Consider the following 117,889-nt stretch of genomic DNA (forward strand, 5'->3'; position numbering starts at 1 on the left):
ACCAATTGCTACATCCAAATTTATCACTAACAAGTAACAGTTGGTCCCACTTAACAAAAATTTCAACATTCCCATAAAATAATGGCTGACATTTAGTAATTAAAGCATACCACAATCCAGTGTGGATGGCACTACAGATTCAGCTAAGTACACCAAATGATATTATGTTAACCCACAAGCAAATCCCTCTCCTAGATGACATGGTGTGATGCCATTGGTCCAGCCTACATCAGCAGGTGGTGCCTTTCACACCTTACAACCACTCACTTTGTTTAGTATATATTCGGACTTGTGTACGGTTTCTGTCAGCCGCATAACGTGGCTTTTGACCTTTTGACCTTTTGATTTATTGCGTTTTGGCCCTTTTATCTTTAACAAAAGCATTGGTTTTGGCCTTGATTGATTAATTAATTCTGTAGTTTGAAAGATTCCCATGCCAGTTTTGACTCTTCACAGAAAATAAAGATTCAATGGATGAGACCCTCAATGTGTAAGGTCCACACGGGTAAAATTGGAATTATACATCTAAATGTGTGAGTTTTAATAAATTATTTACACTTGGGAATCCAAACCAAAACTTAATGGTAAGTGATACACTTGAGTTCAAATTTTTTTTTAACTAAGTCAATCCCTTCGGTTTGACCTTCCAGGCTTGCCCTTGGTTTCATTCATAAAAAAAGTTTCATTTATAAAAAAAAATACAAAAAACTAAAATATATATATAGTTTTGTTAAAATAAAATTTAAATCAAAAGGTAATGCATCGCAATTTTTGGTAAGAATAATGAAAGGTATTTAAAATTATCTCGATAATAAGAAGTGAAACAAGTAAAGTTATATGAAAGGAAGGACTAGATTTTATATATATATATATTTTTAAGTTTTTTTGTTTCTCAAAATAAAGTTAAAATTGAGAATTTTTTGTTTTTTCAAATCAAATGAGTTGAATACATTCATATTTCATACCTATAGTTATAAGTAAGAAAATTCTTAGGAAAAAAGTTTTAGAAATGACCTTAAAATAATTCGAACTCTCGACCAAGCGACATGCGCTCACATCTAATATGTACTCTATATAGGAGTTTAGGGTACAGGGTCTTCATGTGGACTTTAATCATTGAGATCGAAGCATATTATTATATATATCAAACTATTCTGACATGGAACAAGTGCTTGGTTTGGTTCAAGCACACTAGTACTAGGAATGCAGCACCGTTTAGTCCACGATGCCTATCACATGTTACCGTTTTTAATCAGGGCAACAACATTGCCAAAGTGAAAACTTAGGACATGTTTGGTAAGGGTTTTGTTTTTTTATTTTTATTAATTCAAAGCAAAATAAATATTTTATTGTAAAGTATTTTGATTAGTAATTAAAAACACGTTTCGTAATTAAAAATTTTGAAAGCAAAAACATATTTAGTAAACAAGGTGAGATAAGAGGTTTTCAAAAAAAATATACTGTTCATTGCTATGAGTTATTACATTAAGGAAACATGTAAAAACATTAAATTGGTGTTTTGACTTTTGGTCAATTCATGAAACGTTTTAGCAGTCTGCAAACTAAAACATTTTTTACCAAATACAATTTTTGCACTGTTTACTATTATAGTATCTGACAAAAAGAAAAGCATAAAAAATAAAACATGTACCAACGGCAAAAGCTCTTTTTTTTTTTCTTTTTTTTTTTTTCAAATGATAAAGCTAGGGGTGGCAACTTGTGTTTGTGGGTCATGTCGATATAAGGGTATTATATTAAATTGGTAAATCCAAATCCAACCCATTTAATAATCGTGTCATGAATCTTAAATACTAACCCAACCCGTTTATTAAACAGGTAAATGTTTTAACCTGTTTATCAAAACGAGACATATAATATTTAATCAAATACTAAATAATAGAAAAAATTGTCATAATTAACCCAAATATTCAAAAAAAAAAAAAAAAAATTATAAGCCATAAACAAGATTTATGTTAAAATGACTTAACTATCTATAACAATTGAGTTTAAACATGTAACATATTATATAAGTCATATTCACGATTATAACATGTTTAGTTAAATGGGTCATAAACGGGTTACACGGGTTTAACCCTTTAACCCTAACCCAACACGGTTAAGTAAATAGGTTAATCGTGTCGACCCTTTAATGACCAAAACTCGTTTATGCCAAACCCAAACCCAGACCCTTTTAATTTATGTCGTGGTCGTGTTGTAATTTGTCACCTTTAGGTAAAACAAAAACACCCTTTTACTCACGCACAAACCTGAATTCCTTCTTTGCTTTTTTCAAGACGGAAAGGTTATACCACTAGGTGAATTGTTTGTTTTGGCGAATTCAGGAATTGTCAATGGGGTGGGCTAATACTAATAATAAATTTTTTTTTTTTTTTTTGGATTAATATTGGCTATAGTGATAGAAATATTTTTTTTTTGGTAAATTGCACTGACACCCCTTGATATTTGGGTCAATGCCACTCAATAGACAGTCAATGCACTAGTTTACATTGACACATTTTGAGGTCTCAAATGTCTTAATTGCCCATGATTTTTTATTTAATTTTATTCAACAAATATCATAATGTTGGTCCCACTTTACAAAATTTCAACATTCCCATAAAATAATTAGTGACATTTAGGCTCCGTTTGTTTTGAAGTAAAATATTATTTTTTAAAAATATTTTTTTTTTTCAAATAAAATATTATTTTATTTTTATTTTATCGATATTTGATAAAGGTTTACGTGGAGTCTATCGGGATGGATATGTAAAATAACTTGCCGAAAATTAGTCCTGAGCTTAAATATCACCATAAAATAATGAGTGATATTTAGTATTAAAGTATGCCACAATCCAGTGTGGATGGCACTACAGATTCAGTTGAGTAGACCAATGATATTATGTTAAAGTATAATCAAATCCCTTCTCCTAATTGACACAGTGTGATGCCATTGGTCCAGCCTATATCAGCAGATGCTGCCTTTCACACAGTACAACCACTCACTCACTTTGTTTAGTACATATTCGGAATTGTGTAAGGTTTCTGTCAGCCGCATGTGGGTTTACCCTTTTTACCCTTTTGACCTTTTGATTTATTGCGTTTTGCTCCTTTTATCTCTAACAAAAGCATGGTTTTGGCCTTAATTGATTAATTAATATTTTGAAAGATTCCAATGTGAGTTTGACTCCCTTCACAAAAAGCAAGGTTAAATGGATGAGGCCTTCAATGTAATTGTGGAGTTTTTCTGGGCTTTCACTTCTTCTTTTTCTCGGGTAATTGGGGTATTTCGGACTTTATTCTGATTAATTCACAAAGTAGCACCGTTGAGTCCACATGTTACCTTTTTGATCAGGGCAACAACATTGCCAAAATGAAAGCTTAGGACATATTTGATAAGGGTTTTGTTTTGTTTTTATTTTTTATTTTAATTCAAAGCAAAATAAATATTTTGTTGTAAAGTTTTTGATTAGTAATTAAAAGATTGTTTGATAATATCTATTTAATGTAAAATTTTTAAAAACAAAAACACAAAAACATATTTGATAAACAAAGTGTTACAAGTTGTAAAAATATAATGGCAAGTTTAAAAAGTTAATTTAAGAGTTTTTCATAAAAAAATTATATTGTTCGGTGAGAAGGGTCGTAGCCTCGTAGGGTGTTGATTGGTGACAAGTATAAGCTGTGTGGTAAAGAATAGCAGCATGGTTAACCAAACCTGGTTTGGTCAAACCTCGAACTTCAAAGCCCAGCCCAACAAAACTTCAAAGCCCAACCCAGTATACTCCTGCCTCGCTTTCTCTCTCTCCCTCTCCCTCTGGCTTCGAACCGTCCTCCCTCACCATCGAAGGCATCGATTGACACAGCAGAAAGGTCAGGGCGTCGATTTCGATTATATTGTTGATTTTGTTTGTTTGGCTGAAGTTTTTATTTATTTATTTATTTTGGTTGATTATTCACATTGACAGCTTCAATTTTGAGAGTTACATATGTTTCCAAATGTTTCTGAGAAGCAAATCGTGCTCGATTTCCAAGTTTTTTTTTTTATGTTTTTTTATGTGGGTTTCATTTATTCATTTACGGGCTCAATTTTTGTTCTCCATCGTGTGATTGTTTAGACAAATTTTAGTTTTGTTCATAATGATTTGGAAACGTGGTTTTACTCCAAAATTGAATGTGTGTCTCCTTTTTTTTTGAACTCTACTCTGTTCCCTTGAAGTTCAAGAACCAACCTTTGCAAATTTGTTTGCTTTTATCTTTTTGATACACCCTTTATTAATTCAATGGGTCTCTGATGTCAACAAAAGACGTTTGTGTGATTCTCCTCGGTGCATTTCTGGGTTATACCATTGTCTTTATGTTTAGAGCTTTCTATCTAATTGGAGATTTTGACTTTACACCATGTCTTTATAATTTGGTTGATTATTGAGTATTTATGTTTATAATCAAAATGAATGTTTGTCCTTGAAAAGATATTCATAATTTGATTTTCGAATGGGCTTGAGAAATACACCCTCCGGGTTTGTATTATTGAGTTAATTTACGACTTTTGCTTTCAGATTTGTTTGCTTTTATAACATAATTTGTAGGTTGATCATTTCATTACAATTTATAACATAATTTATTTGCTTAATTCTTCCTTGCTATATACATTGCTATCTGACATTCCTGAATTTTAAATATTGGAGTACATTGAAGTGGTATCTTACTTCCAGAACAATTTTCGTCATGTAACAGGGTTATGTTGATCATCGTCGATCTAAAATGGTTCGGTGGTTGTGGAGTAGGACAGGATGCTCTCGTTTGCTCTATGGATGTGAGCTGGGATTTAATCGCCAGCAGAAAGCCAATCTGGTGAATGTAAAGTTAAAATGGGTGAAAGATAGGGTATTGGATGCTGTTGTGGCAGGTGACAGGGATCTAAGAGCTGCCAGCATTCTTGTTTCCATAATATCTGCGAATCCTCATTGTTGCCTCCCAGTTTACCACCTCTCCCACCAAAGAGGGCAACTCAGTCTCCCCCACGATCTTAAGATTTCCACTTTTATGAGGAGATATCCCACTATTTTCGATGAGTTTCATGTTCGTGACAGTGGAGGTACTAGAGTTCCCTGGTTCCGCTTAACTCCTAAAGCACTAGATCTCCATCAAGAAGAACTCGGTATCTACCAAAATTGTGAGATGGATCTTCTTGACAGGCTCCGCAAGCTGCTCATGCTCACCAAAGATAGGATTCTTCCTCTACAAACGATTGACCAGCTAAAATGGGACATTGGTTTGCCATTTGATTACCCTTATTCATTGATTCCCCATCACCCAGATATATTTTCTTTGATTCACCTACCTGATAATCGTTTTGGCTTGAAACTCCTATCCTGGGATGTTAACCTTGCTGTGTCTCAATTGGAAAAGAGTGCTGCTTTGCAGCAAAGGGAAAAAGATGTTGAAAATGGCAGCTTAGCATTTCCAATTGGATTCACAAGGGGTTTCGGATTGAAGAGAAAATGCATGGAGTGGTTAGAAGAGTGGCAGAGGCTCCCTTATACTTCTCCTTATTCAGATGCCTCTCACTTAGATCCACGTACAGATGTACCTGAGAAGAGAATTGTTGGTGTCTTTCATGAGCTTCTCCACCTCACCATACAAAAGAAAACAGAGCGCAAGAATGTGAGCAATCTCCGTAAACCACTGGCCTTGCCACAGAAGTTCACGAAGGTGTTCGAACGCCATCCTGGCATATTCTACATTTCTAAGAAGTGTGACACCCAAACTGTTGTTCTTAGGGAAGCTTACGACCGTAATCAACTAATCCAGAGACACCCCCTTGTTGACAACAGGGAAAAGTTTGAAAGTATGATGAAGGAAGGGTTTCTGGATAGGAGCAGGGGCTTATACAAGAGAAACAGAGATGCTGTTGTTGAGGAGGATCGATTTAGGAATGTTTGTAGTAATGAACTCAGTGACAATGGATTAAAAAATGAAGGAGAATCAGATGATTCAGTTTGTAATTTCTTCAAGAATATGAATCAGATGAAACCATAGATGATCCTTGCTAAATTCAGCAGATGCTTTTAGCAGTTAGCTCAAATCTCTGCTGCAATGTGAGACAACTAATGGAAAAGGTATTCCCTGGTAACCTAATCCTATCCCGCCAAATATTAATAGAATTTGGGAGTAATCTTTTACAAGATGAGTTTGTGATGATTGTCTTTAGCATCATGAGGAAGCAGGAAACAACTTGTTTTGATGGAGGAGAGAGAACTAGGAGAAGAGATTTATTTTAGAAGTACTGCATCTGATTTTGATTGTATCTCAGATCTGGTTTTTCTCATAAAGTTAACCATTTTAGTTGAAGAACTGAATCTATAGATCAACCGGAAGATGTTACCGTGAGTCCATGAAGGATATCTAAATGGACCAATAATCTTAAGGAGCTTTGGGAAAACAAGCTGGGATTAAATTTATAGTGATTCTTATATATGGAATGACCATTTGGACTTCACGGTTTTCATTTTTTAATGTGTTACAAGAATTTAGTTTTTCATTTCTGGCATTATGTATCAGAAGTATTTGGGCCCCACATGAGTGCAGCTGTGCTAGATTGTATTCAGAATATTCAACCACAGTCTACATAGTGAATGGACTTTGAACATGCTCTGCACCAAGGTTTTTTGGATAAAGCAGCTCTCATTTTTGTTGAAAGAATATTTAAACTTAAGAGAGAAATTGTGTGCGCGCACAAGTGGGTGTTTGTGCATCTTTTTTTTCCCTAAGCTTGTTTGTACATCTTTTTTTCCCTCTTGTTGTCCTTTTGGTTTCTGTAGAAGCATTCAGCCTAGTTAATATGTCAAATGCACAAATTGAAATGATTCATCATAATGGCCAATTTCCATGGCAAGGTTATTCCTTTCCTGGAATTTGATTATTTTGCAGCATTCCTCCTGTTGTTGAGATCAAGGGGAAAGAGATCAAGTTTTGTGATCTTTTCAACAAGAAAACAAGTTTTTAGCGTATAGTTTAGATATCTAGTATTGATGCTGGAAGTTTCAATTTTTCTTTATTTTGGAATTGATGTAGTGGTATTGAAAGTATTATTATCTCCTGTTTGTACAATTTCCCATACCATGATTGCTGTTGGAAATTTTAAATTGCTCTGACTTTTCTATTGAATTAACTGAACTTTTATTTTTTTGTCATATTTATGAAACTCCCAGACTACTCCCAAATATCCTTCAAATTTAGGAAAAATGTAGTTACTGAAGAAAAAAAATAGAAAAAATAAAAAATAAAAATCCAGATTGTGACAATTTCTGGATAACAGGTCTCTGCTTAACCTTGGCACCAAGGTTTATCCTTCCTAAGTGCATGGTCACAGTGGATGATTCTGCTTTAAAGACCATCAATCAAGTGAGTCTCACCTATTGAACAGGGGCTGGCTTTGCCAAGGGATAATAAGGCCAATGGCCATAAGGGAGAGGTTGGATGCTAACGTTGCCTGCCATATGGTCCAATCATTCTCTATGAGTTTTTCCTTTTTCTTCCTTATTTTATACGTAGAAAAGATCTTCACATCTAACGAACAGTTTGATCTCTCCTTTATGCAGGGCTATTTGGCCGTTATACACTTAGCTTGACACTTTTGTAATGTTGGCATGGAGACGTGATCATTTGGAGAGAGAAGAGTTTGCTGAACTAATTCAGAAACTCGTGGCTGAGAAAAAGTAATATGGGGCTGAGAAGATAAAGTCCGATTGGCAGCTTCTGGAAGAGGACATGGTTGAATTGAAAACAGCTTTCAAGATTGGAAGGGTATGACCATTGGGAAAGGCTAAACATATGACCATTATCATGGATGACTGCTATAGTGAAGGTACAAGCAGGTTTATTCTGTTGGATTCAGCATTCCAGTAAACCAGGTCTGGATCCCCTCAACCCCTCTTTGTGCATGCATCCTGTTACTGTTCATACTTCATATTGAGGCTGTTAATGAATCGATCAGACCTACATTAAAAGGCACCTTGGTCTTTTTGTAGTTTTGCTTTTTAAGATGATTAATTGTCCCAAATTAACTGAACACAGATTGTAAATATTTCCTTTGTTTCAACTTTCATGGTAAAACATTCTTTTACACAAATCTAGTCTTGTCTAAACACTTCGACCTCAAGGCACTACCTGGAAAAGAGGATTCTAAAACTCTGAAGTCCTTGGACCTCAAGGCATACTGACACATACAGTGGGAAACCTAGTTTCTAAGATCAAGTTTAAGGGCCATAAAAGCTTGTTTACTCAATCTTTTGTTCTTCATAAAATGGAGCAGTTCAGGGCAACTAGAGATACTATTAGTTATTTGCCTTCCAGCAACAAAGGCACTTTCATCTTCTCTAATAATAGAGATAAGGACTGATTGGAGCCTATTGATAATTTGAAATGATCTTATAAGACACATTACGCAAAGAAATAAGGCAATAATAGCCAACTAAAGTTGGATATTCTACTTTTAGGAATAAGAACAATATTTGTGTGGCATATGAGTATTCTTCTCCTTCTTCTAATATTACTAGTTGCATGATTTTTATTTTTTATTTTTTGAATTTCTGTCTCTGAGCTGCAACAACTGAAGTCTGGATTTTTGCTTCCAATAAACTTCTTCTTCACTCCATTAATTATGAAGCTCATTTTCAAGTTGTTTCATTTTGGTAGCATCACAATTGGTGCGTTGTATCCTCTTTCAAAGAGAAAAGCTGAACTTCCATTGCCTATATTTTCTGTCTGGAGTTCCAACTCTGATTTCTAGCCCACTTGATCAATTTATGCTTCCAACTCTAGACATTTTTTGGAGAACTAAAATAGATTATAATCATGAAATTTGTTATCCCAAGCTTCCATGACAATAATGACTTCGCATTTTGCTAGGCTTCTTGTTGATAAGGGAAGCATCTAAAACCAGAGCATAGTAGTGATCGGATCCAATAGTAGCAACATAATTATTTGCATTTGATGTTGAAACTGCCACTCTTTTTATTTACAAGTGAATTAAATTACAGAAATTATTAGCTGTCACTAATGAGGGTAAAGTGTGTTGCAATATTTGTGTGTGTGTGCTTGGTTGATTCAATTAGCAAGGGTGACCAATTTAAGCATGCATTGTCTTGTCTAAATAGCATGTGAAAAGCACAACATATCTAGCAAGTCATTAATCCTTTCTTTAAGCTCACAAGCCAAACACACCACAAGGTTAGAGACATATGCTACTTGCATTCAAAACTATGGAACATCAAACAACTAGCATGGATTATCCTCTCATCTAACAATTATGGTAATCCCATTGTGCAGCACTGTTGGAATGATCAATAGTAGCATACTTTGGATTGCAAGATTGTGTGATCTAGATTGCAATTTTGATTACTATGCCCTCTTGTGAGTTTTTACTAGTGCGCTATGGTCCAGAGTAATATTTTTAATTTTCATGTAGAGGAAATTTATTGCATGATGAAGATGTAAAATCCATCATAAACAGAAAAAGACGAATTTATTGCATTTTTGTAGACCAATGTGGAAGGTTTGTTGTATATACACATTTCATACATACTTCAGTGAGTACTTGTTCGGTTGATACACAGCCAAGCACCATGGAACTTAATATAAAGTGGAAAAGAAATTCTAGAAAAATAGATGCGATCTGTTTTATCCTTAAATACAGTTGGAAATCTTTGCAAAGTTGTAGGTTGATCATTTGAATATAATTTATAAGTGGATCCTAACATAATCTGCATGCTTAATGTTCTCCTGCTATATCCATTGCAATCTTGACTTTCCTAACTTTAAATATTAGAGTACATTGAAGTGGTATCTCACTTCCAAACCAATTTTTGTCATCTAACAGGGGTATGTTGATCATCATCTAAAACGGTTTGGTGGTTGTGGAGTAGGGCAGGATGCTCTCATTTTCTGTATTGATGTGATATGGGATTCAATTGCCAGCAGAAAGCCATTCAGTTCTTGCTCTTCTAGATTTAATCTTATGTTAAAATGGGGTGAAAGATAGGGAATTGGATGCCATTCTGGCAGGTGATAGGGATCTAAGTGCTGCCAGCATCCTTGTTTCCATAATATCCTCAAATCCTCGTTGTTGTCTCCTAGTTTACCACCTCTCCCACCAAAGATCTTCAGGTTTCCACCTTTATGAGGAGATATCCTACAAATTTTGATGAATTTCATGTTCTTGACAGTGGAGGCACTAGTGTTCCCTGGTTCCAATTGACTCCTAAAGCACTAGATCCCCATCAAGAAGAACTCGGTATTTGGTTCCACATGAATCCTAATCGATGAATTTCATGTTCTTGATTGTGAGATGGATCTTCGCAAGCTGCTCATGCTCACCAAAGATGGGACTCTTCCTCTACAAACAATTGACCAGCTAAATTGGGTCATTGGTTTGCCATTTGATTACCCTCATTCCTTGATTCCCCATCACTCAGATTGTTTTTCTTTGGTTCACCTACCTGATCATGTTGGCTTGAAACTCCTATCCTGGGCTGGCTTTGCCACAGACGTTCACAAAGGTGATTGAACGCCATCCTGGCATATTCTACATTTCTAAGAAGCGTTACACGCAAACTGTCATAAACTAAACCAGAAATACCCCCTTGTTGACAACAGGGAAAAGTTTGCAAGTATGATGAAGGAAGGGTTGCTGGATAGGAGCAGGGGCTTATGCAAAAGAAACGGAGATTCTGTTGTTGAGGAGGATTGATTAAGGATGTTTGTATTAATGAACTCAATGACAATGGGTTCAAAAATGGAGAATCAGATGATTCAGATTGTAATCTGCTTTCAGAATATGAATCAGATTATTCAGATTGCTAAATTCGGCTGATACTGTTAGCAGTTAGCCTTCATGGAAAGTTTTGAAACCACATAGTGCATCAGTGGCATTTACCATATTTGTATTACAATAGCTTTCATTCAATTTGATGCTGCACCTCATTAAATATTATATCATCCATGGGCATGTTATATATGCAATTATGCATTTTGATTTCAATTGAAATGATTCCTACTCTGCACACCAAGTTTGAGCATCCATTTCGTATAATCTTCTACTCGAATTGAACTTTCAGTGAGATATCTAAATGATATGTGGAGGATTAGCTGCTGGTGGTAAAAGCTAAGGATTACCTGCTACATAAATGTGAAAGGTGATCCAAGAACTCAAATCTCCGTTGCAATGTCAAACAACTAATGGAAAAGGTATTCCCTGGTAACCTAATCCTTTCCCACCAAATATTAATAGAATTTGGGAATCATCTTTTACAAAACGAGTTTGTGATGATTTCCTTAAGCATCATGAGGAAGCAGGAAACAACTTGTTTTGATGGAGGATAGAGAACTAGGAGAAGAGATCTATTTTAGAAGTACTGTATTTGATTTTGATTGTATCTCAGTTCTGGTTTTTCTCATAAAATTAACCATTTTAGTTGAAGAACTGGGAAGATGTAACCTTGAGTCCATGAAGTATTTATCTGAATGGACCAATAATCATAAGGAGCTTTGGGAAAACAAGCTCTTCTTATCTATGGAATGACCATTTGGACTTCACAGTTTTCATTTTTTGATATGTTACAATAATTTAGATTTTCATTTCTGGCATTACGTATCAGAAGTATTTGGGCCCCACATGGGTGCCGCAGTGCTAGAATGTGTTCAGAATATTCAAGTACAGTCTCCATAATGAATGGACTTTGAACATGCTCCGCAGCAAGGCTTTTTGGATAAAGCAACTCTTATTTTTGTTGGAAGAATATTTTAACTTAAAGAGAGAAATTGTGCGCGCTCACATGTGGGTTTTTGTGCATCTCATTTTCCTCTTGTTGTCCTTTGGGTTTCTGTAGAAGCATTCAACCTAGTTAATATGTCAAATCTAAAAATTGAAATGATTCATCATAATGGCCAATTTCCATGGTAAGGTTATTCCTTCCTGGAGTTTGATTATTTTGCAGCATTCCTCCTGTTGTTGAGATCTAGGGGAAAAAAGATTTCAGTTTTGTGATCTTTTCAACAAGCGAAAGTAAGTTTTTAGCTTATAGTTTATATATCTAGTATCGATGCTGGAAGTTTGAATTTTTCTTTATTTTGGAATTGATATAGTGGTATTGAAGGTATTATTATCTCCTGTTTTTTACAATTTCCCATACCATGATTGCTGTTGGAAATTTTAAGCTACTCTGATTTTTCCATTGAATTAACTGAACTTTTATTTATTTATCATATTTATGAAACTCCCCGACTACTCCCAAATATTCTTCGTATTTAGGAAAAATTATAGTTACTTGAGAAGAAGAAAAAAATCCAGGTTGTGACAATTTCTGGATAACAGGTCTCTGCTAAACCTTGGCACCAAGGTTCATCCTTCCTAAGTGCATGGTCACGGTGGATGATTCTGCTTTAAAGACACCATCAATCGCGTCTCACCTATTGAACAGGGGCTGGCTTTGCCAAGGGATAATAGGGCCATATGGGAGAGGTTGGATGCTAACATTGTCTACCATATGGTCCAATCTTTCTCTGTAAGTTTTTCCCTTTTTCTTCCTTCTTATACTTGCCAAAGATTTTCACATATAATGAACACTTTGTTCTCTCCTTTATGCAGCGCTATTTGGCTATTATCCACTTAGCTTGACAGTTCTGTAATGTTGGCATAGAGACGTGATGTTTTGGAGAGGGACGAGTTTGCTGAACTATATAATTCAGGAATTCATGGCTGAGAAGAAGTAATATGGTGCTGAGAAGACAAAGTCCAATCAGTTGCCATTGGCATGGATGACTGCTACAGTGAAGGTGCAAGCAGGTTTATTCTGTCGGATTCAGCGTTTCAGTAAACCAGGTCTGGATCCCCTTAACCCCTCTTCCTGCAGAGGGCCAACAGATCACAGATGAGGCTGGCAAAGTGCGAGTTTGTATGGATTCGTCCTGTTACTGTTCAAATTGAGGCTGCTACTGAATCAATCAGATGAACATTATAAGGCACCTTGGTGTTTTTGTAATTTTGCTTTTTAAGATGATTAATTGTCCCAAATTGAACACACATTGTAAATATTTCCTTTGCTTCAACATTCATGGTGTAAAACATTCTTTTACATAAATCTAGTCTTGTCTCAAATGGTGTGATTAGACCTTTTGTACTTGTAATCACTGGAAATAAGGACTTCTGTACCAAGAGGGCAGGTATATATATTTATGATCGGAGGTTGTTAGCATTGTCAGTTTTCAATTTTCCTTCTGTTTCCTTTTTTTTTAAGCTCTAATATGTTATAACTGCAGCCTTAACAAAAGAGCTATTACTATGCTGAACCAATGTTAAAGCTTCTTGGTAAAGCTGATTTCACCTTCAAACATCCATCACTTGAAAAAGCCCAAATTTGCTTATCATAGGAATTTTGAGAATTCAAAGTGTCTTCGGGTGTAAAAAATTGCTGAATAGGAGATATATTCCACCAATTCGCTGACCTTTGAAATTAGGCACCATTTTTTACTGTGGCCGCCATAGAAGAACACTGAGGAAATATATTTGTTTTGTAGAGTGAACTCATATTAACTGCCAAAGGCATGGTATTTCTCATCTTTTAAGGTAGAAGGTCAAAGGCTGGTCATGTGAGTGCGCGGGTTTCTTGCTAGAATCAATAGGTAATTAATTGAGAAAAAAAAAACCCCTCCCATCTTCAATTCTCATTCTCCACCTCTGTTTTGCAAGGGCAGTAGTGTGACTGCTGCTAATTTCTGTACTTGGACTTGGCAGTTATATCATCTTTCAAAGAAAGAAAAGTTGAGCTTCCACTTCCTCTATTTTCTCCCTGGAGTTCCAACTCTGATTTCTATTTTCTCTCTGGAGGTTTTAGAGACGTCAACCTTGTATAAGCTAGGGTTTCAGCAGAAATTAGTCTAACCTGAGAGACTTCTGTGTATAACTTTTGTTGTGTGGGCTAATCATAAACTATGCAAGCTTACTTTGTTGAAACAAGTTTAAAAGAATCACGAGAAGACCCTGTCTCAAGGAAATTTACCAAGATGCCCTTCTGTCACAGAGTATACAGAATGTATAAGATGATTCTGTAGAAGTTTTGCTGAAACCTGTCATTGAACTAATCTGTGCTATTAACTTGCATTGCATTGAGTTTTGATGATACAAGCAAGTTTAATATGATGACATCAAGCTGTGAGAAAATATCTTGAACTCCAATTAGAGCTGCACTACATATTGAATACCTAAACCTCACTACAAAGACACAACAAGCTATCAAGCCTCTTTGTATGTTCTGCCGTATAGTCTTCATAGCTACAGCAGCCAGAGAGCTTAATGTGAGCCCTTGAGAGCATTTCTGAGCAAGCTTGTAAGCTCAAGGTCTCAAGTATTTCTGGGATTTTAATTAACCTAGAGAACCAAAATTAATCCCAAAAATCATCTGTCATGAGTGCTTCATATGAAGATCAAGAAGGGGACAGTTGCAGCTGATTTTCTGGTGCAGAATTCTGGATTAAAAGGGCAACTCTGGTTTGCTTCATTTGTAGTGCCAAGTGAAGGTTGAGGCAAGTTTGTTTCATCAATTTACATTTGCAGAAATCAAGTTTATCTTCATATCCTAGCTGCATTTGTTTTACAAGTCTCTAACCTCAGTATAATGTGTTTTTCTGGTGCAAATACAACTGAAATATGTATAACATGTTGAATTCATGCTGTGAACATCATGTACACCATATAAGCATGAATAAATTGTTGATTTAAAGCTAATAAAGTTGATACTTTACCAAGAACGTGACCCATTCAAGTTCCGGTATAGTGAACCTCATAAACTAGGCTTTTAAGCCTAATCTCTGTGATATGTGAACTAAGCCTGAGATATCATGTTTGAATCGTTATAATGATTATCTGAGCATTTTTATAATTATGATTCAAGATTATTAGAGCATTGTTAAGGCCTGAGACATCACAGAATTACTTTTATACCCTCTGATCAGAGGCTTTACAGGAGCTGCAAAACATAACCTGCTGACAGCTATTTTTGGTTATAGTTTTATGGTACATTGTTCCATCCTTGCTGAGTTAATTGAGAACATCATCTGTGAAAGATTAAAATGATTGTGTGAATCCGTGAGAACCTGTATTAGCACATGTTTCATGTGTTTTGACAGATTTACCCTTGAAGAGCTTGAAAGCTAGGGTTTAATGTGTTTCAAGCCTATTGTGAACTGAGATTATTTTATCTTGGTCCATACAGTATTTCAACCTGTTGAGCAAGTATGTATTGAGTTATCAAGGCTTCAGAAACCAGGTTTAACTTCAGGTTCTGGAGAAATTCCAGTTTTACCCTTGAGAGGCTAAAACTACGGTTTTGAAGATTATAAGGCCGTTGTGTTCTTACATTGCTATATCTTGCTGGTTTCACTGAGTTTATCTCTTAAGCAAGTTTATCTTAGCTATATAGAGCTGTGGAAGGCAATTGCAAATCATTCTTGGAGCTGCGTTGTGAAGTGAACCTTTTACCCTTAAAGCCCTGCTATTATGGTAAGTCATACCATAAATCGTGGTATCATATATGCTAACAGGGTTTAAGCCTATTGGGAGCTGTTCATGAGTTACCTTGCTTATCTAACTGTGTACTCCATTCAAGCAAGTGTATTTGGCTGTGACAAGGCTTTGGAAACCTAGTTTGTTCATCAAGTGAAGCTGCATTGTGATTTGACAGTTCTATCCTATTGATTGCAGAGAAGTGTAAACTAGGGTTTCTTGTATTGTGTATACTTAAGGCTGTGTATCCATTCTTATATTGTATAACAGCTTAAGTTGTAACGTAACATGAGTTTTGTTGGTATAATTGGTTAGTTCATTCCAGTTTACACTATGTAGCACACCAATAATTAATAACCAAATCGAAAAGCATACTAAGGAAAACAACATTCATATCAGCAATTGATCATAGCTTATTCGTTTTGACATAGGCCTCAGAAACACTCAAGCCAACCTTTGAGTATACCAAGATGAAATTTTCTTTTCCACTCCCTTCTAGATCAGCTACCATTTCATAACACTGTGAAAAAAAATTCATGTCATTTAACAATTCCCAAACCTCTTCAAGTGGACAATCAAGCAAACTCTTGAATGAGTACGTACTGCAGCTTCTCCTTTTTGTCCTCCGGAAGTGAAGAATATTTGCAACACAAGGAACTCAGAAAGTCACACTTTTCCATTGCTGTGCCCATACAGTTCTTAAATTCCATTAGAACTTGTTTGATTATATCAAATAAGTTGCAGATAGACTGTCTTCAGATTGTATTTCTTCACTTATCTTTTTTTCGCACAAAGTTGTAGGACGCTTCAGCCATAGATTTCATCCATGATAAAGCTCCACCAAGATTCCTAAGAACTGCATCTTTTATGTTGTCCATTGAGATCTATTTTTAACTATGGTTTAACAAATTAATTTCAAAATTAATTAGTTTATAATGGTGGTGGTCTCAACAAGAACTCATGCCTTTATCCGTTGCATCATGAGACGCCCACAAAACGCTCACAACCTCTTGACTCAATGAACGGTGGCTGCTAGCCTTACCTGAATTCTGGATGTGTACATTTCTTAGCAACTGGACAATCAATCAAATCCTGGAATGAAGATTTTCAACACAAGGAACTCAGAAAGTCAGACACTTTTCCATTGCTGCACTGATGAAGTTCTTAAATTCCATTAAGGAATTTTTTTTTTTTTTCTTTTTTCACCAGAGAATGTTTGATTATACCAGATAATTTGCTGTATAGAGTGTATGAATCTTTACCATAATGCATTGTCAACTGGTCTAATTTGCTGCAAAAAATTACTTAAAAAAACGCTCACAACCTCTTGACTCAATGAACGGAGGCTGCTAGCCTTACCTGAAGTTATATCAATATTTCTCTTATCAAGTTTGTGAAGTTTTTTTATATATTTGTATGGAAGAGTCTTTGAAACATCTTAGAAAATAAAAAGGGAAAAAGCTACTACTTTTGTCAACAGAGTTTAATTATTGGAAATCTACCAAATTTTATGGGATTAATTCACACTAATATTAGATTTGTTAGTTGAATCGGATTCAAAGCTCTTGGTTGAGTTCAATAAAAGTGGTGCTAATTTCCTTGGGCAGTTGAGTATTTATCACTGAAATTGAAGAAAACAACAAGATTATCCATATATAGATTATATCTGTATAATAAGTCTATTGCAGGTTACATAACTTACTTTGTATTACACATTACTTAATAACCCCAATTTAATTACCCAAATCTGCAGACATCAACCCAACTCGTAATTACCCTTCCAAACATTCCCTACTCTCTCTCTCTCTCTTAACTAAATTGTAAAAAGATATGTTTGATCATATCTTTTTAGATTTTTTTCAATGATTACAATATCTGTTTTACTTTCCTTCCAAGTTACTAGCCGCCGCCTCCATCTATATATTTCCTTCTTCCCAACCCACTTTCCAAAAACGTACCGCCTCAATCACGCTCCTCCTCTTCGTCTTCTTCTTCGCTAAGTCTGTCCCACTTCTTCTGTTTCCATTTTTATTCACCAATCATCGCCGCGTCTCAGCCCTCTTTTCATCATCGCCGCGTCTCTTTTCCGGCCTCTTTTATCAGCGCAGCGCCTCAGCCTCCAGGGTTTCGGCCTCCTTTTTCTTAATCCTTATCACCGCCTCTTTTATCTAGCACAAATATGTTTGTGCCTCTAGGATTTCGGTTTATCCCCACAGAAGAAGAACTCCTCACACACTTTCTCAGAAGAAAACTGAAGCAAGAATCGTTGCCTTACGAGGGTGTAATTTTGGAGCGCGATGTTTATGGCGAGGCACCTTGGAATATATTTACGGCTGAAGATCCATGGCATTCATTGAAATCCAATGAATTTGTTATCTACGTCTTTACCCAATTGAAGAAAATTGATCGCGAAAAGAAGAGAATTGTTCGGAGAGCCGGATGTGGGACATGGGATGGCCAAACCGGTATCAAGAACATTTATAATAAAGAGAGAGAGCTTATTGGATTCAACAAGATGTTGAGTTTTGAAGTAGATGTGAAGAAAGATGAGTTCTTGATCATGCCAAAAGGTCATTGGACTATGCACGAGTATTCATTGGGCGGTGTGAGTTTGAATGGATTAGAAGAAGGCACCCACGATTATGTAGTTTGCAAAATCAAAAGAGATGATTCTAAACATCTCAAGAGAGCACCAAAGCATCATGCTCATGAAGTATCCAAAGAAGAAAACCCTAGATGTCGTAAGAAGATGAGATATGATCATGGTGAGGTCTCTACAACTCCACAAAACATTGATCAATCTGTGTCCGCAGTAACAATCATGGACAGTCATCCTGATCAGTTGCTTCCACCGAAACTACCCAACAATACACCCTTTGATATTCAGCCACTGCCAACACATGATGATGATGAGACTGCAACAGTCTTTGATCTGTCCAACATCACAATCAACTCTTGTGATATGCAGCAGATAGACTCATTTTTTGACAACTTAGATGCAACTGCAACCTCCAATAATCAGCCGCTGCTACCACATGATGATGGTGCGACTCATGCATATACAATAGCAGCAGAAGACTCGTTTTTGGAGGACACTGATCCAGAAATGCAGGAGCAACTCAATGCTTTATCTGAATTTCTTATGAATGATGATGAGACATCACTTTCAGTCGGCAACATCGATCAAATCCAAGAAAACTTTTGGCTATATTAATTAACATGACCTTTGTATAGTTACTGGTTATGTCGTAGTCATTTGTCTGTCACTTGTAAATTGTGCTTTATATTAGTTTGTTGCTTCTAATTGTAAATGGTAATCTGGAGATTCAGTTGTTTTGCAAGTTATGAAAGTTGAGCCCCCTTTAAAGGCTTAATATGTTGCCATTATTTTCTATGAATAATATCTCGTGCTGTTGCTTTTGCTCTATCTACAGTAGTATTAGTGATGTCAATTCTGTGTCCAGGTTACTTTGTATTATTAGACAATACTTGATAATCCCAATTAAGACAACTCGTAATTAGACTTCCAAACATTCCCTACTCTCTCTCTCTCATAACAATAGCTGTATTTCTCCCCTTTCTTCTTCGCTCCGACCGCCGCCATGGCCGATGAAGAAACGATCCCCATCTCTCAAGAAGCCGGCCATTAATCACTTCCTGAACCTGCCCAACATGGAAACTCTTGCAGGCTCTGATCATCATCAAACCAAGAATAACTCCAAGAAAAATGCCAAGAACGCAGAAATTGGTCTGAACCCATGGGTGGTTCCGGTATAGTTGTGGTGATACAGAAGGGGTTGTTCGCCACCGACCTTAAAAAGGGCAACAATCGGCTGTCGATTCCGGTGAATTTCAATTCTTTTCTGCAAATTTAGGGTTCTAATGATTTATGTATATAATTCAATGTAATTGTTTCCACACAGTCAAATGCTTATTATGTAATGAGATTGTGTGTGATCACAGATGTTGTTTCTACAAAATACTTTTTGTTGTATCAAGTTTAAGTTTTGTAATGAGATTGTGTGTGATCACAGATGGAAGTCTCTGTTCTCAACAGAGAGTTCAACAGAATTTTTGTTACCGTTACTCTCCTCAACAGAATCAATCATTACATAGATAACTTTTTGTTTTATAAGTTTTGTTGTTGGTTTAATCGGATTTGAGTTTGGTGATATTTATCCATTCGCTAAAGAGATTGTGAGTGATCACAGATGGAACTCTCTGTTCTGAAACTCTCCGTTCTGAAGAACCTCAAAAGAGGCTTGTTTGAATTTTTGTTACCGTCACTCTTTTCAACAGAATTTCAACAACATGGGCTTGGGCTCTTAGGATTTGTATAGGCCCGTGCCTTGTTCTGTTTGGGCTTTTGCCCCTTCAGCTCCAAATTTCCTTACATATATATAAATACGTTACAGAGTTATATTTTTCCTTACATATATAAACATTACATATATATATTTTTAATGAAGATGCAAATGGGCTTATATTTTGGTTTGTAGGTTCTCTTTTGTTTGCATTTTGTTTTAATCAAAACATGTGTAGGTTCTCTTTTGTTTGCATTTTGTTTTAATCAAAACAAGACACTTGTTTTGTTATAAAGTAATTTTAATAGTAATCAGAAACAAGTTTGGTAAAATGTTGCAAGTTCGAAAAAATGTAATTGTTAGTTTAAAAATATCTTTTAAGAGTTTTTCAAATTAAAAAAAAAATTATTTTTTAGTCAATTGTGTACCTTTCACTGTTCTATCATATTCCCAAATCTACAGGTTATTACTACTCTGCTGCTATATTATTTATGTAATTTGGAAAAGGCAGTTAAAAATTCCCAAATGATTGTAACTCCGGATTTATTTTAGACAATTAAAATACATTAGAACCCTAACGTCTATGTGTTTTTGTTTTACATTGAATTGATTATTAACCAAAGTTCCATATCTGTCTCACAGTTTCCATCAAAAAAATAAACAAATAAATAGAAACAAAACAAAAGCAATCATCAGCCACTTTATGGCAGATCTAAAACTGCCTTCTTTTTCAAAACTGTTTATTATTCAAATATGCTTGTGACATGCTAATGCTGACTGAACCAACATCAACCACTTCCTTCACAATGGAGTGCTTGATCCCATGCAACGTTCCTTTCCTATGCATCCAAAATTTATCCGGTTTCAAAGTTTCTTCCCCTATGCACCTCTTCCAACATTCTTATTTTCAGTATCATTTTGTTTGGTGGAAGCGACGTTCCACGCGCTAGTTTCTCCAGTTTTCGAGCTCCCAGCTGTAATTTTTTCATCTGGATTTCCCAAAGCAGCTTCTTCATCAAAATGCTTGCTTTGCTCTTCTTTTTCATTGGTGACCTCACTACAATTTCGATCCCCTTCTTTATCACCCCTGAAGTAAGATAAGAAGCATAGGTTGCCAAATATTAGTCTGCTGTCAGCAATAAGGTTTTAAATTTTGATAACATAACAACCTGAAAATATGACTTGATCACCCAATAATGGAGAAGATAATAGTAGTCTTTTTTTTATCTTTTTGTTCTCGTGCTGAACTGAAATTTTATTATCTACAAAGCTGGCTAATAAGCTCCAATGGGTCGTTTTCCAAAACATACATTTCTCTAGCAAGGAAACTCTGCCCAACTCTAATGACAATGTGATGGAAGATTCCTATATATGGCAAACCTCTCTGAATTTTTTCCAAATATCCGTCAACCTTCAGGTGACCAGTTTAAGAAAAAACAAGATACTTCACAAGATGATTTATGAATTTTTTTACTCTTTTTAATTCAAATGTTTTACATTTCAAAACTTATTACAATGTTATATGACCCACATAACAAGAACATCGACTCTTCTACAGAGTAAGATGGAAAGGATTTCCAAACTTGTGAGCAATATGAACTTTGTACCCGTTAGGCAAAATAAGCTAATCTGGGATTGTCAAAGTGATATCTTGTCAAGGGTATGAATGAATTGAGCCAAGTATTGGACTATTCAAGAGTGCTTGGAAATAGTGGAATGTAAATCTGATATTGCCTATAGACCAAGCTCAACCAATCAAAGCTTCATTCAAGCATGTTTGCCCATACTCAAGTTTTTTCATGGTCTGCAAAAATCTTAAAATGGTACTACCTACAAGATGCAAGAAATCCTCTTATGTTCTTAGCCTGATCGGGAAGAGGCCAAGTCCTTAAGCATTTTCATTCAAAAGCCAACCTTGAGCTTGGCTTGTAAAGATTTTAACAAATTCGAACAAGCTGAATAATTTGCCAGAGCTTGAGTGGCTCTCTAAAACATAGTTTATTTCAAGTCCCCCCCAAAAGAATAATAACAATAACAATAACAATAACAACAACAATAGTGAAGTATAAAAAATTTCTTACCCTGAATAAATAACGAGTCCAATAGCAACAGCAGCAAAGGCTATAAAGTACATCCAATCAACCTGGGGAGAAATTCAGCACCCTTGAGTTTAGAGTTGACTCAAATATTGAATAAAAATGCAGGTAAAGCTTAACGTTCTTATAAACCTTCTCATGATATGCGAATCAAAACAGCCCACATATCTGAAGTCAACAACGACAAGTTTAGCATTGTGGACCCACTGATCTGCGTGGAAAAGATAGTTATGTCAGTAGAAAAAGACAGTTACGTCAGTAGAAAAAGACCTACAGGATAACAAAGATGTTAGCATGAATTCGCAGAGAGTACATTTTTATTCTAACTAATATCCCATTGGCGAAGGTTTAAAATTGTCTGGAACCATTGGTCATTAACAAAATGGAATTAATTTATATATAACTTCAATAGCTCCCCCCACCCTCCTCTCCCACTTGTCAGTTGCCAATACGTAAATCCACCATCCAACAAGCAGGAAGTACTTAAACCACTAAAGGTCACATTTCCTAGACTGTTTACTGTGAATTTTTCATCACTCTTTTGATTCTGAAGAGTCCTATATATACTTCCTCATGTACGCATCTCCGTCACGGTCTATTTAAAATTCTAAAAGATCCTTCTCGTAGGAACCAAACAGAAAGTGCAACTATGATTTCTATAATGAAAGTTTGAATCAAATTCACATTAAATTTTTGCAAAGAAGTTTCAAATGGTATAAAAACAAAAGAAACATCATATGCCTTAGTTTGGCTTAACATCATAAATCCCTTGTGAGGGGCACTTCAAAGCTCCCATCAAAACAAGGCAACATAAGTAAAACACCTTAAGCCTTTAAAACTTGGGCGGGAATCTCATTAGGCTTACCCCTTATGAGCCAGGACATAGTCAAAGTTGCACTTTGTGCACCTCAACTCATGAGGCATGCATCTCTTGTGTCTAAATTTTTAACTTTTTTGGTTCTTTTTAATGATTAACCATCTCTCTATGTGATACGTGACCAACCATTTCTCTTTTGTCACATAATCTGGAACATACATCTTTATATACATACGAGCGAGTTAACTATATACCTCGGACCTCACAGGGTCTAATCGATATTTGGAGGGGACAAAGGGTGGGGGCTCGAGTTTGCGACTTCTGGAGGGTGACTCCCCTCTGTATTTGGTGGTGTCTATGGAAAGAACGCAATAGAAGATCCTTTGTTGGGGAGGAGTTACCATTGGGGCGCGTAAGTATTCTATTATTTGTTCTCTTTTTAGTTGGGGCACGGGGAGAGATTGTTCTTCCGTTGAGGAGTTTTTGGACTTTTTGGTGTCTTTGGATCCTTGGCTTTCTTTTTTTTGCTCTTGGTTCTTGTATAGCTCTTGGGATGCGTTCCCCTTTTGAACGCTTTCTAATACAATTTTACTTATCAAAAAAAATATACATACGAGCAAGTTATAATGTTTATACTGTTATTTCCAAAATTTCGTGATTGGATTATTATTTCCTATTTTTATGTACAACCTTGATATATTAAATTTAACTATATACTTAGCTTAAATTTGCTAATATGCCCCAATAAGAGAAGTTCATATATTACTATTTATTTTGTATTTTTCCTTTTTATTCTTTTATAATAATTCCACGTATACTATCCAGTATATGTCCCACCTATATGGGATATGGAAGTAGAAAATTAGAGACAAGCCTAATCTTTGTTATTATATTGCCCAAAGTGGCTGCACTGAGACTTGAACCTGTTATCAAATTAATTCCAGTTTTTACCATTGCACCAACCAATAACCCCTCAGACATTTTACTTGAAGTGCAAAATAAACTGTACAACTTACCGTTACACCTCAACTTCAATGGTGTAACACAATTGGCCTCAAACTTTCACGTTAACCACTTGGCTCTTTATTATGGTCTTAATATATTTATAAACATTTTTATTTAGAATTCAAAGTCATACTGTCAAAGTGTTGAGGCTCAGTGTCTTAAAGATTACAAGTTTCCTAACAGAAAGAAAAATGCCTCACTCTTGTCTCTTTTTTTCCCAATTTTCTCAACGTGCAATAAGAATCCATTTTTTTATTTTTATTTTTATTTGTAAACTTAAGTAGTTACCATGCCATTTTAAAGAATGTGCTCAACAAAATTTCCATTAAAATTGCGGAAGTAGATAATGAAAATGCCATGTATTAGTCACCAAGATTATGACAATGCCAGATATCGTTTACCACTTGCATCTCTTCACTAGTCTGGATTTATGTGTTGATTTTGTGTGCATGTGTGTGTGAGAGAGAGGGAGAGAGAATAACAAGAGACTTACAGCCCTGGCTGACCAGTGGATGGATTTGAGCTCATTGCGCAGTATGCTTCTACAGTCATTGTTAACGAAACAGATTGACCACAAAAAGGCATAGGAAAAAGATTAATTATCAAAAAGAGAGCATATCAAAAATATTGTTTCTTTCTCAACAACATAAAAAAAATAAAATAAATAAAGAAGATGGTACCATATCAAAAAAAATTGGGCCTGTATGGATGCCTCTTGAATTTGAATAGCCCCATTCACTTCTTGGAAGTCATTTTAATATTGAAATTTATCATCTAGAATGGAGGCATTAGAGAAGATGGTACCATATCAAAAAATTTGTTTAAAATCTTGAACTCAAGTCATTTCAAAGAAACCAAAAAATCACCACATTGAAAGAAACACAATGGAACTCTAATTTCTTTAAATGTCTCCATTCAAGATGATGTACTTCTACAATGAAAGGCTATATAAATTGTGAATAAGGTCATTCAAGTTCAAGGAACGTCCAAGCAAGCCCTGAATATTTCCATTAAATCAATTTAAAGGCAACAGATCAACCCAAGTTGAATATAATCACAGTAGTTCAATATACTGCAAGAAAAATTAGTTTGCTGTTTAGCTGTGAAATCAAGGATGCATTTGGCAAGCACTGACAATGGCACCAAAAAGGCCCAACATTACCATGAGCTGTACCCTATCAGCACTTTTCACAAGAAACTCCTGCACATAACTGAGTATTAGGGTTAAGGTGCAAAAATCTAAATACACCACTGTTACCAAAAATAAAAAAGTAAATAAAGGGGAATTTAAACCTACTTCATGTGGACAGCATTCGACCCATTTCTGTTTCAATAGAACTGCTATTAACTCATTAAAATTGGAACAATTTATGAGTTCACAAAAAGAAAGGACAAAAATAGAAAAATAAAAATGAGAAACGGAAATATATATATATATATTCAGCAAAAAAGACTTTGGCTCCTTCACCCGATTATCTGGCGTCTTTTCTATTAGGCAACCGCCACTCATTTGCGGCATCATCCATCATCTTCTTCAATATGATTTTTCTTACATATTTCTAGTATCAGTTAACTCTCTATAAAAGAAGTATTCCTAGATCTTTCTAGAAACAGGTATCTCTCTTTCTTTGTTGTTGTCGCCTTTTTCTTTTCCTCCATTACAAGACTTCTACATTACCCCACCCCGTGCACATTGCTTACATAAAATCAGTTGCACAGCTCTAATCCCTGACTAGTGCATTGACTAATTTTTTTCCATATTAGCCATTCTTAATCTAATTTCAGTGACTGGTAGGTTGGATAAAAGCACTGTTGATTGTTCAACAACCCCGTCTGTATAAATTCTCATTTCACAGATCTGCTATAAGTGAGTGAAGAAAAGGGGCTTACATAAGTTATGTCTATATGCTAAAAAGTGGGGTAGATAGAACCAGAAAAAAATTGATAACATGGTGGTTGGGACTGCAAAAAAAGGCATCAGATGGCTACCAGTGAGGAAGCGAAAGGATTTCAGCCAAGATATGATCTGTATTCCCCTTTCATTTTCTATGAAAGTGAACCACCACAAGTTTTGCAAACTAATTTACTAAAATGTCCTTAGTTCTAATGAGTTAGCCAGGACTTCTAACAGAAAATAAAATTCCATTCTCATAACTGAAAGAAAGAAATTTAATACACAAAATCTAGAACAAAATATCAAGGGCGATGTTTACGAAATTATATAAAAAATATGAATACACGAATAAACAGTAATTATAAAAATATAGGCAATTCATAAAGGAATAGGGTTTTCAAAACTTCAGATAGAAAATGCAACCAAGCAGAAGCAACCAGGAGAATACCAAAAATATATCGACTTTCCTAGCATTTGAAATTAATTCTATCAATCAGTATTTCATTTGCTTGCTGGACGGGTTTTTTATTAAGCACGCATGAATTACAAGTGGATAACATGATACAACTGCACAAACATCTTTTATTAAAGCTAAGAAAAAAGATCACTATGTGGGAGAAAGAGATGACAAAAGAGAAGGAAGCAAAAATGAAATAATCAAGAGAAACGATCACAGCAAGAAAAAAATATAGAGAAAAGGAAAGGAAAAGGAAAGTAGTCCCGAAAAGCAAGCAACAGGAACATTTACTAAAAAAGAGCGAGTAACAGAAGCATTTTGAGGCCATTTAAGGGGTTTGTAACTTCAAATCAACCATATATTATACAAGGAGGGAAGAAAAAAAATTTACAATGGTCTATGACAATAAACATAGGTCTCTATCTAGTCTTTACCCTGCTAGCATGCTGTGTAAGAGGGACCAGCACTGAGTAACCGAAATAAAAATAAAGTTAAAATATTATAATAATCATAGGAAGCTGTCCATTGATATGTTTATGAGAAAAACTATTAGACCTTAACCCTAGTCTCTGATTATAGTTGCACAAGGTTCGTGATCTAGACCTAGAGCGGGGTGCATAGGTCTTAACACTTAGTAAAATAAAACACTGCCAATTTGTGAATTATGAGCACATCTTAAGCAAATAGGTCCTGCCATCATTCGTATCCTGACTGGGGCAGGGGGGAGTCCTTTACATAGAAGGAAGAATGAGAGTACCCACCGCAGCCACAGGCTGAAGCAATATCAATCAATTACATTGTTAATTATGCAAGTGATAAGAATAAATCAGTGAAATAAACCAATCACACTCAGAACACTAGATTTTACATAGAAAACCCAAGCAGGAAAAACCACGGGACCCAGCCAGGCAGATAAAGCATCCACTATGTAGAAAAGATATTATAAACTAAGTAACCAGACTCTAAGACCAAGAATCTCTTAGTCCCTCCCAACTCAAACTTATGCAAGACCAATCCCAGATCCTTCAGTTGCTGATCCGTTGACAGAACTTGCCTGTCACAAACTCTGGTTCTCCATGAATTATCTATCTCCTTGCTAGTATCGTCCAACAATGTGTGTAGGCTTTTTTGTTGAAATCCTTTGAGAGAAGCAACTGAATCTTCAATAACTCAGTGATCCACTCACCAAGCTAGATGTATGATGATGGATGCAAAGACACAAAAGCCTGGTAATCAAAAGATTACTAAAGAGCACAAGCAATATGGATAAAAAACTTTGATGCAAAAGTGTGCCATAGAACTTGTGCTAGCTATATTCTCCACTTTTTCAAAACAATGCGTGAATTTTTATAGAGAATAGGGTCAGAGAAAATAGGGTTTTAGAGTGGTTGAATTTGAAAAGGAAACTCAGAATTTGAACTGCTCGATCAATCGAGTCAATTATCAATTGATCGACAAAAGGCCAGTATCCTTCGATGGATCCCTCGATCAATCAGTCTCCTATCCTAATTAGTTTTGGATTCTGATTTTATTCTATTTTTCAAAAACACTTTCAATGCATATTGAATAAGTTGCCCTTGGACTAGGAAACACAACTAACTTAACTAATTAGACACTTTAAAATAAACAAATGGCAGAATTTTGATCGCAAATGTGCCATCCTAACTCCTATATCCTAATAGCATAAACAACAAATATACCTTTCCTACATAAATTAACCCAAGAAATGTCTTCGAACCCGATATGCATGCATACTAATGATGAATGATGATATAAAATTACCTCACTGACATTACTGACAGCATAAGCGTAGACCCAGCAATCACAAGCAAATCACCTTTAAAAGGATTGCTCCCACCTAAAGCCAAAATAATATTATGTAACATCAGGGAAAATTATTTTAGTACGTAGCTACACAAACAATGATATCTTTTGGAATCAAAAGTTCTACTGCAAGCTACATATCATATTGAATAAAACATTACTTTTTCCAACATTATATCGAATAATTGTCTCAGACCTACATCCTAGTTATGCAGATGTGAAGATGAGCAACTCAAAAAAATTAGAGTGCAAGATTTGTGTGCCTGCTGTGCTATATTCATGTACAAATGTGGCCAATTAGTGCTCTATTCAAGTCAGAATCTGGCCTATTAGGACTCTTCACTCTTGTGACTTATTTGACACTCAATTTTTCTCCACCTCCGGCAATACGGACTACAATCTGTCGTGGGAGAATCTAGAAGGGGTTACTTAACACGCATAGCTTGTGTCAAGAGTCTACTAAAAGATAAATTTCTACTCCATCACTGGAACTTTAACAAAAGAATATATAATAAGAGTAGGATTCGAGTGACGATGAAGTTTAAAGTCAAGACTTTGCCTGCTTTGATACCAAGTTGAAGTTGAATCTTGTGTTTGTAGAAATAGAGAGGAAGAGGATGAAAAGAAAGAAGAGAATTATGTGAAGGATGAGAGTGAATTAGAGTTTTCCCATACCTCTCACCTATTTATATAGTGGGAAGATAAAAAATATAATAGTACCCTTAATGAATAAAAGAAATAACAAACAAACATTAAAAGAATAACAAGCATCAATGGGGAAAACAAAGATATCAAACGACCAGCAAAAAGAGATGAACTTGAATAAAAAAATTCACATAATTATGTGAACATGAAGTCAATAGCCATATGAATCCCATAATATCAATCTCTTTAAATACAGAAGCTAGCACATAGTGTTTGCGACATTATCTGTATAGGAATCTTTACCAATGATACAACCAGATGAACGTATCAAGTAAACCACACAAAAAATAACTAATTTTAGGGTCATTGGAATCAGATATGCTACAATTTTGAAGTCCAGGAACTACATGATCAGATAATGGAAGTTTCTTGACCATCCAAAAAAGAAAAAAGTATATTACAAGTAAATCATCTACCTTGAGCAGATAAGGAGCAGGATAAAGTTAGATTAACCAGGTAAAAGAGCATTTTCTTACTTGATCGGTCTTTTACATGGACATCTGAAAAAACCACCACGACAAGACCAGCTACACAGAGTGCTACGCCTGTAAATTTTCTGTATCTGTATTTTGTCTTCAAGAAAAGCCAGGTAAGAATTATGACAGATGGGATTGACCAGCAATCCAGTAGCATGACACTTGTTAGGGATGTCAGATGTGTACTGATATGCCATCACCACTGCACATCAAACAAGGATAACATCAATTTCTAGAAAACTTAACCTTCTCAAATAGAAAAAGAATTGTTTCTTGACTGCAACCTCAAAAATTTCAAATGGTGCTTCTTGGAACAAAAAAAAATCGGAATGATAGGGGAGTAAACTTTGGTTTTCCTAAGTGAAATGGAAAATTTTCCATTTACATATTCATCATTTGTTCATAGTTGATTCAGTGAATCAATTTTTCAAATTGATAATCCTCAACGAATTATTACTTTTTGGTCTAAGAGTGTTACTCATTACCCATTTTTAAGTTATAAGTAGCGTCTCTTTTTGTAAGTAAATAACATCAGTTTGAACCAGCATTGTAATAATTAACTTCATCCGACAATAATATATTCATTGAATCATCAAAATGGTGTTCAAATTGATAACTTCCCCATGGGCATTGGATCACATAACCTGTGTGCTTTCCATAGGGATCCAAGAAAAGCCCGTGGCCCGATAGCCCAACCAAGCTGGCCCAAGTCTGCCAGGCTCTGTCCCAGCCAGAAAATGCCGCATGCAATTTCAGTCCAATAATGACCTGATTATAGGGCCTGAGAACAATTGCACTATTTGAGCCTAAAGAGGGTTTAACTTGGGACAAGCTTTTTTTTTTCCTTTGAAAGGCAACTTGGGACAAGCTTGTTTTACAATTAAATGATTTACCACTGAACCACAAACAAATTTTGTTTCATATTCTTCTATCTATATATACTTCTATCTATATATATATAAGTGAAAAAGTCATGTTTACTTATTAAAAAAACTGCATCACCATGTAGGTCCCTCTTCTAAAGGGGAAGATTAAAGATGGACATAACATTTGTCAATAAACTGATACTCAAATCCAAATCCTTACGTTGTTAAGTTTTGAGATTTTACACTTGCACCAAGCAATGAACCCTGTAAAATTGCATCTATTTATATACATGCATTATGTACATACATAGACATATATGCATATTTATCTACATGCATAGAGATATATACATACATATATATACATATATCTACAATATAAATGCAATTATGCACAAATAAATGTATACGTACATATACACAAAAATATTACATATCCCATACATATAACAAATAACATATATACACATATATACATATATGTATATGTGTGTGTCAAACTTTTTGGTAAGTCAAGGATAAGTTCATTTTTTATTTTTTTTTAAAGTTGTCTTACAAATGAATCTTTAAATTTTTTTCCCTGGCAATTTTTAATGCGAATGCATTAATGCTCTTTCATTAAAAGGTAATACTTTTCACAAATGGAGAAAAACCATTGGTACTCAATGCCGGGCAATGTTGACATGGACTGTGTTACGTTAACTCTTTAATGTTACATAAGGTACCCATGTCGACAGAAACTTACACAGGTATAGGCATGGGATTTATGTTCGATGCACAAACTAAAATCAGACATATCAGACCTCAAACCTCTATATGTGATAGTCGAAGAAGAAACAAACTCAAATTTGATAAAAAGGAAGAGTTTCCTACTTCTCACACATATACATAGAGAGAGAGAGAGAGAGAGAGAGAGAGAGAGAGAGAGATATGGAAACCTTCTTCACCACTTCCATTAATTAATTGGAATTAATTATACGTTAACCAATAATATATATATATATATATATATATATATATATATATATATATATATAACACATTTGTATTTAAATGTGCAAGATATGCCTAGGTACCCATGCCCAACTTTTTGGGTAGTGCTGCATACTCCCACCCTTACAAGCCAATGACCTAAAATTTAGACACAATTCAAAACAAGTCCCAATATCATAAGACAAGTAGACAACCGTGAGATTTGGGGTTTAAAGAGATACAAAACCTATACACGCACCCGCACCAAGTAAACTTTTTTTTTTTTTTTTTTTTTGATAAGTCAAATTAATTGTATGAAAAAGCACTCAAAGGGGAGCAAATCCCAATTGAAATACACAAGGCCAAAAAGAGCCTCTAAGCCTTCAAAGAGGCCAAAAAATCAACAGTCTCCTCTAAAAATCTATAATTTCTCCCTGAATCCCAGCAAAAAAGAGTGGAGAGAATAGAGAATTTAAGCATAGAAATAGGCATCTCCTTTCCTTCGAAATATCTCCTATTCCTCTCGAGCCAAATACACCACCACACATACAGAGGCATAGCCCTCCAAGCATCCTGAATAAGAGCCCCTATTATACAACCTCTCCAAGCCTCAATCAACCTTCTAGAGGATCTAGGCAGAACCCAGTGAATCCCAAACAAACCAAGCATCAAATCCCAACATTCCCTGGCCATGGTGCAATGTAAAAGAAGGTGATCCACTGTCTCCTCATCACAAAGGCACATGTAACAACGATTGACCACCACCTGATTTCTCCTCCTCAAATTATCCTGGGTTAAAATCTTTCCCAAGTAAACATGACATGCCCAAGTCCATATAAATAGAACAAGGAGCACTCTTTGGCCTTAATATATATATAGAGAAGTATATATATCATTATAAGATGTTACCATCTTGTTTGAAAAATATAAACACAATCGAATATGCAAGCAACTACAAGAAAGTTTACTTTTTTCCATTGAACTTATATATGAACTTTCTAGTTCTAGATTGCATGCAAGCTAGTAATTTATAAAGTTTTAAGGTTTGAATATCCTCAAAAGAGGGATAGAATAATAAATTGCAAGTTGAACAGGAAAACTACACAGTGCTTACTTGCAATCAGGGCCTTTTCTGAAGTTGCACTTTTGCACTTTATTCCGACCATATTTATTTAGTTCAGAGAAACTTGTAGTGGAACCAGCAGAAATTTGTTTCCAAAGGTACACTTAACAACATTAGGTGGCATATATGATGTGGCATCCGGAGGTTACAATAACTTTTACATGTAAGAAACTTAAAGAAAAAGTTCACAGCGTTCTTTCAGAAGGGGAATGATCCACTGAGAATAGTAGCCTTCTCAATGATGAAAGACTTGTACAGAGCAGAAAGCGCAGGGATTAGAATGTCATGCTGGATTTTAAGAAGTTACAGTAAACCAAAAATCACAATAGAAAACAGCATGTAAGAATCTAAGGTAATTGAAAATAACCAGATATGGACTCAAAGGTAGTCGAAGATCTATCATCTATAGGACTGGAAGTATACCAAATTGGTTATTTAGACTATAAAATTTGAATTCTCATTGCATTACATAAATGACAACTCTGAGATAATCTAAGACTGTGATGTAGGACAAGGGAGAAGCCTTAAAAAGTTAAGAACTAAAGAGTTCAGAGGCTGAAAGTCCAAAGAACTAGGGCTGAAATTTGGAGGTTCAATAGTAGAAATGTAGAAAAACAAAGGAGAAGTGGCTGGAAATTCAAATAAACAGATTGGTAGAGAAAAAGAATTGAAAACAAGAAAAAACCTATTGGAATCACTCCAACAGGGCCTAGGTATACCAACGGGCTAGTGGCCTAGCGGTATCACGCTCTTACTTCCCAAAGGGAGGTCAGAGGTTCAAGTCTCAGAAGAGATGTATGTGTGAGTACCAACTAGGAAAAAACAGGGCCTAGGTATCACACCTAGAGAAGGCTTCACACCCTCAGAATTTGTGAATCGCTCACAAAGAAACCTCAAGGATATTTTTATTCATTCATTGACTTAGTAATCAAAAATTACAGTGAAGAATGCTATGTAATTCTCTCAATCCAGTGTAGCACTTAAAAGCTCTTGGGATAGTGTGAATCTGTAATGCTTGAGGGAATCCTGCTAGAATAAGTAGTAGTTAAAGCAGACTGCTATGTAAGTCTTTCAATCCAATGCAGCCCTTAAAAGCTCTTGGGATACTGTAAAATCTGTGATGCTTAAGGAAATCAAGATGGGACACCTAGCTTCTTCTACCTCTCGGTTTTAAGTATTCTGCACTTTTTAAGACGTCAAAAAAGGCAGACAATATCTTAATTTCTATTCAACCCTTGAAAATCCCACTAACAAGCCCAACTCCTTCCCCGTTTTGCTCCTTCAACCCAAGCACCTTAAAACTCCAACCAAGCCCCTATTTATGGTTCACAGATACAGTTCACAATTCTATAACATCCCCAAAAATTTCGTCTTTCTTCAATTTATAGTAAACCCAAAAGATGCAACTCTCCTTAATCCATTATGAAACCCTCAAACTCCATAATTTGATCAACGTTTATGGTTATACCTACATATAAATTGATTAATTTGACCATACACTTCCTATTTAAAGCAGTCTCAGATTAATTTTTGCATCAGAGCTCATGGTAAAGTGTTTTAACACACTTGCCCCGCATCAAAGTTTCACATATGGATGATTCATTGTCAAATGGAGATGAGACAATATGAGTGGAATCAAGAGAGTGTTCAACAATTAGTAGACAATGGGGAAGCTTATAAAGTAGGGACAAGTATAAAATCAGACATACGGTTGGTAGTTGAAATATATTTCAAGGAGATTCTTGAAAAGGCTTCAAACTCCCCAACTCCAGATATTCCTTTGATATGTCTTCTCACTAGACACATCCATAATTTTAATTTTGTTTTAATATATAGTGGGAAGCATTTTCCTCTAAGAGTTAAAGGTAGCCCATTCTATCTAGCGCATGCTCATGCTAATGCTAGGAAAGATGTAAAAAGGTTGGATGGAAGAGATACCTCTCTCTCTCCCTCTCTCCCTCTCATAAACACAAGCACACAACACTCGGATTGGACCAAAACAGAAAATTTTTACCAATGATGTTTCCATATTTGTTGGACTCAGAGGCTTGTAATGCTCTCATAAATCCCAACATGAGTATAAAGCATCAGCCCACTTTCACACACTGCCATGTTGGAGCTGCTTTGCTAGTCTATCTAGTGTCTCTAATTCTCTTATATGTTTATCAATTAATCAACCTCAAAAACTATCCTTGCCTACAGTCATCATGAGAGCATATGACTTGGTCATTCTTTTGCTCCATGAAACTTTCAAGTAGCACAACTCGGTAACTAGAATGACAGCATTGCTTAATGGACCAACAATAACATCAATTTGATCACAAAAAGGCTACACATGAGAGTACAGAGAACTAACGTTCAGAGCTTTCCTTCGGTATATCATGATGCCTCCATTTACTAACGCCAATTGCACATAACTTAGAAAAGACTGTGAAGTTGGTGCATTAATTTCTACAGCACACAAAAATATATATAGGATCAAATTAAAATAGACTGCCAAACACCCAAATGGCAGAAAAGTTAAGGAAATTTGGATTGAGAGTCTTAGATATTAGAAACATATGTTAATAATTTACCATACTCCGTCATAATAAAAGCAACCCAAAATGAAAAGCCAACAATTGAATGTCACTGCAAGATGGGGGGAATTTTTTTTTTTTTTTTTAGTATAATGAGAATTTTCAGTTCATTCTCAATAATAATTACCAAGTTAAAAATAATAATAATAATAATAATAATAATAGAAGAATTCCAAAAAAGAAAAAACAACAATTGAATGTCATTAAAATATGGGGAAAAAGGGGGAGCTTTTAAATTTTTAATAGTATGATGAGAATAACCGGTTCATTCTCAATAACAATTAATGCATAACTAGGTTAAAATGTTAATGCATTGTTTGTTTGTTGTTGTGTTATATATATATGTATATATATAAGTAAGCTGAATTTAAAAATAAACAAACCCAATTTCTAATGTAGTTGTTCTCAATTGCAGATTAAATAAGTCGCATTATAACACGTAATAGGAGAAAAAAAAACACATGATTAAAGAGAAAGACCTTTTCTGGCGAGTTCAGAAGATGAAAAGCCTGTTGAAGTGATTAGAAGAGAAAGAAACTGCCCCAAATCAAGACTGACAAACGTCTTCTTGGTCCACAATTTCTTAAAATTCTTCATAATTTCAGTCTCTCTCTAAAATTTGAACAAAACTAATTAATACCCAAATCAAAGAATAACACCAAACAATAAGAAACGCAATCACAGAACACCCATTATTGTCCAAGTCCTCAATCTTCCACAAATCGTATCAGAGTCATAAAAACTGAAGACCCACTAAAGATTTATGTAAAAGGGCATACACAAACAAAAATGATGATTATACTTTGAATGAAAGTGGCAACGAAAAGGATAAGAGAGTTTAATCTGACACCCTCCAGTGAAAATCAATGGCTATGAGGAGTTCCCAGATTCTCTAGGGTGGTTTGTGCATTCTCAATCCGTTGAAATTGGAGACTGAATGACATAGACTATATTATTTGTAGCTTTTGTTTCAGCTGTTGGGTAGTCAGATGACAGCAACAGTTATAAGCGTACAAATATTTTGTGTGTGCATAGTATAGCGTGTGTTATTTTATTAGGTTTACAAGGGGAGATAACCAAAAGGAGGATCGCAGCATTCTTCTTTCCAGCGTTGGACTCGCAACTATAAGCAGAGTGAGGTGGACGAAAATGACAAATAAAATATTAAGTTATCATATTATTTTATGTTATTATTATTATTATTATTATTATTATTATTATTTTCCCTTTGAATAAGTAGATGCACTTCTAACTTTGTTAACTTATATACAAGATGCTATATAATAAGATTTTGAAAAAAAGAAAAAAAAAATTCTTGATTTGTGCAATTACTTACAACTCACATATCATTAATATTCATTTATTTTTTAGAAATATTGTAAGAATCAAATTCAAATAAATAAAAATAATAATAATAATAAGAATCGAATTCAGAATGTCCACTGTAATAAAAGATATAGACTCATTAGTAAAAAAAATCTATTTTTTGATTTGTGATATGAATGTATTTTTTCTTATTCCAAATTTTCAAGTACCTTTATGAATAAAAGAAGGGGATTAGCTCTGTGATTTTAAAAATTATAACATAAAAGAAATACTTGCTAAAAAAAGGAAATAATAAATACATTAAAAATAGAATAGAAAATGAATACATAATAACTCATTTGCTTCTTTTTTTTTTTTTTTTTTTTTTTTTTTTTTTTTTTTTTTTTTTTTTCAAATCCCAAATTCAAATGTGGTGTGATTATTTTGCTTAGCAGATATTGGCAATTTGACACTGATAAAGTTTTAGACCTACTTTTTAGTGAGAAAAATAGAGTGGAACGAATAGGAAAACAAAGGAATTAAAGATAGCCTCGTTAGGGTTAGGGGATCATTTTTATGGACCATCATTAAAGTGGTTTGACTATTGGGTTTCGAAAAGTTGGAATTTAGGTGGGTAAGGTTTTGGTGAAAAAAATAAAAAAATAAAACTTTGAAAATTGTATTTAGTTCAATTTTTTCAAATTTGTTTTATGAAAACACAAATAAAAATGTCTATAATGTCTATAATTTTTAGACAACTGTTTTTTGTAATTCTAAAAATATATTTTTTTATTTTTAAAATTTTTGAGAATTATTTTTAAAATTACAAATCAAAGAGGCCATTTATTTTTATTTAATAAATTCGCAAACCACAATTATCTAGGAATTTTTTTTTTAACAGGAAAAACTTCAAGATGGCAAAATTTTCTAATCTCCTTAGAAAAAAAATATATATATATATATAAAAAATGAAAAATCCATGGAGTCAACTCATGCACCAATTGCTACATCCAAATTTATCACTAACAAGTAACAGTTGGTTCCACTTAACAAAAATTTCAACATTCCCATATAATAATGGGTGACATTGTAATTAAAGCATACCACAATCCAGTGTGGATGGCACTACAGATTCACCTAAGTACACCAAATGATATTATGTTAACCCTCAAGCAAATCCCTTCTCCTAGATGAGATGGTGTGATGCCATTGGTCCAGTCTACATCAGCAGGTGGTGCCTTTCACACAGTACAACCACTCACTTTGTTTAGTATATATTCGGATTTGTGTACGGTTTCTGCCAGCCGCATAACGTGGCTTAACCCTTTTGACCTTTTGATTTATTGCGTTTTGGCCCTTTTATCTTTAACAAAAGCATTGGTTTTGGCCCTGATTGATTAATTAATTCTGTAGTTGAAAGATTCCCATGCGAGTTTTGACTCTCACAGAAAATAAAGATTCAATGGATGAGACCCTCAATGTGTAAGGTCCACACGGGTAAAATTGGAATTATACATCTAAATGCGTGAGTTTTAATAAATTATTTACACTCGGGAATCCAAACCAAAACTTAATGGTAAGTGATACACTCATAGTTCAAATTTTTTTTAACTAAGTCAATCCCTTCGGTTTAGGCATTCAGGTTTGCCCTTGGTTTCATTCATAAAAAAAAAACAAAAAACAAAAATATATATATAGTTTTGTTAAAACAAAATTTAAATCAAAAGGTAATGCATCCCAATTTTTGGTAAGAATAATGAGAGGTATTTGAAATTATCTGGACAATAAGAAGTGAAACAAGTAAAGTTATATGAAAGGAAGGACTAGATTATATATATATATATATATATATATATATATATATATATATATATATATTTTAACTTTTTTTGTTTCTCAAAATAAAGTTAAAATTGAGAATTTTTTTGTTTTTTCAAATCAAATGAGTTGAATACATTCATATTTCATACCTATAGTTATAAGTAAGAAAATTCTTAGGAAAAAAGTTTTAGAGATGACCTTAAAATAATTCGAACTCTCAACCAAACGACATGCGCTCTGAACACATCTAATATGTACCCTATATAGGAGTTTAGGGTACATGGTCTTCATGTGGACTTTAATCCTTGGGATCGAAGCATATTATTATATATATCAAACTATTCTGACATGGAACAAGTGCTTGGTTTGGTTCAAGCACACTAGTGCTAGGAATGCAGCACCGTTTAGTCCACGAAGCCTATCACATGTTACCGTTTTTAATCAGGGCAACAACATTGCCAAAGTGAAAACTTAGGACATGTTTGGTAAGGGTTTTGTTTTTTTATTTTTATTAATTCAAAGCAAAATAAATATTTTATTGTAAAGTATTTTGATTAGTAATTAAAAACACGTTTCGTAATTAAAAATTTTGAAAGCAAAAACATATTTAGTAAACAAGGTGAGATAAGAGAGGTTTTCAAAAAAAAATACTGTTCATTGCTATGAGTTATTACACTAAGGAAACATGTAAAAACATTAAATTGGTGTTTTGACTTTTGATCAATTCATGAAACGTTTTTGCAGTCTACAAACTAAAACATTTTTTACCAAATATAATTTTTGCACTGTTTACTATTATAGTATCCGACAAAAAGAAAAGCATAAAAAATAAAACATGTACCAACGGCAAAAGCTCTCTTTTTTTTTTTTTTTTTTTCGAATGATAAAGCTAGGAGTGGCAACTTGTGTTTGTGGGTCGTGTCGATATAAGGGTATTATATTAAATTGGTAAAACCAAATCCAACCCATTTAATAATCGTGTCATGAATCTTAAACACTAACCCAACCCGTTTATTAAATAGGTAAATGTTTTAAGCTGTTTATCAAAACGAGACATATAATATTTAATCAAATACTAAATAATAGAAAAAATTGTCATAATTAACCCAAATATTCAAAATAAAAAGAAAAATTATAAGCCATAGACAATATTTATGTTGAAATGACTTAACTATCTATAACAATTGAGTTTAAACATATAACATATTACATAAGTCATATTCACGATTATAACATGTTGAGTTAAATGGGTCATAAACGGGTTACACGGGTTTAACTCTTTAACCTTAACCCAACACGGTTAAGTAAACAGGTTAATCGTGTTAACTCTTTTATGACCAAAACCCGTTTATGCCAAACCCAAACTCAGACCCTTTTAATTTATGTCGTGTTCGTGTTGTAATTTGTCACCCCTAGGTAAAGCAAAAACACCCTTTTACTCATACACAAATCCGAATTCCTTCTTTGCTTTTTTCAAGATGAAAAGGTTATACCACTAGGTGAATTGTTTGTTTTTGCGAATTTAGAAATTGTCAATGGGGTGGGCTAATACTAGTAATAATTTTTTTTTTTTTGGATTAATATTGCTATAGTAATAGAAATATATTTTTTTTGGGTAAATTGCACTGACACCCCTTGATGTTTGGGTCAATGCCACTCAGTAGACAGTCAATGCACTAGTTTACATTGACACCTTTTGAGGTTTTAAATGTCTTTTTATTTAATTTTATTCAACAAATATCATAATATTGGTCCCACTTTACAAAATTTCAACATTCCCATAAAATAATTAGTGACATTTAGGCTCCATTTGTTTTGAAGTTAAATATTATTTTTTAAAAATATTTTTCTTTTTTAAATAAAATATTATTTTATTTTTACTTTATCGGTATTTAATAAAGGTTTACGTCGAGTCTATCTGAATGGATATGTAAAATAACATGCTGAAAATTGATAGATACAAAATATTTTACGTCCAAACAAACTGAGTTTAAATATCACCGCCAAATAATGAGGGGTACTTAGTAATATAAGTATGCCACAATCCAGTGTGGATGGCACTACAGATTCAGTTAAGTAGACCAATGATATTATGTTAAAGTATAAGCAAATCCCTTCTCCTAAATGACATGGTGTGATGCCATTGGTCCAGCCTACATCAGCAGATGCTGCCTTTCACATAGTACAACCACTCGCTCACTTTGTTTAGTACATAGGACTTGTGTAAGGTTTCTGTCAGCCACATGTGGGTTTACCCTTTTTACCCTTGGACCTTTTGATTTATTGCTCCTTTTATCTCTAACAAAGCATGGTTTTGGCCTTTTTGAAAGATTCCAATGTGAGTTTGACTCCCTTCACAAAAAGCAAAGTTAAATGGATGAGGCCTTCAATGTAATTGGGGAATTTTTCTGGGCTTTCACTTCTTCATGTTCTCGGGTAATTGGGGTATTTCGGACTTTATTATGATTAATTCACAAAGCAGCACCGTTGAGTCCACATGTTATCTTTTTAATCAGGGCAACAACATTGCCAAAATGAAAACTTAGGACATATTTGATAAGGTTTGTTTGTTTTTATTTATTTATTTATTTATTTATTTATTTTTAATTCAAAGAAAAATAAATATTTTGTTGTAAAGTTTTTGATTAGTAATCAAAAGATTGTTTGATAATATCTATTTAATGTAAAATTTTTAAAAACAAAAACACAAAACCATATTCCATAAACAAAGTGTTACAAGTTGTAAAAATATAATGGCAAGTTTAAAAAGTTAATTTAAGAGTTTTTCCGAAAAAAAATTTATATTGTTCAGTGAGAAGGGTCGTAGCCTCGTAGGGTATTGATTGGTGACAAGTATAAGCTGTGTGGTAAAGAATAGCAGCATGGTTAACCTAACCTGGTTTGGTCAAACCTCGAACTTCAAAGCCCAGCCCAACATAACTTCAAAGCCCAACCCAGTATACTCCCCTCTCTCTCTCTCTCGCTCTCTCTCTCTCTCTCTGGCTTCGAACCGTCCTCCCTCACCATCGAAGGCATCGATTGACACAGCAGAAAGGTCAGGGCGTCGATTTCGATTATATTGTTGATTTTGTTTGTTTGGCTGAAGTTTTTATTTATTTATTTTGGTTGATTATTCAAATTGACAGCTTCAATTTTGAGAGTTACATATGTTTCCAAATGTTTCTGAGAAGCAAATCGTGCTCGATTTCCAAGTTTTTTTTTTATGTGGGTTTCATTTATTCATTTACGGGCTCAATTTTTGTTCTCCATCGTGTGATTGTTTAGACAAATTTTAGTTTTGTTCATAATGATTTGGAAACGTGGTTTTACTCCAAGAATTGAATGTGTGTCTCCTTTTTTTTTGAACTCTACTCTGTTCCCTTGAAGTTGAAGAACCAACCTTTGCAAATGTGTTTGCTTTTATCTTTTTGATACACCCTTTATTAATTCAATGGGTCTCTGATGTCAACAAAAGACGTTTGTGTGATTCTCCTCGGTGCATTTCTGGGTTATACAATTGTCTTTATGTTTAGAGCTTTCTATCTAATTGGAGATTTTGACTTTACACCACGTCTTTATAATTTGGTTGATTATTGAGTATTTATGTTTATAATCAAAATGAATGTTTGTCCTTGAAAAGATATTCATAATTTGATTTTCGAATGGGCTTGAGAAATACACCCTCCGGGTTTGTATTATTGAGTTAATTTACGACTTTTGCTTTCAGATTTGATTGCTTTTATAACATAATTTGTAGGTTGATCATTTCATTACAATTTATAACATAATTTGTTTGCTTAATTCTTCCTTGCTATATACATTGCTATCTGACATTACTGAATTTTAAATATTGGAGTACATTGAAGTGGTATCTTACTTCCAGAACAATTTTCGTCATGTAACAGGGTTATGTTGATCATCGTCGATCTAAAATGGTTCGGTGGTTGTGGAGTAGGACAGGATGCTCTCGTTTGCTCTATGGATGTGAGATGGGATTTAATCACGAGCAGAAAGCCAATCTGGTGAATGTAAAGTTAAAATGGGTGAAAGATAGGGTATTGGATGCTGTTGTGGTAGGTGACAGGGATCTAAGAGCTGCCAGCATTCTTGTTTCCATAATATCTGCGAATCCTCATTGTTGCCTCCCAGTTTACCACCTCTCCCACCCAAGAGGGCAACTCAGTCTCCCCCACGATCTTAAGATTTCCACTTTTATGAGGAGATATCCCACTATTTTCGATGAGTTTCATGTTCGTGACAGTGGAGGTACTAGAGTTCCCTGGTTCCGCTTGACTCCTAAAGCACTAGATCTCCATCAAGAAGAACTCGGTATCTACCAAAATTGTGAGATGGATCTTCTTGACAGGCTCCGCAAGCTGCTCATGCTCACCAAAGATAGGATTCTTCCTCTACAAACGATTGACCAGCTAAAATGGGACATTGGTTTGCCATTTGATTACCCTCATTCATTGATTCCCCATCACCCAGATATAGTTTCTTTGATTCACCTACCTGATAATCGTGTTGGCTAGAAACTCCTATCCCGGGATGTTAACCTTGAGACCTTGCTGTGTCTCAATTGGAAAAGAGTGCTGCTTTGCAGCAAAGGGAAAAAGATGTTGAAAATGGCAGCTTAGCATTTCCAATTGGATTCACAAGGGGTTTCGGACTGAAGAGAAAATGCATGGAGTGGTTAGAAGAGTGGCGGAGGCTCCCTTATACTTCTCCTTATTCAGATGCCTCTCACTTAGATCCACGTACAGATGTACCTGAGAAGAGAATTGTTGGTGTCTTTCATGAGCTTCTCCACCTCACCATACAAAAGAAAACAGAGCGCAAGAATGTGAGCAATCTCCGTAAACCACTGGCCTTGCCACAGAAGTTCACGAATGTGTTCGAACGCCATCCTGGCATATTCTACATTTCTAGGAAGTGTGACACCCAAACTGTTGTTCTTAGGGAAGCTTACGACCGTCATCAACTAATCCAGAGACACCCCCTTGTTGACAACAGGGAAAAGTTTGAAAGTATGATGAAGGAAGGGTTTCTGGATAGGAGCAGGGGCTTATACAAGAGAAACAGAGATGCTGTTGTTGAGGAGGATCGATTTAGGAATGTTTGTAGTAATGAACTCAGTGACAATGGATTCAAAAATGAAGGAGAATCAGATGATTCAGATTGTAATTTTCTTTCAGAATATGAATCAGATGAAACCATAGATGATCCTTGCTAAATTCAGCAGATGCTTTTAGCAGTTAGCTCAAATCTCAGCCGCAACGTGAGACAACTAATGGAAAAGGTATTCCCTGGTAACCTAATCCTATCCCGCCAAATATTAATAGAATTTGGGAGTAATCTTTTACAAGATGAGTTTGTGATGATTGTCTTTAGCATCATGAGGTAGCAGGAAACAACTTGTTTTGATGGAGGAGAGAGAACTAGGAGAAGAGATTTATTTTAGAAGTACTGCATCTGACTTTGATTGTATCTCAGATCTGGTTTTTCTCATAAAGTTAACCATTTTAGTTGAAGAACTGAATCTATAGATCAACCGGAAGATGTTACCGTGAGTCCATGAAGGATATCTAAATGGACCAATAATCTTAAGGAGCTTTGGGAAAACAAGCTGGGATTAAATTTATAGTGATTCTTATATATGGAATGACCATTTGGACTTCACGGTTTTCATTTTTTAATGTGTTACAATAATTTAGTTTTTCATTTCTGGCATTATGTATCAGAAGTATTTGAGCCCCACATGAGTGCAACTGTGCTAGATTGTATTCAGAATATTGAAGCACAGTCTCCATAGTGAATGGACTTTGAACATGCTCTGCACCAAGGTTTTTTGGATAGAGCAACTCTTATTTTTGTTGAAAGAATATTTAAACTTAAGAGAGAAGTTGTGTGCGCGCACAAGTGGGTGTTTGTGCATCTTTTTTTTCCCTAAGCTTGTTTGTGCATCTTTTTTTCCCTCTTGTTGTCCTTTTGGTTTCTGTAGAAGCGTTCAACCTTGTTAATATGTCAAATGCACAAATTGAAATGATTCATCATAATGACCAATTTCCATGGCAAGGTTATTCCTTTCCTGGAATTTGATTATTTTGCAGCATTCCTCCTGTTGTTGAGATCAAGGGGAAAAAGATTAAGTTTTGTGATCTTTTCAACAAGAAAACAAGTTTTTAGCATATAGTATAGATATCTAGTATTGATGCTGGAAGTTTCAATTTTTCTTTATTTTGGAATTGATGTAGTGGTATTGAAAGTATTATTATCTCCTGTTTGTACAATTTCCCATACCATGATTGCTGTTGGAAATTTTAAATTGCTCTGACTTTTCTATTGAATTAACTGAACTTTTATTTTTTTTGTCATATTTATGAAACACCCAGACTACTCCCAAATATCCTTCAAATTTAGGAAAATTGTAGTTACTGAAGAAAAAAAAAAAAAAAAAAATCCAGATTGTGACAATTTCTGGATAACAGGTCTCTGCTTAACCTTGGCACCGAGGTTCATCCTTCCTAAGTGCATGGTCACAGTGGATGATTCTGCTTTAAAGACCATCAATCAAGTGAGTCTCACCTATTGAATAGGGGCTGGCTTTGCCAAGGGATAATAAGGCCATAAGGGAGAGGTTGGATGCTAACGTTGCCTGCCATATGTTCCAATCATTCTCTATGAGTTTTTCCTTTTTCTTCCTTATTTTATATGTAGAAAAGATCTTCACATCTAACGAACACTTTGATCTCTCCTTTATGCCGGGCTATTTGGCTGTTATACACTTAGCTTGACACTTCTGTAATGTTGGCATGGAGACGCGATCATTTGGAGAGAGAAGAGTTTGCTGAACTAATTCAGAAACTCGTGGCTGAGAAAAAGTAATGTGGGGCTGAGAAGATAAAGTCCGATTGGCAGCTTCTGGAAGAGGACATGGTGGAATTGAAAACGGCTTTCAAGATTGGAAGGGTATGACCATTGGGAAAGGCTAAACATATGACCAGTATCATGGATGACTGCTATAGTGAAGGTACAAGCAGGTTTATTCTGTTGGATTCAGCATTCCAGTAAACCAGGTCTGGATCCCCTCAACCCCTCTTTGTGTATGGGTTCGTCCTGTTACTGTTCATACTTCATATTGAGGCTGTTAATGAATCGATCAGACCTACATTAAAAGGCACCTTGGTCTTTTTGTAGTTTTGCTTTTTAAGATGATTAATTGTCCCAAATTAACTGAACACAGATTGTAAATATTTCCTTTGTTTCAACTTTCATGGTAAAACATTCTTTTACATAAATCTAGTCTTGTCTAAACACTTCGACCTCAAGGCACTACCTGGAAAAGAGGATTCTAAAACTCTAAACTCCTTGGACCTCAAGGCATACTGACACATACAGTGGGAAACCTAGTTTCTAAGATCAAGTTTAAGGGCCATAAAAGCTTGTTTACTCAATCTTTTGTTCTTCATAAAATGGAGCAGTTCATGGCCAACTAGAGATACTATTACTTATTTGCCTTCCAGCAACAGAGGCACTTTGATCTTCTCTAATAATAGAGATAAGGACTGATTGGCGCCTATTGATATTTTGAAATGATCTTATAAGACACATTACGCAAAGAAATAAGGCAATAATAGCCAACTAAAGTTGCATATTCTACTTGTAGGAATAAGAACAATATTTGTGTGGCATATGAGTATTCTTCTCCTTCTTCTAATAGTACTAGTTGCATGATTTTTATTTTTTATTTTTTGAATTTCTGTCTCTGAGCTGCAACAACTGAAATCTGGATTTTTGCTTCCAATAAACTTCTTCTTCACTCCATTAATTATGAAGCTCATTTTCAAGTTGTTTCATTTTGGTAGCATCACAATTGGTGCGTTGTATCCTCTTTCAAAGAGAAAAGCTGAACTTCCATTGCCTATATTTTCTGTCTGGAGTTCCAACTCTGATTTCTGGCCCACTTGATCAATTTATGCTTCCAACTCTTAGACATTTTTTGGAGAATTAAAATAGATTAGAATCATGAAATTTGTTATCCCAAGCTTCCATGACAATAATGACTTCGCATTTTGCTAGGCTTCTTGTTGATAGGGGAAGCATCTAACACCAGAGCATAGTAGTGATCGGATCCAACAGTAGCAACATAATTATTAGCATTTGATGTTGAAACCGCCACTCTTATTATTTACAAGTGAATTAAATTACAGAAATTAGTAGCTGTCTTCCCAAACACTATGCTTTGCTCTTAGGTAATCCCATTGTGCAGCACTGTTGGAATGATCAATAGTAGTATACTTTGGATTGCAAGATTGTGTGATCTAGATTGCAATTTTGATTACTATGCCCTCTTGTGAGTTTTTACTAGTGCACTATGGTACAGAGCAATATATTTAATTTTCATGTAGAGGAAATTTATTGCATGATGAAGATGTAAAATCCATCATAAACAGAAAAAGACGAATTTATTGCACTGTTGTAGACCAATGTGGAAGGTTTGTTGTATATACACATTTCATACATACTTCAGTGAGTACTTGTTGTTCGGTTGATACCCAGCCAAGCACCGTGGAACTTAGTATAAAGTGGAAAAGAAATTCTAGAAAAATAGATGCGATCTGTTTTATCCTTAAATACAGTTGGAAATCTTTGCAAAGTTGTAGGTTGATCATTTGAATATAATTTATAAGTGGATCCTAACATAGTCTGCATGCTTAATGTTCTCCAGCTATATCCATTGCAATCTTGACTTTCCTAACTTTAAATATTAGAGTACATTGAAGTGGTATCTCACTTCCAAACCAATTTTTATCATCTAACAGGGGTATGTTGATCATCATCTAAAATGGTTTGGTGGTTGTGGAGTAGGGCAGGATGCTCTCATTTTCTGTATTGATGTGATATGGGATTCAATTGCCAGCAGAAAGCCATTCAGCTCTTGCTCTTCTAGATTTAATCTTATGTTAAAATGGGGTGCAAGATAGGGAATTGGATGCCATTCTGGCAGGTGATAGGGATGTAAGAGCTGCCAGCATCCTTGTTTCCATAATATCCTCAAATCCTCGTTGTTGTCTCCCAGTTTACCACCTCTCCCACCAAAGATCTTAAGGTTTCCACCTTTATGAGGAGATATCCCACAAATTTTGATGAATTTCATGTTCTTGACAGCGGAGGCACTAGTGTTCCCTGGTTCCAATTGACTTCTAATGCACTAGATCCCCATCAAGAAGAACTCGGTATTTGTTTCCACTTGACTCCTAATTGATGAATTTCATGTTCTTGATTGTGAGATGTATCTTTGCAAGCTGCTCATGCTCACCAAAGATGGGACTCTTCCTCTACAAACAATTGACCAGCTAAATTGGGTCATTGGTTTGCCATTTGATTACCTTCATTCCTTGATTCCCCATCACTCAGATTGTTTTTCTTTGGTTCACATACCCGATCATGTTGGCTTGAAACTCCTATCCTGGGCTGGCTTTGCCACAGACGTTCACAAAGGTGTTTGAACGCCATCCTGGCATATTCTACATATCTAAGAAGTGATACACCCAAACTGTCATCAACTAAACCAGAAATACCCCCTTGTTGACAACAGGGAAAAGTTTGCAAGTATGATGAAGGAAGGGTTGCTGGATAGGAGCAGGGGCTTGTGCAAGAGAAACAGAGATTCTGTTGTTGAGGAGGATTGATTAAGGATGTTTGTAATGAACTCAATGACAATGGGTTCAAAAATGGAGAATCAGATGATTCAGATTGTAATCTGCTTTCAGAATATGAATCAGATTATTCAGATTGCTAAATTCGGCTGATACTGTTAGCAGTTAGCCTTCATGGAAAGTTTTGAAACCACATAGTGCATCAGCGGCATTTACCATATTTGTAGTACAATATCATTCATTCAATTTGATGCTGCACCTCATTATATATTATATCATCCATGGGCATGTTATATATGCAATTATGCATTTTGAGTTCAATTGAAATGATTCCTACTCTGCACACCAAGTTTGAGCTTCCATTTCATATAATCTTCTACTCGAATTGAACTTTCAGTGAGATATCTAAATGATATGTGGAGGATTAGCTGCTGGTGGTAAAAGTTAAGGATTACCTGCTACATAAATGTGAAAGGTGATTCAAGAACTCAAATCTTCGTTGCAACGTCAAACAACTAATGGAAAAGGTATTCCCTGGTAACCTAATCCTTTCCCACCAAATATTAATAGAATTTGGGAATCATCTTTTACAAAACGAGTTTGTGATGATTGTCTTAAGCATCATGAGGAAGCAGGAAACAACTTGTTTTGATGGAGGATAGAGAACTAGGAGAAGGGATCTATTTTAGAAGTACTGTATTTGATTTTGATTGTATCTCAGATCTGGTTTTTCTTGTAAAATTAACCATTTTAGTTGAAGAACTGGGAAGATGTAACCTTGAGTTCATGAAGGATTTATCTGAATGGACCAATAATCATAAGGAGCTTTGGGAAAACAAGCTATTCTTATCTATGGAATGACCATTTGGACTTCACAGTTTTCATTTTTTGATATGTTACAATAATTTAGATTTTCATTTCTGGCATTACGTATCAGAAGTATTTGGGCCCCCCCTGGGTGCATCAGTGCTAGAATGTATTCAGAATATTCAAGTACAGTCTCCATAATGAATGGACTTTGAACATGCTCTGCAGCAAGGGTTTTTGGATAAAGCAACTCATATTTTTGTTGGACGAATATTTTAACTTAAAGAAAGAAATTGTGTGCGCTCACATGTGGGTGTTTGTGCATCTCATTTTCCTCTTGTTGTCCTTTGGGTTTCTGTAGAAGCATTCAACCTAGTTAATATGTCAAATCTAAAAATTTAAATGATTCATCATAATGGCCAATTTCCATGGTAAGATTATTCCTTTCCTGGAGTTTGATTATTTTGCAGCATTCCTCCTGTTGTTGAGATCTAGGGGAAAAAAGATTTAAGTTTTGTGATATTTTCAACAAGCGAAAATAAGTTTTTAGCATATAGTTTATATATCTAGTATTGATGCTGGAAGTTTCAATTTTTCTTTAGTTTGGAATTGATATAGTGGTATTGAACGTGTTATTATCTCCTGTTTTACAATTTTCCATACCATTATTGCTGTTGGAAATTTTAAGTTACTCTGATTTTTCCATTGAATTAACTGAACTTTTATTTATTTATCATATTTATGAAACTCCCTGACTACTCCCAAATATTCTTCATACTAGGGAAAAATTCTAGTTACTTGAGAAGAAGAAAAAAATCCAGGTTGTGACAATTTCTGGATAACAGGTCTCTGCTAAACCTTGGCACCAAGGTTCATCCTTCCTAAGTGCATGGTCACGGTGGATGATTCTGTTTTAAAAACACCATCAATCGCGTCTCACCTATTGAACTGGGGCTGGCTTTGCCAAGGGATAATAGGGCCATACGAGAGAGGTTGGACGCTAATGTTGTCTACCATATGGTCCAATCATTCTCTGTAAGTTTTTCCTTTTGCTTCCTTCTTATACTTGCCAAAGATTTTCACATATAATGAACACTTTGTTCTCTCCTTTATGCAGCGCTATTTGGCTATTATCCACTTAGCTTGACAGTTCTGTAATGTTGGCATAGAGACATGATCATTTGGAGAGGGACGAGTTTGCTGAACTATATAATTCAGGAATTCATGGCTGAGAAGAAGTAATATGGTGCTGAGGAGACAAAGTCCGATCAGTTGCCATTGGCATGGATGATTGCTATAGTGAAGGTGCAAGCAGGTTTATTCTGTCGGATTCAGCGTTCCAGTAAACCAGGTCTGGATCCCCTCAACCCCTCTTCCTGCAGAGGGCCAACAGATCGAAGATGAGGCTGGCAAAGTGCAAGTTTGTATGGATTCGTCCTGTTACTGTTCAAAGCGAGGCTGCTACTGAATCAATCGGATGAACATTATAAGGCCCCTTGGTCTTTTTGTAATTTTGCTTTTTAAGATGATTAATTGTCCCAAATTGAACACATATTGTAAATATTTCCTTTGCTTCAACATTCATGGTATAAAACATTCTTTTACACAAATCTAGTCTTGTCTAAAATGGTGTGTTTAGACCTTTTGTACTTGTAATCACTGGAATTAAGGACTTCTGTACCAAGAGGGCAGGTATATATATTTATGATCGGAGGTTGTTAGCAATGTCAGTTTTCAATTTTCCTTTTTTTTAAGCTCTAATATGTTATAACTGTAGCCTTAACAAAAGAGCTGTTACTATGCTGAACCATTGTTAAAGCTACTTGGTAAGCTGATTTCACCTTGAAACATCCATCACTTGAAAAAGCCCAAATTTGCTTATCATAGGAATTTTGAGAATTCAAAGAGTCTTCGGGTGTAAAAAATTGCTGAATAGGAGATATATTCCACCAATTCGCTGACCTTTGAAATTAGGCACCATTTTTTACTCTGGCCGCCATAGAAGAACACTCATGAAATATATTTGTTTTGTAGAGTGAACTCATATTGACTGCCAAAGGCGTGGTATTTCTCATCTTTTAAGTTTTACATTTCAAACTTTATTACATATGTTATATGACCCACATAACAAGAACATCGACTCTTCTACAGAATAAGATGGAAAGGATGTCCAAACTTGTGAGCAATATGAACTTTGTACCAGTTAGGCAAAATAAGCTAATCTGGGATTGTCAAAGTGATTTCTTGTCATTGGACTATTCAAGAGTGCTTGGAAATAGCAGAATGTAAATCTGATATTGCCTATAGACCAAGCTCAACCAATCAAAGCTTCGTTCAAGCATGTTTGCCCATACTAAAGTTTTTTCATGGTCTGCAAAAATCTTAAAATGGTCCTTAAGCATTTTCATTCAAAAGCCAACCTTGAGCTTGGCTTGTAAAGATTGTAACAAGTTCGAACAAGCTGAATAATTTGCCAGAGCTTGAGTGGATTTCTTGTGAACATCATCATGAAGTTAATTTAAGGCAATTCATTCACAAGGGAGGTCAATGAAAATTGATCAAGAGGTTTTAGAGATGTCAACCTTGTGTAAGCTAGGGTTTCAGCAGAAATTAGTCTAACCTGAGAGACTTCTGTGTATAACTTGTGTTGTGTGGGTTAATCATAAACTATGCAAGCTTACTTTGTTGAAACAAGTTTATAAGAATCACGAGAAGTCCCTGTCTCAAGGAAATTTACCAAGATGCCCTTCTGTCACAGAGTATACAGAATGTATAAGATGATTCTGCAGAAGTTTTGCTGAAACCTGTCATTGAACTAATCTGTGCTATTAACTTGCATTGCATTGAGTTTTGATGATACAAGCAAGTTTAATATGATGATATCAAGCTGTGAGAAAATATCTTGAACTCCAATTAGAGCTGCACTACATATTGAATACCTAAACCTCACTGCAAAGACACAACAAGCTATCAAGCCTCTTTGTATGTTCTGCTGTATAGTCTTCATAGCTACAGCAGCCAGAGAGCTTAATGTGAGCCCTTGAGAGAATTTCTGAGCAAGCTTGTAAGCTCAAGGTCTCAAGTATTTCTGGGATTTTAATTAACCTAGAGAACCAAAATTAATCCCAAAAATCATCTATCATGAGTGCTTCATATGAAGATCAAGAAGGGGACAGTTGCAGCTGATTTTCTGGTGCAGAATTCTGGATTGAAAGGGCAACTCTGGTTTGCTTCATTTGTAGTGCCAAGTGAAGGTTGAGGCAAGTTTGTTTCATCAATTTATATTTGCAGAAATCAAGTTTATCTTCATATCCTAGTTGCATTTGTTTTACAAGTATCTAACCTCAGTATAATGTGTTTTTCGGGTGCAAATACAACTGAAATATGTAAAACATGTTGAATTCATGCCGTGAACATCAAGTACACCATATAAGCATGAATAAATTTTTGATTTAAAGCTAATAAAGTTGATACTTTACCAAGAACGTGACCCATTCAAGTTCTGGTATAGTGAACCTCATAAACTAGGGTTTTAAGCCTAATCTCTGTGATATGTGAACTAAGCCTGAGATATCATGTTTGAATCGTTATAATGATTATCTGAGCATTTTTATAATTATGATTCAAGATTATTAGAGCATTGTTAAGGCCTGAGACATCACAGAATTACTTTTATACCCTCTGATCAGAGGCTTTACAGGAGCTGCAAAACATAACCTGCTGAGAGCTATTTTTGGTTATTGTTTTATGGTACATTGTTCCATCCTTGCTGAATTAATTGAGAACATCATCTGTGAAAGAATAAAATGATTGTGTGAATCCGTGAGAACCTGTATTAGCACATGTTTCATGTGTTTTGACAGATTTACCCTTGAAGAGCTTGAAAGCCAAGGTTTAATATGTTTCAAGCCTATTGTGAACTGAGATTATTTTATCTTGCTCCATACACTATTTCAACCTGTTGAGCAAGTATGTATTGAGTAATCAAGGCTTCAGAAACCAGGTTTAACTTCAGGTTCTGGTGAAATTCCAGTTTTACCCTTGAGAGGCTAAAACTAGGGTTTTGAAGATTATAAGGCTGTTGTGTTCTTACATTGCTATATCTTGCTGGTTTCACTGAGTTTATCTCTTAAGCAAGTTTATCTTAGCTATATAGAGCTGTGGAACGCAATTGCAGATCATTCTTGGAGCTGCGTTGTGAAGTGAACCTTTTACCCTTAAAGCTCTGCTATTATGGTAAGTCATACCATAAATCGTGGTATCATATATGCTAACAGGGTTTAAGCCTATTGGGAGCTGTTCATGAGTTACCTTGCTTATCTAACTGTGTACTCCATTCAAGCAAGTGTATTTGGCTGTGACAAGGCTTTGGAAACCTAGTTTGTTCATCAAGTGAAGCTGCATTGTGATTTGACGGTTCTATCCTATTGATTGCAGAGAAGTGTAAACTAGGGTTTCTTGTATTGTGTATACTTAAGGCTGTGTATCCATTCTTATATTGTATAACAGCTTAAGTTGTAACGTAACATGAGTTTTGTTGGTATAATTGGTTAGTTCATTCCAGTTTACACGATGTAGCACACCAATAATTAATAACCAAATCGAAAAGCATACTAAGGAAAACAACATTCATATCAGCAATTGATCATAGCTTATTCGTTTTGACATAGGCCTCAGAAACACTCAAGCCAACCTTTGAGTATACCAAGATGAAATTTTCTTTTCCACTCCCTTCTAGATCAGCTACCATTTCATAACACTGTGAAAAAAAAATCATGTCATTTAACAATTCCCAACCTCTTCAAGTGGACAATCAAGCAAACTCTTGAATGAGTACGTACTGCAGCTTCTCCTTTTTGTCCTCCGGAAGTGAAGAATATTTGCAACACAAGGAACTCAGAAAGTCACACTTTTCCATTGCTGTGCCCATACAGTTCTTAAATTCCATTAGAACTTGTTTGATTATATCAAATAAGTTGCAGATAGACTGTCTTCAGATTGTATTTCTTCACTTATCTTTTTTTCGCACAAAGTTGTAGGACGCTTCAGCCATAGATTTCATCCATGATAAAGCTCCACCAAGATTCCTAAGAACTGCATCTTTTATGTTGTCCATTGAGATCTATTTTTAACTATGGTTTAACAAATTAATTTCAAAATTAATTAGTTTATAATGGTGGTGGTCTCAACAAGAACTCATGCCTTTATCCGTTGCATCATGAGACGCCCACAAAACGCTCACAACCTCTTGACTCAATGAACGGTGGCTGCTAGCCTTACCTGAATTCTGGATGTGTACATTTCTTAGCAACTGGACAATCAATCAAATCCTGGAATGAAGATTTTCAACACAAGGAACTCAGAAAGTCAGACACTTTTCCATTGCTGCACTGATGAAGTTCTTAAATTCCATTAAGGAATTTTTTTTTTTTTTCTTTTTTCACCAGAGAATGTTTGATTATACCAGATAATTTGCTGTATAGAGTGTATGAATCTTTACCATAATGCATTGTCAACTGGTCTAATTTGCTGCAAAAAATTACTTAAAAAAACGCTCACAACCTCTTGACTCAATGAACGGAGGCTGCTAGCCTTACCTGAAGTTATATCAATATTTCTCTTATCAAGTTTGTGAAGTTTTTTTATATATTTGTATGGAAGAGTCTTTGAAACATCTTAGAAAATAAAAAGGGAAAAAGCTACTACTTTTGTCAACAGAGTTTAATTATTGGAAATCTACCAAATTTTATGGGATTAATTCACACTAATATTAGATTTGTTAGTTGAATCGGATTCAAAGCTCTTGGTTGAGTTCAATAAAAGTGGTGCTAATTTCCTTGGGCAGTTGAGTATTTATCACTGAAATTGAAGAAAACAACAAGATTATCCATATATAGATGATATCTGTATAATAAGTCTATTGCAGGTTACATAACTTACTTTGTATTACACATTACTTAATAACCCCAATTTAATTACCCAAATCTGCAGACATCAACCCAACTCGTAATTACCCTTCCAAACATTCCCTACTCTCTCTCTCTCTCTTAACTAAATTGTAAAAAGATATGTTTGATCATATCTTTTTAGATTTTTTTCAATGATTACAATATCTGTTTTACTTTCCTTCCAAGTTACTAGCCGCCGCCTCCATCTATATATTTCCTTCTTCCCAACCCACTTTCCAAAAACGTACCGCCTCAATCACGCTCCTCCTCTTCGTCTTCTTCTTCGCTAAGTCTGTCCCACTTCTTCTGTTTCCATTTTTATTCACCAATCATCGCCGCGTCTCAGCCCTCTTTTCATCATCGCCGCGTCTCTTTTCCGGCCTCTTTTATCAGCGCAGCGCCTCAGCCTCCAGGGTTTCGGCCTCCTTTTTCTTAATCCTTATCACCGCCTCTTTTATCTAGCACAAATATGTTTGTGCCTCTAGGATTTCGGTTTATCCCCACAGAAGAAGAACTCCTCACACACTTTCTCAGAAGAAAACTGAAGCAAGAATCGTTGCCTTACGAGGGTGTAATTTTGGAGCGCGATGTTTATGGCGAGGCACCTTGGAATATATTTACGGCTGAAGATCCATGGCATTCATTGAAATCCAATGAATTTGTTATCTACGTCTTTACCCAATTGAAGAAAATTGATCGCGAAAAGAAGAGAATTGTTCGGAGAGCCGGATGTGGGACATGGGATGGCCAAACCGGTATCAAGAACATTTATAATAAAGAGAGAGAGCTTATTGGATTCAACAAGATGTTGAGTTTTGAAGTAGATGTGAAGAAAGATGAGTTCTTGATCATGCCAAAAGGTCATTGGACTATGCACGAGTATTCATTGGGCGGTGTGAGTTTGAATGGATTAGAAGAAGGCACCCATGATTATGTAGTTTGCAAAATCAAAAGAGATGATTCTAAACATCTCAAGAGAGCACCAAAGCATCATGCTCATGAAGTATCCAAAGAAGAAAACCCTAGATGTCGTAAGAAGATGAGATATGATCATGGTGAGGTCTCTACAACTCCACAAAACATTGATCAATCTGTGTCCGCAGTAACAATCATGGACAGTCATCCTGATCAGTTGCTTCCACCGAAACTACCCAACAATACACCCTTTGATATTCAGCCACTGCCAACACATGATGATGATGAGACTGCAACAGTCTTTGATCTGTCCAACATCACAATCAACTCTTGTGATATGCAGCAGATAGACTCATTTTTTGACAACTTAGATGCAACTGCAACCTCCAATAATCAGCCGCTGCTACCACATGATGATGGTGCGACTCATGCATATACAATAGCAGCAGAAGACTCGTTTTTGGAGGACACTGATCCAGAAATGCAGGAGCAACTCAATGCTTTATCTGAATTTCTTATGAATGATGATGAGACATCACTTTTAGTCGGCAACATCGATCAAATCCAAGAAAACTTTTGGCTATATTAATTAACATGACCTTTGTATAGTTACTGGTTATGTCGTAGTCATTTGTCTGTCACTTGTAAATTGTGCTTTATATTAGTTTGTTGCTTCTAATTGTAAATGGTAATCTGGAGATTCAGTTGTTTTGCAAGTTATGAAAGTTGAGCCCCCTTTAAAGGCTTAATATGTTGCCATTATTTTCTATGAATAATATCTCGTGCTGTTGCTTTTGCTCTATCTACAGTAGTATTAGTGATGTCAATTCTGTGTCCAGGTTACTTTGTATTATTAGACAATACTTGATAATCCCAATTAAGACAACTCGTAATTAGACTTCCAAACATTCCCTACTCTCTCTCTCTCATAACAATAGCTGTATTTCTCCCCTTTCTTCTTCGCTCCGACCGCCGCCATGGCCGATGAAGAAACGATCCCCATCTCTCAAGAAGCCGGCCATTAATCACTTCCTGAACCTGCCCAACATGGAAACTCTTGCAGGCTCTGATCATCATCAAACCAAGAATAACTCCAAGAAAAATGCCAAGAACGCAGAAATTGGTCTGAACCCATGGGTGGTTCCGGTATAGTTGTGGTGATACAGAAGGGGTTGTTCGCCACCGACCTTAAAAAGGGCAACAATCGGCTGTCGATTCCGGTGAATTTCAATTCTTTTCTGCAAATTTAGGGTTCTAATGATTTATGTATATAATTCAATGTAATTGTTTCCACACAGTCAAATGCTTATTATGTAATGAGATTGTGTGTGATCACAGATGTTGTTTCTACAAAATACTTTTTGTTGTATCAAGTTTAAGTTTTGTAATGAGATTGTGTGTGATCACAGATGGAAGTCTCTGTTCTCAACAGAGAGTTCAACAGAATTTTTGTTACCGTTACTCTCCTCAACAGAATCAATCATTACATAGATAACTTTTTGTTTTATAAGTTTTGTTGTTGGTTTAATCGGATTTGAGTTTGGTGATATTTATCCATTCGCTAAAGAGATTGTGAGTGATCACAGATGGAACTCTCTGTTCTGAAACTCTCCGTTCTGAAGAACCTCAAAAGAGGCTTGTTTGAATTTTTGTTACCGTTACTCTTTTCAACAGAATTTCAACAACATGGGCTTGGGCTCTTAGGATTTGTATAGGCCCGTGCCTTGTTCTGTTTGGGCTTTTGCCCCTTCAGCTCCAAATTTCCTTACATATATATAAATACGTTACAGAGTTATATTTTTCCTTACATATATAAACATTACATATATATATTTTTAATGAAGATGCAAATGGGCTTATATTTTGGTTTGTAGGTTCTCTTTTGTTTGCATTTTGTTTTAATCAAAACATGTGTAGGTTCTCTTTTGTTTGCATTTTGTTTTAATCAAAACAAGACACTTGTTTTGTTATAAAGTAATTTTAATAGTAATCAGAAACAAGTTTGGTAAAATGTTGCAAGTTCGAAAAAATGTAATTGTTAGTTTAAAAATATCTTTTAAGAGTTTTTCAAATTAAAAAAAAAATTATTTTTTAGTCAATTGTGTACCTTTCACTGTTCTATCATATTCCCAAATCTACAGGTTATTACTACTCTGCTGCTATATTATTTATGTAATTTGGAAAAGGCAGTTAAAAATTCCCAAATGATTGTAACTCCGGATTTATTTTAGACAATTAAAATACATTAGAACCCTAACGTCTATGTGTTTTTGTTTTACATTGAATTGATTATTAACCAAAGTTCCATATCTGTCTCACAGTTTCCATCAAAAAAATAAACAAATAAATAGAAACAAAACAAAAGCAATCATCAGCCACTTTATGGCAGATCTAAAACTGCCTTCTTTTTCAAAACTGTTTATTATTCAAATATGCTTGTGACATGCTAATGCTGACTGAACCAACATCAACCACTTCCTTCACAATGGAGTGCTTGATCCCATGCAACGTTCCTTTCCTATGCATCCAAAATTTATCCGGTTTCAAAGTTTCTTCCCCTATGCACCTCTTCCAACATTCTTATTTTCAGTATCATTTTGTTTGGTGGAAGCGACGTTCCACGCGCTAGTTTCTCCAGTTTTCGAGCTCCCAGCTGTAATTTTTTCATCTGGATTTCCCAAAGCAGCTTCTTCATCAAAATGCTTGCTTTGCTCTTCTTTTTCATTGGTGACCTCACTACAATTTCGATCCCCTTCTTTATCACCCCTGAAGTAAGATAAGAAGCATAGGTTGCCAAATATTAGTCTGCTGTCAGCAATAAGGTTTTAAATTTTGATAACATAACAACCTGAAAATATGACTTGATCACCCAATAATGGGAAGATAATAGTAGTCTTTTTTTTATCTTTTTGTTCTCGTGCTGAACTGAAATTTTATTGTCTACAAAGCTGGCTAATAAGCTCCAATGGGTCGTTTTCCAAAACATACATTTCTCTAGCAAGGAAACTCTGCCCAACTCTAATGACAATGTGATGGAAGATTCCTATATATGGCAAACCTCTTTGAATTTTTTCCAAATATCCGTCAACCTTCAGGTGACCAGTTTAAGAAAAAACAAGATACTTCACAAGATGATTTATGAATTTTTTTACTCTTTTTAATTCAAATGTTTTACATTTCAAAACTTATTACAATGTTATATGACCCACATAACAAGAACATCGACTCTTCTACAGAATAAGATGGAAAGGATTTCCAAACTTGTGAGCAATATGAACTTTGTACCCGTTAGGCAAAATAAGCTAATCTGGGATTGTCAAAGTGATATCTTGTCAAGGGTATGAATGAATTGAGCCAAGTATTGGACTATTCAAGAGTGCTTGGAAATAGTGGAATGTAAATCTGATATTGCCTATAGACCAAGCTCAACCAATCAAAGCTTCATTCAAGCATGTTTGCCCATACTCAAGTTTTTTCATGGTCTGCAAAAATCTTAAAATGGTACCACCTACAAGATGCAAGAAATCCTCTTATGTTCTTAACCTGATCGGGAAGAGGCCAAGTCCTTAAGCATTTTCATTCAAAAGCCAACCTTGAGCTTGGCTTGTAAAGATTTTAACAAGTTCGAACAAGCTGAATAATTTGCCAGAGCTTGAGTGGCTCTCTAAAACATAGTTTATTTCAAGTCCCCCCCAAAAGTATAATAACAATAACAATAACAATAACAACAACAATAGTGAAGTATAAAAAATTTCTTACCCTGAATAAATAACGAGTCCAATAGCAACAGCAGCAAAGGCTATAAAGTACATCCAATCAACCTGGGGAGAAATTCAGCACCCTTGAGTTTAGAGTTGAGTCAAATATTGAATAAAAATGCAGGTAAAGCTTAACGTTCTTATAAACCTTCTCATGATATGCGAATCAAAACAGCCCACATATCTGAAGTCAACAACGACAAGTTTAGCATTGTGGACCCACTGATCTGCGTGGAAAAGATAGTTATGTCAGTAGAAAAAGACAGTTACGTCAGTAGAAAAAGACCTACAGGATAACAAAGATGTTAGCATGAATTCGCAGAGAGTACATTTTTATTCTAACTAATATCCCATTGGCAAAGGTTTAAAATTGTCTGGAACCATTGGTCATTAACAAAATGGAATTAATTTATATATAACTTCAATAGCTCCCCCCACCCTCCTCTCCCACTTGTCAGTTGCTAATACGTAAATCCACCATCCAACAAGCAGGAAGTACTTAAACCACTAAAGGTCACATTTCCTAGACTGTTTACTGTGAATTTTTCATCACTCTTTTGATTCTGAAGAGTCCTATATATACTTCCTCATGTACGCATCTCCATCACGGTCTATTTAAAATTCTAAAAGATCCTTCTCGTAGGAACCAAACAGAAAGTGCAACTATGATTTCTATAATGAAAGTTTGAATCAAATTCACATTAAATTTTTGCAAAGAAGTTTCAAATGGTATAAAAACAAAAGAAACATCATATGCCTTAGTTTGGCTTAAAATCATAAATCCCTTGTGGGGCACTTCAAGGCTCCCATCAAAACAAGGCAACATGAGTAAAACACCTTAAGCCTTTAAAACTTGGGTGGGAATCTCATTAAGCTTACCCCTTATGAGCCAGGACATAGTCAAAGTTGCACTTTGTGCACCTCAACTCATGAGGCATGCATCTCTTGTGTCTAAATTTTTAACTTTTTTGGTTCTCTTTAATGATTAACCATCTCTCTATGTGATACGTGACCAACCATTTCTCTTTTGTCACTTAATTTGGAACATACATCTTTATACATATACGAGCAAGTTAACTATATACCTCGAACCTCACGGGGTCTTATCAATATTTGGAGGGGACAAAGGGTGGGGGCTCGAGTTCGCGAATTCTGGATGGTGAATCCCCTCTGCATTTGGTGGTGTCTATGGAAAGAACGCAATAGAAGATCCTTTGTTGGGGAGGAGTTACCCATTGGGGCACTTAAGTATTCTATTATTTGTTCTTTTTTTAGTTGGGGCATGGGGAGAGATTGTTCTTCCGTTGAGGAGTTTTTGGACTTTTTGGGGTCTTTGGATCCTTAGGCTTTCTTTTTTTTGCTCTTGGTTCTTGTTTAGCTCTTGGGATGCGTTCCCCTTTTGAACGCTTTCTAATACAATTTTACTTATCAAAAAAATATATACATACGAGCAAGTTATAATGTTTATATTGCTATTTCCAAAATTTCGTGATTGGATTATTATTTTTCTATTTTTATGTACAACCTTGATATATTAAATTTTACTATATACTTAGCTTAAATTTGCTAATATGCCCCAGTAAGAGAAGTTCATATATTACTATTTATTTTGTATTTTACCTTTTTATTCTTTTATAACAATTCCACGTATACTATCCAGTATATGTCCCACCTATATGGGATATGGAAGTAGAAAATTAGAGACAAGCCTAATCTTTGTTATTATATTGCGCAAAGTGGCTGCACTGAGGCTTGAACCTGTTATCACGTTAATTCCAGTTTTTACCATTGCACCAACGAATAACCCCTCAAGACATTTTACCTGAAGTGCAAAATAAACTGTAGAACTTACCTTTACACCTCAACTTCAATGGTGTAACACAATTGGCCACAAACTTTCACGTTAACCACTTGGCTCTTTATTATGGTCTTAATATATTTATAAACATTTTTATTTAGAATTCAAAGTCATACTGTCAAAGTGTTAAGGCTCAGTGTCTTAAAGATTACAAGTTTCCTAACAGAAAGAAAAACGCCTCACTCTTGTTTCTTTTTTTCCCAATTTTCTCAACGTGCAATACGAATCCATTTTTTATTTTTATTTTTTTTTGTAAACTTAAGTAGTTACCATGCCATTTTAAAGAATGTGCTCAAAAAATTTTCCATTAAAATTGCGGAAGTAGATTATGAAAATGCCATGTATTAGTCACCAAGATTATGACAATGCCATATATCGTTTACCAATTGCATCTCTTCACTAGTCTGGATTTATGTGTTGACTTTTGTGTGCATGTGTGTGTGAGAGAGAGGGAGAGAGGGAGAGAGATTAACAAGAGACTAACAGCCCCAGCTGACCAGTGGATAGATTTGAGCTCATTGCGCTTCAGTATGCTTCTACAGTCATAGTTAACGAAACAGATTGACCACAAAAAGGCATAGGAAAAAGATTAATTATCAAAAAGAGAGCATATCAAAAATATTGTTTGTTTCTCAACAACATAAAAAAAAAATAAATAAATAAAGAAGATGGTACCATATCAAAAAAAATTGGGCCTGTATGGATGCCTCTTGAATTTGAATAGCCCCATTCACTTCTTGGAAGTCATTTTAATATTGAAATTTATCATCTAGAATGGAGGCATTAGAGAAGATGGTACCATATCAAAAAATTTGTTTAAAATCTTAAACTCAAGTCATTTCAAAGAAACCAAAAACTCACCACATTGAAAGAAACACAATGGAACTCTAATTTCTTTAAATGTCTCCATTCAAAATGATGTACTTCTACAATGAAAGGCTATAAAAATTGTGAATAAGGTCATTCAAGTTCAAGGAACGTCCAAGCAAGCCTTGAATATTTCCATTAAATCAATTTAAAGGCAACAGATCAACCCAAGTTGAATATAATCACAGAAGTTCAATATACTGCAAGAAATATTAGTTTACTGTTTAGCTGTGAAATCAAGGATACATTTGGCAAGCACTGACAATGGCACCAAAAAGGCCCAACATTACCATGAGCTGTACCCTATCAGCACTTTTCACAAGAAACTCCTGCACATAACCGAGTATTAGGGTTAAGGTGCAAAAATCTAAATACACCATTGTTACCAAAAATAAAAAAGTAAATAAAGGGGAATTTAAACCAACTTCATGTGGACAGCATTGGACCCATTTCTGTTTCAATAGAACTGCTATTAACTCAGTACAATTGGAACAATTTATGAGTTTGCAAAAAGAAGGAAAAAAATAGAAAAATAAAAATGAGAAACGGAAATATATATATATATATATATATATATATATATATATATATATTCAGCAAAAAAAGACTTTGGCTCCTTCACCCGATTATCTGGCGTCTTTTCTATTAGGCAACCGCCACTTATTTGTGGCATCATCCATCATCTTCTTCAATATGATTTTTCTTACATATTTCTAGTATCAGTTAACTCTCTATAAAAGAAGTCTTCCTAGATCTTTCTAGAAACAGGTATCTCTCTTTCTCTTTGTTGTTGTCGCCTCTTTCTTTTCCTCCATTACACGACTTCTACATTACCCCACCCTGTGCACATTGCTTACATAAAATCAGTTGCACAGCTCTAATCCCTGACTTGTGCATTGACTAATTTTTTCCATATTAGCTATGATTCTTAATCTAATTTCAGTGACTGGTAGGTTGGATAAAAGCACAGTTGATTGTTCAACAACCCCATCTGTATAAATTCTCATTTCACAGGTCTGCTATAAGTGAGTGAAGAAAAGGGGCTTACATAAGTTATGTCTATGGGAGGGGTGATATGCTAAAAAGTGGGACAGATAGAACCAGAAAAAAATTGATAACATGATGGTTGGGACTGCAAAAAAAGGCATCAGATGGCTACCAGTGAGGAAGCGAAAGGATTTCAGCCAAGATATGATCTGTATTCCCCTTTCATTTTATATGAAAGTGAACCACCACAAGTTTTGCAAACTAATTTACTAAAATGTCCTTAGTTCTAATGAGTTAGCCAGGACTTCTAACAGAAAATAAAATTCCATTCTCATAACTGAAAGAAAGAAATTTAATACACAAAACCTAGAACAAAAGATCTAGGGCGAAGTTTACGAAAATATAAAAAATATGAATACACGAATAAACAGTAATTATAAAAATATAGGCAATTCATAAAGGAATAAGGTTTTCAAAACTTCAGATAGAAAATGCTACCAATCAGAAGCAACCAGAAGAATACCAAAATATATCGACTTTCCTAGCATTCGAAATTAATTCTATCAATCGGTATTTCATTTGCTTGCTGGACGGGTTTTTTATTAAGCACGCATGAATTACAAGTGGATAACATGATACAACTGCACAAACATCTTTTATTAAAGCTAAGAAAAAAGATCACTAAGTGGGAGAAATAGATGACAAAAGAGAAGGAAGCAAAAATGAAATAATCAAGAGAAACGATCACAGCAAGAAAAAAATAGAGAGAAAAGGAAAGGAAAAGGAAAATAGTCCCGAAAAGCAAGCAACAGGAACATTTACCAAAAAAGAGAGAGTAACAAAAGCTTTTTGAGGCCATTTTAAGGGGTTTGTAACTTCAAATCAACCATGTATTATACAAGGAGGGAAGAAAAAAAATTTACAACGGTTGATGACGACAAACATAGGTCTCTATCTAGTCTTTACCCTGCTAGCATGCTGTGTAAGAGGGACCAGCACTGAGTAACCGAAATAAAAATAAAGTAAAAATATTATAATAATCATAGGAAGCTGTCCACTGATATGTATATGAGAAAAACTATTAGACCTTAACCCTAGTCTCTGATTATAGTTGCACAAGGTCCGTGATCTAGACCTAGAGCGGGGTGCATAGGTCTTAACACTTAGTAAAATAAAACACTGCCAATTTGTGAATTATGAGCACATCTTAAGCAAATAAGTCCTGCCCTCATTCATATCCTGAACGGGGGCAGGGGGGAGTCCTTTACACAGAAGGAAGAATGAGAGTAACCACCGCAACCACAGGCTGAAGCAATATCAATCAATTACATTGTTAATTATGTAAGTGATAAGAATAAATCAGTGAAATAAACCAATCACACTCAGAACACCAGATTTTACGTAGAAAACCCAAACAGGAAAAACCACGGGACCCAGCCAGGCAGATAAAGCATCCACTATGTAGAAAAGATATTATAAACTAAGTAACCAGACTCTAAGACCAAGAATCCCTTAGTCCCTCCCAACTCAAACTTATGCAAGACCAATCCCAGATCCTTCAGCTGCTGATCTGTTGACAGACTTTGCCTGTCACAAACTCTGCTTCTCCATGAATTATCTATCTCCTTGCTAGTATCGTCCAACTATGTGTGTAGGCTTTTTTGTTGAAATCCTTTGAGAGAAGCAACTTAATCTTCAATAACTCAGTGATCCACTCACCATGCTAGATGTATGATGATGGATGCAAAGACACAAAAGCCTGGTAATCAAAAGATTACTAAAGAGCACAAGCAATATGGATGAAAAACTTTGATGCAAAAGTGTGCCATAGAACTTGTGCTAGCTATATTCTCCACTTTTTTAAAACAATGCATGACTTTTTATAGAGAATAGGGTCAGAGAAAATAGGGTTTTAGATTGGTTGAATTTGAAAAGGAAACTCAGAATTTGAACTGCTCGATCAATCGAGTCAATTATCAATTGATCGACAAAAGGCCAGTATCCTTCGATGGATCCCTCGATCAATCAGTCTCCCATCCTAATTAGTTTTGGATTATGATTTTATTCTATTTTTCAAAAACACTTTCAATGCATATTGAATAAGTTGCCCTCGGATTAGGAAACACAACTTAACTTAACTAATTAGAAACTTTAAAATAAACAAATTGCAGAATTTTGATCGCAAATGTGCCATCCTAACTCCTATATCCTAATAGCATAAACAGCAAATATACCTTTCCTACATAAATTAACCCAAGAAATGTCTTCAAACCAGATATGCATGCATACTAATGATGAATGATGATATAAAATTACCTCACTGACATTACTGACAGCATAAGCGTAGACCCAGCAATCACAAGCAAATCACCTTTAAAAGGATTGCTCCCACCTAAAGCCAAAATAATATTATGTAACATCAGGGAAAATTAGTTTAGTACGTAGATACACAAACAATGATATCTTTTGGAATCAAAAGTTCTACTGCAAGCTACATATCATATTGAATAAAACATTACTTTTTCCAACATTATATCGAATAATTGTCTCAGACCTACATCCTAGTTATGCAGATGTGAAGATGAGCAACTCAAAAAAATTAGAGTGCAAGATTTGTGTGCCTGCTGTGCTATATTCATGTACAAATGTGGCCAATTAGTGCTCTATTCAAGTCAGAATCTGGCCTATTAGGACTCTTCACTCTTGTGACTTATTTGACACTCAATTTTTCTCCACCTCCGGCAATACGGACTACAATCTGTCGTGGGAGAATCTAGAAGGGGTTACTTAACACGCATAGCTTGTGTCAAGAGTCTACTAAAAGATAAATTTCTACTCCATCACTGGAACTTTAACAAAAGAATATATAATAAGAGTAGGATTCGAGTGACGATGAAGTTTAAAGTCAAGACTTTGCCTGCTTTGATACCAAGTTGAAGTTGAATCTTGTGTTTGTAGAAATAGAGAGGAAGAGGAAGAAAAGAGAGAAGAGAATTATGTGAAGGATGAGAGTGAATTAGAGTTTTCCCAGACCTCTCACCTATTTATATAGTGGGAAGATAAAAAATATAATAGTACCCTTAATGAATAAAAGAAATAACAAACAAATATTAAAAGAATAACAAGCATCAATGGGGAAAACAAAGATATCAAACGACCAGCAAAAAGAGATGAACTTGAATAAAAAAATTCACATAATTATGCGAACATTAAGTCAATAGCCATATGAATCCTATAATATCAATCTGTTTAACATTATCTGTATATGAATCTTTACCAATGATACAACCAGACAAACATGTCAAGTAAACCACACAAAATATAACTAATTTTAGGGTCATTGGAATCAGATACGCTACAATTTTGAAGTCCAGGAACTACATGAACAGATAATGGAAGTTTCTTGACCATCCAAAAAGAAAAAAGTATATTACAAGTAAATCATCTACCTTGAGCAGATAAGGAGCAGGATAAAGTTAGAATCAACCAGGTAAAAGAGCATTTTCTTACTTGATCAGTCTTTTGCATGGACATCTGAAAAAACCACCACAACAAGACCAGCTACATAGAGTGCTACGCCTGTAAATTTTCTGTATCTGTATTTTGTCTTCAAGAAAAGCCAGGTAAGAATTATGACAGATGGGATTGACCAGCAATCCAGTAGCATGACTCTTGTTAGGGATGTCACATGTGTACTGATATGCCATCACCACTGCACATCAAACAAGGATAAGATCAATTTCTAGAATACTTAACCTTCTCAAATAGAAAAAGAATTGTTTCTTGACTGCAACCTCAAAAATTTCAAATGTTGCTTCTTGGAACAAAAATAAATCGGAATGATAGGGGAGTAAACTTTGGTTTTCCTAAGGGAAATGGAAAATTTTCCATATACATATTCATCATTTGTTCATAGTTGATTCAGTGAATCAATTTTTCAAATTGATAATCCTCAATGAATTATTACTTTTTGGTCTAAGAGTGTTACTCATTACCCATTTTTAAGTTATAAGTAGTGTCTCTTTTTGCAAGTAAATAACATCAGTTTGAACCAACATTGTAATAATTGAGTTCATCCAACAATAATATATTCATTGAATCATCAAAAATGGTGTTCAAATTGATAACTTCCCCATGGGCATTGGATCACATAACCTGTGTGCTTTCCATAGGGATCAAAGAAAAGCCCGTGGCCCGATAGCCCAACCAAGCTGGCCCAAGTCCGCCAGGCTCTGTCCCAGCCAGAAAATGCCGCATGCAATTTCAGTCCAATAATGACCTGATTATAGGGCCTGAGAACAATTGCACTATTTGAACCTAAAGAGGGTTTAACTTGGGACAAGTTTTTTTTTTTTTTTTGTTTTTGAAAGGCAACTTGGGACAAGCTTGTTCTACAATTAAATGATTTACCACTGAACCACAAACAAATTTTGTTTCATATTCTTCTGTCGATATATACTTCTATTTATATATATATATATAAGTGAAAAAGTCATGTTTACTTATTAAAAAAACTGCATCACCATGTAGGTCCCTCTTCTAAAGGGGAAGATTAAAGATGGACATAACATTTGTCAATAAACTGATACTCAAATCCGAATCCTTACATTGTTAAGTTTTGAGATTTTACGCTTGCACCAAGCAATGAACCCTGTAAAATTGCATCTATTTATATACATGCATTATGTACATACATAGACATATATGCATATTTATCTACATGTAGAGAGATATATACATACATATATATACATATATCTACAATATAAATGCAATTATGCACAAATAAATGTATACGTACATATACACAAAAATATTACATATCCCATACATATAACAAATAACATATATACACATATATACATATATGTATATGTGTGCGTCAAACTTTTTGTTAAGTCAAGGATAAGTTCATTTTTTTATTTTATTTTAAAGTTGTCTTACAAATGAATCTTTAAATTTTTTTTTTTTCCATGGTAATTTAAAATTTTAAACTTTCTACAATAACGCGAATGCATTAATAATCTTTCCCTAAAAGGTTATACTTTTCACAAATGGAGAAAAGCCATTGGTACTCAATGCCGGGCAATGTTGACATGGACTGTGTTACGTGAACTCTTTAATGTTACATAAGGTACCCATGTCAACAGAAACTTACACAGATATAGGCATGGGATTTATGTTCGATGCACAAACTAAAATCAGACATATCAAACTTCTATATGTGATAGTAGAAGAAGAAACAAACTCAAATTTGATAAAAAGGAAGATTTTCCTACTTCTCACACATACACACGCATATACATAGAGAGAGAGAGAGAGAGAGAGAGAGAGAGAGATGGAAAACCTTCTTCACCCCTTCCATTAATTAATTGGAATTAATTATACGTTAAACAATAGTATATATATATATATAACAGATTTGTATTTAAATGTGCAAGATATGCCTAGGTACCCATGCCCAACTTTTTGGGTAGTGCTGCATACTCCCACCCTTACAAGCCAATGACCTAAAATTTAGACACAATTCAAAACAAGTCCCAATATCATAAGACAAGTAGACAACCGTGAGATTTGGGGTTTACAGATATCCAAAACCTATACACCCACCTGCACCAAGTAAACTTTTTTTTTTTTATCGATAAGTAAAATTAATTGTATAAAAAAGCACTCAAAAGGGGAGTGAATCCCAATTGAAATACACAAGGCCAAAAAGAGTCTCTAAGCCTTCAAAAAAGCCAAAAAATCAACAGTCTCCTCTAAAGATCTATAATTTCTCCCAAAATCCCAACAAAAAAGAGAGGAAAGAATAGCGAATTTAAGCATAGAAATAGGCATCTCCTTTCCTTCGAAATATCTCCTATTCCTCTCAACCCAAATACACCACCACACACATAGAGGCATAGCCCTCCAAGCATCCTGAATAAGAGCCCCCATTGTACAACCTCTCCAAGCCTCAATCAACCCTCTAGAGGATCTAGGCATAACCCAGTGAATCCCAAACAAACCAAGCATCAAATCCCAACATTCCCTGGCCATGGTGCAATGTAAAAGAAGGTGATCCACTGTCTCCTCATCACAAAGGCACATGTAACAACGATTGACCACCACCTGATTTCTCCTCCTCAAATTATCTTGGGTTAAAATCTTTCCCAAGTAAACATGACATGCCCAAGTCCATATAAATAGAACAAGGAGCACTCTTTGGCCTTAATATAGATATAGAGAAGTATATATATCATTATAAGATGTTACCATCTTGTTTGAAAAATATAAACATAATCGGATATGCAAGCAACTACAAGAAAGTTTACTTTTTTCCATTGAAGTTATATATAAACTTTCTAGTTCTAGATTGCATTCAAGCTAGTAATTTATAAAGTTTTAAGGTTTGAATATCCTCAAAAGAGGGATAGAATAAAAAATTACAAGCTGAACAGGAAAACTACACGGTGCTTACTTGCAATCAGGGCCTTTTCTGAAGTTGCACTCTTGCACTTTATTCCCACCATATTTATTTAGTTCAGAGAAACTTGTAGGGGAACCAGCAGAAATTTGCTTCCAAAGGTACACTTAACAGCATTAGGTGGCACATATGATGTGGTATCCGGAGGTTACAATAACTTTTACATGTAAGAAACTTAAAGAAAAAGTTCACAGCGTTCTTTCAGAAGGGGAATGATCCAGTGAGAATAGTAGGCTTCTCAATGATGAAAGAATTGTACAGAGCAGAAAGCGCAGGGATTACAATGTCATGCTGGAATTTAAGAAGTTACAGTAAACCAAAAATCACAATAGAAAACAGCATGTAAGAATCTAAGGTAATTGAAAATAACCAAATATGGACTCAAAGGTAGTCGAAGATCTATCATCTATAGGACTGGAAGTATACCAAATTGGTTATTTAGACTAATAAATTTGAATTCTCATTGCATTACATAAATGACAACTCTGAGATAATCTAAGACTGTGATGCAGGACAAGGGAGAAGCCTTAAATAGTTAAGAACTAAAGAGTTCAGAGGCTGAAAGTCCAAAGAACTAGGGCTGAAATTTGGAGGTTCGATAGTAGAAATGTAGAAAAACAAAGGAGAAGTGGCTGGAAATTCAAATAAACAGATTGGTAGAGAAAAAGAATTGAAAACAAGAAAAAACCTATTGGAATCACTCCAACAGGGCCTAGGTATACCAACGGGCCAGTGGCCTAACGGTTTCAGACTCTTACTTCCCAAATGGAGGTCAGAGGTTCAAGTCTCAGAACAGACGTGTATCACACCTAGAGAAGGCCTCACACCCTCAGAATTTGTGAATCACTCACAAAGAAACCTCAAGGATATTTTTATTCATTCATTGACTTAGTAATCAAAATTACGGTGTAGAATGCTATGTAATTCTCTCAATCCAGTGTAGCACTTAAAAGCTCTTGGGATAGTGTGAATCTGTGATGCTTGAGGGAATCCTGCTAGAATAAGTAGTAGTTAAAGCCTATAGACTGCTATGTAAGTCTTTCAATCCAATGCAGCACTTAAAAGCTCTTAGGATAGTGTAAAATCTGTGATGCTTGAGGAAATCAAGATGGGACACATAGCTTTTTCTACCTCTCGGTTTTAACTTTTCTGCACTTTTTAAGACGTCAAAAAAGGCAGACAATATCTTAATTTCTATTCAACCCTTGAAAATCTCACTAACAACCCCAACTCCTTCCCCGTTTTGCTCCTTCAACCCAAGCACCTTACAACTCCAACCAAGCCCCTATTTATGGTTCACAGATAAAGTTCACAATCCTATAACATCCCCAAAAATTTCGTCTTTCTTCAATTTATAGTAAACGCAAAAGATGCAACTCTCCTTAAACCATTATGAAACCCTCAAACTCCATAATTTGATCAACGTTTATGGTTATACCTACATATAAATTGATTAATTTGACCATACACTTCCTATTTAAAGCAGTCTCAATCCCGGATTAATTTTTGCATCAGAGCTCATGGTGAAGTGTTTTAACACACTTGCCCCGCATCAAAGTTTCACATATGGATGATTCATTGTCAAATGGAGATGAGACAATATGAGTGGAATCTGGTTATCCGAGACCACATTGGAGCTTCCATAGCAGCAATCAAGAGACTGTTCAACAATTAGTAGACAATGGGGAAGCTTATAAAGTAGGGACAAGTATAAAATCAGACATACGGTTGGTAGTTGAAATATATGTCAAGAAGATTCTTGAAAAGGCTTCAAACTCCCAGACTCCAGATATTCCTTTGATATGTCATCTCACTAGACACATCCATAATTTTAATTTTGTTTTAATATATAGTGGGAAGCATTTTCCTCTAAGAGTTAAAGGTTGCCCATTCCATCTAGCGCATGCTCATGCTAATGCTAGGAAAGATGTAAAAAGGTTGGATGGAAGAGATACCTCTCTCTTTCTCTCTCTCTCTCATAAACACAAGCACACAACACTCGGATTGGACCAAAACAGAAAATTTTTACCAATGATGTTTCCATATTTGTTGGACTCAGAGGCTTGTAATGCTCTCATGAATCCCAACATGAGTATAAAGCATCAGCCCACTTTCACACACTGCCATGTTGGAGCTGCTTTGTTACTCTATCTAGTGTCTCTAATTCTCTTATATGTTTATCAATTAATCAACCTCAAAAACTATCCTTGCCTACAGTCATCATGAGAGTATATGACTTGGTTCTTTTGTTCCATGAAACTTCAAGCACCACAACTCGGCAACTAGAATGACAGCATTGCTTAATGGACCAGCAATAACATCAATTTAATCACAAAAAGGCTGAGTACAGAGAACTAACCTTCAGAGCTTTCCTTCGGTATATCATGATGCCTCCATATACTAACGCCAATTGCACATAATTTAGAAAAGACTGTGAAGTTGGTGCATTAATTCCTACACCACACAAAAATATATATAGGATCAAATTAAAATAGACTGCCAAACACCCAAATGGCAGAAAAATTAAGGAAATTTGGATTGAGAGTTTTAGATATTAGAAACATATGTTAATAATTTACCATACTCCGTCATAATAAAAGCAACCCAAAAATGAAAAGCCAACAATTGAATGTCATTGCAAGATGGGGGGAAAATTGATTTTTTTTTTTTTTTTTTTTTTTTTTGTATAATGAGAATTTTCAGTTCATTCTCAATAATAATTACCAAGTTAAAAATAAAAATAAAAATAAAAATAATAATAGAAGAATTCCAAAAAAAGAAAAACCAACAATTGAATGTCATTAAAATATGGGGGAAAAGGGGGAGCTTTTAAATTTTTAATAGTATGATGAGAATAACCAGTTCATTCTCAATAATAATTAATGCATAACTAGGTTAAAATGTTAATGCATTGTTTGTTTGTTGTCGTGTTTTATATATATATATATTTAAGCAAGCTGAATTTAAAAATAAACAAACCCAATTTCTAATGCAGTTGTTCTCAATTGCAAATTAAATAAGTCACATAATAACATGTAATAGGAGGACAAAAAAACACATGAATAAAGAGAGAGACCTTTTCTGGCGAGTTCAAAAGATGAAAAGCCTGTTGAAGTGATTAGAAGAGAAAGAAACTGCCCCAAACCAAGACTGACAAACATCTTCTTCGTCCACAATTCCTTAAAATTCATAATAATTTCAGTCTCTCTCTAAAATTTGAACAAAACTACTTAATACCCAAATCAAAGAATAACACCAAACAATAAGAAACCTAATCACAGAACACCCATTATTGTCCAAGTCCTCAATCTTCCACAAATCGTATCAGAGTCATAAAAACTGAAGACCCACTAAAGATTTATGGAAAAGGGTATACTCAAACAAAAATGATGATTATACTTTGAATGAAAGTGGCAACGAAAAGGAGAGGAGAGTTTAATCTGACACCCTCCAGTGAAAATCAATGGCTATGAGGAGTTCCCAGATTCTCTAGGGTTGTTGTGTGTGCATTCTCAATCAGTTGAAATTGGAGAGTGAATGACATAAACTATATTATTTGTAGTTTTCGTTTCAGCTGTTGGGTAGTCAGAGACAGCAACAATTAAAAGCATACAAATATTTTCTGTGTACATAGTGTGTGTGTGTTTAAAAATTATAACATAAAAGAAATACTTGCTAAAAAAAGGAAATAATAAATACAGTAAAAATATAAAATGAATACATAATAACTCATTTGCTTCTCTTTCTTTTCTTTTCTTTTCTTTTTTTTTTTCAATTCCCAAATTCAAAGGTGGTGTGATTATTTTGCTTAGCAGATATTGGCAATTTGACACTGATAAAGTTTTAGACATACTAGAAAAATAGAGAAACAAAGGAATTAAAGATAGCCTCTCTAGGGGACCATTTTTATGGACCATCGTTAAAGTGGCTTGATTATTGGGTTTGGAAAAGTTGGAATTTAGGTGGGTAAGGTTTTGGTAAAAAAAATTAAAAAACTAAAAATTTGAAAATTGTATTTAGTTCAATTTTTTCAAATTTGTTTTATGAAAACACAAATAAAAATGTCTATAATTTCTAAAGAACTGTTTTTTTGTAATTCTAAAAAAATATTCTTTTATTTTCTAAATCTTTGAGAATTGTTTTTAAAATTACAATTCAAAGAGGCCATTTATTTTTATTTAGTAAACTCGCAAACCACAAATATCTAGGATTTTTTTTTTTTTTTTAACAGGAAAAACTTCAAGATGGCAAAATTTTCTAATCTCTTTAGAAAAAAAATATATAAAAAAAAATGAAAAAAATAAAATGAAAAATTCATGTAGTCAACTCATGCACCAATGCTGCATCCAAATTTATCACTAACAAATAACAGTTGGTCCCACTTCAGAGAAAAATTTCAACATTCCCATCAAATAATTAGTGAGATTTAGAATTTTCAACATCACCATAAAATAATGAGTGACATTTAGCAATTAGAGCATACCACAATCCAGTGTGGATGGCACTACAGATTCAGCTAAGTACACCAAATGATATTATGTTAACCCTGGAGCAAATCCCTTCTCCTAGATGAGATGGTGTGATGCCATTGGTCCAGCCTACATCAGCAGGTGGTGCCTTTCACACGGTACAACCACTCACTTATTTTGTTTAGTATATATTCGGACTTGTGTACGGTTTCTGTCAGCAGCACAATGTTGCTTAACCCTTTTTACCCTTTGACCTTTTGATTTATTGCGTTTTGCCCCTTTTATCTTTAACAAAAGCATTGGTTTTGGCCTTAATTGATTAATTAATACAAAAAAACAAAGATTCAATGGATAAAATTCGAATTATACATCTAAATGGGTGATTTTTTAGAAATTAATTATACCCAAAGAAATTCAAACTAAAACTTAATGCTAGGTGATACACTCGGGTTCAAATTTTTTTCAACTAAGTCAATCCCTTTGGTTTGGGCTTTCAGGCTTGCCCTTGGTTTCATTCATTAAAAAAAACAAAAAACAAAAATATATATATAGTTTTGTTAAAACAAAATTTAAATCAAAAGGTAATGCATCCCAATTTTTGGTAAGAATAATGAGAGGTATTTGAAATTATCTCAACAATAAGAAGTGAAGCAAGTAAGGTTATATGAAAGGAAGAACTAGATTTTATATATATATTTTTTTATTATTTTTAACTTTTTTTGTTTCTCAAAATAAAGTTAAAATTGAGAATTTTTATGTTTTTTCAAATCAAATGAGTTGGATACATTCATATTTCATACCTATGTTATAAGTAAGAAAATTCTTACCGAACAACAAAATTTGTGCAAGAAATAAAAATCATCTCTTTATATTGTTGAAATTCTTTCATAGATATAGTTCAATGTATTTTTACATTGTATATGTTTTAAGTGGTCCACATAAAAATTTAAAAGAATATGTGTCAACTTAAAATACTTACAATGAGACAAGCATTAATAACTTGAAACATTCCATAATTAGTGAAGTAGTGAGTTTTTTATTTATATATATTTTTTAAAATGGTGGTGTCGAATCTCTTAAAACATTCCATAATTTACCATCGCGAATATGCAATCCTCCCATTCCACATGCATTGGACATTTAGGAAAAAAATTCTAAAAATGACCTATTGGAACTCTCGACCAAGTGATATGCGTTTTGAAAAACTCTAATATGTAGCCTATATAAAAGTATATAAAAATTTAGGGTACATGGTCTTCTTGTGGACTTTAATCCATGGGATCGAAGCATATTATTATATATATCAAACTATTCTGACATGGAACTAGTGCTTGGTTTGGTTCAAGCACCTCAACCAGTGCTAGGAATGCAGCACCGTTTAGTCCACGAAGCCTATTACATGTTAGCTTTTTAATCAGGGCAAAAACATTGCCAAAGTGAAAACTTAGGGCATGTTTGGTAAGAGTTTTGTTTTTTTATTTTTATTTTAATTTAAAGTAAAATAAATATTTTATTATAAAATATTTTAATTAGTAATTAAAAGCATGTTTTGTAATTGAAAATTTTGAAAGCAAAAACATATTCGGTAAACAAAGGGTTGTAAGTTTTAGAAATATAATAACTACTTTTAAAAGGTGTGACAAGAGTTTTTCAAAAAAAAATACTGTTCGTTGTTATGAGTTACTACACTAAGGAAACATGTAAAAACGTTAAATTGGTGTTTTGACTTTTGGTCGCAGTCTACAAAATAAAACATTTTTTTACCGAATACAATTTTTGCACTGTTCATTGTTATAGTACCCGACAAAAACAAAAATATAAAAAATAAAACACGTACCAATGGCAAAAGGGTTGAGAAGGGGTGAAAGAGGTTTTTTTTTTTTCTTTTTTTCGAATCGTAAAGTTAGGGGTGGCAATTTGTGTTTGTGGGTCGTGTCGATGTAAAGATATTATACTAAATAGGTAAACTCAAACCCAACCCATTTAATAATCGTATCATGAATCCTAAACACTAACTTAACCCATTTATTAAACAGATAATACATGTTAACATGTTTAATGACCTGTTTCTCAAAACGAGACATATAATATTTAATCAAATACTAAATAATAAAAAAATTGTCATAATTAACCCAAATATTCAAAATAAAAAGAAAAATCATAAGGCATAAACAAGATTTATGTTGAAATAACTTAACTATCTATAGTAATTGAGTTTAAACATGTAACATATTACATAGGTCATATTCACGATTATAACATGTTAAGTTAAATGGGTCATAAACGGGTTGCACGGATTTAATTCTTTAACCATAACTCGACACAATTAAGTAACCAGGTTAATTGTGTCGACCATTTTATGACCCAAATTCGTTTATGCCAAATCCAAACCTTTTTTAATTTGTGTCATGTTGTCGTATCATGTCGTAATTTGTCAGCCCTAGGTAAAGCAAAAACACCCAAGAACCCGAATTCCTTCTCTGCTTTTTTCAAGATGGAAAAGTTATACCATTAGGTGAATTGTTTGTTTTGGCGGATTCAGGAATGATCAATGGGGTGAGTTAATACTAGTAATAAATTTTTTTTTTTTTTTTACTGGACTAATATTGGTTATAATAATAGAAATATATATATTTTTTGGTAAATTGCATTGACACCCCTTAATGTTTGGGTCAATGTCACTCAGTGGACAGTCAATGCATTAATTTACATTGGCACCTTTCAAGATTTCAAATGTCTTACCCCACACGCTCATATTATTCACTTCACTCCTCTCATCATCTCTTGCCGATTTGCATCTCCAATCCCCCCCCCCCCCCCCCCCCCCCCCCCCGCGCAACACACACACACACACACACACTCATGTTATTCACTTCACTCCTCTCATCATCTCTTGCCGATTTGCATCTCCAATTTTTAACCCTAAACCCATCTGCAACAATAACATACTCGGTGTAGGTTTTCAAAACAACCCCTAATTAGTTTGTACTCATTCGGTTGCTTTTTATGGTCGAAGAAAAAAAACTAAGTACAGATCATTTGATTTCCAGGAAGCAAATTTGTACTATTCAGTTAGTGCAATATATATAACCAATTTTTCGGAGGGCTATTTTTTTGTTAGCCAAACTAGTCATTGCCAGGTACATAAGGAAAAAAAAAAAAAAATCTAGTCATTGCCAACAGTAGCTTATTTTATTCATTAATCATAGCTGCAGTTTCTATTTCTATTGGCGCAAAAAAATATGTATACAAGGGTAGTTTGGTCTTATAAATGGTGTAAAAAAAAAGTTTATATTGTTTGTTTATAATTCTTGTGTCACCTTTAATGAGTCAAATAGTTAAAAAGTAATTTCGTACAAATTTAGAGGTCTTGAAAGGATATCATTTAAGACACAAGCACGTGCACCCATGCTACAACCAAATTTATCACCAACAGTTGGTCCCACCGTACAGAAATTTCAACATTCTCATAAAATAATTAGTGACATTTATTAGGCCATCTGCACCGGCCTCTGAATTTTGGTTCTCTAAAAATTTCACTTCAGTTTTTTCAAGTGTCATGTCAGCAATTTCAAGAGCCAGGTAAGCAGTTTTCGCTCTCCAGAAACATGTACTTCATCAGACTCTCCGAATTTTCGCTTTTCGAAAAAAAAATAATAAATTAAATTAAATTAAATTAAATTTTAAGATTAAAAATAATGAATTAGAATGTTACAAAATCCTATGGGAATAAGAAAATGAAATTTTAATTTTAATTATTTTTTAAAAAAAAAGTTTTACAAAATTGAATTTTTTTAAAAAAATTTACAATATTATAACCTTTAAGGCACTGTTTGTGTCAGCCAAACAGTGCCTTAACGGTCAAATGCACTGTTTATGGCAGTAATTTAAAATTTAAAGCAAATTTTTTTAAAAAAAAAATCAAATTTTAAGGGGAAAAAACAAAAAAAAAAAGGTTTTTTAAATTTATTTTTGGCACAAATAATTTATTTTTTGGACAAACAATGTCTAAACAATATATTTTTTTATTTACTAAATTTTATTTTATTTTATTTTTTAAAAAATAAGCTCAAAATAACATATTTTGGGTTTTTAAAAAAAAACTAGGCTGCCAAACAGTGCCTTAAGGCACTGTTGGCACTGTTGCAGCATGAAGTTAAAAAAAAAAACGAAAAACCGCTTCAGGCTTTGCTAAGGAAAAAGACAAAAAAAAAAATTCCGCGATCGGGCTCGGGCTCGCGGAATATTGCGAGTCGGGCCGCGAGTTGTTGTGGGCCCCGCCCAATTCCGCGAGACTGCTGGAGTGAGTTTGGTTTGTTTGGCTCGCGAAGAGGGCCTTCCGCGAGCCCACTGCGGATGCTCTTAGGTTCTATTTGTTTTGAAGTAAAATAATTTTTTAAAAGTATTTTTCTTTTTTAAATAAAATATTATTTTATTTTACTTTATCATGTTTAACAAAGTATTACAAGTTGTAAAAATATAATGACAAGTTTAAAAAGTTGATTTAAGAGTTTTTCAAAAAAAAATTATATTGTTCATTGTTACACTACCGTTGCTAATGAGGAAACATGTAAAAACATTAACATAACATTATATATATATATATAGGTAAAGTGGGTTTCATCAATACATTACATTCACACAATTACAAGAGGGTGAATTTTGAAATGTAAAACAATGTCGGTCTAGTAAGTGCGTGACGTGGCACTTTTTGCATGGTATGATTTGCAATGCGGGTGATGTGGCGCGTTTAACATGGTTTGATCTGCAATGCGGATACAGTGAGAAGGGTGGGTGTTGATTGGTGACAAAGAATAGCATGGTTAACCTAACCTGGTTTGGTCAAACCTCGAACTTCAAAGCCCAGCCCAACATAACTTCAAAGCCCAACTCAGTATGCTCCTCTCTCTCTCTCTCACTCACTCTCTCTCTCTGGCTTCGAACCGTCCTCCCTCACCATCGAAGGCATCGATTGACACAGCAGAAAGGTCAGGGCGTCGATTTCGATTATATTGTTGATTTTGTTTGTTTGGTTGAAGTTTTTATTTATTTCTTTTGGTTGATTATTCACATTGACAGCTTCAATTTTGAGAGTTAAATATGTTTCCAAATGTTTCTGAGAAGCAAATCGTGCTCGATTTCCAAGTTTTTTTTTTTGTTGTTTTGTTTTATGTGGGTTTCATTTATTCATTTACGGGCTCAATTTTTGTTCTCCATCGTGTGATTGTTTAGACAAATTTTAGTTTTGTTCATAATGATTTGGAAACGTGGTTTTACTCCAAAAATTGAATGTGTGTCTCCTTTTTTTTTTTTTAACTCTACTCTGTTCCCTTGAAGTTGAAGAACCAACCTTTGCAAATGTGTTTGCTTTTATCTTTTTGATACACCCTTTATTAATTCAGTGGGTCTCTGATGTCAACAAAAGACGTTTGTGTGATTCTCCTCGGTGCATTTCTGGGTTATACAATTGTCTTTATGTTTAGAGCTTTCTATCTAATTGGAGATTTTGACTTTACACCACGTCTTTATAATGTGGTTGATTATTGAGTTTTTATGTTTATAATCAAAATGAATGTTTGTCCTTGAAAAGATATTCGTAATTTGATTTTCGAATGGGCTTGAGAAATACACCCTCTGGGTTTGTATTATTGAGTTAATTTACGACTTTTGCTTTCAGATTTGATTGCTTTTATCTATATCAGTTTAATAATCTTTGTGGATAGTAAACAAGGCTAGCATGGCAGCCACAACTCCTACAAGATGATCACATAAAGGAGACCATTCCGAATATCTGTGCTCGTGTGCTGTTTTTCCTATATTTTCAACTTTTTAAGCAAGCTGGTTTTTTTCCCCTTGATTGGGAAGCTATACAACCAAAATGAACTCTTTTGATGTACTAAGGTGGTTTACATGGCATTTTATTGCCATTTTTGCATGAATAGCAAGATACAAATCTTGTTTTGACGTGTCATGTTACCATGTTACTTTTGATGTTCCTTTTTTTATGTTGATCTGAAAATTTTGATCAGCACATCAATAATTAAAATTAGAGCTCAAAGTGCTGGCTTGCTTTCATATAGCGAAGTTCTTCTTGGATTCAATGAGGCCTCTCTAATCTATCAATTTCATGTTAATGCATCTTTTATAGGTGTGCACTTCAGCTGGCCTGGTGTTGCTCTAGCACATCAGTGCTAAGTCTACGGCATCACTCATAAACTCACGACACATTCAAGTGACATATATTGTACTTGTTCATTCACAATGTTGTTTTAGAATTATTGACTTGTTAAAGGTTCTCATTGTGGCCATGGGTGTATGTGGTTTGTTCATGTGTGTTCAGGCATTATGTGTATTCAAGTGACATATATTGTACTTGTTCATTCACAATGTTGTTTTAGAATTATAGACATGTTAAAGGTTCTCATTGTGGTCATGGGTGTATGTGGTTTGTTCATGTGTGGTCGGGCATTATGTGTATTGTGTGTTTGCAGTGTTTTAGCCTTCACTTTATGATAGGACGGCTCACTGAAGAAGAATCAAACTCAATTCATATAGGATGTTTATGCTGGTTAGGAGACTGATTTGATTAAGAATAATTAACAATGCTTCTAAGATTTAATATACTTTTTTAATACAATTTAGATGAAAATATACATGCCCTATTGGAAGTTGTCAGTGACTAAAACCTTTGTTGGATTAAGCGGTGGGTCTTTTGAATTGGACTGTAGGATTAGATTGAGGAATGTTAGATTCTACAAAATTAGGGAAAGAAGACCAAACGATATTTATACATGTAGAATTCTTAAATTAGAACAAAAGCAAACCTAAAACAAATCAAGTATACAAATATTATTACAAACATGTGTAACATGTATACATGCTCAAGTTTTGTAGACTAAATTTTATAATGTGACTTGGAAGGTTGAACTAGCGCCATGCAATTTGTAAGGTTTTTCCTGGGGAGAATAAAGTTTAGATCACTGCATTTTCATTAAGTTTTATAATTCCAAAAATCACTTTTTAATGACACAATCTCAGATAATTCTTCTCACTCTTTTGTACATTTGACTAATTTCCTATTACATATGACATAACAACTGATAATTTTTTACCAATCCCATACAAATACTCCACCTTATAAAATTTTCAGGTGTCATGACAAAGCAAACAAATTATCAAATTTTCTATTTACATAAACGATCCTAAACAATCCCATGGTAGATCCTATTATTCTAAACGATCCTTTGGCAACCCGACTATGACCCTCTGGTCCCTTTACGATCTTGTAGAGATCTACATGGATTTTTTATTACTTTGGATTTCAAGATTGTATGATCTAGATTGCAATTTTGATTACCATGCCCTCTTGTGAGTTTTACTAATGCACCCACAGCACTATTTTTAAATGTCATGTAGAGGAAATTTATTGCATGGTGAAAAAAAAAAATTTATTGCATGGTGAAAAGATGTTAAATCTAACATAACAGAAAAAGATGAATTCATGGGACTGTTGTAAACCAATGTGCAAGGTTGTCATTTTATAAATACTTCAGTGAGTACTGTTGTTCTGTTAATACACAGCCAAGCACCATGGAGCTTAATATTAAGTGGAAAAGAAATTGAAGAAGAAGGGGAATAACAAGTACTCATCAAGTCTTCGATTAAAAAAGGAAATTCTTTCGCAACTACGTAAACTACATCAGCTTTGTCTTTCAGGGCTTCGAGAAATGGATCTTATCATTAGATGCAATCTGCTTTGTTTTATCCTCTAAAGTACAGTTGGTTATTTTTCAAAAGTTGTAGGTTGATCATTTCATTACAATTTATAACATAATTTGTTTGCTTAATTCTCCCTTGCTATATACATTGCTATTTGACATTCCTGAATTTTAAATATTGGAATACATTGAAGTGGTATCTTACTTCCAGAACAATTTTCGTCATGTAACAGGGTTATGTTGATCATCGTCGATCTAAAATGGTTCGGTGGTTGTGGAGTAGGACAGGATGCTCTCGTTTGCTCTATGGATGTGAGATGGGATTTAATCGCCAGCAGAAAGCCAGTCTGGTGAATGTAAGGTTAAAATGGGTGAAAGATAGGGTATTGGATGCTGTTGTGGCAGGTGATAGGGATCTAAGAGCTGCCAGCACTCTTGTTTCCATAATATCTGCGAATCCTCATTGTTGCCTCCCAGTTTACCACCTCTCCCACCAAAGAGGGCAACTCAGTCTCCCCCACGATCTTAAGATTTCCACTTTTATGAGGAGATATCCCACTATTTTCGATGAGTTTCATGTTCGTGACAGTGGAGGTACTAGAGTTCCCTGGTTCCGCTTGACTCCTAAAGCACTAGATCTCCATCAAGAAGAACTCGGTATCTACCAAAATTGTGAGATGGATCTTCTTGACAGGCTCCGCAAGCTGCTCATGCTCACCAAAGATAGAATTCTTCCTCTACAAACGATTGACCAGCTGAAATGGGACATTGGTTTGCCATTTGATTTCCCTCATTCATTGATTCCCCATCACCCCGATATATTTTCTTTGATTCACCTACCTGATAATCGTGTTGGCTTGAAACTCCTATCCTGGGATGTTAACCTTGCTGTGTCTCAATTGGAAAAGAGTGCTGCTTTGCAGCAAAGGGAAAAAGATGTTGAAAATGGCAGCTTAGCATTTCCAATTGGATTCACAAGGGGTTTCGGATTGAAGAGAAAATGCATGGTGTGGTTAGAAGAGTGGCAGAGGCTCCCTTATACTTCTCCTTATTCAGATGCCTCTCACTTAGATCCACGTACAGATGTATCTGAGAAGAGAATTGTTGGTGTCTTTCATGAGCTTCTCCACCTCACCATACAAAAGAAAACAGAGCGCAAGAATGCGAGCAATCTCCGTAAACCACTGGTCTTGCCACAGAAGTTCACGAAGGTGTTTGAACGCCATCCTGGCATATTCTACATTTCTAAGAAGTGTGACACCCAAACTGTTGTTCTTAGGGAAGCTTACGACCGTCATCAACTAATCCAGAGACACCCCCTTGTTGACAACAGGGAAAAGTTTGAAAGTATGATGAAGGAAGGGTTTCTGGATAGGAGCAGGGGCTTATACAAGAGAAACAGAGATGCTGTTGTTGAGGAGGATCGATTTAGGAATGTTTGTAGTAATGAACTCAGTGACAATGGATTCAAAAATGAAGGAGAATCAGATGATTCAGATTGTAATTTTCTTTCAGAATATGAATCAGATGAAACCATAGATGATCCTTGCTAAATTCAGCAGATGCTTTTAGCAGTTAGCTCAAATCTTCGCTGCAACGTGAGACAACTAATGGAAAAGGTATTCCCTGGTAACCTAATCCTATCCTGCCAAATATTAATAGAATTTGGGAGTAATCTTTTACAAGATGAGTTTGTGATGATTGTCTTTAGCATCATGAGGAAGCAGGAAACAACTTGTTTTGATGGAGGAGAGAGAACTAGGAGAAGAGATTTATTTTAGAAGTACTGCATCTGATTTTGATTGTATCTCAGATCTGGTTTTTCTCATAAAGTTAACCATTTTAGTTGAAGAACTGAATCTATAGATCAACCGGAAGATGTTACCATGAGTCCATGAAGGATATCTAAATGGACCAATAATCTTAAGGAGCTTTGGGAAAACAAGCTGGGATTAAATTTATAGTGATTCTTATATATGGAATGACCATTTGGACTTCACGGTTTTCATTTTTTAATGTGTTACAATAATTTAGTTTTTCATTTCTGGCATTATGTATCAGAAGTATTTGGGCCCCACATGAGTGCAGCTGTGCTAGATTGTATTCAGAATATTCAAGCACAGTCTCCACAGTGAATGGACTTTGAACATGCTCTGCACCAAGGTATTTTGGATAAAGCAACTCTTATTTTTGTTGAAAAAATATTTAAACTTAAGAGAGAAATTGTGTTCGCGCACAAGTGGGTGTTTATGCATCTTTTTTTTCCCTAAGCTTGTTTGTGCATCTTTTTTTCCCTCTTGTTGTCCTTTTGGTTTCTGTTGAAGCATTCAACCTAGTTAATATGTCAAATGCACAAATTGAAATGATTCATCATAATGGCCAATTTCCATGGCAAGGTTATTCCTTTCCTGGAATTTGATTATTTTGCAGCATTCCTCCTGTTGTTGAGATCAAGGGGAAAAAGATCAAGTTTTGTGATCTTTTCAACAAGAAAACAAGTTTTTAGCATATAGTTTAGATATCTAGTATTGATGCTGAAAGTTTCAATTTTTCTTTATTTTGGAATTGATGTAGTGGTATTGAAAGTATTATTATCTCCTGTTTGTACAATTTCCCATACCATGATTGCTGTTGGAAATTTTAAATTGCTCTGACTTTTCTATTGAATTAACTGAACTTTTATTTTTTTTTGTCATACTTATGAAACACCCAGACTACTCCCAAATATCCTTCAAATTTAGGAAAATTGTAGTTACTGAAGGAAAAAAAAAAAAAAAAAAAAAATCCAGATTGTGACAATTTCTGGATAACAGGTCTCTGCTTAACCTTGGCACCAAGGTTCATCCTTCCTAAGTGCATGGTCACAGTGGATGATTCTGCTTTAAAGACCATCAATCAAGTGAGTCTCACCTACTGAATAGGGGCTGGCTTTGCCAAGGGATAATAAGGCCATAAGGGAGAGGTTGGATGCTAACGTTGCCTGCCATGTGGTCCAATCATTCTCTATGAGATTTTCCTTTTTTTCCTTATTTTATACGTAGAAAAGATCTTCACATCTAACGAACACTTTGATCTCTCCTTTATGCAGGGCTATTTGGCTGTTATACACTTAGCTTGACACTTCTGTAATGTTGGCATGGAGACGCGATCATTTGGAGAGAGAAGAGTTTGCTGAAATAATTCAGAAACTTGTGGCTGAGAAAAAGTAATGTGGGGCTGAGAAGATAAAGTCCAATTGGCAGCTTCTGGAAGAGGACATGGTGGAATTGAGAACGGCTTTCAAGATTGGAAGGGTATGACCATTGGGAAAGGCTAAACATATGACCATTATCATGGATGACTGCTATAGTGAAGGTACAAGCAGGTTTATTCTGTTGGATTCAGCATTCCAGTAAACCAGGTCTGGATCCCCTCAACCCCTCTTTGTGTATGGATTCGTCCTGTACTGTTCATACTTCATATTGAGGCTGTTAATGAATCGATCAGACCTACATTAAAAGGCACCTTGGTCTTTTTGTAGTTTTGCTTTTTAAGATGACTAATTGTCCCAAATTAACTGAACACAGATTGTAAATATTTCCTTTGTTTCAACTTTCATGGTAAAACATTCTTTTACATAAATCTAGTCTTGTCTAAACACTTCGACCTCAAGGCACTACCTGGAAAAGAGGATTCTAAAACTCTAAACTCCTTGGACCTCAAGGCATACTGACACATACAGTGGGAAACCTAGTTTCTGAGATCAAGTTTAAGGGCCATAAAAGCTTGTTTGCTCAATCTTTTGTTCTTCATAAAATGGAGCAGTTCATGGGCAACTAGAGATACTATTAGTTATTTGCCTTCCAGCAACAAAGGCACTTTGATCTTCTCTAATAATAGAGATAAGGACTGATTGGAGCCTATTGATAATTTGAAATGATCTTATAAGACACATTACTCAAAGAAATAAGGCAATAATAGCCAACAAAAGTTGCATATTCTACTTTTTGGAATTAGAACAATATTTGTGTGGCATATGAGTATTCTTCTCCTTCTTCTAATTGTACTAGTTGCATGATTTTTATTTTTTATTTTTTGAATTTCTGTCTCTGAGCTGCAACAACTGAAGTCTGGATTTTTGCTTCCAATAAACTTCTTCTTCACTCCATTAATTATGAAGCTCATTTTCAAGTTGTTTCATTTTGGTAGCATCACAATTGGTGCGTTGTATCCTCTTTCAAAGAGAAAAGCTGAACTTCCATTACCTATATTTTCTGTCTGGAGTTCCAACTCTGATTTCTGGCCCACTTGATCAATTTATGCTTCCAACTCTTAGACATTTTTTGGAGAATTAAAATAGATTAGAATCATGAAATTTGTTGTCCCAAGCTTCCATGACAATAATGACTTAGCATTTTGCTAGGCTTCTTGTTGATAGGGGAAGCATCTAACACCAGAGCATAGTAGTGATCGGATCCAACAGTAGCATCATAATTATTAGCATTTGATGTTGAAACCGCCACTCTTATTATTTACAAGTGAATTAAATTACAGAAATTAGTAGCTGTCTCCCCAAACACTATGCTTTGCTCTTAGGTAATCCCATTGTGCAGCACTGTTGGAATGATCAATAGTAGCATACTTTGGATTGCAAGATTGTGTGATCTAGATTGCAATTTTGATTACTATGCCCTCTTGTGAGTTTTTACTAGTGCACTATGGTCCAGAGCAATATATTTAATTTTCATGTAGAGGAAATTTATTGCATGATGAAGATGTAAAATCCATCATAAACAGAAAAAGACGAATTTATTGCACTGTTGTAGACCAATGTGGAAGGTTTGTTGTATATACACATTTCATACATACTTCAGTGAGTACTTGTTGTTCGGTTGATACACAGCCAAGCACCGTGGAACTTAGTATAAAGTGGAAAAGAAATTCTAGAAAAATAGATGCGATCTGTTTTATCCTTAAATACAGTTGGAAATCTTTGCAAAGTTGTAGGTTGATCATTTGAATATAATTTATAAGTGGATCCTAACATAATCTGCATGCTTAATGTTCTCCTGCTATATCCATTGCAATCTTGACTTTCCTAACTTTAAATATTGGAGTACATTGAAGTGGTATCTCACTTCCAAACCAATTTTTTTCATCTAACAGGGGTATGTTGATCATCATGTAAAATGGTTTGGTGGTTGTGGAGTAGGGCAGGATGCTCTCATTTTCTGTATTGATGTGATATGGGATTCAATTGCCAGCAGGAAGCCATTCAGCTCTTGCTCTTCTAGATTTAATCTTATGTTAAAATGGGGTGAAAGATAGGGAATTGGATGCCATTCTGGCAGGTGATAGGGATCTAAGAACTGCCAGCATCCTTGTTTCCATAATATCCTCAAATCTTCGTTGTTGTCTCCCAGTTTACCACCTCTCCCACCAAAGATCTTAAGGTTTCCACCTTTATGAGGAGATATCCCACAAATTTTGATGAATTTCATATTCTTGACAGTGGAGGCACTAGTGGTCCCTGGTTCCACTTGACTCCTAAAGCACTAGATCCCCATCAAGAAGAACTCGGTATTTGGTTCCACTTGACTCCTAATCGATGAATTTCATGTTCTTGATTGTGAGATGGATCTTCGCAAGCTGCTCGTGCTCACCAAAGATGGGACTCTTCCTCTACATACAATTGACGAGCTAAATTGGGTCATTGGTTTGCCATTTGATTACCCTCATTCCTTGATTCCCCATCACTCAGATTGTTTTTCTTTGGTTCGCCTACCTGATCATGTTGGCTTGAAACTCCTATCCTGGCTGGCTTTGCCACAGACGTTCACAAAGGTGTTTGAACGCCATCCTGGCATATTCTACATTTCTAAGAAGCGTTACACCCAAACTGTCATCAACTAAACCAGAAATACCCCCTTGTTGACAACAGGGAAAAGTTTGCAAGTATGATGAAGGAAGGGTTCTGGATAGGAGCAGGGGCTTATGCAAGAGAAACAGAGATTCTGTTGTTGAGGAGTATTGATTAAGGATGTTTGTAGTAATGAACTCAATGACAATAGGTTCAAAAATGGAGAATCAGATGATTCAGATTGTAATCTGCTTTCAGAGTATGAATCAGATTATTCAGATTGCTAAATTCGGCTGATACTGTTAGCAGTTAGCCTTCATGGAAAGTTTTGAAACCACATAGTGCATCAGCGGCATTTACCATATTTGTAGTACAATATCATTCATTCAATTTGATGCTGCACCTCATTAAATATTATATCATCCATGGGCATGTTATATATGCAATTATGCATTTTGAGTTCAATTGAAATGATTCCTACTCTGCACACCAAGTTTGAGCATCCATTTCGTATAATCTTCTACTCGAATTGAACTTTCAGTGAGATATCTAAATGATATGTGTAGGATTAGCTGCTGGTGGTAAAAGCTAAGGATTACCTGCTACATAAACGTGAAAGGTGATCCAAGAACTCAAATCTCCGTTGCAACGTCAAACAACTAATGGAAAAGGTATTCCCTGGTAACCTAATCCTTTCCCACCAAATATTAATAGAATTTGGGAATCATCTTTTACAAAACGAGTTTGTGATGATTGTCTTAAGCGTCATGAGGAAGCAGGAAACAACTTGTTTTGATGGAGGATAGAGAACTAGGAGAAGAGAGTTATTTTAGATGTACTGTATTTGATTTTGATTGTATCTCAGATCTGGTTTTTCTCATAAAATTAAGCATTTTAGTTGAAGAACTGGGAAGATGTAACCTCGAGTCCATGAAGGATTTATCTGAATGGACCAATAATCATAAGGAGCTTTGGGAAAACAAGCTATTCTTATCCATGGAATGACCATTTGGACTTCACAGTTTTCATTTTTTGATATGTTACAATAATTTAGATTTTCATTTCTGGCATTACGTATCAGAAGTATTTGGGCCCCACATGGGTGCAGCAGTGCTTGAAGGTATTCAGAATATTCAAGTACAGTCTCCATAATGAATGGACTTTGAACATGCTCTGCAGCAAGGCTTTTTGGATAAAGCAACTCTTATTTTTGTTGGAAGAATATTTTAACTTAAAGAGAGAAATTGTGCGCGCTCACATGTGGGTGTTTGTGCATCTCATTTTCCTCTTGTTGTCCTTTGGGTTTCTGTAGAAGCATTCAACCTAGTTAATATGTCAAATCTAAAAATTGAAATGATTCATCATAATGGCCAATTTCCATGGTAAGGTTATTCCTTTCCTGGAGTTTGATTATTTTGCAGCATTCCTGTTGTTGAGATCTAGGGGAAAAAAGATTTAAGTTTTGTGATCTTTTCAACAAGCGAAAATAATTTTTTAGCATATAGTTTATATACCTAGTATTGATGCTGGAAGTTTCAATTTTTCTTTATTTTGGAATTGATATAGTGGAATTGAAGGTATTATTATCTCCTGTTTTTACAATTTCCCATACCATGATTGCTGTTGGAAATTTTAAGTTACTCTGATTTTTCCATTGAATTAACTGAACTTTTATTTATTTATCATATTTATGAAACTCCCCGACTACTCCCAAATATTCTTCATATTTGGGAAAAATTCTAGTTACTTGAGAAGAAGGAAAAAATCCAGGTTGTGACAATATCTGGATAACAGGTCTCTGCTAAACCTTGGCACCAAGGTTCATCCTTCCTAAGTGCATGGTCACGGACTCACGGTGGATGATTCTGCTTTAAAGACACCGTCAATTGTGTCTCACCTATTGAACAGGGTCTGGCTTTGCCAAGGGATAATAGGGCCATACGAGAGAGGTTGGATGCTAACATTGTCTACCATATGGTCCAATCATTCTCTGTAAGTTTTTCCTTTTTCTTCCTTGTACTTGCCAAAGATTTTCACATATAATGAACACTTTGTCCTCTTCTTTATGCAGTGCTATTTGACTACATTATACAATTAGCTTGACAGTTCTGTAATGTTGGCATAGAGACGTGATCATTTGGAGAGGGACGAGTTTGCTGAACTACATAATTCGGGAACTCATGGCTGAGAAAAAGTAATATGGTGATGAGAAGACAAAGTCCGATCAGTTGCCACTGGCATGGATGACTGCTATATTGATGGTGCAAGCAGGTTTATTCTGTCGGATTCAGCTTTCCAGTAAACCAGGTCTGGATCCCCTCAACCCCTCTTCCTGCAGAGGGCCAACAGATTGAAGATGAGGCTGGCAAAGTGCAAGTTTGTATGTATTCGTGCTGTTACTGTTCAAAGCAAGGCTGCTACTGAATCAATCAGATCAACATTACAAGGCACCTTGGGTTTTTGTAATTTTGATTTTTAAGATGATTAATTGTCCCAAATTAACTGAACACAGATTGTAAATATTTCCTTTGTTTCAACTTTCAGGGTAAAACTTTCTTTTACATAAATCTAGTCTTTTGTCTAAAATGGTCCTTTTGTACTTGTAATCACTGGAAATAAGGACTTCTGTACCCTGAGGGCAGGTATATATATTTATGATCAGAGGTTTTTTAGCCACTGCTGCATAGATTGGGGGGACATGGAAAATGAAGTGTTCCACAGATTCAACAGATTGAAGATGGGGCTGGCAATGTCCAAGTTCTACTCATTTGTTTCTTTTTTTCTTTTTTCTGGTTTCTCCCTTTTTTAGGTAGTGATGTAACTTCGTTGAATGTATGAGAAAGATATTTTCTCATGGGATCCCTTGCACATAAATAACCATTCCCTGTTGGCTTCTGCTATATGTTTATGAGCTTTGTGTGTATGCAGAAGAAGGTAGTGCAAAATGACATATTAAATGGTCAATGCAGATCATATGTTTAATGGATCCAGTGAAGCATTTGTGGGGAGTTGTTTAAAAAATGAATGGCATTTAGATTTTCTACGGAATGAAATGATTTCTGTTATTATCTGTAATAGATACAAAGGATTAGTATCAGAGAAAGGATTTATGAGACTTCTAGATGGATTTACGAGACCTCTAGTTTCACCTCACCATTGACGATCACGGAAAATACAATTTTTTGAGATATTTAAAAAATCAAATTAGTCATTTAATAAAATTTTTAATCTAATAATTAAATAAGGAGAGGTCATATATAGGAATATATATTTATTTTCAAGTTAAAGCAAATTGTATGGATAATTAGATTTTAAATCCCTAAATTTAACAATTTAATTAGATTTTAAATCCCTAAATTTAACAATTTAAGGATGTGTATATTATTAATTAACAAATTTAGATTAATATTAGATTCTATTTTAAAAATTATAAGAACTTGGATTTGGGCATGAGACTATAAATGGACATTTTTCTCGCTGTTTTAAGCAGTGACTAGAGTATCCTCTCTCTGTTTTATTAAATCATCTCTCTGCTTTATGAATCTGTTTTATTAAACCCTCTCTCTGTTTTATTAAACCCTCTCTCCAAACCAGGCCCAATATAAACCTCTTGTCTTCCTTGACTCGCAAGTCAGGAAACCCTACCTCCGCATCAATCACTCTGGTGGGTCGGCGGCTTCTTCTTCTTCTGTTTCTGTATTGTAAGCATTGAAGAAATTTGGCTATATATATTGAAGACCGAGTCTTTCTTTTCTTGCAAGTCTAGTCGGTTTTCACTGAGCAATTGGAACCCTATTTGGAAACCTGCCTTCACTGCGCAATTGGAAACCTGCCTTCACTGCGCAATTGGAAACCTATTTCACTGCGCAATTGGAAACCTGTCTTCACTGCGCAATTGGAAACCTATTTCACTGCGCAAAACTTGTCTTTCTTTTCTTGCAAGTCTTACAGAGGAAACCTTACCAATATTGCAAACCGCCTCAATCAATTCACTGCGCAAAACTCACGTCGGTGGTGGTGTTCTTCTTATTCTTTTGTATCGCTCCTCTGTATTTGATTCCGTAATTCTGTGAGCCCTCTTTTTCTCATTCAACCTTTTTTACGTCACTGCAACTACCGTCTCTATCATTCTCCTTCTTCTTCTGTAATTGGAAGGTGTCCCATTTTTTCTCAATGAATTCATCTGTTTCCGATCACGAGATATTTTTCGTTCCACTAGGATTTCACTTCGACCCCACAGAAGTTGAAATCCTCCATTACCTTAGCAGAAAAGTGAAGGGTGAGAGAATGCCTGAGGGTGTAATATTGGACGTTGATCTTTACGGCAAAGCTCCCTGGGACATATTAAAAAAGGAAGATCCATGGCATACTATTAGCAAGAATAATTTTCAATTCGTTATCTACGTCTTCACTAAGTTGAAGAAAATTGGCGATAAGAAGAGAGTTGTAAGGAGAGCTGGGTGTGGGACTTGGGATGGCCAAAACAAGCCCGAGGAAATTTATAACAGACATAAACAGCTTATTGGATCTAAGAAAATGTTGGCTTTTGAAGCAAATATCAAGAAAGATGAGTGGTCAACCATGCCAAGAGGTCATTGGACCATGCATGAGTATTCGCTGGGCGGTGTGAGTTTGGATGGGCTAGAAGATGGTAGTGATCAAGATTATGTCGTTTGCAAGATAAAAAGGGATGATTCAAAATTTCTGAGGAGAGCACCAAAGCATGTTCGTGAGGTATCAAAAGAAGAAAACCCTAGTCGGAAGAAGAAGAAGATGCGATATGATCATGATGAGGCCTCTGCAAGTACTCCTCCACAAAAGACTCTGCTTGCGTCTTCCGATTTTCAACCTCTCCCAGCATATTATGATGAGACTGCCAAACACTTTGATCTGCCCAACATCAACTCTTGTGGTACAATAGAAGGCCTGCAGCAAATAGACTCATTTTTTGACAATTTTAATGCAACTGCAACATCTTCCGATATTCAGATGCAGCTGCCACCACATGATGATGATATCAGTACAATGAACTCTTGTGATACAGTGCAAGACCAAGACCTTCAGCAGATTGAGTCATTTTTTGGCGACTCTGATTTCGAAACTGATTTCTTTGATTTAGAGATGGAGGCACACATTAAGGCTTTTTCTGAAAGTCTTTTGTCTTAAGATGATGATCTTGTATGTGTAGTTACTAGTTCTTCCTTTTGTTCATTGTTCATTGCTTTTGTACAGTACTCGTGAAATGTTTGTTTTCTGTGTGTGTGCCTCTTAGATGTATTTTCCTGATAGTTTCGAATGAGGAAATTTGAGCTTTTTTTTCCCGGTTCGGTGAATTGTCAATAATATGTCTGATTATCTATTATTGGTGATAAATTCATAAATTTCTACTGGACTTGACTTGGTCCAGATCATGGTTCCTGATCATTGGATTAGAAAACAACATTTGTCAATATTTAGTTCATTTTTTACAAACTAAATGTTTTTGAGTTTCTTGAAATTTTAATAATTTTGTTTGGATTTTTTATCTTCCTGCTTGTAATTTTGATTGTAAATTAATGTTTTTGTTAGGTAGATGCCACTGGATGCCATGCCATGCACCTTCACAATTTTTTGAGCGTTGTATTCATTCAATTCTGACATGTTATAGGTGAATGGGAGTGCATTCTTATCTAATTCATTAAGGTATAAACCTCAGACTTTTTGAAGCCAATATTAAATTCTGAATGATGTCTTGTGAGCAGTGCTTAATTTGTGTTTCTAAAGACTTTTAGATACCATTGTTGAAGGCATATGTGCTTGTATTTTTAGCTTTTAGTTTGTTCCACTTGGCTTGGTTTAATCAAGGATGACTTAACACAGGTTGCTTCCTATCATTTTGTGGGTTTTGTGAGAGGGAAGTAAATGACCCTTTGTGGGTTTTCAATGCATCTACTCTTTTACATGGTTTTATTTCATTAGTTTCTTGTCAGACTTTGACAAAGATCCAATCAGACCTTTCCATTTGGCCTTTGATTTTTGGCTCACAAAACTGTTTTCATGACTAATTTGTACAAGATTTTGTTTCTAACCTAATTTTTCTCATGTTATGACTGATTTTCATTCCATCTGAAATTTCTTCAATCCTTTGTGAGTTGGTTCACTTAAAATCATCCTCAATTTGGATGTGAACTTGTAGGTTTCCTAATTGATGAATTTTGGAATTTCATTCTTTTTTCTTATTTTTTCTCTCCATTGTAGCTTTAACACCTTAGACCTTTAACACTTTGAAAAAAAGCCATGCAACTCTCCATTGTAGCTTCATTCAGAGAGAATAATATAACTTCTTTCACTGGCGACAAGAAGGAAATGGCGACTGATTTTAACTTATACTTGTAAAGTATGCATTGTCTGGACAATCCCAACTTAGAGACATCAAATTGAGCTTGAATCCTTAGCCGTACAGCAATGGATCCCAGCTCACACACGTGTGGGTCTCCACACTTGTAAAGGCTGTGATCCGTTGGATGTGGTACACCTACCAAAGAGGATCCCTGGATTATGCCTGAAAAGTGTGTCTGCCCTCCAATCTACATTAGGGAAACTTTTGAACATGCATTTGAAAAGGCTGGCAAGTTGAAGATAGCTCGTGAATTGCTTAAGAAAATTGACGAAGTAATCTGCAAAACAGTGGAGACAGAAATTAAAGGTTCTGAACAGTTATGTGCAAGAAGTGATTGTGAGTCTCTATTACTTGATAATATAAAGAATAGCCTACGTAGGAGTAACTGCATTCATAATAAGAGTAACACTGTATATATTTATTAATCCATGCATACATATAGGATAATCCTGATTATCTGCATCAAATATATATATATATATATATATATATATATATGTATATGCATCCAAGTTTTCTTGATTATTCATTGCTGGCATTAGACATTTCTGAGATGGTTGACAGACTCCTATAAATTGCAGCATCCATGTTAATTTATTTTGAATTGTCCAGTGTCTACATTAGGCCATCATTAAGGAAAAGAGAAGAGGATGAGCTGTATCACAGTTCAATTAGCTTACGATAGGAGCTCATCAAATTGTCAGGGTCTTGCTTCTATGTTCAAGGATAGTCGACATTCCAGAGTTGCATGGGTTTGGAGTAGGTATGTGTCACTTAGTTTCAGTCTTAACTCTTTATTTCAGATTTTTTCATTCATGCAAGTCGATTACATAGCAGAGTCTTCAGTTACCATGGTGCTTGAATTCTAGACTACCCCCTTTTGTTCTCCTGGCCTTGTTACCATAGTCAGACTAATATCAATTATCAAAAATCAAATGTTCGACAAGAATTGAATAAAGTCTTATCTGTAATTTATTTGTCCTTAAGAATTGGAAGGAATATAACTCGAGGAGATGCAAAAGTGGTTGTAGTTCATAAGCTTCTGATTCAGTTTTACTTGCTTCGAATTTGTTTTGGAGACAAAATAGTCTGGTAATTTTCAGATTTTATAGACATTGGTCTCACTGGTTGAACTCTTTAGCATTGTGTGATGCAGTGCCTATCCAGTGTGCCATTGTTGCGAGTTCAAGCCTAAAAGCAGTCGCTTTGAGTCCTCTATCCCCAGGACTTAGCTCTAAAACTGGGTAATGTCTCTGTGTTTGTGGGAACTCGGTGTGATGCTTTGCATATTATACCTTTTTTTTCTTCTTTTCATAAATTATTTGCTCTATACTAGCCTTCAGAATCCATTACCAGACATGCATGTGATTTGAAACATTAAAATTGATTTTTAAATATCTGTTATGATAACTTAACACAGGTTGCTTCCTTTCATTTTGTGGGTTTTGTGAGAGGGCAGTAAATGACCCTTTGTGGGTTTTCAATGGATCTACTTTTTACATAGTTTTATTTCATCAGTTTCTTGTCAGGCTTTGACAAAGATCTAATCAGACCTTTCCATTTGGCCGTTGATTTTTGGATCACAAAAATGTTTTCATGACTAATACCTAAATTTTCTCATGTTATGACTGATTTTCATCCCATCTGAAATTTCTTAAATCCTTTGTGAGTTGGTTCACTTAAAATCATCCTCAATTTGAATGTGAACTTGTAGGTTTCCTAATTAATGAATTTTGGAATTTCATTCTTTTTTCTTTTTTTTTCTCTCCATTGTAGCTTTAACACCTTGAAAAAAAGCCAAGCAACTCTCCATTGTGGCTTCATTCAGAGAGAATAATATAACTTCTTTCACTGGCAACAAGAAGGAAAAGAAATGAATTACAATTCATAAAGATGTTGGTTGAGAGACTCCTTGATAAAATGGAGGAACTTTTGGCTGTTAAGATTTAAGAAGTCCCAAATGACTGTACTTGGACTTGAAGAAAGGTGTAAAATCTTAGGGACAAATTTATAATGGATTTTCAGTTTAAAATTTAGAATGGTGACAGTATTTCACTTTGGCATTACATTTATGGTTACCTTTACATATTCTAAGTTCTAGATTTTTGAAGCAGATGTGAAGAAAGATGAGTGCTTGATCATGCCACAAATGCATCTTCCTCCAATAAGGTATTCTCTATCCCACAAATGCATCTTCCTCTAATAAGGTATTTAGAATGGTGACAGTATTTCACTTAGGCATTACATTTTTGGTTACCTTTATGTATTCTAACTTCTAGATTTTTTAAGCAGATGTGAAGCAAGATGAGTGCTTGACCATGCCACAAATGCATCTTCCTCTAATAAGGTATTCTTTATCCCACAAATGCCACGTATGCATCCATTGCCCACTTTGATCTTGAGAAGAGGCTTAATTAGAGCTCTGAGTTGCATCTGCTTTCTCCAATTCCTGGAGCATTTTTGAGGGAATTTTTTCTCCCAAATGCGTTTTCCTCTAATAAGGTATTCTCTATCCCATTGTGCCCATGAACTTCGTGTATTGTTTGAGATAAGTTGCCATAAATTCTTTAGGACAGGTGCTTTGTTCAATAGTTCAATTTTTGGGATGCCAAGACCCCGACTATTTGGGCTTGCAAATTGAGTGCCAAAACGATTGAATTTAGCAAAAAGATTCAAATTACTTCAGTGCAAAATCCCAGAGCCCATTTAAAATAATTCTAAGCCAAAGCAAATTCGTTTTTTTTCCAGGTTTTCAGTTTTCTTCTATTAAAGATTGAATTTTTATGTGATATTGTTTTAGCTACTTGTTTTACACTTGAATCAGATGTGATTATGGTTTATATATATAATGCACAAAACACAATTATAGTGATCTAAGGAAAAAGATGATTGCTTTCTAATGCTCTCTGGAACTAGTTCTAGTCATGGGGTTTTTGCCCTTTTTTCAAATTTATCTAGGTTCCTCATTGCTACTCCATTTTCATAAAACCCTAACCCTAGTTTTGTTCATCCCAAATATGCCCCCCAAAACCCAAAACTCACCATTCAAATCACTTCGGATTTTAGGTTTTCCTCCAGAGTTTCATCATCATCAGAAGTCTCTGAAACTTCAAATGCTGTAAGCCCCTCTTATGTCAATTCAGTCTGAAACTTCAAATTCTGTAAGCCCCTCTTATGTCAATTCAGTGTGTTCTATACTCTCTAGTCATAGCCCTGAAACAGCTAGTCTTGACAATTTGCTGAGTAACTTCATAGATGAGCTTAGTTTAGAACTTGTTCTGCAAGTTCTGATGAAATGGAGTCCAAGTTCGACTGTAAACCTGATAACCTTGTGTACAATAATTTGTTGTATGTGCTTTGTAAGAAGGAATGTTTGGGGTAATTCATTGATACTGCAATTATGATTTTTCGAATGATTGGATCCCCTGCTACTTATTCTTATAGTAATATTCTTGTTGGTTTATGTAAATTTAGTAGATTTGAGACTGCCCTAGAATTTTTTTGTGAAATTATTAATGCTGGTTTGGCTCCAACACGGACTGCAATTAACGTTCTTATTGGGGATTTGTGTCTACTAAATGCAAAAGAAGGAGCTATTGGGAAAATTAGGGTGAAAGATGCTCGGAGAGCTTGTACCATTTTAATACCAAATTTGTGCTCAAATACTGGTGCTATACTGCCTGCAACTGGAGTATTTTGGGCAACTTATGATTTAGGTTTATTACGCAGCATATTTGTTATTAAACAGCTTCTTTCAGAGCTTTGTTGATTGGGAAAGATGGAAGATGCTCTCAAGGTTTTGAAGGTTGTAAAGGAGAGGAAGCTGAGATTTATGGAAGAGAGTTACACTGTTGTGATACAGTGTTTATGTGAACATCGTCAGGTGGAAGAAGTTAGCCATTTGTTTGGGAGGATGCTTTTGCAGGGCTTCAACCCGAAAGTAGTAGTTTACAATTCCATTATTTGTATTCTCTGCAAACTGGGCAATGCGGAACGTGCTGAAAGGGTCTTTAAGATTATAATAAGAAGAGATGCCTTCCGGATAATGTAACATCTACTCCATTAATCCACGCTTTTGGTGAAGCGCGGAATTGGGAAGCTGCTTACAGCTTATTAGTGGAAATGTTGGGATTAGGCTGGTTTCCACATTTTCACACGTATAATTTAGTGGCTAAACTTCTGAGGGAACATGGGTGGGTGGATTTATCAATTAAATTGGAAGGCAAAATAGAAGCCTAGATGTTGGACAAGCATTGTAAAATGGGTCAACTGGAGGCTGCTTATGAGAAGCTGAAATCGATGCCTGAAAAGGGTGTTTGCCCTCCAATGTAAATTAGGGAAGCTTTTGAACATGCATTTGAATTTGCTGGCAAGTTGAAGATAGCTTGTGAATTGCTTAAGAAAATTGACGAAGTAATCTGCAAAACAGAGGACAGAAATTAAAGGTTCTGAACAATTATGTGCAAGCAGTGATTGTGAGTCTCTATTACTTGATAATATAAAGAATAGCCTATGTAGGAGTAACTGCATTCATAATAAGAGTACCACAGTAGATATTTATTAATCAATGTATACATATAGGATAATCCTGACTATCTGCAACAAATAGATGGATTCGTCAACGCGTGCTGTTCAAAGTGAGGCTGCTGCTACTGAATCAATCAGACGTACATTGGAGGGCACCTTGGATTTTACATAAATCCGGTCTTGCCTAACTCTTGATTCATGGCATGAGTTATTATTATTGGAGGCACTTGTTCGAGGATAGGATCAAGCACAAAAGAATTCTTGGACTGGGAAATGGATTGGAAGTATTCCAGAAAGATTTTTTGAACCTCAGCTTCTCAGTCTTGCCAAACTTTTTCGGACTGTTGAACTCTTGCAATTTCTTCCACTTCTCCTTCTTCTTATAGTAGTTTGCATGATTTTTTTTTTGGCAGTTAAGAAGTCCGAAATGATTGTTTTCGGACTTGGAGAAAGCAGTTAAAGAAGTCCCAAATGACTCTACTAGGACTTGGCAGTACTACCCTCTTCAAAAGAAAAAGATGAGCTTCCACTTTCTCTATTTCTCCTTGGAGTTCCAACTCTGATTTCTAGTCCACCGGATCAATTTATGCTTGCGACTCCAGACTTTCTTAGACCATCAAAATAGATTAAAACCCTAATGTTTTATAAGATGAATTAGTGCTGCTTATGAAATTCTGAGGTGCTATTAGTTAAATTAACTTGCTCCAACGTGCTGCTTTTGTTGCCTCTCTAGTATATTTCTAGAATTCAGCATCGAAATTCAACTTAAAAGAGCACAAGAGAGGAGGTTTCTATAGCAGCAGCCTTACCAGAAGCTTTGTTATCTATTAAAAACAGCCCTCAATTCACTCCATTGGTTCACAACAACAAAAACAACATAAAGTTCGGACAATATAAAAAATAAACTTATTTATGTTCTTCCAAAGGTTCCACCACAACATACATGCTACCAGACTCAATAAGCCCTCTCTGATATCAGAATTTGGCTAGGAAGGCCATCAGATTTTTGAGCCACTGCTGCATAGATTGGTGAGATGACTCCTCATCTATACTGATTTAAAACCGAAACCACAAGTATCAACATCCACCGTACTCTTATGTTTCAAGTTCAGAAAAACCCGAATTCTTTCATGGCAGCAGCTCCACGAGAAATGAAGATATTTTTTTTTTCTTTTGCTCTAATATGTTATAATTGCAGCCTTAACAGAAGAGCTATTACTATGCTGAGCCAATGTTAAAGCTGTTTGGTAAGCTGATTTCACCATGAAACATCCATCTCTTGAAAAAGCCCAAATTTCCTTGTCATCACTTCTAGACTCCTAATAGGAATTTTGAGAATTCAAAGAGTCTTCGGGTGTAAAAATTGCTGAATAGGAGATATATTCCACCAATTCGCTGACCTTAGAAATTAGGCACCATTTTTTACTGTGGCCACCATAGAAGAACACTCAGCAAATATTTTTGTTTTGTAGAGTGAACTCATATTGACCTCCAAATACGTGGTATTTCTCATCTTTTAAGGTAGAAGGTCAAAGGCTGGACACGTGAGTGCATGGGTTTCTTGTTAGAATCACTAGTTAATTAATTAAGGAAAAAAAAAAAAAAAATCCCTCCCATCCTCAATTCTCATTCTCCACCTCTGTTTTCCTAGCATATTAACACTAAAAGCAAACTTAATGAATTCATGCTTCTTACTTGTTCTGATTGGTTGGAAGTAGTGTGATTTCTCTAGATGATGTTATGTGTGTAAATGTACAGCTGTTGCAATTTGGAGAAATCAGTTAATAAGTCCTATATGTCAGTACTTGGACTTGGCAGTTGTATCATCTTTCAAAGAGAAAAAAGTTGAGCTTCGACTTCCTCTTTCTCTCTGGAGTTCCAACTCTGATTTCTAGTCCACTGGATCAATTTATGCTTGCAACTCCGGACTTTATTAGACAATTACAATAGATTAGAACTCTAATGTCTCTGCATTTTTCTCGACTTCGTGTTGATAAGGGAAGCATCTAATACCAAAGCATACAGAAAAGTACCAACATGACTAAACAAAGCAATATCAAAAACATAATCTCTACTGGATTTTAGCTAAACCTCTGCCAAACCTTTCCTATTATATATTGTTACAATTTAGTAGAAATCCATCAAAACCTAAAACCTCTATGCCACAGGCCTCAACATACGAGTCTTGAATTTCTTGAAACACCTAGGCAAGTTTATTAAGCCCACAAAACTTCTCATAAGAATGAAGTCGGAAATTATTAGCCATTTGTCTCTCCAAATACTCTGCTTTGCTCATAGATAAAACCATTGTGCAGCTCTCTAGCAATCAACAGCACTAGCATACAAGACTCTGAGAATCCAATTGCCTTTTCTAACATCAGTAACTGCTAGTGGAACCTCAAAGCACCGCTACATATAGGATCAACATCAACACCTTGGTGCAATCTCACACTTCTTCGGGATCAATATACTATATATATATATATATGATGAATTTGCACTGCTTATGAAATTCTAAGGAGTTATTAGTCAAATTAACTTTCTCCAACATACTCCTCTTGTAGCCACTCTAATAGATTTTTGGAATTCAGCATCGAAATTCAACTTCAAAGAGCCCAAGAGAGGAGGTTTCGAACAACTATCAGTGTTGTTAGCAGCAGCCTTACCAGAAACTTTGTTGTCTAATAAAGTAGTCCCCAATACATTCCATTGCTTCACAGCAACAGAAACCACATCAAGTTCAGACAATATACAAAAAATAAAAAATAATAATAAAAGAAAATCTTATTTCTGTTCTTTCAAATGTTCCACCACATATAGGCTACTGGATTCAATAAGTCCCCTCCTCTCTGATATCAGAATTTGCCTACGAAGCCCATCAGATTTTTGAGCCACTTCTGCATAGATTGGTGAGATGACCCCTCATCTTACTGATTCAAAACCGAGACCACAAACTTTAAGAAGTATCAACATCCAAAGCACCCTCATGTTTCAAGTTCAGAAAAAACCAGAATTCTTCCATGGCAGCAGTTCCACAAGAAATGAATTTTTTTTTTTTTCTTTAGCTTCTATCATATTCCCAAATATACTCATACTAGCTACTAATTAATTCATGCTTCTTGCTTGTTTTGATTGCTTGGCAATAGTGTGACTGCTGCTGGTTACTACTCTGCTGCTAATTTCTTGATAAGATGTTATTTATGTAAATGTAGAGCTGTTGCAATTTGGAGAAGGCAGTTAAAAAGTCCCAAATGATTGTTCTTGGACTTGGGAGAAATCAGTTAAAAAGTCCCCAATGACTGTACTTGGAATTGGCAGTACGTACTATCCTATTTCGAAAGAAAAAAGTTTAGCTTCCACTTCCTCTATTTTCTCTCTGGAGTTCCAACTCTGAAATCTAGTCAATGCTTGCAACTCCGGATTTATTTTAGACAATTAAAACAGATTAGGACCCTAATGTCTATGCATTTTCTCAACTTTGCATTGATAAGGAAAGCATCTAACACCAGAGCATAGAGATCAGAGCCAACAGTAGCAACATATATAATTAATCACAGCCCTATAAAACACACATTGATGTCCGGCAATTATTAGCCATTTGTCTCTCCAAACATTATGCTTTGCTCTTAGACAATATCACTGTGCAGCTCTCTTGCAATTAACAGTTTTAGCATACAAGACTCTGAGAATCGAGTAGCCTTTTTTAACATCAGTTACTGCTAGTGTAACCTCAAAGCACCACCACCTATGGGATCAACATCGACCGTACCTTGGTGCAATGCCAAACTTCTTCTAAGAGTATCAATTCCGTGTCTCGAATTTTAACATCAGGGTTGTTAGCAGCACCCTTACCAGAAGCTTTGTTATCTAATAAAATAACCCTCAATTCACTCCATTGGTTCACAGTAACCGAAACAATATCGAGTTCAGACAATATAAAACAATAAACTTCTTTCTGTTCTTCCAAAGGTTCCACCACATATAGGCTACCAGACTCAATAAATCCTCTCTGATATCAGAATTTGGCAAGGATGTCCATCAGATTTTTGAGCCACTGCTGCATAGATTGGGGGGAACATGGACAATCATGTAGTACAATCAGATGACGACGCCCTTAGATAAATTTGAAAATTGTTTATGGAAAATTTTATTAGCAAAATTTTAATAGCTGAAGTTTTAATTGGTAATTGTAAATTGAGAATTTTTTTTTCGATATAATTAAATATTCAGCATTTGAATGAGGAAATTTTGTTGTCCCAAAAGGTCAGAATTAGGTGGATCAAAGACCAAGATAGATGCTCCAAGTTCTTTTATCAGAAAATCAAGGAACATAGGGTGGGAAATAATATCACTGCTATCCAAGATGCAGAGGGTGAGTTAGTGTCTGATCCTGTTTTGATACAATAGCAGTTTGTTGACCATTTCCAGAAGATTTTTGCAAATGACAGCCCAGTGTGTAATCATCCAAAGGCTGAGTATATCAGGAAAACCCTTGGGGAGGAGGACGTGAGGATGCTTAAGGCTACTACAACCAAGGATGTGATCAAATATACTGTATTTTCCATGGGACCAGATAAAACTCCTGGGCCTGATGGATTTACTGCTAGGTTTTTTCAGCAATATTGGAACATTGTTGGGGATGATTTTTCTGATGCAGTTCTTCATTTCTTCCAATATCCAGTGCTGGGCAAGGGGATAAATAGTTCTTTCATTACTCTCATTCAGAAGAAGGAAGCCTTAAGGGTTGAGGACTTTGGACCGATTTCCTTTCCTTCCCTTTCCTCCCCGTTCCTTCCTTACTCTCTCACTCTAGAGCTGCTCAGTGCTGACCCACCCCATTATTCTTCTCTCTCATCCCTTGTGTTTCCCTCTCCTCCTGCTCTTATGACACCCCCAACTTTGGTCTTTGTTATGTTCCCATTCTTTTCGTTTTTATCTTCACTAGTCAGTTGTCACTACTTTAAAACATTGCTCATAAAATATCCCTTCTTTCTTAGACCATACAGAAAAAACTCAGACTTGGTTAGTTGGTTTTAAAGGCAGTCAAAATGTCAAATAAATAAATATAGGGTAAATTGTACTTACATCCCTGAAGTTTATCAATATCCCTCATTAAAGATTATATCATCCATGGGCATGTTATATATGCAATTATGCATTTTGAGTTCATTTGAAATGATTCCTACTCTGCACACCAAGTTTGAGCATCCATTTCGTATAATCCTCTACTCGAATTGAACTTTCGGTGAGATATCTAAATGATATGTGGAGGATTAGCTGCTGGTGGTAAAAGCTAAGGATTACCTGCTACATAAATGTGAAAGGTGATCCAAGAACTCAAATCTCTGCTGCAACATGAAACAACTAATGGAAAAGGTATTCCCTGGTAACCTAATCCTTTCCCACCAAATATTAATAGAATTTGGGAATCATCTTTTACAAAACGAGTTTGTGATGATTGTCATAAGCATCATGAGGAAGCAGGAAACAACTTGTTTTGATGGAGGATAGAGAACTAGGAGAAGAGATCTATTTTAGAATTACTGTATTTGATTTTGATTGCATCTCAGATCTGGTTTTTCTCATAAAATTAACCATTTTAGTTGAACAACTGGGAAGATGTAACCTTAAGTCCATGAAGGATTTATCTGAATGGACCAATAATCATAAGGAGCTTTGGGAAAACAAGCTATTCTTATCTATGGAATGACCATTTGGACTTCACAGTTTTCATTTTTTGATATGTTAAATGGACTTTGAACATGCTCTGCAACAAGGCTTTTTGGATAAAGCAACTCCTATTTTTGTTGGAAGAATATTTAAAGAGAGAAGTTGTGTGCCCTCACATGTGGGTGTTTGTGCATCTCATTTTCCTCTTGTTGTTCTTTGGGTTTCTGTAGAAGCATTCAACCTAGTTAATATTTCAAATCTAAAAATTGAAATGATTCAATCATAACGGCCAATTTCCATGGTAAGGTTATTCCTTTCCTGGAGTTTGATTATTTTGCAGCATTCCTCCTGTTGTTGAGATCTAGGGGGAAAAAGATTAAGTTTTGTGATCTTTTCAACAAGCGAAAATAAGTTTTTAGCATATAGTTTAGATATCTAGTATTGATACTAGAAGTTTCAATTTTTCTTTATTTTGGAATTGATATAGTGGTATTGAAGGTATTATTATCTCCTGTTTTACAATTTCTCATACCATGATTGCTGTTGGAAATTTTAAGTTACTCTGATTCTTCCATTGAATTAACTGAACTTTTATTTATTTATCATATTTATGAAACTCCCCGACTACTCCCAAATATTCTTCATATTTAAGGAAAATTCTAGTTACTTGAGAAGAAGAAAAAAATCCAGGTTGTGACAATTTCTGGATAACAGGTCTCCGCTAAACCTTGGCACCAAGGTTCATCCTTCCTAAGTGCATGGTCACGGTGGATGATTGTGCTTTAAAGACACCATCAATCGCGTCTCACCTATTGAACAGGGGCTGGCTTTGCCAAGGGATAATAGGGCCATACAGGAGAGGTTGGATGCTAACATTGTCTACCATATGGTCCAATCATTATCTGTAAGTTTTTCCTTTTTCTTCCTCCTTATACTTGCCAAAGATTTTCACATATAATGAACACTTTGTTCTCTCCTTTATGCAGCGCTATTTGGCTATTATCCACTTAGCTTGACAGTCCTGTAATGTTGGCATGGAGACGTGATCATTTGGAGAGGGACGAGTTTGCTGAACTATATAATTCAGGAATTCATGGCTGAGAAGAAGTAATATGGTGCTGAGAAGACAAAGTCCGATCAGTTGCCATTGGCATGGATGATTGCTATAGTGAAGGTGCAAGCAGGTTTATTCTGTCGGATTCAGCATTCCAGTAAACCAGGTCTGGATCCCCTCAACCCCTCTTCACGCAGAGGGCCAACAGATCGAAGATGAGGCTGGCAAAGTGCAAGTTTGTATGGATTCGTCCTGTTATTGTTCAAAGCGAGGCTGCTACTGAATCAATCAGATGAACATTATAAGGCACCTTGGTGTTTTTGTAATTTTGCTTTTTAAGATGATTAATTGTCCCAAATTGAACACATATTGTAAATATTTCCTTTGCTTCAACATTCATGGTGTAAAACATTCTTTTACATAAATCTAGTCTTGTCTAAAATGGTGTGTTTAGACCTTTTGTACTTGTAATCACTGGAAATAAGGACTTCTGTACCAAGAGGGCAGGTATATATATTTATGATCGGAGGTTGTTAGCATTGTCAGTTTTCAATTTTCCTTCTGTTTCCTTTTTTTTTTTAAGCTCTAATATGTTATTACTGCAGCCTTAACAAAAGAGCTATTACTATGCTGAACCAATGTTAAAGCTACTTGGTAAGCTGATTTCACCTTGAAACATCCATCTCTTGAAAAAGCCCAAATTTGCTTGTCATTGGAATTTTGAGAATTCAAACAGTCTTTGGGTGTAAAAAATTGCTGAATAGGAGGTATATTCCACCAATTCGCTGACCTTTGAAATTAGGCACCATTTTTTACTGTGGCCGCCTTAGAAGAATACTGAGGAAATATATTTGTTTTGTAGAGTGAACTCAAAAAGTTGAGCTTCCACTTCCTCTATTTTCTCTCTGGAGTTCCAACTCTGATTTCTAGTCCACTGGATCAATTTATGCTTGCAACTCCGGACTTTATTAGACAGTTAAAATCGATAAGAACCCTAACGTCTCTGCATTTTTCTCGACTTCATGTTGACAAGGGAAGCATCTAATACCAAAGCATAGGGATGAATACCAACATGATTAAACACAGCAATATCAAAAACTCTCACAAGATGTTTTTACCGTCGCTAGGGTTTAATGTGTTTCAAGCCTATTGTGAACTGAGATTATTTTATCTTTCTCCATCCACGGTTTCAACCTGTTGAACAAGTATGTATTGAGTTATCAAGGCTGCGGAAACCAGGTTTAACTTCAGGTTCAGGTGAAATTCCAGTTTTACCCTTGAGAGGCTAAAACTAGGTTTTGAAGATTATAAGGCTGTTGTGTTCTTACATTGCTATATCTTGCTGGTTTCACTGATTTTATCTCTTAAGCAAAGCAAGTGTGTCTTAGCTGTATAGAGCTGTGGAAGGAAATTGAAGATAATTCTTGGAGCTGCATTGTGAAGTGACCCTTTTACCCTTAAATTTAGGGTTTAAGCCTATTGGGAGCTGTTATTGAGTTACCTTGCTTATCTAACTGTGTACACCATTCAAGCAAGTGTATTTGGCTGTGACAAGGCTTTGGAAACCTAGTTTGTTCATCAAGTGAAGCTGCACTGTGATTTGACAGTTCTATCCTAATTGGATGAGGTTTTAATTAATTTCAAAATAAATTAGTTTGTAATGGTGGTGGTGGTCTCACCAAGAGCTCCCTTCTTAGTTTATAACAACCTCCAGGATTGACCCTTAGCTTGGGGATTACATTAGTTTATAATTAGTTTACATCAGATGTATCATTGTATGTTGCTTCACAATAAGAACTCTATCTCTATTCCAGCTAGCCAAACTTTTTCGGTAAAATCACTTCTTCCAAGCAACTTTATCCCCATAAGGCCTCAATCATCTCAGTTTCAGTCCACAAGAATCTTCTGAAAAGTTAATTAAGGTCATTGAAAATCTTCATGGCCAATAGAAGTTTACAGTCCACAGCTTTGAGTTTAGAGGAAATTAATGGAACTCGATCCAAGATAAGCTCTTGGTTGAGTTCAATTTAAGGGGTGCTTCATTTCCTCTGGCAGTTTTGAATTCCCAAACCTTTTCAAGTGGACAGTAAACCATGGCTGCAAGAGTGAGTTTCCAATCCTGTCCAATTCCGGTAATCAAGTGAGGCCATGACAAAAAATAATGGTAGTTCAGTTTTTGGGCAAAGTATTCCCAGATTAAGAGAGAGTGCGGACAATTGAAGAAGAGATGACAATGTGACTCCATGTTCTTGTTACACAAGGTGCAAGCAGTGGAGGAAGATTCCCTAGTGTTTAATCAGCAAATTAATTGATGGCACGCAGGTTTAAAGTAATATATAGAAATAAGCTGCATTTGCCCACTGACCATTGGAAAGAGATTCTGAGAGTATATATGGCCTTACCACTAAGGCTGGAGGCTCATGATTTAAAGAGAGAGGCCATTCTTCATGCCAAAAATCATTTTCATTGCACACCTTAACCTTAAAAAAATAAAATAGAAAAAGGTTAATTTCACTACCTATAAGCTCTACCCTTCAGCATATAATTTTGACCCTCTTTTTACTGAACTGATCCAAGATAAGTTATTGGAATATATTACTGAACTGATTAAAAAAACATGGTAAGTAAAGCCAATTAATGGTGTTGGTTCCATAGAACATTTGGCATAATTTTCCAAAAGTGATTGCACTTTCTAGTTTCTACAGACACATTCCATCTCTGAGAATACCATCAGCAGTCAGCACAGAACTGAAAATTTAATTAGAAGATCACAGTTACCTAATACCTAATCTTGTAATCATCATTGATAGGATCATATCCTATTCCATAATGTACATTGTGTTGAGCTTTCAATGGAGATAAATTTTGGTGCTTTTTCATAGAATGAGGGTTCTACAACATGATAGTTTCATTTTTAATACCTCTGGAACGAATCACACAGATCAGTCCATTGCAAGAACCTACCAAGATTAAGAGACTACGGACAATTGAAGAAGGATTCAACAACATGATAGTTTCATTATAATGTTTTTTTTGAGCGAAGTATTCCAAGATTAAGAGACTTTGGACAATTGAAGAAGATATGACAATGCGACTCCATGTTCTCATGGAGGAAGATTCCCTGGTCTTTTGATCAGTAAACTAACTGATGGTGAGCCGGTTCTGAGTAATAGGAATGAGCTGCATTTGCCGCTGACCATTGGAAAGAGCTAGCTTCTTCAAGTTTGGCGTTTCTACGTACTAAGGCTGGAGGCTACCATAGCAGGCTCATGATTTAAAGAGAGGTGCCCTTCTTCATGCCAAAATAAGTATCATTTGCTTTGCTTAGTTTTGACTTCGAAACTATTATTTATTGGAATATATTACTGAACTATTAGTAATATATTACTGAACTGATTAAAAAAACATTGGTCATTAATTTCACTACCTATAAGCTTCAACTATTAGTTATTGGAATATATTACTGAACTGATTAAAAAAACATGTTAAGTAAAAATTGTCTACAAGATAACAAAGATGTTAGCATGAATTCGCTGAGAGTACATTTTTATTCTAACTAATATCCCATTGGCGAAGGTTTAAAATTGTCTGGAACCTGGTCATATACTTCCTTATGTACCCATCTCCATCATAGGAGCCAAACAGAAAGTGCAACTATGAGTACATTAATATGTAACACGGATTTGGTCATTGGATCTTAATTTCCCTACTCTCTCTCTCTCTCATGTAATCAAAGTAGAAAGATTTCATGATATCTTTTAGAATCTTTTTTGTTATTGCAATATCTATGTTCCTTTCCTCCCAAGTCACTACATTCTAATTAAGTTTTTTTTTTTTTCTGGAAAGGTAACATATTTAAGTTCATGTCTGAATATACCTGTGAAAAAAAAGAAGTGAAAAAATAGATATACGCTCACATACAAATAGATATATATATATTTCCATAAACTTTCTTACTTCTCTCCCAAGTATACATATATATATGATCACATACAGATAGATATACATATATATAATTTCCATAAACGTTCTTACTTCTCTACCAAGTAAACTACACTTAATTTAGCACCGCCTCAGCCCTCGTTATTTCTATATATACACATACTTATCGCCTTAGCCCTCTTTATCAGCAGCGCCTCCACCCTCTTATTCCCTCTTTTATCAGCAGCGCCTCCTCTTATTCCCTCTTTTTTCAGCATCGCCTCAGCCCACTTTTTCTTAATCCTAATAGCACAAATATGTTGTTCATGCCGGTAGGATTTCAGTTCGCTCCCACAGAAGAAGAACTCCTCACCCACTATCTCAGAAGAAAAGTGAAGCAAGAATCGTTACCTTGCGAAGGTGTAATTTTGGAGCGTGATGTTTATGGTGAAGCACCGTGGAATATATTAACGGTGCAAGATCCATGGTATTCATTGAAGTCCAACGAATTTGTTATCTACGTCTTCACCCAATTGAAGAAAATTGACCGCGAGAAGAAGAGAATTTTTCGGAGAGCCGGATGTGGGACATGGGATGGCCAAACCGGCATCAAGAACATTTATAATAAAGAAAAAGAGCTTATTGGATTCAACAAGATGTTGAGTTTTGAAGTAGATGTGAAGAAAGATGAGTTCTTGATCATGCCAAAAGGTCATTGGACTATGCACGAGTATTCATTGGGCGGTGTGAGTTTGAATGAATTAGAAGAAGGCACTCATGATTATGTAGTTTGCAAAATCAAAAGAGATGATTCTAAACATCTCAAGAGAGCACCAAAGCATCATGCTCATGAAGTATCCAAAGAAGAAGACCCTAGATGTAGTAAGAAGATGAGATATGATCATGGTGAGGTCTCTACAACTCCACAAAACTTTGATCAATCTGTGTCCACAGTAACAACAATGGGCAGTCATCCTGATGAGTTGCTTCCACTGAAACTACCCAACAATACATCCTTTGATATTCAGCCACTGCCAGCACACGATGATGGTGAGACTCATGCAGGACTAGTGTTTGATGATCTGCCCAACATCACATTAATGAACTCTTCTTATACAATAGCAGCAGAAGACTTGTTTTCGGAGGACATTGATCCAGAATCGCAGGCGCAACTCAATGCTTTATCTGAATTTCTTATGAATGATGATGAGCCATCACTTTCAGTCGGCAACATCGATCAATTCCAAAAAACTTTTGGCTATATTAATTCACATGACCTTTGTATAGTTACTGGTTATGTCATAGTCATTTGTTTGTCACTTGTAAATTGTGCTTTACATTAGTTTGTTGCTTCTAATTGTAAATGGTAATCTGGAGATTCAGTTGTTTTGCAAGTTATGAAAGTTGAGCCCCTTTAAAGGCTTAATATGTTACCATTATTTTCTATGAATAATATCTTGTGCTGTTGCTTTTGCTCTATCTACAGTAGTATTAGTGTTGTCAATTCTGTGCCTAGCTTTCATTGCTGCTATCAGTTAATTAATAATTTAGCAGATGTAAGGAAACATATCCTCTACTTTCTGCTATCACTTAACTGCTGCTAGTTAGTACTCTGCTACTAATTTCTTGATTAATTTTTTCTGAATCAATTAAATGTAGACCATGCACTTTGCTTTTGCTGTACCACTATTTCTGATATATCTATATATATATATATATATATATATATATATATATATAATTGCTGCTACTGTCAATTATGTACCACTTCCTCTATTTTCTCTCTGGAGTTCCAACTCTGATCCGGATTTATTTTAGACAATTAAAATAGATTAGAACCCTAACGTCTATGTGTTTTTCTTTTACATTGAATTGATTATTAACCAAAGTTCCATATCTGTCTTACAGTTTCCATCAAAAAATAAACAAATAAATAGAAACAAAACAAAAGCAACCATCCTTGACAGATCTAAAACTGCCTTCTTTTTCAAAAATGTTTCTTATTCAAATATGCTTGTGACATGCTAATGCTGACTGAACCAACATCAGCCACTTCCTTCACAATGGAGTGCTTGATCGCATGCAACGTTCCTTTCCTATGTCTACAAAATTTATCCGGTTTCAAAGTTTCTTCCCCTATGCATCTCTTCCAATATTCTTATTTTCAGTGTCATTTCTTTTGGTGGAAGCGACGTTACACTCGCTAGTTTCTCAAGTTTTCGAGCTCCCAGCTGTAATTTTTTCATCTGGATTTCCCAAAGCAGCTTCTTCATCAAAATGCTTGCTTTGCTCTTATTTTTCATTGGTGACCCCAGTATGATTTCGATCCCCTTCTTTATCACCCCTGAAGTAAGACAAGAAGCATAGGTTGCCAAATATTAGTCTGCTGTCAGCAATAAGGTTTTAAATTTTGATAACATAACCAAAAAATATGACTTGATTACCCAATAATGGAGAAGATAACAGTAGTCTTTTTTTGTATCATGGTAGAAAAATCATAAATGAGTGTGGCAGAAATGAATATTGAGATAGATGTATGGAAAGGCGAGAAGATATAGAATTAAAACTGAACAAATTCTTGAGACAATTGAAGTAGCATCTACGGAGATAAAAATGAGAGAAGATCTATAAATATGAAAGATAATAATTGCAAAATGAAGACAGTGATGTATCCAAAATGAAGATAGTGCAAGGGAAAGCCAAAACTAACATGGCCTGATATAATAAAGAGATAATAAGGAAATATATGATAGCATATGGTTTGACTGACAAAACAGGATTCAAGTGGCCAACTCCATATAGTTGGAAAAAAGCCTAGTTGAATTGAGTTGTTTGAATTGTATCATAGTAGACAAAATGGATTCAATTATTCCTTATTAAATAGAAAAGTAATTAAATATTCACATCATTTAAACATCTTATGGTAGGTATCACAAGTTTTTTCAGGCTGCACTCAAGTAGCAACATACATTTCTCTAGCAAGGAAACTCGGCCCAACTATAATGACAATGTGATGGAAGATTCCTATATATGGCAAACCTCTCTGAATTTTTGCCAAATATCCATCAACCTTCAGGTGACCAGTTTAAGAAAAAACAAGATACTTCACAAGACGATTCATGAATTTTTTTCAACTCTTTTACATTTCAAAATTTATTACAAATGTTATATGACCCACATAACAAGAACATCCACTCATCTACAGAATAAGATGGAAAGGATGTCCAAACTTGTAAGCAATATGAACTTTGTACCAGTTAGGCAAAATAAGCTAATCTGGGATTGTCAAAGTGATATCTTGTCAAGGGTGTGAATGAATCGAGCCAAGTATTGGACTATTCAAGAGTGCTTGGCAATAGCGGAATGTAAATCTGGTATTGCCTATAGACCAAGCTCAACCAATCAAAGCTTCGTTCAAGCATGTTTGCCCATACTAAAGTTTTTTCATGGTCTGCAGAAATCCTCTTATGTTCATAAGCCTGATCGAGAAGAGGCCAAGTCCTTAAGCATTTTCATTCAAAAGCCAACCTTGAGCTTGGCTTGTAAAGATTGTAACAAGTTCTAACAAGCTGAATAATTTTCCAGAGCTTGAGTGGCTCTCTAATACAAAGTTTATTTCAAGTCCAACCTACAATCCAAGAAAAATACTCCCCACCAAAAGAATAATAACAATAACAACAACAATAGTGAGGTATAAAAAATTTCATACCCTAAATAAATAACGAGTCCAACAGCAACAGCAGCAAAGGCTATAAAGTGTATCCAATCAACCTGGAGAGAAATTCAGCACCCTTGAGTTTAGAGTTGACTCAAATATTGAATAAAGATGCAGGTAAGACCATTACCTCTAAGAGACAAGTCACACCATGGTGTCCATACAGGTCAAACAAGCCTCTCAGTTGCCTCTCCTCGGCCTCCTCCACTTAGAGACAAGGAAGGCCTCATGAAGATATTGTTCTGTTACTAGAATCTGGTATGAAAGGCCAAGTTAGCTTGGAGTCACTGAAAATCTAAATGAAGGATGTGTCTTGAAGGGCCAAGGTTACTTGGTGCTAATTCTGGAGCTGAACCAAGTCTTGAGCAAGTGTATTTCAACATTCCTCAACTGCATAAGGTGCCTATATGTTTGTTCTCAAGCTGCTGTAAGTATTCATACCTCAAACGTGCACTTATCTAGTTTAGCCTTTTGCTGAGAACTGTTATTGAGTTCCTGGATAGTATAAATTGTTCTCTCTGATTATCTATCTTGCGAACATCATCATGATGTTAATTTAAGGCTATTCATTCACAAGAGAGGTCACTGAAAATTGATCAAAAGGGTTTAGAGATGTCAACCTTGTGTAAGCTAGGGTTTCAGCAGAATTAGTCTAACCAGAGAGACTTCTGTGTATAACTTGTGTTGTGTGGGCTAATCATCAACTGTGAAAGCTTACTTTGTTGAAAAAAGTTTATAAGAATCACGAGCAGGCCCTGTATCAAGGAAATTTACCAAGATGCCCTTCTGTCACAGAGTATACAGAATGTATAAGATGATTCTGCAGAAGTTTTGCTGAAACCTGTCATTGAACTATTCTGCGCTATTAACTTGCATTGCATTGAGTTTTGATGATACAAGCAAGTTTAATATGATGATATCAAGCTGTGAGAAACTATCTTGAACTCCAATTAGAGCTGCACTACATATTGAATACCTAAACGTCACTACAAAGACTCAACAAGCTATCAAGCCTCTTTGTATGTTCTGTTAATGCATATTTCAACCTTAGTCTTATTTGTGATTGCACTTTCATTACTCAAAACCTTGTTCACATGCTTGATTGAATGAACACTTATGCATGAGTGAGCCCTTGAGAGCATTTCTGAGCAAGCTTGTAAGCTCCTCTCTAATGAAAAAGATCTCAAGTATTTATGGGATTTTAATTAACCTAGAGAACCAAAATTAATCCCAGAAATCATCTATCATGAGTGCTTCATATGAAGATCAAGAAGGGGACAGTTGCAGCTGATTTTCTGGTGCAGAATTCTGGATTGAAAGGGCAACTCTGGTTTGGTTCATTTCTAGTGCCAAGTGAAGGTTGAGCAAGTTTGTTTCATCAATTTACATTTGAAGAAATCAAGTTTATCTTCATATCCTAGATGCATTTATTTTACAAGTCTCTAACCTCAGTATAATGTGTTTTTCTGGTGCAAATACAACTGAAATATGTGTAACATGTTAAATTCATGCTGTGAACATCATGTACACCATCTAAGCATGAATAAATTGTAGATTTGAAGCTAATCAAGCTGAGACTTGACCAAGAAAGTGACCCATTCAGGTTCTGGTATAGTGAACCTCATAAACTAGGGGTTTAAGCCTAATCTCTGTGATATGTGAACTAAGCCTGAGATATCATGTTTGAATCATTATAATGATTATCTGAGCATTTTTATAATGATAATTCGAGATTATTAGACCATTGTTTAGGCCTGAGACATCACAGAATTACTTTTATACCCTCTGATCAGAGGCTTTACAGGAGTTGCAAAACATAACCTGCTGAGAGCTATTTTTGGTTATAGTTTTATGGTAAATTGTTCCATCCTCGCTGATTTAATTGAGAACATCATCTTTGAAAGAGTAAAATTGTGTGAATCCGTGAGAACCTGTAGCACATGTTTCATGTGTTTTGACAGATTTACCCTTGAAGAGCTTGAAAGCTAGGGTTTAATGTGTTTCAAGCCTATTGTGAACTGAGATTATTTTATCTTGCTCCATCCACTGTTTCAACCCGTTGAGAAAGTATGTATTGAGTTATCAAGGCTTCAAAAACCAGGTTTAATTCAGGTTCAGGTGAAATTCCAGTTTTACCCTTGAGAGGTTAAAACTAGGGTTTTGAAGATTATAAGGCTGTTGTGTTCTTACATTGCTATATCTTGCTGGTTTCACTGAGTTTATCTCTTAAGCAAGTGTATCTTAGCTATATAGAGCTGTGGAAGGCAATTGCAGATCATTCTTGGAGCTGCATTGCGAAGTGACCCTTTTACCCTTAAATTTAAGGTTTAAGCCTATTGGGAGCTGTTCTTGAGTTACCTTGCTTATCTAACAGTGTACTCCATTCAAGCAAGTGTATTTGATTGTGACAAGGCTTAGGAAACCTAGTTTGTTCATCAAGTGAAGCTGCATTGTGATTTGACAGTTCTATCCTATTGATTCCAGAGAAGTGTAAACTAGGGTTCTTGTATTATGTATACTTAAGGCTGTGTATCCATTCTTATATTGTGTAACAGCTTAAGTATTTTGTAATTGGTGTGTTGACACCTTCATTATTTTGTTAAGAGTGCTGTGAGAGCTCATTGAGTCCAAGCAAGGGTGCTTAGGACAGGGGGAGTGCATGAGTGCACTGTGTATGAATCTTTACCATAATGCATTGTCAACTGGTCTAATTTGCTGGAACGAGCTAGTACAGATAAAGTCCAATTGGATGAGGTTTTAACTATGGTTTAACTAATTTCAAAATAAATTAGTTTATAATGGTGGTGGTTTCTTCTAGCTAGCCAAATTTTTCATACTTAATCCCCCTTCCTCTTTAGGGAAAGCCATTTCTATATTCCCAATCAACTTTGACCCCATAAGGCCTCAATCATCTGAGTCTGGACAATCTTCTGAAAAGGTCATTGAAAATCTTCATGGGGAGAGTAAAACCACTAGTCTAATAGAATTCCATGATGCTAAGTATTAAGGACTGACTTGATAAGGAGAAGTCTAACGCTGTAAGTAGGAAAATAGATTTGAAGTCCATGATCTAGGCTTGTGTCACTATCCGTGCACCTTGTGTAGATATTGTTCGTTTTGCATACTCTCTATGGTCACAGTTTTTAAATGTTAACAGTTTGTGACAGCCTGCTAGTAACTCAGTCCACTAGAAGTTTACATTCCACAGGTTTTAGTTTAGTGGAAATTTACAGAACTCCAAGGTAAGTCCCATGGAATTATTGAACAACTGATCAGCTAAAACTTACCGGGGAAAAAAAAAAAAAAAAAAAAAAAGAAAAAAAATCTTGAATCCCAGAGAAGAAAGTTTGGCCTTTTATCATGTTGCTTTAATTAGCTCATTAAAACCACATCATGCTCTTCATATAATTAAGGGCTATTGATCAAAAGATTAGGAAAATGTGTAGCTGAGTCATTTGTTAATAATCATTCCCTTCTACCTATAATACTCCTGCAGACACAAATTTGTCAAGTTTTGGGGAGTCTTGAGTACAAATTTGTAACTATTTTTTTATTTTTTTTAAAAAAAATTTTTGGGTAAGTATTCTGTAACATGAGTTTTGTTGGTATAATTGGTTAGTTCATTCCAGTTTACACAACTTACTTTGTAGCACACCAATAATTAATAACCAAATCCAAATGCATACTTAGAAAAACAACATTCATATCAGCAATTGATCATAGCTTATTCATTTTGACATAGGCCTCAGAGACACTCAAGCCAAGCTTCGAGGGATTATTAGGCCTCACAATTAGCAATCCAACCATCATTATTAATCCCATGAATTCTCCAACCTTATACCAAGATGAAATTTTCTTTTTCACTCTTGGACAATTATCCAAACTCTTGAAAGAGTCATGCAGATTTCCTTATTCTCCTCCGGTAGCTTAGAAGACTTGAGACACAAGGAACTCGGGAATTCGGACACTTTTGCCATTGCTGCATGGATAAAGTTCTCGAATTTCATAAGTGCTTGTTTGATAACGTCAGATAATTTGCAGTATAGACTGTATGCAGAATTTTTTGCTTCACTTATATTCATTTGCACAAAGTTGTAAGAGGCTTCAACCTTAGATTTCATCAATGATAAAGCTTCACCGAGCTTCCCAAGAACTGCATCTTTTATGTTTTCCATTGAGAGGTACTATTAATCAAACAGATTGTTCAAATTGGTTTATGTGAGACCTATATATAGTTGTAATTGGGAAGGCCTAAGGTCCCATAGTTAAATATTAGCACATAGATTGTTCGTTCATGCCACTTAACATTTCCCAAACCTTATGAACTGGACAATCAATCAAATCATTGAATGAGTACTGCAGCTTTTCCTTATTCTCCTCTGGTAGCAAAGAAGATTTGCGACACAAGGAACTCAGAAAGTCAGACACTTTTTTCCATTGCTGCACTGATGAAGTTCTTAAATTCCATTAAAGAATTTTTTTTTTTTTCTTTTTCCACCAGAGAATGTTTGATTATATCATATAATTTGCTGTATCGAGTGTATGAATCTTTACCATAATGCATTGTTAACTGATCTAATTTGCTGCAAAAAATTACTTAAACTAAGGGATTATTAGGCCTAAAGTCGAAGAAGTTTTTTTTATATATTTGTATTGAATAGACTTTGAAACATCTTTAAAAAGAAAAAGGAAAAAAAACTACTTCTTTTTCAACAGATTGCTCAAGAAAAAACCAACAAATCAGTGACTCTATTATTTATGTATGCACGCCTTTTCGATTGTGGCATTAAGTAAAATTTTCAAACTGAGAAGTGCGTGTGCATCCTTCTCATTAAGTATTTTGGGAAGTTATTAAATGCACCTAAATATATATATAACTAACACAATATTTGAATTTGTAATTATCAGTGAGGTTTGAATTCAGGAGAAGTGACAACGAACTACTCTAAAATTAAGTTTAAGTTGTAAGGGAGGGTGTAACTTTAATATTTAGATCCGCTAACACTACTCTAGTTATAGCCTTTCAAGCAAGTTTTGGCTATAACTACGAAAAAAAAATGGCTATAACATTTTGACTCACTTCCCTCTCTCTATTTTAACTTCATTTTTTGGAAACAAAAAAATACTTTTCCATTGAGCTCCAATATATATATATATATATATATATATATATATTTTCCATTCTCTTTTTTGGATAACCTAGCTTTGAATTGGACAGGAAAGAAAGATATACAATATACATGGTGTATGGACAACCCCAGGATTGACATTCGATGTGTCATTGTATATGTTGCAACTCCCAAACTAAAAGAATTGACCATTTGCTTGGGGAATACAGACCCCATATGCATCAACCACCAAAAACAAAGTCAAGTCACATAGCCTTCTATTTCTGCTATTCATGCTATGAACATCATGTACACCATCTGAGCATGAATACATTGTTGATTTGAAGCTAATCAAGCTGAGACTTGACCAAGAAAGTGACCCATTCAAGTTCTGGTACAGTGAACCTCATACACTAGGGTT

The 117,889-nt window shown here is 35.2% G+C and overlaps 5 protein-coding genes and 4 pseudogenes across 21 annotated transcripts; 7 read left to right on the plus strand and 2 right to left on the minus strand.

Annotated features, from left to right (window-relative positions):
* The first annotated feature begins 3,767 nt into the window (after window positions 1–3,767).
* On the plus strand, window positions 3,768–7,580 carry LOC132300852 (protein WHAT'S THIS FACTOR 9, mitochondrial-like). Of its 2 annotated transcripts, XR_009480605.1 has the most exons (3): window positions 3,768–3,870; window positions 4,735–6,119; window positions 7,319–7,580. XR_009480605.1 is itself a non-coding variant. In XM_059798109.1 (2 exons), the coding sequence occupies exon 2, from the start codon at window positions 4,762–4,764 to the stop codon at window positions 6,037–6,039; it is 1,278 nt and encodes a 425-aa protein (XP_059654092.1). In that variant the 5' UTR covers window positions 3,768–3,870; window positions 4,735–4,761; the 3' UTR covers window positions 6,040–7,289. The 2 variants fall into 2 exon arrangements, 1 of the variants encoding a protein (XP_059654092.1); XM_059798109.1 differs by lacking the exon at window positions 7,319–7,580 and having other exon boundaries at window positions 4,735–7,289.
* A 2,445-nt stretch (window positions 7,581–10,025) lies between these two features.
* Window positions 10,026–13,270, plus strand: LOC132274815 (protein WHAT'S THIS FACTOR 9, mitochondrial-like; annotated as a pseudogene).
* A 4,468-nt stretch (window positions 13,271–17,738) lies between these two features.
* Window positions 17,739–18,773, plus strand: LOC132274823 (NAC domain-containing protein 41-like). The gene has a single exon (XM_059776166.1). The coding sequence runs from the start codon at window positions 17,739–17,741 to the stop codon at window positions 18,771–18,773; it is 1,035 nt and encodes a 344-aa protein (XP_059632149.1).
* Window positions 18,774–20,726: 1,953 nt separating this feature from the next.
* LOC132274832 (uncharacterized) lies at window positions 20,727–35,274 on the minus strand (annotated as a pseudogene).
* Window positions 35,275–41,792: 6,518 nt separating this feature from the next.
* On the plus strand, window positions 41,793–43,036 carry LOC132274840 (protein WHAT'S THIS FACTOR 9, mitochondrial-like). Its single transcript, XM_059776185.1, has 2 exons — window positions 41,793–42,296; window positions 42,392–43,036. The coding sequence occupies exons 1-2, from the start codon at window positions 41,793–41,795 to the stop codon at window positions 43,034–43,036; spliced, it is 1,149 nt and encodes a 382-aa protein (XP_059632168.1).
* Window positions 43,037–54,686: 11,650 nt separating this feature from the next.
* On the plus strand, window positions 54,687–55,721 carry LOC132274851 (NAC domain-containing protein 41-like). The gene has a single exon (XM_059776196.1). It carries the CDS (start codon window positions 54,687–54,689, stop codon window positions 55,719–55,721), a length of 1,035 nt encoding a protein of 344 aa, XP_059632179.1.
* A 1,953-nt stretch (window positions 55,722–57,674) lies between these two features.
* LOC132300859 (uncharacterized) lies at window positions 57,675–72,259 on the minus strand (annotated as a pseudogene).
* Window positions 72,260–78,407: 6,148 nt separating this feature from the next.
* LOC132300867 (protein WHAT'S THIS FACTOR 9, mitochondrial-like) lies at window positions 78,408–89,680 on the plus strand. 16 transcript variants are annotated; one of them, XM_059798184.1, is made up of 6 exons: window positions 78,408–78,525; window positions 81,489–83,418; window positions 84,069–87,353; window positions 87,661–87,765; window positions 88,889–89,086; window positions 89,166–89,680. In XM_059798184.1, exon 2 carries the CDS (start codon window positions 81,516–81,518, stop codon window positions 82,806–82,808), a length of 1,293 nt encoding a protein of 430 aa, XP_059654167.1. In that variant the 5' UTR covers window positions 78,408–78,525; window positions 81,489–81,515; the 3' UTR covers window positions 82,809–83,418; window positions 84,069–87,353; window positions 87,661–87,765; window positions 88,889–89,086; window positions 89,166–89,680. The 16 variants fall into 16 exon arrangements, with proteins under 16 accessions (XP_059654167.1, XP_059654134.1, XP_059654150.1 ...); XM_059798151.1 differs by having other exon boundaries at window positions 84,069–84,655; window positions 86,401–87,765; XM_059798167.1 differs by having other exon boundaries at window positions 84,069–84,655.
* Window positions 89,681–95,981: 6,301 nt separating this feature from the next.
* LOC132300942 (pentatricopeptide repeat-containing protein At5g65560-like) lies at window positions 95,982–105,263 on the plus strand (annotated as a pseudogene).
* The last annotated feature ends 12,626 nt before the right edge of the window (window positions 105,264–117,889 follow it).

This window comes from Cornus florida, unplaced genomic scaffold (genome assembly GCF_030987335.1).
Source record: "Cornus florida cultivar Cherokee Brave unplaced genomic scaffold, ASM3098733v1 CherokeeBrave_3.0.0_Hap2_Chr01, whole genome shotgun sequence".
In the NCBI taxonomy this organism is placed as follows: Eukaryota; Viridiplantae; Streptophyta; class Magnoliopsida; order Cornales; family Cornaceae; genus Cornus; species Cornus florida.

Bases quoted from the DNA above. Each gene is read 5' to 3' on its own strand.
- LOC132300852 (XM_059798109.1), top strand. From the start codon at position 4,762: ATGGTTCGGTGGTTGTGGAGTAGGACAGGATGCTCTCGTTTGCTCTAT.
- LOC132274840 (XM_059776185.1), top strand. From the start codon at position 41,793: ATGGGATTTAATCACGAGCAGAAAGCCAATCTGGTGAATGTAAAGTTA. The intron at 42,297-42,391 runs GTTTCTTTGATT...CAATTGGAAAAG, and splicing joins TTCCCCATCACCCAGATATA to AGTGCTGCTTTGCAGCAAAG.
- LOC132274851 (XM_059776196.1), top strand. From the start codon at position 54,687: ATGTTTGTGCCTCTAGGATTTCGGTTTATCCCCACAGAAGAAGAACTC.
- LOC132300867 (XM_059798177.1), top strand. From the start codon at position 81,516: ATGGTTCGGTGGTTGTGGAGTAGGACAGGATGCTCTCGTTTGCTCTAT.
- LOC132274823 (XM_059776166.1), top strand. From the start codon at position 17,739: ATGTTTGTGCCTCTAGGATTTCGGTTTATCCCCACAGAAGAAGAACTC.